Raw genomic sequence first — 133,946 nt, 5'->3', positions numbered from 1 at the left:
TTTCGCACGAAAGTGCGAAACGTCCCCTTTGAAAAATAATATTTTTTTAGTAGGCATTCCGCCCGGATGTATTAAAAGTATTAAAATCGCGTGCGAATTGACTCCTTCGAGAACTAGTAATCTCATACTACTAGTTCTCGAAAGAGTCGATTTGCACGCGATACTTATTATGTAATTAACTGGGGGTGGGGGCCTGCCCACGCTACGTCTTCCCGCTTCCGGCCCGTGTTACTACTTTACCTGAATTGTTTACAAATGTTAATTTTTATGAAGAATCGGCCGATACTAAATCCTTGTAATGTGTGCCCTTTCATAGACATCTCCATACTTCAGTAAGTATGGAGATGTATGAAAGTGCACACCGTTAATTCAGCAAAGTTAATCAGTATTAACAGCCCGACCCAACTATCGGCTAACTAAAAGTAGATGGTCTGCGCCTAGGTACCTACCTACGTGTTCGTCTCAACCTTTGTTGAGAGAGACCCTTCTATGATCTGAGTTGAGACGCGTATATTATGCGCCAGTCACTCCTTTCTTAGGCAAACAAACAACGCCATGGCAGAGTCATCATCATGTCCAACGCAATATCCAATCTAATCCTGGGAGAACCAATTGATTTACGGCAGTACAGTCCAGCACAAATTATCTTGCTAGATTTTTTCGATTACCTATTTTTAGTTGTGTTGTAACTGCTCTCTCATTAGAAAAAAAAGTGCAATCCACTTTCTGTAGTAGGTAATATTGAAATCATTATAGGTAGGTAACATACATTGAAAATGCAACTTTTTGGAAGTCGGTTAAAAGGAAAACTATTAACAAATATAGCTTTTTTTTTTTTACTTGACTGTAGTTATAATTATTTTTGAAATAATAAAATTTGAAGTTCGATTTCGTTCGATCGAGTCTAATGTTTGTGTGTAACCGACTGTACGCACATCGATACCAATTTGCCGACGTGGCAGAACTTCATGGCAAGGAAATTTCGCATAGTGGGTGTTTCACGCTGAATTTGAGTCGGATTTATTGACTCTTTGGGACATGTTGGAAAAGATAATACAACTTTGAGATGTCATTCTATAATAAAATGTGTTATCATAATAGATTTCATGTTAAAAAGTTAATTAATACATTACAATAGCAGGTGCATTAACGCAGTGCCACGCAGTGCAGTGAAATTATAGCAATTATATCCGTGACGTCACCATAACCACAGATTACACGCTCGTATTCATAAGAAAAAAATAAATACAGAATGCCTGTCGCGCAGCATCTGCCGATCTGACTCACAGATGATAGCCGTTTTTTATTTTTACAACATGAAAAATTATGGCTGATACTCGTAAAAATGTCGCAGCGAAGAGAAAAGACGAGTGCCTTATTCATACGGGTTCGGTACAAAAGAAATATTCGGTTTTGTTACAAAAAAAAATAAACAGACGTTAAACACGTGTTCAAAATAACAGGTTCGACCAAACCAACGTGTGCAGCCCGCGTGCACGATGGCGATCTTACTGATTCCTACTGTACCCCTAGCATGAACAACTTTCGTCTTCGAATCGTTTGCGTATTCGACAATATTCGAATTAAACTATAACGTGACAGTTTTGATTCTCAAGATAAGTTTCATGCAACCATTTCTCATACTAAGTTCACTTTACGACACGTTCACAAGAGCGCTGTTGCAGTTTTCGTACTAAATCTTTTGATGGCGATTCGAATACGCAAACGAATCGAACTCTAAATTTTTTCGTGCTAGCCGTACCTACTGATCGCCATCGCCATCACGCACGCGGGCTGCACGCGTTGTTTTGGTTAAACTTTAAAACACTTTTTTTTTTCATTTCCAAGCGACACCACTCCGCCTGCGTAGATTTATCAACATCGTGGCGCTTCACCGCCATGGCGCCGCTACATACCGCTTATTCCTCCATTAAGGAGGATTCGACGCCAACTTTTACTAATGACGGCAAAATGTTCTTACTTGACAATTCAGGAGTTGTACTAACGACATTAAATTAAAGGCCCGCAACTGCCCCAAGAACGGTGCTTACCATAAAATGTACTTATGATAGATTGTACACTGTACAGCGGTTACTTTTGCCGCACTCGCTAGCGATTACCACTCACTGATTAATCACGAAATCTCAGAAACTAGGTAAGTATAACACCTACAAGCTTGAATTTGGCAAGTAGATTCTTTATAAAGTGTAGATATCCGCTAAGAACGGATTTTACGAAACTCCACGAATCCACGCGTAGAAGTCGCGAGCGGTTGCTAGTCTATACAGGGTGACAGGGATACTCTTCCTAGCTATTCCTTGAAAGGGAATACGAGATCATTAGCAAAAAATTAACTCCAGTGAAAATTTTGAAAATAATTAGGCGAAACTCCCAAAGACACTGCCTCTATAATTATTTATATTCGCTGCCTAAAAGTTAAGATAATCACCCATAAGTATGTTTGCAAAATTACATAAAACTAGCGACAGTTGAAACATGTCTGCCGCAAGCAAACTTGAATTACATTGTGCTTAGTTAAGTCCTGTTTTGCATATCTTAAAAGTTAGAAAGTGGCAAAAAAGTAGTCACGTCAAATACTTTTCAGATTACATTGTATTTCACTGTAAATGCTGTAATATTTTCCATGAACGCATAAAAACATGAAATTATTAAGTCTTACATGGATTACAGATTACACGATTGTTCTCTCAAAATAATAAATCCAACTGACTACTGTGCTTTGAAATATTTAATGTAGGTATTATACAAAAAAAAAAAACGAATAACGTAGGCACTGGCTGGGTCCGGAAACAAACCTTTGGCCAGGGCTATCTGTCTGTTGCCTAATAAATTTTATTTAATAATGACTTAAAGTGTAATAAACAAATGATCCCTAATTTTTCAGCTTACAGAAAAGTATCAATTCAATGTTTACAGTGGTAGTAATTCATTTCATCCCTGGTTTACTGGACTTAATTTGTTGCTGATGACCTCTATAATCCCTTTCAAGGAATAGGTCGACTATCCCTGTCACCCTGTATTATGAAGATGCTTGACATTCTTCGATTAACAATACAAATAGGGTTTCTGCTCGAGCTTTCTCGAACTCGAGAAAACTCGAGAAATTTGGCTTCATTCGAGACGAGAAAAAAATTACCGGAGCTCGAGAATTCTCGAGTCTCGATTTTGAAGCTTTAATATTCTTGAAAGCCTATTTTCTTAGACACAATTAAGTTTTAAATTATTTAATAGGTCAACGTTGCTTTTAGACTGGCCTAATCTTTCCTTTTTTACCTGATTTGATTTGCAAGTAATGATCTCAATCGAAATTAAGTAATAATAATGTTCACCAACGAGTACCTATGATATATTTACTCTGACTGATTTAAAGACTGAAAAATTTGTTAACTAGACAGTAACTTTACCTAACAGACGTTAGGTTAGGTACTCGTGCCTCCTCGTAAATTTATTCAAGTCGTTAACTGTAAGAAATTTAAAAAAATATTAAATAGTTTTTTTGTTCATAAAAAAAAACTATTTATCGTAATTTTGCTATTTGGACTTGTGTTCTTTAGAAAACAAGTGATTCAATTGTAGCTCCAGATTTTTATTGTTATTTATCCTTAAAGTACACGCGACTTTATAACTTTTGTTATGATTATTAGTAAATATTAATTATGAAAGATTTTATTTTTTGTTTCTTTTCTTACCAAAATAAGCGGTACTAAATACTAATATTGATTGTTGTGCATAAAAGTAGGTATATTAGATTAAAAAAACCTGTGTTTTTTATGAAATTTCAACCGATTTCAGCAGTTTTCATTAAAAGACTCGAGACCCGAGAAAACTCGAGACTTTGGCCTCGAGAATTCTCGAAACTCGAGAAAAAAATTAAGTCGAGAAATCAGAAACCCTAAATACAAACTAAATATCGGGTCAGCACAAAAATTACGTTATTCGCAAAATAGAAACAACGCAATTGAGAAGTGATTTCTTATTTAATTAACGCTAACTCACAGTTACCGGGTTGTAGATGGGAATTTTTAAAACTATAAAATATGAAATTAAATTGGTTATGTCAGACGAAAAGAGATTACCATAAAAAATCACCTCTAAAATGCGCTCCTATTTCCCGAAACTGAATTTTTGCGTTGACCCGATATCTATAGTCTTTTTCACGTAAGATGATCTGTATGACGTTTCGAGTTTGAAAGTTATAGAGATGTCACACAACTAAACCATAGCGATTTATCTATCGATTTTTTCCTAAGAGTTAGTAAAACCTACTTTTAGAGAAATATTTTGTATAGGTGTCATTTAACAAAAATCTTTTTTTTTTATTAAAACTATTTTTGTAACAATTTTTTATTGATAATATTCAAATTCCATGGACTTCGTGTTCAAAAAAACGATTCCTAAAAAGTACTGTATTCTATTTCTTTAAATTAAAAACTATGATTTTTTTTCAATGCGTTTATTAAAGTCAACAATCGAAAAATATAGTTGATTTTTGTGATGTTTTTTATAACTAAGTATTCACTGCAATCGTTTAATGAATCTATTTTGTAATCGATTTTGTTATACAACAAATACTCCAGCACTAAATCTATTCCGTTTCACACATTGCGTACATTAAATAAAAAATATTTTTACATCGTATTTAATTAAAATATAATCAATAGACTCAGATTTAACTATATATTTCAAGACAAGTAGTTATTTTTTTTTTATTATATTGCTAATAAAATACAAATATTTTTTCAAAAATATTCTGCATATGTAGTATGCGTAATATGGATAACCTTGAAGTGTCATACCTCATGTCATACGGATCATCTTAGGTGAAAAAGACTATAGTTGGTATTGTTTATCGAAGTTGACAGCCCTGTCAAACAGTGGTAGTAGCGTTAAAAATTCACGGCCCAACCTCAGGGGCTGTTACACGTAATTGTCGAATGGCGCGTTTTGCCGCGCGCCTTCCATAATTTAAACATCGATACTGCGCAAATTAACGCTACTATTCAAACCAAATTTACGGTAATTAGATTTGTGAATTCCATGAAATAAATAAGTTAAGTACCTATTACGAGATTGGTACTTCAAAAACAAAAACCGAAACATGTAGGTAACTGTGTATGTTAAAAAGTTAACTAACAACTATATCACGCTTGTAAGCACTTCCAGCCCCATCGTTTATTATTTTTGTATAGTTTCTTCACATNCTTCACACCTGAAGTAAACATGCGTTGTTTGCTATCTCAAAATTCTCACACGAGAAAGCGGTCATACGCCGAATGCTCTAATACCCAGATAACGACATTTGTAAATACGAGTTAATATGTAAACCCAAACGATATCGCGGTAGCAGGCGAGCGTAGGTGTGGGTGTATATTCCCATGGCATGCAGTGCACTACCGTATTCACAAACATTACTATGAGGTCTCACAGTGCACGTGAACGCACAGGGTGACGCACGAACTAATCACAGAGCTCTATTCAACACTGTGCGTTCGATTTGCTGCTTCACTTAAGCAAGCATCGTTTGTGAATACGGGCGTAAATCACACTTGTAGAAGACTAAGACTAGGCGCAGACCACCGATTTTTAGTTGGCCGATAGTTAAGCCCGATTTGAATTTGTATGAAGAATCGGCCAAATCAACGGTGTAATGTGCGCACTTCCATACATGCCCATACTGATCAACTGCCCGACAAAACTATCGGCCGACGAAAAATTGATGTTGAGGCTAAAGCTCATAGCAGACTTATCAAATCGGAAAGGAATCAACAGTGCATCGCCTTTCGCGAGCTGTCATCGCCTTCGAGCGCTGTCAACCGCGACGATACGTTTACGTTGCGATGCGGATGTGAGTTTCATACAAAGAATAAGTACTGACCGCCTCGAGTTGATATGGTTACGAATTATGATCCCTTTCTGGGTTGATAAGTGTGCTACGTCCATAAGTAAGTAATACCTAAGTTAATAGGACAGCGAAAAACCGATAGGGTTAGCGCATGAGTTGCGGTTTTTTAATATTATTTTTAATGCAGAACAACGCGGGATCGATTTTCCGCAAACCACTCCAGCTCCTTCCTTACGTACACACACCGGCAGATTTAGAGGAACGGAAAAAAAAGCATCAATATCATCATTATTTTAGGAAAAAAATGCCTAATTATGACATTATTTTTTAATTTAATTCTAAATATGAAAAAAATAATTGCCAACAGTATATTTTTTTAATTATTTTGTTTAAATTACCCCATCAACAGTTTCGTTGAGTGTTTTGAATTGAATGAAGCTTTTGCTAATTTGGATTTCTTTTACGTGAAAGATGTTTTTTTCTGAGAATTTTGTTGTGTAAGCATTCAGTTACTTATAAGGGTTTATTATGCCCAGCTTAGCACCGTCAGAAATCATTAAGGCAGATGAAATGGGGATGTTGCCTGGGTCAAAAAGCAAGAGTTTTAATTAGTCCGTCAGTTAACTTATCAAAAAATACTCTACTCGTATTTTTCACTTTTTCAAACTAATGAAAATTTAAAGAGATAAAGCGCCCCAAAGTTCATAAGAAGAGGCCCGTGACGTCAACGCTTGCTTAAAAATGCCGCACGTTGTGACGTCGTGCGCAACTTCAACGCACCATAACTATGTAATTATTTGTTAGATTGACAAATAAAAATATATGTGTCCAATATTTTTTGATATTAAACATTACGGACTAAAAAATTTTTTTTAGGCAACAAAATTCAAGCGAAAATGTCTAACAAACCAACCAGGGAATCATCGAACACTGCTTTGTCTTACAGGAAATGAACAGGACCAAAGGTTCATAGATTAGAATAAAAAATGATGCTATCACGCCGCAATCATAGGGAAATGACAGGTCGCGTGAACTGTCATGGGTCGCGTGACCTGTCATTGGACTTAGATCGCGCCGGCGATGGCGATCTGCTCGCGTTGATGTGGTTGAAGCTTAAGTACCTAATTCATAAATTAATCGAGTAATCCCGAAAAATTCAGTATTTTCAGTCCACCCGGATCGAGTATGCCAATAATACAATGACGATATGCAATTCACCGGGTAACCGGCCAATATTGATCCTAGAGGCGTTAACTGGAACAGTTACCAAGCAGAATACCAAATAGCTACCTATCGAATGTGTTATTTGTAACGCTCATGCAAGGCTATTTGTACCCACCACCTACCTATAAATAATTCACATCTAATATTTTGCGGTTTTGTATAGATTTACGGACTTTAATTTGTTGATCATTCCTATACTTACGCATCATGAAATACAAGAGTAAATTCCGTTTCTGCGGTAAGTCACAACATCATAATGATGGGTTCGATTCCTATCTTAAAACACAAAGTAGGTAAAAGTTTAAATGTAAAATTTTGTAGCGTTCTCGCATCTCAAAAAAAATCTATACTAATATTATAAAGCTGAAGAGTTTGTTTGTTTGTTTGTTTACTTGAACGCGCTAATCTCAGGAACTACTGGTCCGATTTAAAAAATTCGTTCGGTGTTAGAAAGCCCATTTATCAAGGAAGGCTATAGGCAATATATCATCACGCTACGAGCAACAATGAAAAATGTTGCAAAAACGGATTTTCACGCGTACGAAGTCGCGGGCACTGCTAGTTTTAAATAAACTTGAAAATTTTGAATCCATCTATGCAATTCGATTGTTTCAAGTTATAAAAAAAAGATAACTATTTAGTTTCCGAGTTTTCCCAGGACATTGCTGGCTTAGAAATGCTAGTTAGAAAATCAGGACAATGTATCCTAATTTTTTTGTAAAAAATTGAGTCCATACTTCTGATGGCACATCAATAAGTCATGAGATCGAGTAATGTCAGACACAAATGAAAAAGAGCACATATCTACTATTATGAAGCAGAAGAAGAACTGATAAGCTAAAAGAAATCTACACAGGCTGAGATTTCTTAGATTTTACAATTATAAAAGATACTAATGCGCAATAAAAATTGAAGAAAAAAACGTCACTTACGTATAAAGGTTCCAAAGTAAAAAAGACAACATAATGCCACTGAATGCCACTTATTGCCTTTAAAATGCCAACAAATGAAGCCCGCACAGAATTGTTGGCATCATGCCTACATTAAATGTCGTTGCTCGTACTAAAGCTTTGTGCTTTTACAAATAAAACTGCTACAAATCGTTGTCACCATTATTACGAGACTTATTAATTTGTTTAATTGTAATTTTTTAATAGATTTCATTATAAAACGTGATAATGCTTTACGAAGCGAACTTCAACCCAAATGGGCTCGATTGCAAAAACAGTAAAATGTAATTTGATTAAAAATTAAGGTAAGATTTATTTTAAAACCAATATACATATATATGCAAGTAAGTTCAGAAGCAATACTTCAACATAAACTTAGGCCGTTATTTTAAAACATTAAGATCCAAACCTACGCGCAACATTCTGTACCTCAAGCATGAACAACTTTCGTCTTCGAATCGTTTGCGTATTCGACAAAATTTGATACTTAATCTTCGAATTAAGAGCCATTTCACAAAAATATTCCGCGCGAATTTAGGTAAAAGCTGTCAACGCAACGTCAAAAGAGTAAAAAGAACGCTGAAATGGACAAAAAAATCTTGAGCCGTGACCGTATTAAGACTTGATTTAAGTTATTAATTTTAAGGTAGAATGAGGTATTCAAAATTGATTAACCCTTTACCTACGGGGCCCTTGGAAACCAAAGTCGCCTCTCAATACGGGGTATTTTAACCTATAAAATTGTTTGCTCCAGTTTACATCAAGATATTTTAAAAAGTATGAGACTTACGGTATTGAAATTCGGAATATTATATTTTGCAACTAATGTAGTTTCATAATTACAAGCGCATTTTACATTTAATTTGCAATTTTATTGTTTATTTGTCGTAAGCCGTGATTTAGTATTATAGGCTTTGCCAAAATAACAATAGATGCCACCCGTATTGAGCAGTGACTTTAGACTAGGCAACTATAGGTGCCTCCCGTAGGTAAGAGGTTAATTGATTTAAATTTTTAATNTTCTCCTTTGATACTCAATCTTCGAATTAAATGATAACGTGACAATTTTGATTCTCAAAATAAGTTTCGTGCAATCACATCTCATACTAAGTTCACTTTACGACACGTTCACAAGGGCGCTGTTGTAGTTTTCGTATTAAATCTTTTGATAGCGATTCGAATACGCAAACGATTCGAACTCGAAAGCTTTTCATGCTAGTCGTACAGTTGGGCGCGCGTCTTTCCGTTCTATACATAGCCAGAACGCAAGGGTGTGAAACTAATCGAGTATAGTTTGGAGATGACTTTTTTTACTAAGCTCCTCCAAACTATACACGATCAGTACGCAAAATTCGTGTATAGTTTGGAGTCACAGATTTACAAACGGGCACTACAAAATATACACGAGCAGTTTCCTATGGGTGCGTTCTGGCCATGTATAGAACGGAAAGACGCGTTGGGCGCGGACGCGTTAAGCCACCTTAAAAGACTTTCGGTGTAATTAACTTTATGTAACATAAATGCCTTGTATCTTTCGAGTTAATCTCGTTTTGTTCATTTGTGGGCCGGAGCCGGCAGCAGTAATAAAGAAATATGACCACTATAAGGATCCGTCTACGTGCCTCAGTGCGGCAACCAGTTGGCAGGAGGAATCGATGTCATAAATCGCTGGGATAAATACCAATACACCACAATAGTTAATTAAGAAACTTTAGGCGTTATGTTTTTTAGGTTAGGCCAAATTAAGACAGGTTAAATTCATGAATTAATGTAGTTTTAATTAAGATCCGAGTCCAAAAAAATCGGATTCTGATTAAAGCAGCGCGAAAACAGCTTAATATCTTTAATCGGCTTATTTTTATAAATTCGTTTGGGACACACAAGGTTTATTCAAGTCTGCATCATAACCAAACTGAGTGTGTGCATTTCTATTTTGTGGTGTGTGTAAGATTGATTCACATGCACAGGTAGGTACATCGGGACGGATCAATCTAAATAAAACCTTACAACGTTAACAAGTAATAATAAATTGGTAGTCGCCAGTGTATCAGTTGCTAACGGCGTGTGCGCAAATGGCCAGACAACGGTTGGTACGGGCGAGTCTATTTGCTTGCGAGCGTAAGAACGCGCTCTCTAGGGACCACTAGAGGAGATTACAGTTGTTCATTATTTCAGCCCTGTGAGAATCTCGTGATAGCTGTTATTTTTTGTTATAAGGATGTTTATATGTAGAGTAAACGTTTCTGTGTGGTGCGTTAAACTTGTTCGGTTGGGAGATTAAAAAAAAAGCGATAGAATCTCTCACTCAATCTAACTCAGGCAGAGTCACTATATCTGGTCCAGATTAAATATAGAAAATACTTTGAGTTGTCAATGAAGAGAAGGAACCCTCCTTCTGGCGCAGTCGGGTAAAAAGGCAGTAAAATTAAAGGCAGTAGTAAACATAACCCTATGTTTACTACTATTATTGTTGGATAGAGCCCCTATAAAAACACCTACACGAAGAAAGAATCAGATCATAGGTTACCTACTTTTTCAGCTGTTATGAATCAAAATATTTTTATTAAAGCATCAATCAATACGAGGACCATGTTTGGTTTCCTGAAAAAGCAATGACGCCCAAAAAAACAATTCTCTTTTGTGATGTAAACAAAACATTTCTGTGCCCTGCGGTTACCGACTTTATCATTATTTTGCCGATTCAATATACGAGGCAAAGTAACTGTCTGTCTTTACACGAATGACTATAGTTTTCGATTACTCTAAAACTAGACGGAACTAGTAAAATCATTGTAAAACCAGGCAAGGGCGAGTCGGACTCCGCGCACCGAGGGTTCCGTCCTCCGCAACAAACTTGTAGTTTAGATAGAATGTAAACAAATAGTTTGATTAACTAAAATAAAAAAAGGCAAATAAATGTCGAGCAAAAGAATTTTAGTATTAATTTTATAAAACTATTTTTTTTTTTCGCGATTGGATGTGCGTACTATATTTGAAATACCTTATATTAGTAGACTCTGTAATAAATATCTAAAGCCTNTAAAGCCGTTTAGGGTACGGTACGTAAGGGTAAGTTTCTAGCAACTAACACATCGCTCGGAGACGATTCACAAGTCACAACTCGAGCAATCTCCATTTCAGGAGTGGCGGGGTGAGAAAATCGAGATATTTCCACTAAATTAAGCTCGATAGACGCGAGTTCTGAAACGGAGGAGAAAACTTAATTAATAATTTAAAGCTTGAATAAAACAACAGCTCAGTAGCGTTTTCTTTGCTCGCTTCTCGTATTTAGGTTTCGACCAAAAAATATTATCCCTTAGAAGGATAGTCCTTCCTCCTGCCAAGGGCACAATTTGTTCATCTTCCAAAGTGCCGATTAGAGAGAGACCGGTTTCAAAAACATTTCGAACCTGACATGACTAGAATAATGGACCTTAAACAACATGGAATGGAATAAAATATTAAAGAACTATTGAAAATGTAATACTAGAAAGTAGCCTACAATCCAACATTATATTTTAGATCTTTTTGAGATGATCTTTTTAGGTAATCGAAGAAAGAAATCAAAGTTTTCTTTATTTTTGTAGGCTATTTTTTATAATTTGATACAAATTGATTGTAAAAATCGGCACGAGATTCTCCCCCCATGACACCGCCATCCATACGCGGAGTCAGTTTAGATTATTTATTATGTACAGAAAATGCTTATATTATACTACTATTTCAATTGCATCAGAGTTCTAACGCTAAAAATACTCAGCTTTAATTTCGTTTACTAGTTTCACCCTTTCTAAAACTTTATGAGGTTGTTAAAACTTGAAGCATGTCTATTAAGGGTAGAGCGGCGTTGAGCGAAGACCCTGCAGGAGTTGCAGGTCTACTCTGAAACGATGTTCACGTAGTTTCGAATCTATCTGGCATCGTCACTCATGCTAGCATTTCGCTTTGCGTGAGAGAGATGGCAACTTGGCAATATTCGAAACTTCGGATAACGTTTTTCGGAGTAACCCCGCATTTTATTGCGAGTGCTCTATCTGTGTTATATTCAGCATAACCTTTCCTTTTAGTAAACGTATTTTAGTGTCAAGATGTACTCATTTTCATTTTAAATGATTATGATATTTCCTCAAGTGATGTTAGCTTTGTCAGAAGATAAATACCCACAATTAAGTGCGGAGTTTTTAAAAACTTTTACTTGTAGCACTAACTGACTATTACAGGTCAGGGTATAAAGAGGGCACTATGATATCTAACGATTTTAACTTTTAAGTAAACTACTTAGCTGGCGATTCTGGGGTGGGGGAGGGGGTAAAGGGGTGGAAATAGTTCCTGGAACAATGGGTCGCAAATGTCCCCAGCATGCGGGTATCACGCATGATGTTAAGAGACAGATTTATCGCTCTAGATACGGGAAAATATTGCCCGGATGAAATATTGCTGTACGTATTATTATAATGCCGAGAATATTGCCGTCAGGATGCTAAACGGGTTCTGATAGCCTGTAAATCACATTAAAAAGGTACCTACCCAAAATATTCTTAAATTTCTCTGAGATTTCAAGCCACGATGTTGTTCTTATCCTAATTTAAATCCTATCGTTTGCTCTTCCATCATCATCTTTTCTAAGAACTATTAAAAAATGAATGAATGTAACGTTAATGTTTGTCTAGAACAATAAATTAATCACTCGTAGTGTAGGTATAAATTATAATCATCATCATAAAAGTCGCTGATAACCAACTGATATATTGCACGTGATACGTAAAAATATTGCAGCGATAAAATACAGCCAGGTAAATCATTTTAATCGACAGAGATTGGTGCAATGAGTTATGTCAACAGCAATCCACGGTATTTTAAATTGCAAACGAGTTTACGGATTGTTGAATCACCATTTAAATGCGATTGGAGAGAAAATGCAATCGGTTATGTAGAGTCACTTTGGGAAGGCAACCATGTGCCTGCCTCAAAAGCTTGACTTGAAGTCATGATATCAAAATGTCACAATTGCCTTGTCAATTCAAAAGTAAAAATATTCAGAAAAAAAAATAGGATTCTAATGGTGAAAGAATTTTTCAAATCGGTCCAGTAGTTTCCAAACCCCTGAGTAAGAAACCAAGAATTAAGATACTCACATAATAAATAGGTGGCATTAATTATTCTGTGGTCCAAACCCGAAATTCCAGCAAAGGCTCATACAATACAGGCCGTATTACGAAACTCATTCCCTAAAACCACGTATCTGGCGCTTTTGGCTGCAAAGATGTTGATAAAAAATGCCGAAAAAAGTACACGATAAGTCTTATTCTATGTAATTTATCAGCTTTAGCATGTTTTAAACTTATATCAAAAACTAATATCCAGTACCTTTTACCGTAAGGTTTTCAAACATTAATACTGGTACATCCTCCTCACGCTTTTATTTTTATGTAGCTGTGAAAGTTAAGAGAGTATGTAAAAATGATTCAAATTCAAGATTGAGGAATCACCTTGAAGCTTGATCAGGATTAAATAATAAATACAATTATTGTGTCGAGCACACACTGATATAGCTCCATCGCATTCACAGCCATCTGGCCGGCAGCTCATGGCGTAATGGGCAGCCATGTATCGATCGCTGCACTCGTCAGCCGACAATACTATTCCATATTAGTGCCAGCGACTTCGTACGCGTGAAAATAGTTTGAATAATATTTTCCGTTTTTGCAACATTTTCTTAAGTGTTCCGCCCCTATTGGCTGTAGGGTGATGTTATATAGCCTAACGCCTTCCTCGATAAATGAGCCAACCAATAGTTACAACAATATTTTTTCAAATCGAAACAGTAGTTCTAAGAATAACGCATCAAGAATCTTTTTAATATTGCTCAGTAAACTCGACCTATTCCTTGAAAGGGATTAAGAAAAATTAAGTCCAGTGTTCCCTAATTTTTCAGCTTTCAGATAAGTATCAATTCAATTCAAACTTCGTGTGCAATAACATTCTTTAAAATGCGAGTTTTTCTCATTTGGGTCATGAAACAAAGCAAAAATCCTAGAGTAGGTAGATGGTAAGCGTTTTTATAGTACAACTGTTATGAAAAACCTGAAAAACAGCTGAGTAATGTTTCGGGGCTTTGTATCCAGAGCTATGCAAAATAACTGCACACTGTAGCCAGAACCACAGTAAAAAAGAAGCGGTAACCTAAGTTACTTTAGATATACTATTACTGTAAAATGTAGTTATGTCGTTGGGCACATGGAATGTCAAAAAAGACAGAGATAAGTGAAAAATGCTTAACACATAGAAGAACTAGTATAAAGTTATTAAGAACTAATTATTATTAATGTTAAATCCACAACCTATTTGTCTTGAGTCAGTAAAGTAAAATTACACTCAAGCAATCACTTTCACTATGCCTAGGCTAAAATTAAACAGTTGCACAAATCTAGGTTTAGCTACTCCAAAATTTTCGTTATAACATTCCGAATTCCGCTGTATAAATACATTTCGGTGGATTGGTTCTTAATTCCGGTGGCTCAAATACAATTTCAGTGGCTCTGGACAATTTCAAATTATTATAAATCGAGAAATATTAATAATATTTTGATATCTACCATAATATCAGTGAATAATACAAGTCATTTACTATTATTTCTGTCACAAAAAAGTTTTGGAAAGTGGAAAATTGAAATTCGCCACCGGAATTAGGCAAAAAACGAGTTTGTTGATATTCACCCTCATACTATGGATGCTACAAGGGAGCACAGTAGAATTCCCTGCCGAAATATAATTAGTCAAAACAAAGTTTACGTTGTAGACAGTTTGTTTGTTATCTCGGTTCGCAAACTGAGTTCACTGCGAACGTGTCAGCTCTGCAGCACGAACAAATATCATTAGGCACTACAAGTACAGCGTGATATAAAAAATTCAGCAAACAGGAGACACTTTTGCTGGAATATTTTAGGTAGGTACTAACTAGGTACAGATTTTAAAAGGCGGGTTGCTAAAATCTATTTTAATTTTTTGACGAGGCGATGTTTCTTTAGTTATTTTGAACTTTATTATTAATACAACAAGACCGCAATCATGCGGTGTGTAATTGAACTGCAATATTCTGCAGTATATTAACGCAGTCCAGAACAACGTAATAATTCAATCGTAATCCCACTGTCAATATCGTCTGAAAATGTCAGGTCTGTTCTAAAACGAACAGTTTCATGTTAAAGTAAGTTCGAGTTACCACCTGAAAAACGAATCACAGCCAGGCAATATCGACGAATCTTATGTTACTAACTTGAGATATACGAGTACCTACCTATGATTCTATACAATCTGAAATCAATAAAAATATCTTGACCAAAGAATAAATGAAACTTTCAAATATGTAAGGCTAGGTACGCGCACGAATGAACTACTAACGAACACTGTGCTCGTTAAAATGTTCGTAGCGATCCAAAAAACGTTCTATGAACTGTATAGGTACGTAGTTCGCGTCCGTGTTAGTTACGAGTATGTTAATTTGCGTTCACGTACCTAGTTGAAAAGAGTAAATTCTCTTAGAGCCACGCAGCACACCCTACTTTTAGCATCAGCGATCGGCGATTTATCCGCTTTTTAGAAGCTGAATGCGACCACTTATTCCACACACCGCGCACAAAAACTCCAAACGCGGCGATTGAGTCGCTTTTCGGAAGCTCGACCGACTCCGATTAAGGCTAGGTTGCACCATCTTACTTTAACTTTGACAAACGTCAAAAAAGTGTCGAATTCCATACAAAAACCACCGGTTATCGTCAAAGTTACGGTCAAAATTACGTGGTACAACTCAGCCTAAGTCGTGAAATCGCGATGCTGCATCGATACAGTCGCAATCACCTGTTCCCTATACTTAAAGTAGCATAAATATAATGTGTGCTGTGGCGCATAATGCTCCTCACCTGCGAACTAAAACAAATCATTCCATTAGTTAGGCGATCTCGCTCTTTCAATAAAAGGGGGTGGAATGGAATCACCCACCTGTACTGCAGACGGAATTTAGTGATGTGCCCAGTAATCCGGGTTACGCTACGCACCCCGACGCATAAAAATAAAATGGGGAGGGTATTTTTGTCCAGAAAATGTATTAGTTGGGCCATTCTTAAATTTGTGCCAATTTTTTTTAAAAAATTAAAGATTTTTTTTTTAAGCTTTTTGCGATGTGTATCGAAAGTATAAACCAAAAGCATACTTTTGATGTATATGGACAACCTTAAAGCCCTCGGAAAGGAAACAAAATAGCCTACGTAAACACGGCTGTGACACTGCATGACACGGATGTGACAGTTTTATATTTTTACTGTAAATAATAATATTTATGTTGTTAAATTTATATCATAATAGTTTAAATTGATTAACAATAAAATACACTAAATTCGTTTCATCAACAAAGGTGTTATTAGGTAATATGTACTTTTTTCTGAACATCCAAAAATTCAATTAAAATTGAGATCAAAAATACCGTCAGGTAGTTAATAATCTACTAGATAATAAAAAAATAGACTTTTTATTATTGGCCCTATCTGATCATGCTCCCTACATGGTTTCGATATGATAATATGCTTAACAAATTAGTAAATCTTAAACATAGTAGGTACCTAATTGAGTATCAAATGAGATTTCTGTAGGATTCACATAACAGTTGGTTTTGACAACTTAAACATGTTTCATAGTCACCGTACCACTAAAAATATGGTTAATAGCAATTCCTTTTAAAACAACTCCTACCACCTCTGCAGGGCCTTTACCGGGAGCTGTCTCAGTAAAATTTGATATTACTGCAGAAATGATAAAGTGCAATAATTTTTCCTTCGTGGCATCTAGAAAATCATACTAGCGAAAAATAAGTACACTTACTAAAAGGCTACTCCTAAAAATTTCACAATACACAAAATAATTTAGCAGAACAACAAAAACTGTTAAAATAATAAAAATANAGCAAGGGATGTCAACATCAAAGATAGTTTTTTACCGAGTTACGCATATTTAAAGTGGCGCACGTGGTTGTGACACAAAAACTGCTCACACAATGTTTGGTGTTCAAAATCAAAAATGGTAATTATTATTGATATAATTTTTTAACAGTCTTATATAACATGTATTAATCTTGCATAATTACTGTAATATTTATCAAACTAACATAACATCTCTTCAGAAAAAAATATTGTATGTCCAAATCCGGGAATCTCACACTACACGGTCCGTGACATTTTAGACTTGTAACTTTTTTAAAATATTCTTCTCATAGTTTTATGATAAAAATGACATTGGGCCTAGTTAATAGAGGTATTTTACTAAGTAAATTGATATACAGTGCACTGATTTTCTTTAAAAACATATGCTATTCTTACATCTCACACAAAAATGCGTAAGAATAAGAATGGCCCAGTTATTCGAAAATTGCGAATACCTATTTATTTTTAAACCATTATTCCGCTACTGTTAAACTTGAAAGTAGATTAAGGTAAGTACAATAATTAAGTTATGGTATTTGTATGGTATGATACATATTAATGAAATGCACCATCTGAATCCATTTAGATTTCTCCATCCTTTCATTCCCATCATTTGTATGATGCGAACTCCGCGATCAGTAATTAAAATAAAATCGTCGACACACCACTAGGTCCCCCTTATTTCCCCCCAAACGTCGTGCAGCATATTTAGCGCCGCAATTACCGTGGAAACTGACGAGCTCTTCATTGCCGGCCCAGCAAATTGCGGGAATAACCCGTCAAGGATTCGAGCAGATTTGCTTTGGGTCGCCACTTATATGGCATTTGTATGATGACCACCAATATTTAAAGCCATCAACATAGCTGGGCACCGTTAATCAAATAGTTAACTTCGTTAATCGTTAAACCGTTAATAAAAAAATTAACTTCGTTAAACGTTAAAACGTTACATTTCACAAGATTTAACGCAAGTTAACGTTAATCGTTAATCCGTTAACACATGATAATAAAACGACAAAAATAATTGCATGCAAGGTTCAAATAATTTCGAAAGCTTTTATCGCGCATGGAATTTATTCCTCTTTTTTAGGGTTCCGTAGCCAAATGGCATAAAACAGAACCCTTATAGATTCGTCATGTCTGTCTGTCCGTCCGTATGTCACAGTCATTTTTTTCCGAAACTATAGGAGCTATACTGTATGTACTTGTAGGTCTTCAAAAATGATATCGAGGTTTCTAAAATATTTTTTTTCTAAATCGAATAGTTTGCGTGACAGACGCTTCCAAAGTGGAAAAAAGTTGGTCCCCCCCCCCCCTCTCTAACTTCTAAAATAAGAAAATGAAAAATCTAAAAAAAACATGATGCATACATTACTATAAAAACTACCATTTGACCGAGATCTAGTAAGTAGTTTTTAAGTTTACTACCGCGTAATCTTTCATACAAATAACTTAAATTAAAAAAAAAAATCCGACACGCACTTGGCCGGTTTTTTTGTTTGCGCTACAAGCTTTCGAAATTATTTGAACCTTGCTTAAGTACAATTTTGTTTTCGTTTTAGTACAACTGCATTTCAGAATAAAAGCTTGTTTTTAAAAAAGTTTTTTAATTATTATAATTTTATTTTACACTTTTTAGTAGTATCTCAATCTCAGAGCCTTGGTTCAATTACAATACAATTTAGCACCAAAGTGCTCGAAAAGACAAATCTAGAAAACCCAAACTCGATAAGTTTCCACCGTTTCGTTTAGGAATTCCTATGGCCACCTCCTGACTCCATCATCAGGACCCTGAACATCATCTAGTACTAAAGTGCTCGAAAAGAAATCCAACGAACTCAAATTCGATGCGATGCCGCCGTTTCATTTAGGAGTTCCTATGGCCACCTCATGACTCCATCATCAGACCAGCTCAATGGTACCATAACATTGCATTGTCATCGTACTTACATAAGTATACCAAATTTCAGATCAATCGGTTGAGGAAAACTGGTCTTAAATTCAGTTGCAAGAGCTGTCCCACACATACAAGTGTCGTTAGTGATCTGGTTACAAAAACTGCCTACTGTTGTTTTGGGTTCTGGAAGTTCTGGAAGCCCAAACGTACTTGTCAGAACGCGTTTTTCAGCGTGCTTTTGGTAAATAGTAGGTACTGGATTAACGGATTAACGGACTTACGATAATTTAACGGAAGTTAACGAGTCCGTTAACATTTTTTAAAGTTAACTTAAAAGTTAATCCGTTAATAGAAATGTTAACTTCGTTAATTAACGATTAACGGATTAACGAGTTAATGCCCAGCTATGGCCATCAATTACTTTCTGAGAAAACCTGTAACGGCAGCCAAAGTCACAAAAGTAGGTACTTTTACAATGTAACGTAAACTGTAAATCATAATGGGAACATTCAAATTTTTTGTATAATCTTACTACTATAACAATTTTATTATTGTTTAGAACGAAGCTTTTATTAGGTATAAAATAGGATCTAACTACTCCGATTTCTACCTCGACGACGCACCTGCCATTTTAGTCGCAACGTCGATTAATAAATGGTCGGGAATAATGACGGCTTAGCACAAAATCTATTTTCTGTTTTGGGGAACTAAATAAGTTTTAGGCTGAATTTCGTGTTTGTAGAGAATAATAGATTCAGGTTACATTAATCAGAAGTTTTTTTTCCACAAAAAGGAAGCGCCTGCATTTCACTGATGACCAGGCCAAAGGTGGACTGAGCTTCACCTACAAATTCGCAATCACAGAGGAACTCCATCTTTCAATTCAATCAGTAATTCAGTACCTACCTATAATATCATGATTGATAAAGTATGTAAAATTATTTTTTCTAAGATTTTCTGGGGTGGGCACTAGACCATTCTAGGTTCAAAAGGAGCTTTTATATGATGTCTCAGTAAATTATTACTTTAATCCAACCTCTGCTTCGGGATGTAATGGACCAGAATTGTGCTGTGAAGAAGCAGCGCAAGAAACTTAGTCACCATTGTTAGCCACTTTTTCAAGGGTCAATTCATTAGGCAGAGTTGCACCACCTTACTTTAACCGTAACAATAACAATAACCGGTGCTCTTTGTATGGAGTTTGACAGATTTTTGACGTTTGTCAAAGTTAAAGTAAGATGGTGCAACTCAGCCTTAAACAATACATTGGGAACTTAAAAGATAAAATTAAATGTATTGACAACCGTTAGTAATAAAGAGATAAAATATATAAAACGTCAGCACAGTTGTGAGCATTCAAAGTTCACATCCTCGTATGTTGCGCTTGCGATTCATTTTTTATATCTCGTTTTATCATATGAGTTACGATATAATACCTGTTTATGCAAAGCCTGCTCTACAAACCCGGGGTTTAAAGGTATTAAATACACGTGCAAGCTTATACCAGCACGCTCAATAATATTGCCACAGGCTGAGTTGGACCACCTTTGAACAGTAACTATAACGATCACCGGTGATTTTTGTATGGAGTTTGACAGAATTTTGATGTTTGTTAAAGTTAAAGTAAGATGATGCAACCCAGCCTAAAGGTTATTTGTGTAGGCATTGTTAGTATTAGTGGTATTAGTACTAGTATTTGGCCTTTACTTTACTTATTTTGAATATGTACCTAAGTATCTAAGCACGTGGTAATGAACAGCAAGTTTTTCGAGTCAACTATTTGAATTAAATGTAAAACTGGTGGGTGGAATGGGTAAAATCATAGTGAATTTGTTCCTAGTTTCGTATAGTACGACTCAAAATTCGTTGAATTACCTGATTTATCAAAAGTAGGCAATCCCATTTTGAAGCTTTAAATCATTATTTCAATCTTCAAAACGACGCGTAAAACCGTGACGGTCTGATTGTCAGACTATAGTGGTTTTACTTTCAATTTAACAAACGTAAAAAATCTGTCATTCTCCATAAAAACACCGGTTAATCATCATAGTTACGGTCAAAGTTAGGTGGTGCAACTCAGCCCAAGTCATTAAGTCGGACACTGACTTTTGATATGCATGCACATCAGATTTTACATTTTATTGTAAAAACTATTACCTAAATACCTACAACTAAATAAGGTTTACCTTGACATTATGCCGTTGATGGCTTGATAAAGGTATGAAATAATTAAAGCGTGATGGATGACTCTACAAAATCCAAAATCGGGTATTTCATGAATGCTTTTGGGGAGGAACTTTCTGGAAAGGTAAATGTAACAAAACATTATTGTATCATTATTTTCTTCGCGAGTTAAGAGCGTTAACAAAAGTGGGGAAAATGGCTGTGAAATAATGAATTTGTGTGCATCGATCAATGTCGAGAGATATCACATTACGAACGAGTCGGCTGCTATCAATCAAGCATTAATTTATACTGGATTTGCTTTCAGAACAGAAGTCTGTTTAGTTTAGATATATTGCACCTATATTGGGCTTTTCTAATTTTCTTTTTTTTATTTATTTCTTTCTTATTTAATGTGACCCTTTTTCTTAAGAATTATTTTTGTTTTTTTTTGGGTGACAGAAAACTCACAACGCATTGTGGACACTATTAAAGGTCTACATCACAATTATAAAGATTGAGAGAAATATAGTAGAAGCCTTCCCTTTGACAACCATACCGACAAGTGTTCAACATTGCCATGGTATTTCTTCATTGTCACATCGCATCAAGAATTCGTGAGCGTCAAATAGGTATTCCTAAAAATCTATTGCTGTTGCGTAAGCCTCAAGCCTCCCCAGCAAGGCACGATAGAGACAACTTGGACTGGAAATACCAAAAATCATCGATTCATAGTCCCCTGAATCCTTTTCTAAAACATAACCGATTTAAGAACTCTTTTACAAATACATATTATTATCTGTATTGTGCGGGGATCACAGAAAGTCAGGTAACATACTGTAGTTCTTCACTAGTTCTAGTTATGTGGCGGAGATTGAATCCGCAACCTCTGGCGTAGTGGTTCGTGTCCACTAAGCCAGGCCGCTGTCTAATAACTAAACGGGCACGATTTCTAGCACTGTTATTAATAATAGAAAAATACCTTGAGACAACTGGCGATGCGAGTCTAACAAAAACTACCTACTATAAGAGATGTCATTTCCTTTTGATATGGACCCTTTAGTACTTTTGTGAGCGATAATGAACCGTACGTATTGACGGTAGAGTTGAATTTAAATTAAAAAATTAAGGATACACGTGTCAAAGCTGTCTGCACGTGCGTTGCGCTCGCGCACCATCTGCCGAACAAAGTTCACTGTTGCACATGGCCTGAGAAGCCATGATGAAAAACAAAAACCAATTTTTAACATTTTCGTTTAATTATTATTTTAGGATACCTCGACGTCATAGATGATTTAAGAGGTTTACGAAGAGTAAATGGGGAGCGGAGGGACGATAAGAAAGTAATTATAGCAACCCTTGATAAGACTCGTTAAGATCGTCATCTATATTGGTATGGATATCTACTTAAAATGATAGAAAATTATTATTTTTAAGAAGTACGAACGAAAGGCACGGCTTTTTCATCTTGTCATATTTTCTACTTAACCCAACAGGCAGCGAATGCCTTATGGCTTTTTCGCTCTATGTCGGTAGTGGTGTGTTATGAAAAGATTAAAAGTTTTTTTAAAACCTGAGCATCATTGTAGAATTCTGGTTTTGATCACAGTTAAGCAAAGAGTAAACTAATGTTTAAATCGTAGAACACCCAATAGAATTCTTTTGCCTTTATAAAAGACATCATTTTGTGACCGTGAGGCAAAGGAGTAAAGGACCCAACCCAACATAAGAGCACTTGAGAGAAGCAAATACGTATTTAACTAAATGGGCCGACTAGTAGATAGGTATTTGTGCGTCGAGATAAATTGTAGAAATCTTCAAGATCGCAGGGACCGTTTCTAGGGCAAAGACATTTAATCTCGTCCCCTTTCAATCACCATCCAATGATAAAGTCAAACAGTACACTGTTTATTCCTAAAAAAAGTTTTCAAGTTGAGTAAAAATTCCGGGTGAGAGTTATGAAAGCGATAGAGACTGGAATGAATTTGGAAATACGAAGTACTCGTGTATGCAATATATGCAGGATAACTAGGTATTGAGTCAGCTGTTAAGTTAAGATATATAAGGTCAACGTTTGAATCTTTAAGTTTTATAGATTTTTGGAAACCTACTCGTACCAATCGGTACAGTACATACAAAACATTTGTTTTATATGTCAATTTACTGGTGCTTATAGGTTGATAGGAATGTTAATCAGGTACAGTGTCTGGTATTGTTTTGTTTTGTTTTTAAAATCTATTTGAAGCTAAGGAGGACTATAATTCATTGCCTGCGAACGTTCCAGGCAGCCTTGGCGGAGCTAAGCGCTCATTATAAGCACCTTGTCCTGCATCAGACATGAGTTGATCCTATAAGCGGCCGCTATTAAACGCAGGGGTGCCATAAAATTATTAGGACAAAAAAAAACATAATTGTCCAAAATTAAATTAGACCGATGTAGGCTAGCAATATGCTAATGTTTTTTACAAAATTACTACATTGACCTCAATCTACACTTTGTAGGTACTTACACCATTTTACTAATTTAGTAATTATTAAAATACTATGTATATTTTTATACTGTTTTTTTTTTAATTTTTATTGGGCTATCAACATGAGATACAGTATTTAACACAATAAAAAAATTAAGCCAAATGTTCATCACTATTTAATGCCATTCAGAAACCACTTAATTGCAGTAACCACTTTACCGCTTTTATATGGTATACGGGGTAGGTATCGCTGCGCTATCAAGTCGTCAGCAGCAGTATATTAACAAAGTTACGCGCACCCTGCTCGTGGCGCTGATATGACATAATTATCCAGGATTCCCCTAAAACAGGAATGGGACAAAGCTTGGTATTCACTAACGTGAGCGTATTTACAAGTCGCCGCACGTCATCATACTGTTTGCGTACCTACACAAAGCGTCAATTTTACTTTTTTCTTTTTTTATAGGCAGTACTATGGGCCTCCCTATGTATAATGTGGGCCTCCCTATGTATAATGTGGTCCTAACCAAAAAGTAAAGAAGTAAAAACTGCCTTGAGCAGTTAACTCCTGTTGGGCGTCATAATCTTGCGACGTGTCGCGGTTTATTTTCCTCTAATGAATTTGAGGCACAATACCCGAGAGTTCGTAACTATTAAATAACTGTAACACTGTCTAAGTTCTCGCAAACATGTTCCAAGAACAAGCTGTGAACTTAATTAGAACCGAATGTGAGCTGAAATAATATTATACCATATGCCGATCTAATAAACTATAAGTTTCGGAACACGAAACTTCAATTCTACTATTCGCTGGATAAACCACTGACTAGCATTATACTATACAGTTCTGAAAAGATTACTTAAGCCCGATTTACACTACAATAAGTACAGTAGCGAGTTAAGAAATCAGTCACTTTTTTAAGTACCTAATGAGTAGTAAGTTGTAAGTAGTGTCCAAAACGTAGGCGAGTGAGTAGTCATAAGTCGCAGTCTACTTTATGGACTGTACTAAACTCGCCCGTCTACATTACTGGCACAAATACCGGCCAGTTAAGTTGGCAGGATGCGAGAGAAGCGAGAGAGGGGGCTACTTCGCACTAGACTCGCCGAAAAATAGTATCGCGATTTATTTAACAACATAATCAACAACTTTTGCCGTTCAAACGACAATATATAGCGACCTAACTCGTCGATGACGTAACAAGTTAACTCGCCACTGTACTTATTGAAGTGTAAATCGGGCTTAAGCCTTTAAAAATATACTTGTTTGTTTGTAAAGGATAAGGTAAGGACCTCTGATATCTACAGCTGGTCGTAATCTTATAAGCTTGAATGGCTTAGCTTCAACGTTCTCGTAATGTCCAAGTTATTATTTGTGTTTTTTTAATACAAAACAAGGCAGCAGGTATTTGACTGTAATCGCAAAGTTTAGGATACAGTCTGTGACAAGTAAATATAGGCTTTCAAATACAGCGCGAATAAAAATATCATTCTGTCTCATCTTTTAGATTGTTAAGCGAAGTGGGGCTTGGTTAATTTATTAGACTGCGTGAGTTATTTTTTAAGACAAAGTCACTTTAAGCTTTCTAATTGTTTTATTACCTATAATATTATCTTTAAAAAATGAACTGTTGGACAGCCCTACAGAGCACGGGCTCATTTCAATTTTAATTCGCTACCAGTGAAGGTCCGGCCACAGTATCATCATCGCACACAGACGTCTACGCCATATTGCGAATTTTCGACAGTATAGCAGGGTAAACACTGTGACACCTTAAGTCGTTGCAATAGATGCTATTTTACAACAAAAATATACAGGGTGAATTAAAAATCATCTTCTCATGATGCCTACATCCCCCAAAATATGAGACATCTCCAATGAGATTTTTGTCTTTATTTTTACTATTTATTTGTTTTAGTGTGCTAGTGTTAAGATTTTAAAACGATTGCACAGATATTTAACATGATTTAATGCTGTTGAAACATTGTTAAACAAATAAAATAAATAAAATAAATTACATCAGAATATACATTTTTTTGCAAAATAACACCTAGGTAATATTCATCAAAATAACATGACATTCCACAGTGTAAAGCTTGATGTGCTGTCGGCTGTACAAGTTTTGTAACTCATGGCATGAGTCACATATTTGGGGAGTATATATTGGCATCATGAGTGAGTAGAGTCTTTATTGTAAAAGGATGCCAACAATTTCAATTTCACCCTGTATAGTCTGATAAAAAAAAAGATAAAAGATCATTTATTCACTGAGACAAGGTAAATCTGATGTATTGTTATTGCTGTACATCCACGAAATACGTTTTAATTCTAACAACAATTATCATTATACAGGGCTAACGTTACCCTGTTTGCACACAAACATTTTAATATGCGAAGAGCGTCTCGGGACGAGTTCGGGTGAGCAAACCTACATCCCTCAAAAACAGTTTTTAAGGGTAGACATTAATTTTGTTGGAGTTTGAATTATGTCGGTACAAATAAAAATATGTTTTATTTCCTTGTAAAATAGTTCAAGGAAGCGTCCAAAGGAAATCTAATTTCATGTGGGTATACATTCTCATGGAATGAGAAAAAGATATCGGCACCTGCCACGATCGTAGTGTTGCAGATTGCCTTTCTCCGCCTTGTTATGTATACTGATGCATATTCATTAATATTCCAAACAGTTGGCCAGTTTCCTGCCTTCCACAACGGTACCCCACCATCGTCAATCACCACAAATCTGAATCTCCCTCTGCAAAACACTCCCACTTCTCCCAAAAGAATTCAAATTTCCGCAGCTATATTTCCAAGAGAAGTTCATAACAATAATAAAGTTGCAACTCGGAGAAAGTTTGGAACGACGATCCGCTAACAACAGAGCGAACTGAATTGCAATATTGCACACACATGTTAACTTCTTAAAATATCTACGTAGTTAAGTAGTTGACGTTCAGAAAGATATAAAATAACAACAATGAAGAAAAGTTTGGTAAGATGCCAGTGCGTAAAATATATTGCATACTTAATTAAAATGTGCCATAATGTGTGCAAAAAATTTTTTTTGACGATTATTAAATAAATCTACATTATTTACTTAATTTTAATAACATTTTTTATGTATTCAGTAGTTTATGAGCCAGTAAAACTATTGGGTGTGTGTGTCAAATCCTCCAATTACCTCTGGTGCTTCTGCGGTGGAGGCTAAATGTCCTAATGTTGATAATTTATTATGAACTAGCTGACCCGGCGAACTTTGTTCCGCCTTAATGGCAATAAATAAGCAGATTTTTTTTTTAATTTCAAACGGGATAAAAAGTATCCTATGTCCTTCTCCTGGCTCTAAACTACCTCCCTGACAATTTTCAGCTAAATCGGTTCAGCCGTTCTTGAGTTATAAGTGGAGTAACTAACACGACTTCCTTTTATATATATGTATAGATTGTATCAAACAAAATTAGCAGTAGATTGCTGACAATAATTAGTGCTAATTACATATTTCAGATCATAATTTTACTTTAAAGGAATTTAGATTCGCAAATGTATTTAAATTGATTTGGACAGTCAAAAGGTTTTCCAACTAAAGGACAATTTTGACCTTTTAATCACTTCCCGACCTTTGATTCCAACGAAGGATTAATGGTTAAGGAGTAATATTATACAGCTAAAATTAATTGGCTGTCGTGCCAGAGTTCCCAAATGAAAGCGTCCAATAAATATACGTTTTTATAGTAAAAGTATTTATCAAAATGTTGCCGTCAAAAACTAAGCTACGAATATTTGAGTTGAGCAATACTGGGCCTTGTACCTGCGCCTATTGTAAAGATGCCTTTTATAAGCTGTCGTTGCAATACATTACAGCCTATGAGACCGGCACAAAAGTTGTATACAATATCTCACAATATACATCCCGATTGTCTGTGCGTCCCTTTGTCGCCAAAATGTTACCTGCACGTCAGTTGAATCACCGGCAGGTGGTGGAAATAGCCACAATGCTCTACTATCCATGCCCGATCGATTTATCGAAAGGACTTTTGCCTACAGCCTCAATGCCTTCTAGTTTTTTAACCGAATAAACAATGTCACATATAACTATTTGCGTTTTTACAAATAAATATACTTAGGTAATAAATGTAGTTTAGTTTGTATACAATTTAAGTTTCCAGCCTATTTACATCTCTAAAATATATCACATTAAGTTACTTTTTGAGTCATCCGAATAGGCAAGAACTCTTTTACTCTGTAATTGCCTTTGTAGCACGCACCGTTGAATACAGCTCGTTTACATTCCGCCATGTTTTCCCGCGCTTTCTCACATTTTCCGAATTTGCCAGCTGAGAAATTAGTGCGGGTTTTCGCCATGTCAACAGCGAAATGAGAGAAATACAAGAATAATTTATCTTTACGTGTGTACCTGTCTAATCAGCTAGGGCTCCGTATTCTCATTAGGAATAATATTTCATTCGTTTTGGGACAGTGCCTTGGAGAGCCTTAATTGACATTGTAATGTATTAAAAAGAATATGTAAAAATAGAATTACAAATTCCGGAATAGATGAAATGCAGTCATTGGAATGACAATATAGCATCAATCCAAACTTTACCTGGGATAGATATAGGTCTAAACAAGCCAGGTTCTAGCTCAAAACATTATTTTAGAAAAAATTATAACTTTAAAAATGTAGTTACTTCCCCCTAGTGGTAGAGACTCTTACAGGCTACGGAAGACCAGCATCGGGGCGTCTTTTGGCACCACGACATGTCATACTGATTGCTAAGAGTGGTGCCTTTTCAGTTTTCACTGAATAAACTATTTATTTCTTTTACTATCTTCAATGGGGTTAGTTACCCCACAGATAATATGATACTAGTGTTCCCCTATGCACCAGTTCCGCTATGCACCACTCATAAAAATAACAAAGATGTGGTAGCCGTGGAGACTTCTTGGCGGGAAAGCGAAACGTCATGTTAGCAGTTTTGTTTTGTTCGACTTTAGACGACTATTAATGTGTAATATTAACCATTAAACCTTCGTGAACGTGCATGAGTGTGGGCAAATGAAACAAAACAGTGCACGGCGATTCTTTGGATTCTCTCAAGTTGTCCAATAAGAAGTGTCAGTAAAAGTACCACAACTTTACTGAGACTCAAAGGGTGGGAAAGGGTATCATCTATCATTCTTCATTATAATCATTAACCCAAGTCCCATCCCACTTGGTCCCATTTTGTAACTCGTCTCATTTAAAACTTGAAAATGGCTGGCACAAATCAAGTCGACCTCGACGTGTATTGCCAACATCAAAAAAGAAGAAGAATTTGGACCTAAGCGGCACTTTTTTGTAGGTATTTTAAAACATTTATAATTTATTTCTTGTTTTTGTTTTTAATTTCTAGTGTATTTGTAAGTGATAGGTGTAATTTCTAATACAAAGTGACGTACCAAAGTAATTAATTTAAAGTTCCTTATTATAGTTCCTATTAGTTAAGTTGAAAGAAGATAAACAAGTTTATAATATACTAGCGGCCGCCCGCGACTTCGTACGCGTGAATCCTGTTTTTCCCGCTAATTCCCGTTCCCGTGGGAATTTCGGGAATTCCTTTCTTAGTGCACCTCTACGGTACCTAAGCTACGTCCCTTCCAAATTTCAAGTGCCTACGTTTAGCCGTTTAGGCTGTGCGTTGATCTGTCAGTCAGTCAGTCAGTTTCTCCTTTTATATATTTAGATTAAGAAAAGTAAAATACTGGTTAAACAAAATGATTCTACGACATGACTTTTTATTTAATAAACACTAACCAAGTGTTTACTACTTCTGGTGAGGATGAGTTCAAATTTGAACTGCTGGAAGGACCAGCAAGCAAACACGTACAAATTGCGTACTGCGGGCAGGACTTACTTGCGATAATCTTCTGGCAGGACGTTTAGAACAAAAGACCAGTCCTTCCAGAAGAGCTTCCAGCAGGACAAAGCACCGGGCGATCTATCATTAAGAGTGGTGCATAGCGGATCTAACCCCTGCAATGTTTGTAAATAGATTCAATAGACGAGCAAAATGTGCACATACTTTGCACCTGCAGAGACCTCTGAAAGTGGGTCAAATTAATCAGGTTAAAAATAAAAATTGCGCAGTTCAGGTTTCACCGACCGAAGAAATGAGAATGTGAGTGACGATGACGACGCAGACCTTACCTGATATGTTGAATAGAAAACTTCGAATCTCAAATTGTTATTACTTGCTTTTTTATTTAAATCTTCATCTTATTATTGATATTGTTCTGTATAAGTTATCTTTTTACCTTCCGACAAGGCTATTTTACAGGGTTCATAATCTTATATATTATATAAAAGAAAGTCGTGTTAGTTACTCCACTTATAACTCAAGAACGGCTGAACCGATTTAGCTGAAAATTGTCAGGGAGGTAGTTTAGAGCCAGGAGAAGGACATAGGATACTTTTTATCCCGTTTTTTATTGCCATTAAGGCGGAACAAAGTTCGCCGGGTCAGCTAGTGTAAAATAAAAATAACAACAGTTTAACTACACACATGGTATCAGTATTGAGTAAAAATGTTTAGTTAGTACTTAATAGATATCTAGTTACTTTTGCAGTAATTAGGTAAATTAATAATACTAAGATTGGAACGATGTCCCTATTGGCGATCATTCAGGATCTTGTATTTTTGTTGGTTAAGAAGATACAGCCACATCCCACCTGGTGATTGTATTCACCTGTCCGTTAGGTCATGATGGGATTGGTGGAAAAATTCCTATCAAAACATCATGATTTAATGTAGAACCGTGTAGGTAAGTTCCAAACTCTACTATTAGGTTTTCTTTACAAATAGGCTAATAGAGAGCAAACATATTTTTTTGTGCTTCAACAACTTGTGAATATTCAAGTCAAGTCTAAAAGTTGGCAGAAGATGGTTATGACACTTTCGTGAAAACATAATAAACCTTTTCATAAAATAGACCAAAGTTGATATCAATCTGTAAGAACATTATCACTTCGATATCGTAGGTAACCCCATAATACCTAACTTCACCACTTACTGTAATGTTATACGAATTTGCATAACATTACCATGCTAATTGCTAATTATCTTTTTCATGAGTCGTAAAGTTTGCCAACACATCTGAGAGCTCCAATTAAACTAAGTTACTTTGTACTTCAACCGCCATGCGCCTCGCCGCGAACTTGTTATCTCGGCTGCACACTCAAAGGCGTCAAACACTATCAAGGCACAACTTGATGCGTCAACATTACGTCAACTCGGCTATAATAATTATTACTATCGGATAAACATGACAGGAATTGACTTTGAGCTGCTGGGAGGGTACCGGAAACTAGTTCAAGAACATTTTTTTTTAGTTAAATGCACGTTAAACTCTACCGGAACACAGACTCCTGTAATATGTACCTCTCGAACTCTTTGTTGCTTCTTTCTACGGATTTTGAACGATACTGAAACGGCTCAGTGGTACTTAGTTGGGGTAGCCTGGGCGCAGACCACCGACTTTTAGTTGGCCGAGAGTGCGCACAGTCCTACACCGATTTGGTTACGGCCTATTTTTAATACCAATTACTTAGAATCGCTCCCAACTATCGGCCGACTATAAAAAGTCTAGGCTTAATATTACAGGCCAATAAAAATATGATTTATTCAACAATAAAAATATGTTTAAATAACTTTCATTTCATCACTGGGAATTGATCCAATATGATAAATATTACTATCGAACATGCCATTGTATTTGACTACCTGTCAGTATGTTTGAACATGTCCAATTGATATCATCGCTCTGGGATGTGTGTGACCCGGGATGATAAAACATAGAAGGAGGTCGTCCTATTATGGTACTTTGCTTAGTAGCTTGGACGTCCTTTTCAGAATTCAAACATAAGGTTTCACCTACTAAATATTGTCGTGGGTCGTCACTTCGTGTGGTCACATGAGTAAAAAAACTCACGTGATGTGGTATTTCCTATGTTAAAGCACTGACTAAGTCCATGCTTTATAATCGTCTCATTATGTCGTCCCACATTATTACGTACACGATGCATGCGAGCTGCACGCATTTCATTATTTCATGCATGTTTTTCCGTACCGCATGAGTGTAACCTGCTTTATAGGAACCACGGACCAGACCAGAACTTATGCTTCTATGCTTTTGTAAGAACATACAAAAATATTACGTAAATAAAGCTACGTTGTGATTTTTCCCTCGATTATTGAATAGTTTGCAGAACCAATCGGAAATTGCTATTGAATTATTCTATTTTTTTCAACGAGTACCTACGAATGTACGATGTAAAATATTATGTGGAATAAAAAGGTAGAGAATCAGGTTCTCTGATCTATTTGATTTTTATAAATGGGACTTGACTTATAATGTATCGTATTAACTCAATACTTTAATGTTAATATTTAGGAACGGACATTATACTAACAAATGTATAAAGTAAAGGGCAGAGTAAGTACTCCCGGGAACAGTAGACGTAAATTAATTTATGGGGGAGCAACAACGGGAAACATGGCTGAAACTTGATTAATGAAGAGCATTTCTTGGAGTTAGGAATAGAATAATTGTGGGCCAAATTAATTGCAAGCCTACCATCTGGTCGTGATGTTAGCACAATACATCCTATCTTTTAAGATAAAAAATAAATCACAGTCTTATCTTACATTTATTTTTTTGTGCTAAAATTCAGTAAACGCATCATACTTAATATTGTGTTAGGAGATTGTACCTACTTCACCGTCGTCTTCCGTAGATTGTTCAGTCAACGATCATACTGAATAAAACAAAACTGTAATAGCTCAGCACAATTTATGCGAACCATTATTAAAATATGGCGAATAGGCAGTCGGTTCTTCAGTCCGGAGACTGTAATTTCTTAAGAAAGTTACTTTGGCTCCTCTGCCCATTTCGAATTTAATTTCATTAAAGCTGTCTTCGTTTTAAATTGTAGATTACGACACTTCAGCTTGTCTCTTTGCATACTCCCAATGCCAGAAGCATTTACAGTCACATTGGGGTCTATTGTTCCTATCATTTTCTTTTTTACAGGAGCGGCGGAAAGACAATAAGTTTTTTCTTGGAACCACAAGATTGCCTGAAAAATATACGAGTGTGCAGCTTTTATTAAAAATTTATGACGTGGCCTTCTGTTGTGGTATACGACAGTAATGGCAGGTACTGAAGCTAAACTTTTTGAATTATTTGATCATGATAACATGGTTGGAATACTCGTCATTTGGGAAAGTAAAGTATTTATTTATTTATTAGGTATACCAACAAAGTCGCATACCTACATAATACAGTTCATACATTTTAACATGGTTTAACACATGATGCGTATATGACCTCAATTACAGGTATACACAGCATTTCTTTTTGCAATGTTAGGGAACTTAAATACACTAGAAAAAACAAAAATCAATTGAATAGAGTTTAAGCACCGAAAGGATATAAAATGTATATCCTTTCGGTGCTTTATATTATAAAGGATTTAGTAATTGTTCATTTTGTTCGGTGCCTAAGTCGTTCAGAATACAGGCTTGAGTTTTGACATAAATTTAAAGTATTGCAATGTTTAATCCGAATTTAAATTTTCGAGTCATTCCCAAGTTGTTCGGTGAAAAAATAAACATAACGCACATAATGTTACATTTCAGCAATACGAGTGTTACTATCATAATTTAATTTATTTCGCTTTCATATCCCTTGACCTAGGCTGAAGAAAGTTAAATGGATTTATTGTCAAAGAAAGGTTTGTTTGCAAATAAGTTTAGTAATGGTTCGCTGGTGAAATCCATTTTCTTTATTTTACGGAAAACAAAGACTTTCTTATAAACCTAAACCAAACAAGGTTGGACCCATGTGAAAATAGATTGCTTTAAAAACAGTTTTAAAGAGTGATAATAAAAAGCTCCAAGTGCAATTAAACTTTTAACTTTTTTCAAAGGAACATTTTGCGCTACGCAGTTATTACGAAAAGGCATAATTACTATAAAACTTAGATAAATCACTCAGTCGTAACATTAGTAATTTAATTTGTGACTCGTTATCTAAACCTGATAAGGTGATTTCCTAATATAGACAATTTGTATGCAGTAAATTCGTAATTTCCTCGACACATTTTACCTTAATCAAATTGATTTGAATCTCTACCATGGAGCATAAAGTTATTAGTGTAAAGGCTTAGTCCACGAATGCGAGCCGTGCCACGAGCAGTGCAATGCGGAGCACTTAGTTACGTATTCCACAATCATAATTGTAGTTCGCAACTCTACCAAACTATTCAGCAGAGTACAGTTGGAGTCAAAAATATACGAGTACAACGTTTTAATTATCAGCTGCTTTAAGAGTAAGGGTGCCAAAATGCTGCTGCATTTTCACGCATAAAGAACTTGTGTCATGTGAGAAGGTGCATTGAAAAACAACTCGATATCGATATAGTAGGTACTGAGTCTTCCAGTGACTTGGCCCATTTTAGCTTGGTCCACGGGCCAAGTCACTGGATTGAATATTTAAATATTTTTTCTTCCAGTAACTGGGCCCACCTTCAATGTGTTTTTATGAATAAACTAGCTTTTGCTCGCGGCTTCACCCGCGTGATATTTAGTGTCACAGATCGGCATAAATTATAGCCTATATGTTAATCTGGGTTACAAACAATAATACTGTAAAGGTTCAACAAAATCCGTTCAGTAGTTTTTGCGTGAAAGAGTAACAAACATCCAGACATCCAAACTTTCGCATTTATAATATTATAAGTAGGATATGATTAAACACCAAATCAACAAAAATCTACTCTAGAATTCTAAACTTGGTCTGTGGAGCTAGCTAAAAGTGGGCCAAGTCACTGGAAGACTCTGGTACCTACTGTCATAAGATCTAGAGCCGTCACTGATAGTATTGAAGTAGGTAATGATATTTTTGAGACTGATTGTACCTACACGACGAACCTGCGGCAGATTCCCGACTGCCGAGTGCAAAATGTGCTCCTGTTAGTTTACTGTCGGAATAATTGCTTCATTAGGAGTGTACTCTGAAATCCTTCTTAACTTAATATGCAGCCGATATTAAAACTCCCCATTAATAAGTAGATATTGAATTACTGTCGGGTCGAACATTTTGCCATCTTGCCTTAATGAAGAAATGAAAACACATTCACCTAATCATTTAACATCATTAAATTAATTATGTTTAGGGTCATTATTATGAAAAAAATTAGTATCTAAGTACTATCAACTTTCATCTTCGAATCGGTAGCCCAAAATCGGAGCTCCAGACCATTCTGGGGTAGGCACGGCATTCCCAGCCCCCACGCTATATTTATACGTGCATGATGGAAGAGTAGTTGCCCGGCAAGCGAAAGGTCATAGGTTCGATTCTCACCTTAGTCAGTTCGATTTTTTCAAGTTATATATAATTTAGGAAAAAAATGAACTTACCCATAGACAGCGGCCGCGCCCGCTATGGCGCCGCCGCACTGCGCCGCAACGTACAGCGCCGCACGCAGCGGGGACACGCGTCGGCGGACGCATAGCGCCACCGACACCCCTGGACTCACGTGTGCTCCTGCAACAAACCACACTTTCAACCCTCTTCTTGTCGTGTCGACAACAAACCTACATAGTCATCATCATCATCATTTCAGCAATAGGACGTCCACTGATGAACATAGGCCTCCCGTAATGATTTCCACCATAGAGATATTATATTGACAGATGCCAACTAATGCGCTGAGTTCGTAATGTCGCATTAGAAATTCACACACACAAAGTAATCAAAATATGTGCTCATTATCCACTGCGGTATCAGTACTTAATGTTCAAATAATCTTGAGTACTATCGGATATCCGAAATAAAAAAAATCCGTAACCGTAACTGACTCAAAAGTTTCGGATAGTTTCGGATGTAGGCAGTTTAAATAATATTTTGTACCTATAGCATTATATGTAAAGGCATAACAGCCTGATTTACCTTTAAAATGCCATCTAGTATCCATTTTTATTCAATAACATTTTTAATAGCATCCCTAGTACTAAGCTACGCAAGCAATGTAAACTGTTTACATTATGACGTTGCTGCTGTCTTCATTGCTCTCACGAGCAATGTGTTCTTTTTGGGTATATTGCTGCGACACCGGCCCCGCCCCCTTGTCACATCTTCCTTTAGTTTCTGTGATATCCACAAAGGCCGGTTGGTAGCGGCCTGCATCCAGCGCCTTCCCGCTACCTTTGAGGTCGTCGGTCCACCTTGTGGGTTGCTACGCTCCCGACGAACACATAACCGTTTTAATCGTGAATAAAACATTTCCTAAATGCCGTTCTCATTTCCCAAGTAAAACGTTTTATCAGCGTTTTGCTGAAGACTGAAGGGTTTACATTACAAGCCTGACTAAGTCCTCCTAATGAATTCTTTCCGACTCAGCCCGATAATCTCTTCCCACTTCGTTTATCAACCGCCTCGCTTCTGGGAATGTTTCATTAAGTACGCTACTTACTTTGACGCTTTACGAAACGTAGAGTTAAGGGATTCAGCTGCTGGTAATCCAGGATATAAAATAATCCCCGATACATTTCGTACTGTACTAAATCCAATTATATTATAGATCATTGACTAAATCACAATTGTGAGAAAAGACGAGGAAGCTCTATGCTCGAACTCGAAATTGTATGACCAACTTCTAGAACGTATTGTACCTATCATATTTTATGTCATCGATTAGACTGACATTTAACCCATTTAGGCCCAGAAACGCATCTGCAACGAAACTGCAACTGCTAGTTACTTTTGAGTTTCATCTAAATTTCTGCCATAGCGTACGTTGAGAGACCACACATGATGCGACCAGTTTAAAACTTTCAGTTTCAGTTTTATTCATCAGAACCATCAGAAAGTTGCAGTATCGTTTTACCGTCTGTTCTGGGCCTTAGGCTCAATTCGATCAAACTTTTATCCGAGAATAACTCCTATGGGTCTAGACAAAGTGCAAATTATAATCTCAAACCAGTCGAAAAGTGGTCTAAAAGGCCCTTTTTTGTATGGAGTTTTGACGGATTCGATTTTCGATTCGATCAAAAAGTGCGTTTTGTCTAGGGGGGCTGGTATAACTGGCACATTGACAGATTCAGTATGGGAAATATTATGTCAAAATGACGTATAAGGGACGATTTATTATGAGATTAATATTTATTTTATTTACTCTTGTTTGGTTCCACTCTTACTGATTTTTTAAATCTTATGTCATTGGCGTAACTAGTCTGGTGGTCTTCACCAAATACATACGCGTAGTACCGTAATATTAATCAGTGAGGAGAATTTATCAAATTTCTTAAAAGCGTATGGTCTACATCTGAATGGCACAAGATCCAAAAACAGCAAAAACATTCCCAAAGGTTGCAATTCACCCAAGCTCTTAACGACGGGGTTGTTTTTTTCCGAAAATCAGGTAGCAAGTATAATAGGTTGCCTCCGATTAGAATTACAATCGGCCGAGGAAAGGTGGGTGTACGAGCTATCGTACATTATTACTTGCNTATAAGCTTAAGAAGTTGGAGCGCTAACCTTACGGTGAGAGCAACATTTTCACGCCGCACGGCTGTTTTTGGCTCTCTGAGAGTTTGAAGCTTCGTACTGCTCTCATTTTTGGCGCCACAATGTTGGTACTTGGTTTTTTAGATAGCTTAAATAATAGAGTTTTTATAGTAATAAAGAATTTTTATAAATAATATTCCATTTGCTTATTATTTGAGCTAGAAAAAAAACTTACGAACTTACGTACTATCACGAACTAGTAGCCGTTTACCTTAGAGAATGCAATCCCGAGCATGTTTTTCAATCCCGGGATCACGGGATTTTTGATGGATAATCCCGGGATCCCGGGACTATCCTGGGATCAGCCTTATGTGGGAATTGAGTTATAATAAAAAAAACTTAAGTATAATTTAGAGAAATGAGATGTTTTTAATATCGTTAGTTGCAATAATACTAAAATAAAATAAAAAATACACAAATCAAAAGCACTATTTAGAATTTTGGAAATACAATCTTAGAAGCATCCAATGTTTTACTTCCTAGCCTGCTTCGTAATTTATTTCCAACAAAAGCAGCAGCTGAAAACGCTCGCTCGGGTTCTACACTCGTTGGAGGTATAGATGATAGATACTTATATGCTAATTCTAAGTGATATCCACGAACTCCTCCATTTGCAAACAGGCTCATTTCACGTCTGATACTATTTGTCAAGCACTATTCTCGTCTTTCGCATCTAAAAAAATACTCCACACTGATGAGAATGGCAGAATAATAAATGAAAAAAAAAAAAAAGTTGCCTGGCGTATTTATACTTTTGTACAGTATTAGTATATTGAATCTCCGAAGGGGAATTACCCCGCAACAATATTTTTATATGAGGTGATCGGGTGATTCCCCTGTTAGCCCGTCGGGGAGTTAACATAAGAGAAGGGGAATTACCTTATTGAAGTATTCCGAGTGGGAAAGTCGCTTCTAAGGTCTGCGAAAAAGATATTATTAGGGCCGTACCTGTATAGTCCGTATCCGTATCGTACCTTAAGTTTGTTTTTAATCGTTATATAATTTTATGCTAAGGTATAATCTAGGCAAGGTCAAAGTCAAGGCGCAACGGATCGTAGAATGCAAAATAGACCTGTTTATATCAATCCCGAAAATACCGGGATTAGCCAAGTACAGTCCCGGGATTTTCGGGATCAGAAAAGGGTCGGGATCCCGGGAATTGGGATCCCGGGATTGTATTCTCTAGTGACGACGCAGACCTTACCTGATATGTTGAATAGAAAACTTCGAATCTCAAATTGTTATTACTTGCTTTTTTATTTAAATCTTCATCTTATTATTGATATTGTTCTGTATAAGTTATCTTTTTACCTTCCGACAAGGCTATTTTACAGGGTTCATAATCTTATCCCNATGAAACAAAACAGTGCACGGCGATTCTTTGGATTCTCTCAAGTTGTCCAATAAGAAGTGTCAGTAAAAGTACCACAACTTTACTGAGACTCAAAGGGTGGGAAAGGGTATCATCTATCATTGTTCATTATAATCATTAACCCAAGTCCCATCCCACTTGGTCCCATTCTGTAACTCGTCTCATTTAAAACTTGAAAATGGCTGGCACAAATCAAGTCGACCTCGACGTGTATTGCCAACATCAAAAAAGAAGAAGAATTTGGACCTAAGCGGCACTTTTTTGTAGGTATTTTAATGATAGATCGNTATTCAATGAAAATATTGTCCGAACCCTTAGTATTTCTCTTCGACAAATACATTAACACATCGTGAACCACTTTTCTTTCACGACTATAAAAATATTTTAGCAATTTAATTCACAAAATCAATTGCACACATTTAAAATAAAGTTTGTTTACACTTTGACAACAATATACTGACATGCAAGGTGACATGTCAATGAAGTTTTCAGTTACTGTTGCCATTAAAAGAAATTAGTACCATTAGTTTTCCGCAACATGGCGAGGGTTTTTATGTTCCTGGTCAGGCTATAACTTGCTGCAAATATCTAATGAATTCAAACAAATTATTTTAAAAAATAGCTTCGATACATATTATACATTTTTCAAACCACTTTTTTAATTTCGGTCTATAACAAAAGTAATCAAGAAAAAATATGGTGGCGCTGGTTAGCTAGGATATGTTATTCCTTCTAAGTTCAATGAGCACTATTAGTCCAGTAGAATTAGATTTTAAATCGGAAATAATTCCTACAAAAGATTTTATTGCTTTATTGGCTTCATTGGTTGCCCATTAAGACTCTCCTAGGTTTTCGACTTCGACGGAGTTGTGCTTAAGTGGTGGGGGCCCCCGAAAGGGGCGCTTTTTAGGTTTTCCGGTTATACCGCGTAAAGGACTTANTAATAAATCAGTGTATGAGCAGCACTCAAACGGGTCGGTTTTATTTAGCACTCTTAGGAGTAACCCATCCCTCATCAGCAAGCATAGCATAGCAACTATTACAGTGGGGCTCTACCGCTACGCGTTTTCTGAATTCAACATTTTCTACCAATAACATAAGTTCTATTATAAACTCTACACGTATTTATGGCACATTGCAATTTTTTTTTATATAAAAAAAACAAATGTTTAGTATTTTTATAAAAAAAAAACTCATAAAACTCATTTATTTAAATGCAAGTAGGTAGACTTATAAAAAGCACTTTTACACGTCCCAGTATTAACCCTACCACTGTTTCAGGACAATAAATGGGCCAGTGCTGAGAAGAAGCAGCGCAAGAAACTCAGTTATATTGTCAGCCTCTTCTTCAAGGGTTTACAGACTTTAAAATATAACATAGTTATGNTAGTTATACATATTTATGCGAGCTAGGCAGTTTTAAGCATCCCAAGCATTTTTATCTTTTTTAATAATCATCGACTTTATAGTAGCCTTTTTTCATTAAGGTACTTTTAATATGTGCTTTGAATTTATGCATGGGCAGTTCTCAGTTTGTGGTAATTTCAGAATCACAGTCAGAAAAGTAAATTATGCCTGAAAATACAAAATTTATTAAACAGTACCTAATTAAGTAAACTTTATGATGTAGATAAACCAGTAATAAGCTTCAAAATGAAACTCAATCCTGCAAAACAAACAATAATGTTGCCTTTATTAAAAACTATAAACGCTACATAACACTTAATTACGCCCGTAATTGGTTCACGTTCGTAATATTAAGCTGAATGAAAAAAGAACCTTGTTGCAAATAAGTATATTAATTATACGAGCAAGTAGGTACCTTGCTTAAATAAAACTTCAAACTTTCTGACTGCTCATTTTAAACACTTTCTTAACCATAACGGTTCCTTACTCGTACTTAATTTATTTTTCAAAATTGTTTTATTCTTAACTAGCTTTCCGCCCGCGGCTTCGCGCGCTTTGACTACATTATCTACATATTTTACGGAACCCTATTTTTTTTTCAAAATAAAATTTAGCCTATGTTACTCGTAGATAATGTACCTTTCGAATGGTGAAAGAATTTTTAAAAACGGTCCAGTAGTCTTTGAGCCTATTCATTACAACCAAACAAACAAACAAAGTTTTCCTCTTTATAATATTAGTGATGATAGCTCTGAAAAAAGCTACATAACAGCATTTAGCAGTACAACTCCCAAATGTTGACCTTTAAACAACTTAAAATAAAATTCCAGGTTTCCGATATCTGATTGTTAATGCATGTCGGCTAAAGGGGTTAAAAATAAGAACCGTCATTCATTGTCCCAACTAAAATAAAGCAAATTCTCTGGCGACCTAGTAACCTAGTGTTGACATTCCGAACCTAGGCAGACGACTAAATTATTAATACGACCCTCAAATGCCATCCGTTGTTAATAGTATCCACTTAAGTCAGTGTTTATGTAAAGAATACCTTATGTCATAGAATTACAGTAGTTTATTGCTCTATGGTGAACCCTTATCGGATTCACATCAGAAAAAGCAACGCCCGTAAGTAAGTAGGTAACATGAAATCCCAGAAAACCGATGACACGACCTCTTACATTTTAGAGTGGGTTCAATAAGTCAATAACGATAAGCTGCATTCTTATTTGATGATAATGTATTTTTTACTTTACACTTTGATAAGTTCTTGTTAGTATTTATATATAATAAAGTCTTATTGATTGAGACTTTGACTTTGACGAGAATCACTTACAAACTAGGTAGTAACTTACCGAAAGTAACGAAGACTTTTTGTTGTTGTACATTTCAGTTCTTTTCCTCCTCTTTCTCGAAGATATCGTTTTCTTAATAAAAGGCGAGTTATCATTTGTCAGTTTCGAGGGCTCGTTGTCTGAAACGACTCTCAAACTCGATTCAAATTCAAGTTAGATTCAAACTTGTGATTGGTTAAATTTAAAGCTAGCCAAGATCTGGTTTCTCCTGGGTTTGAATCGGATTTAGAACATAATATTAGAATATTAAAAGTAACTACTCTACATTGTCAGGATTTTCCCATCCTAGAAAATCTTTGCAATTTCACATACCAATCACCCCCAAGGGAGGTGACAAACCNTTAAAGAATCTATCAAAGGTGGAAAACTATACCTCATCATTTTAAAATAAGTTTTTAAGTTTTAAATTAAATTAATAGAATTACTGTGATTAATACTGTAGAAGTGACATTTAATTTATTACATACTTTTTGTCAATAATTTCAGCAGACATCACAGAACGTCCACAGCTGAACATAGCCCTCCCCCAATGTCCCAATTTTGGTCAATAATAAACTGAAAAGTTAAAGCGGAATTAACTGAGGGACGCTCGAACCTGATTCTCAAACAGCCCGCGAGCACAGAATTGCAGTAATTTACAAAATAACACGACTACAACTGGAGTGCTTAATTAGTTTGTTTACCCACGTTTAATTACTGTCCTGGGGTAAAGTGGTACATCAGTCATATTGTATATACAGCTGTAGAACTCAGGTTAAGTACAAAATAGCTCTAAGCAATGAATAAACGAAAGAAACTTCGATTTTTATAGGGGTCTTTTTAGATTCAACGAGTCGAGACAGGGACGAATGCCCTTAATTTAAAGAAAGCCCGTTTTAATAAAAGTATGTTCTCGTATTCAATTAATAAAAGAACGTAATAACACGCTATTTAACTCAAGGAAGATCTAATCATCTCGTATACGCTGAATGTCTCAACTAATGAGGTTATGTCCGTAATATCCATTCGGTAGAAGAGGAACAAATTACTAATTTAATTACACAACTCTATGTATAAGGATGTTTACTCTGATACTTATGGAGGGATTCCTTTTCGTCTTAATATTTTTCTTCTTTCGAGAATCACCTGAAAAAACAGCGCTGTAGATGATATGTTATTTCTTATTCCAAAAAATACAACTCCTACCTAAGTATTTGACTTGATTATTATTTGAGCTGAAAACACATTGTTTTTCTAACATAATACGAGTACTAATTTGTATGTCCAAAACTTTTGCCAGAACCATTATTCAGCTTATGGTTGATTGGCAGTTGCTAAGATAGTTGTGACTCTATCGGTCGTGTGAGGTTCTGCGGTTTTGCGCAGCATATTAAAGTGTTACATAACTGTAATAGGTAAGTGGTTGCCCCTGGGATCCTGGTAAAAATCTTATGTCATAACGTTGTGAAAAATGTACAAATAAAGGCGATTTTTTCGAAAGTGGGAGAGTTTTATCGTTATAAAATTTTATTTTGTTATTTAATAAACTAACATGTAACTTAAAAAATAAATTTTCACCTTTAAAGAAGATTAAAAACAAAGGTACTAGGAATAAGTATCAAAATATTGTGCCCACTGAATTGAACATTAGTTATACGTATTATATTATCTGTGGTTATACTAATAACGAACGAGCGAGCTATATTAACATTGAGATTAACATGCATCGATTAAAACTGGACCCACATTAGTCAGCCACGAGCGGGGTTGCAAGCTGTTAGAGAAAATTAGGGCGAATGGAATGTGCGGGAATTTTACAATGTAATTTCTAGCGGAGCTAATACAGCTTAGCTTAGTAAGCTTTTACAAAGCTTTACTACTCATACCTACTTAATTACTGTACTAACATTATATATCTATCCACTTCAATAAAATTGAACAAAAATTAATACCTACCGGGCTTTTATTTTTAGCTCTCTGCGCTTCGAACAAGCATTTGACAATGTAGGTGTTAGGTCAGTAATGAACTGACTTCTTGTCGAACAAACTCAGTCCAAAATAACCGCTTGAACCACTCTACCAAAGCAAACAAGTTACCAATACGAGCTGCATGCCGTGGGAAAAAAATGAAATAAACATTATTTATCTCATATTTGTCATCCTATCTTTACTTTGAAAGGCCAGAATATGGAATTTATTCATTTATTTTAAGGTAAGTGAGTTTTACGATGAAATCAATTTTACGTGAACTGACTCTACATTTAAAAGTAAAATTAATCACAAAGGTAAGTGTGCCGGTATGCACAATACTCAATCTCTGCATACGTTATCTTAATCACGTTCACACAGTGTCAGCAGATCTTTCACGTAACGATAAGATGCTAGATACTGTGACGTTACTTATCTCTCATTTTCTTTAGTATATATACTCCATAATTGTAATTAATAAATTAGACAAATACCAACTTCTGTCTCATTTATAAACTCCCTTATCGTCGGCACAAATTGGTGACCCCGACTGAGCAGAGCAAATTTCGCGTCCGTGTCATCAACATCAATCACCGTCAACATGTCATCTCCGTGCAAATCGTGCAACACAACACCACAAGAAGTCGCTGCCGGTACCGCTGTCACATCCCGTATTCCCGAATTCTGGAAGGACCAACCTCGTCTATGGTTCGCGCAGCTGGAATCAGTTTTGGCACCTCAAAAGCAAGGCGATGAATTCAAATTCAACATGGTCGTCGCTAAACTTTGTAAAGAAGAGCTCATCATGGTAAGCGACATAATATCATCCCCTCCAACAACTGGCAAATTTTCAGTTATTAAAGAACGGTTAATTAGTTGTTTTGAAGAATCGGAACAACAGCGTTTACATAAACTATTAACCGATTTGGATCTGGGAGATTCGAAACCTTCACACCTCCTGCGCCGGATGCGGGAGTTAGGACGCGAGATAATCGACGATAAAACCATTCAAGTTTTGTGGCTCAGGTTATTGCCATTGAATGTGACTTCTGTTCTGACCGTATCCGACACTTCAGATTTAGACAAAATGAGCCAAATCGCTGATAAAATATTAGAGAATGCAAAAATAAATGAAGTCTCAGCAGTCGACGATAACAGCAGCAAAATTCAAGACCAAACAATGGAAAATGTGCTTACACAGCTACAACAACTGCAATTGGAATTATGTGCCATGAAGAATGACCGTGAAAATTTGCGACGCAGCAATTACAGGCGTTTTTATTCGTCGAACCAAAGGCCAAGGTCGCCTAGTCAAGTAAGAAGATTTTGTTATTATCATCATAAATATAGAAGATATGCACACAGATGAAGTATCTTTTCCGTGTACTTCAATTTGCTGACCATCATAAATATAGCAAACTCAACAGACTTAATGATTTAATTGATACTTCCTCTTATTGGTCACGTAAATCTCCTCCTTGTGTGATTATTAGTTTTCGTAAATTTATATCAATCCAAGCCCCAGTCTACAGAACCTCCTTTCTTCCGATCATCATCAACAGCCCTTTACAGTCCACTGCTGGACTATGAGCCTCCTCCACTATGGTGGAGGGATTTGCCATAATCTCCACGCTTGGCAGGCGGGTTGGAGATCGCAGTTTAAAAGATTGATGTTTTTCAGAGAGCGCTGCTGCCCATTCTCTGTTTGTTGTGTAGTCCCTAAGTCGCCTCTTACGACACCCGCGGGAAGAGTAGGGGTTGGTGACAAATGTATTCTACTCTGCCGTCACCACACGGCGATTCTTCCGATATTTTCTGTTGAATCCCTTATTCTTACTCCGACAATTCATTTCAACCTAGACATACATAAGGATGAATACAATGCTAACANTCTATTCATTATTATTGGTTTAGGTTAGGTTAGAACTGTGGCCTTACGTTTCATTCGCGAAGAACGTACTTCTGTACGTAGTATTTATTTTTATTCTATGGTATGAGTGAAAATATTATGGTAATGTTTAGGGATAAAAGTGTTATGATAAAAAACAGTAGGAGTTTAAATATATTTACATAAATGATATTATTAATTAAAATTTTCGGAAATATGAGTGTTATGAACATCGCCGGTAGCACTACAAATAGTATGAATGAAAACTTTAGGAAGAAAAATTTTAGGAAGAGTGATCATTCGGATTTAAAATCGTTAGGAAGAACAATTTCGGGTAAATAACTTTAGGTGAGCCAATATGGACCCCTTATTTTCACCTGACTCGAATGCGGTATTGAATTTGACCCACTTCTTCAGAGTTCGATTGAGTTGTAATTTTGATACTTTGCCATCTTTGGTAAAGTCAAAAAGTTATAGCGCAAATCAATATTAATTAAGGTGACAAGAAGAATCGCATGCAGAAACGTAAGAAAATCAATTGTGTCAAAGCGCACGCGAACACAAAAGTGAAAGTTAACGCTCTATATGGTTTATTCTTTCTAAATGATTCATATAAAAAACTGCTTTAATATTTTAAAACCCTATGATGGGGATTTTAAAATATTTAAAATGTCGCATCAATAAATTTCGCATCGGTCATACGGTCACCCTAAGTGGGCCGAAAATTAGTTCAATTGTAGCGCGAGGCGACATCGCGCGAACACCTCTTGTCATTTTTATTATCGGATAATTTAAACTGTCATTGTGACATTGCCGCCATTGTGGCATCGGGAAGGAAAGGGTGAACGCACGTGCTCCCTCGATTATTTTAATGCGCTTAATGTACCGTGGTTTTTTCATTATATCTATGACGAAGAGATGAGCTTTAAATACATATTTGGGGCTGCAGAATTTAGTTATAGTTACATTATTTTATTTAAACACTTGTTAGATCAGATGGCTGATAAAGATCCTAGGTGGCCAACGTTCGATTGTACCCTTGGATTGCAGGTGGCTTTAAGCGCATGTAACACAATCCATCAGTTAAATGCGTATAAAGATAAAGAAGTATATATGTAATTTAAAGATCAAGTCTTGTTACAATCCTACTAATATTACGAGTATAAATACGCAAGTTTGGATGTCTGAATGTCTGGATGGATGTCATGTTTGTTACCCTTTCATGCAAAAACTACTGAACAGATTTTGATGAAACTTTACAGTATTATTCTTTATAACCCAGAATAACATAGGTATAGGCTATAATTTATGACGATCTATGACAAACTAAATTTCATGCGGGTGAAGCCGCGGGCAAAAGCTAGTATCGTAATAAAACAATGTGCTGATTGTAAAAACCTCCTAAAATGTAAACGGCTACAACTTGTTACTTTATTTTAAATTCTCACATTAAACCGACTGACAGATTTAATATTGCACCATGCGTGAACCGCAAAAGGTGCTTGAAAGTTTGAAACGTGGAAAAAAACGCGGCCTCCGCCGCAGCCGGCGACCCTCGTTAAAAAGGAACGTAATTGTGAACATCTGCCCGCGCGTAACTCGTAACTCATCCGCGGCTGCTATCAACTGGAAATATATTACCATACTTAGATATTACGCAGCTCTGGGGTTAATTGGGATACACTCTAATCCACGCGTGACTCTACCACCCGATTACATACCCGTTTCACTTGGCTGTAAGCAAGGATATTAGGCCTTTGCCTTTTCACCAAAAAATCACCTTTCTTCTGTTTCCTAACCTTACGGAAGTAAAATCATAGGCAAGTTTTAAGTACCTACTTTTATGTACAATGTACATACATACGAGTACTTTTTTTAAGTAATTTACCTAATATTATGAACTAAAAGCCCATTAAAATGCTGATGTCTGATGAATAATTAAAAAGTTATATTTAACTTTACATCTTGCACGCCGAAATTCGATAAAAGTTGAACGCAAAATGATATTAAACATAAATAATTTTAATATGCCCATACACCTGTCTTTTTATTATTCTTAAGAAAACTTTTTAGTGTTCCTTATTTTATTATCCTTTAAAAATACTACGGTATTCATTTAAGCCTGCCTACATACTAAAGGTACATAAATAGGCATGACGTCGGTCGTAAGACTTTATCGCTCATCTATTCCAATTCGTTTCCCACGGGTAGAGCTTTTTGTTTACGTGCCCTATTGTATATGTACCGTGTAAAGAGCACTGACAGCCAGCAGCTTGCCGCTTTTTTTCTTATGGTGGGTGGGTGTACCTAGAAATGATACTTTTTTCGTCTTGTTGCCATTCCTTTGCAGCCTCTGGATCACCTTCTTTTATTGTATTCGTAGTAGGTGAGTATTGTAAGGAATGGATAATATTGGCGTATCTAGTTGGTTCTTTTTCAGGGGGTTTTAAATCTTCTACTCGTAGCAGCCCAAGGAAACTTTTAGCTAAGTTTATTTACTTATTTGGTAGGGACTACAAAATGGTAGAGTCTGTGTTTTATTACCTAGAATATTATGTTTATCTGTGGTAGTACTTACCAGAAATATTGGCAAAGCACAATGTCAAAGTTGCGATGGCACAGCCCGAAGCTAGAGCGGTGGCCAAAGACACAGCTGAGGCAGAGGCGCCGACGCCGGCGCCGCCAGCCGCGCCGCACACTATGAACACGTACAGGAACGAAGCCGCGCACTCCGCCACCACTGCCTTCCACAAAGACAAGGTCCTCACTTCCATCCTAGCCGGCACCCGTCCTGGCAACGCCGCGTCATTCGTGTTCGCATTACTACGTAAACACTCCAACTTTTCAAACAACGTAACGATATGCTGTTCCAAATGGTCATCTGGTATCGAAAAGGTTTGCTCACCCATTGTGAAAAAGAAATAACACTAATTTTTAAAAAAATCCCGGCAGCATCACGAAATAAGTTAAAAAACAAAAGTCATTTCCGGAATGGAATTCGCGCGCGAAAGTAGAGACCGCGTTCGAAAACGACCTCCAACGAGCCACCCACGCGACCGGACGACGCGATCGCTGTGAGCCGGAGTGAATGAACAGGGATTGAATGGGCGTCGAGCGGGGGCGCCGCACACATCCCGACTATCCCGGCCCGACTCCCGACACTTGTTACACCCCGCCCCCGGACCTGCACTTCGCGAGGGTGTAATCAATTCACCAGCTCGCCGAGCATCACAATAGCACTTAATTAGATAAACATTATCGCGTTGCATTTTTGTGTTGTTAAAAAACTGGCTCATTGCCGAAATAATACTTATTTGCATCTGGTTACATTTAAATGAAATTATCTGCGCCTGTGCCATATGGTATTCTCAATTACTGTTCAAGCATTTACTGCCGAAATCGTTAAAAATAGAATGGCATTTGAGTTATCTGCAAACCAACGTAAAAGCAAGCTCCGGCGAATAATCTCAGTTTCAGCAACTCTCATCCCTGACATTTCAACACTTGATAATAATAAACGATTGAGTATTGAGTATTGATCTAAGCTCCTAAGTTCTCTTTTAAATAGTAAAATGATTCAAAGGTATTTTTGTAACCCCTGTGATAGACTGTGCCCTAAGCACGAATGACTCGGTTAGTGTTCGTTTTCCTTAAAAAAGCTTAGAGCGTTTTCAATTCATTCGTGAACTTGTTATTTGGTCTTGCTCCGGGTACTTACTGAATATGGAGTTCAATTGATTAATCTGCTAAATGTCGATGTTAAATTTCTCTGCAGAAAATGCATAATTACTTATATCATTAATTTCGTAAACTTCAGTAAACAAAGTGCAGTGACCATAGCAGCGACGGAGAATTATTGCTATAAATAAAGACATAGGCGTTAGGTACTCACTCAATACTCAGATTACGTTATTTGCTTCCCGCAGCGTTTTATAGTGTATTTTAGGTGTATAATAATAAGTGACTGACTATAATACCTAGTTTAATTCAATATCAACCTATTTTAATCTACACCACGCGGCTCTCCACTATTTATGCCTAAAGCGTACCCTCTGTTTCTTTGGACACATAATGCGGTCTCCAAGGCATTGTTTGGAGAAACAAATTATCTTGGGACAAATGGAAGGCAGACGAGGGACGAGATGGTCAGATCAGACGCGTAATAGTAGGACGGCGGGTGGAAGCTTGCATCGTGCGGTCCACACAGATTATGACTGTAGGTACTATCNGTACTTAGTCTGTGGAGGAACACTATAATATGTGGTCGCGATCCTCATCAGTAAGGGACCGAGGAAGAAGAATAAGAATTTTAATCTAAGGTATTTACTGCTGTGAAGTGCTGTGACCTTGACTTCCTACGCGTGAAAATCATTTATTCAGTTTTTGCAACATTTTTTCATTCACAGATGCTCAAGGTTCGGCCAAACCAACTCTTTCAACCCAACTTAGGTCTCCAGCGCGGGTTTTTTGTACATCATCATCATCATCATCATCATCTCAGCCATAGGACGTCCACTGCTGAACATTGGTTGGTAGCGGCCTGCGTCCAGCGCTTTCCTGCTACCTTTATGATGTCGTCGGTCCACCTTGTGGGTGGATGTCCCACGGTGCGTTTTCCGGTACGCAGCTTCTACTCCAGAACCTTGCTGCCCCATCGGCCGTCAGTTCTGCGTACTATGTGCCCTGCCCATTGCCACTTCAGCTTGCTAATCCGTCGGGCTATATCAGCGACTTTAGTTCGTTTACGGATCTCCTCATTTCTATCCACATTCAAAATTGATTTTTTTTTGCGGCTTAATGTTGACCCAGCCTTCTGAATATCGACTGGAGAGAACTGGGAGACAACATTCTACCTGGAGACCTGGAAACCGTCCTGTGAATATGCTATGAAATAACGTTATAACGGTACTACTTGTAGTGTGTGTGTCCCTTAAAACCATAAACTATAGCATTGAATTTCAATGACAGTTATGTTGACAGCTTGAAAATAAAGCGCCCTCTGTCATAGAAATTGTAAAACTAATCATAATGGTGGTGATTGTCGTGAAAATTGACTGAGCTTTTCTGTTTTTGTTTGATTTTATATTAATTAGTGTAATTTGTATTGTTTAATTAGTGCAGTGGCCGCGGCCATAACATGCTCTCTTATGTCGGGTTTAGCTAAAACGCCTGTTTCGGCTGAGGAGGGTGGAAATTTGTGTAGAAAACGTTCCCTTCCTACCAACGATCAGTGTAATAATAAAAGATCAAAATCGGACGATATGAGTGCCAACGAGAAGAAATCGAACTTTTCGATGCTTACCCCGAACTCCAACGGGACCGTCACGACGATGATGAATAAGCCGGGGGCGACGGCGAAGAAGCTAGTGATAAAGAATTTCAAAAGTGTGTTTACGCTTTTCTTGTCGTCATGTCATTCTTATAACCTAAATGTCATCTAGAAGGTAATAGTGTGTTCTTCGCAGGTAAACCGAATCTTCCGGAAAACTACCAAGAGACGACATGGAGCAAGCTAAGAGAGGCGGTGATCGCCATCCAGACTTCCAAGGCCATCGCCTACTCCTTGGAAGAGTTGTACCAGGCGGTCGAGAATATGTGCAGCCATAAGGTAAACAAACCTATCCAGTAAGATTACCATTCGTCTTATGTCGTAAGCCACATGTTTACATGTCACTATTATTGATATTTACTTTGTGCGGTTCAAATTAGAATATAATTAGAATATTGTAGATTATTTTAATATAGTACATTAACACATTGTACTCAGTGTCAATCACGAAAAACATTTATTTGAGCTTAGAATATCAGGTAAACAAATCTGCCGTGCTAGCGATATCAGCAGAAATTCATTTTTGAACAATTTTTGAGTTGAAAATTGAGTTTATATTAACGTAGAATCAGCAAAATTTAGAATTACTGTTGATATACTGTCTTTAGGAACCTAGCCGATATGAGAGAGAGAGAGTTTAAAAATTCAGGCTTTAGATAGGTACCATGCCATAATCCAACTATTTTTTTTTTAATTTGGGCATTTTTAATTTCAGAGAGAGCGCGGCGCTATCGGTTTACGCGTTGCTCTCTCCTACGTGATTTAGAATTTTAATTGTTGAAAGATTTTAGGTTGCTAACTATGTTTTCAATGTGGGTGGTAATAATCCAACTATTGTAACTATTGAAAGTTATAATCCAACCATTGTAACTTTCAGATGGCATCACAACTGTATGTGAATCTGACAAACCTGGTAGAAGCTCACGTGAAAGCGAACATCGAACAGTTCCTCTCCGAGAGCATGGACCGGCAGGTGTTCCTCAAGAGGATGGATGACTGCTGGCGGGCACACTGCCGCCAGATGATCATGATCCGCAGCATCTTCCTCTACCTAGACCGAACTTATGTGCTACAGAACCCTAGCATACATTCTATATGGTATGAATACTTATAAAAATTCATTATTATTTTTTATTATTATAGCTTTAAAAATCCACAATTAAAATTAATTAGTTTCATTTAAAATTATCAAGTATTTCTCTTGATTGTGGCCCCACTTGGGTAAAAGCCTCCTCCATCATTTTCCATCTTTCCCTGTCGCTGGCTATGTGCATCAAATTTTCCCCTGCCTTGTTTGTTATATCATCGGCCCATCTTTTCTTCGGCCGTCCCATTTTCATCTTCATCCTCTTTAACCATTCACTGTCACTTACCACACCACACAATAAGTCACTTTACGTTATTTGACTATAAATTCCTTGATTGCAGGGATATGGGTCTGGACCTGTTCCGGCACCACATAGCCATGAACACACTCGTGCAGACCCGCACGGTGGACGGGCTGCTTCTGCTCATAGAGAAGGAGCGAGGCGGGGACGCAGTGGACCGATCACTGCTCAAGAGCTTACTGAGAATGTTGTCCGATCTCCAGATCTACCAGGACGCTTTTGAACACAAGTAACGTTTATTTTATTTTTGCTTGTAACAAATTTTAAATTATGCCCCAACAGTATTTAAAAGCATAACAAAAATAAAGAAAAATACTGATGTCCTGTGAAAATTCGAAAAATTACGTTTAATAATTTAGTATAAATTATGATGAATTTTATAAAAACAGTATTATTCTAAAAACAAAAATTTCTAGCAATGTTTTATTACACCTTATAAAAGGTGTTCAGAAATCATAATTATCTAGATGATAAATGTCGGACCACCTAGTGGGAGGCCTGCCCACGCTACGTCTTCCAACCCGTGGTCGCCACTCGAGAACTTCTGCCACAACGGTACTACTGGGACCTGGTAAAGGTCGCGTGAAGAAATTGGATGCGGTATTTATTGTGGAAAACCTTGGGGGAGGCCTTCGTCCAGCAGTGGACGTCATTTGGCTGAAACGAACGAACGATGATAAATGTAGGCACAATATTAAATGTTTCTTCGTAGGTTCCTGTTAGCAACAGAGCGTTTGTACGCAGCAGAAGGCCAAAGACTAATGCGCGAACTGCCGGTACCGCAATACTTGGCGCATGTCGAGAAGCGGCTCAGAGAAGAGAACGAGAGACTTTTGCACTACTTGGACCACTCTACCAAGTAAGTAAATGAAAAGGCGCACACCGTTGATTTTTCTTCGGCCGATAGTTTAGTCGGGTAGTTGATATGTATGGGAGTGCACACACTACGCCGATTCGATTTGGCCAATTCTTCATAGAATTTAAAATCTAGCACAACTATCGGCCAACTAAAAATCAACGGTGTGCGCGCCTACTTAGTGTATTGTTTCTGTAAGAAAGTTGTTTTATTTGAGCAGTAGGATCAATCCTTTTTGTTTGATCACCCACAAATAGCTCGCCCTGTATATGTTAAGTCAAAATTCATAATTGGTTTATTAAAATATCCCATTAAGCACGTGTGCTATAGTCTATTCAGCGTAAGAAAGAGATTATGACACTTCTATTTAGGGAGGCGCTTATTTTAAACCTAATCGATATTTTTTAGAATCGAGAATATTTTCCTAAAAAATCTAATTGACTTTTTATTTGTTTGATTTTTAATTTTATCTACGAAAAATCAAAATTATATCTACGAATTTTAATTATCTGGATATGGAATACGTTGTTGCTCAATAAATCACAAAGAATTAAATATTATGCATTTTATTCAATAAAAACAACAAATAACAATGACAAACAACTCGTGGAGAAATCCGACCCGTTCACTGTTCGGCTATCGTGGCTTCTAAGGATATTTACTGAACACGCCTCGTATATTATTCTGCGTTACAGATGGCAGCTGATCCACTGCGTAGAGCGGCAGCTGCTGAGCGAGCACCTAACGGGAATTCTGAGCAAAGGACTGGAGGCGCTTATGGACGGGCCGCGGCTGGCCGACCTCACCACGCTCTACGCGCTGTTCAGCCGCGTCAAGGACGGCCTGGCGGAACTCTGCAACCACCTCAACGCGTACATCAAGGTGCGTCACTGCTGACACTGACGGGCGACTGAGCAAGGGCTGGAGGCAGGCCCCTCTTTCCCACTGGGCACTTTGGCCCCGCGACCGAAGGGGCCCCTGTCTACTCAAAAAACCTTTCTCCAGATGATATAGGCCCCCCTTGATCCTTAAGTGCCCAGGGCCCCTAGTAGGTTAAAGACGGCCCTGGCTGAAGGCGCTGATGGACGGGCCGCGGCTGGCCGACCTCACCACCAGAGTAAATACAAATGAGTAGGTTATCTTTATAGATGGGCAGGGCACATAGTACGCAGAACGGCCGATGGGGCAGCAAGGTTCTGGAATGGAGGCCGCGTACCGGAAGGCACAGCGTGGGACGTCCACCTACAAGGTGGACCGACGACATCGTGAAGGTAGCAGGGAAGCGTTGGACGCAGGCCGCTACCAATCGCTCAACGTGGAAAGCATTAGGGGAGGCCTATGTTCAGCAGTGGACGTCCTATGGCTGAAATTATGATGATGATCTTCATAGACACGCACCGAGCGCGGTTTGTATGTGAGCGCGCCAATACGTATGCGGCGCGCACGCACACACTGACAAAATTCGGCGCAACTCCCCGCTAATCCACGATAAATTAACAGCCGCGTCAAGGACGGCCTGGCGGAACTTTGCAACCACCTCAACGCGTACATCAAGGTGCGTCACTGCCGACAGAGCACTGGGGCTGAAGGCGCTGATGACGTCACCTCGGTAGTCTGATGGTCGCTCCGTAGCAAGGTGGCGCAACGCCAACCCTAATGCAGGGTACTCACCTGCCATGTAGCACGTAACGTAGCATGTAACGTAACCAACCTTCAAGTGAGTACGGCTCGTCCACGGTCATCGCGTATCTGGCTGCGAGCTCCTGAATCCTACTGCGAGCCGCCTTTGTGCTTGATACCGTCGTCGTGGATTGTCAACGTCTCCGCCTCGAGTTTTCGCCTCGTGTCCGCTTTGAAAACGCTTGTAATCCGCCAGTGTGGCAAGGCTCTTAATGTCATAATAATATCTCACTCAATCATGGTACGCGTTCACCCGCACGAGCTTAAGACTGTGTGCTTAGAACTATTTTTCATACATATTGTCGCTAGTATCCGCGGTGTGAACGTTACGAACGTTAAGACCGGCTAAAATGTTAATCCGGGGCATCTAGTATACAAAACAACATTGGTGAAACAAACGCTGGCCGTAACAGCGTATTACACTTGAAAATTTCGACGGATTCATCCAGTGTCTAAGTAGCTCAGTTGGAAGAGCAGTCGCCCAGCAAGCGAAAGGCCGTGGGTTCGATTCCCGCCCTAAACAGTTCGATTTTTTCAAGTTATTTTTTTTTAATCTATACTAATATTATAAATGCGAAAGTAACTCTGTCTGTCTGTCACGCCTGTGTGCTTTCACGCCTAAACCACTGAATCGATTTTGATGAAATTTGGCATAGAGATAGTTTGAGTCCCGGGAATGGACATAGGATAGTTTTGAAACCGGGACGCGCGCGATAAAGTTTTTCTGTGACAGTCAAAATTGAACGCGGGCGAAGCCGTGGGCGGAAAGCTAGTAATTTATAATTTACAAGACAGAGGCGTAAAATCTAAAAAACTTTTTTTTGTTGTTGTTCTTGGTTGGTTCACACTTTTTTTTTCTCCAGAAAAAAGGTCGCACGATAGTGATCGAGCCGGAGCGCGACAAGACGATGGTTCCGGAGCTTCTGGAATTCAAGGAGCAGCTGGACCACGTGGTGTCTTCGTGCTTCCAGCGCAACGAGAAGTTCACGTACTCCGTGCGTGAGGCTTTCGAGCACTTCATCAACCAGCGCCAGAACAAACCTGCGGAGCTCATTGGTGAGTGACATACCTATAGCCCAATGAGGGTTTTCGCAAATGAAAAATCCGCCAGATGGCAATACGTAGACGCGAGGTCCAAATGCTGCATGATTGGTTATTTTTGACATGACATTGACAGATATGTCAAAATCCACCAATCACGCAGCAGTCAGACCCCACATCCACGTCCCGTCATCTAGCGGATCTTTCATACGCGAAAACCCTCATTCACGTATTTTGAAACAGTCAAAATGTCGTTGACGTTTAGAAGTCGTCCTATTGAAAAACAGTCCTAAATCCGTATTCACGTGTCATTTCAATAAAACGATTACTCAATAGGATCGCAACTCAGTGATTTTTCACTTGACTTGTAATCAAACTTCAAAATAAGTATAGATGACCTACACTAAACTGTCCCACCAAACTCAATGACGGGGGGGCGCTACCATCGTTCAACTATATGGTTTCCAACATGGCAAAAATCGGAACCAGTGATCCGGTATTGACGGTGGCGCCCCCCTGTCAATGTCAGAGGTGGGACAGTTCATTGTATTGGGTCTATAATAAGTGAATACCGAAGAGGCACGATCGAATACAGTTAAAAACGAAATCGAAACAAAATCGGGCTATTATTATGTGAATATGAAAACTCACATCAGCGATCAAATCGCTTGCATGTCGTTGAGGTTTTAATACGTGAATTAGGCCACTGCACGTGAGGCCACTCGTACCTAAAGACACTAGACCAGGGCCGGATTTAAGTAGGGCAACCGGGGCAACAACCCTGGGGCCTCCACAAAAGATGAGCCCCCACAACACAATAGACTGGAAAAATAATCAAATTCAGACTAGAAAACAACTTTTCCTTTGATGTTTTTTTTGCGTTTTACTTTTATCTACATCACTTTGTACAAACATGATTATATTAAATATTGACCATTTTATTTGGATCATTGGGCCTAGAGGCTTCCACTCCTTTCTTGAAACCGAGCCTAAAAGGTGTGTTTGTCTAAATAAAACATGTATTTGTAAATCGGCAGCCAAATTCGTGGACGTCAAACTCCGGGCCGGTAACAAGGAAGCGACAGAGGAGGAGCTGGAACGACTGTTAGACAAGATCATGGTTCTGTTCCGCTTCATCCACGGCAAGGACGTGTTCGAGGCGTTCTACAAAAAGGACCTGGCCAAAAGGCTGCTGGTTGGCAAGTCGGCCTCCGTGGACGCAGAGAAGTCCATGCTTAGCAAGCTCAAGCAGGAATGCGGCGGCGGCTTCACCTGCAAGCTAGAAGGCATGTTCAAGGACATGGAGCTGTCTAAGGACATCAACATCACTTACAAACAGGTCGGTCTCTTTTAATCTTTATAGAATAGAACAGAATATTTATTTCAGTAAAAATATGCTGGTTGTGGTTGATTGACACCAACGCGTGCAGATTCTATCGCCGGCGCGATCATAGGCCAATGACAGGTCGCGTGTACTGTCATGGGTCGCGCGACCTGTCATTGGCCTATGATCGCGCCGGCTGTCATGGGTCGCGCGACCTGTCATTGGCCTATGATCGCGCCGGCTGTCATGGGTCGCGCGACCAGTCATTGGCCTATGATCGCGCCGGCTGTCATGGGTCGCGCGACCTGTCATTGGCCTATGATCGCGCCGGCTGTCATGGGTCGCGCGACCTGTCATTGGCCTATGATCGCGCCGGCTGTCATGGGTCGCGCGACCAGTCATTGGCCTATGATCGCGCCGGCTGTCATGGGTCGCGCGACCTGTCATTGGCCTATGATAGAATCTGCACGCGTTGGTGTGGTTGAAGCTTTACGAGCAAAAGTATGGAATCACTCCCTTACATGGACGTACCCAGAAGATGTCGCAGAACATGTATGAACTCCCCTGAAAGGGCTACAGTCGCTTTGAAGGAGCTAAGTCAAACTATTGACCTAAAGACTTACCCCCTCCTGAGCTGGGTATGACATATTGATTTTTTGATAGACCCAGTTCATTCTGTAACCTGTTATTGATACTCAATACTCAATATTTTATTGCATCTATTATGTACTTAAAATACTACTGTTTGTAAGAGCTCGTGAAGCACTTTCAGGATCAGTAATCAGTTTTTCGATATCTTAGTTTAGGAATAATCGAGAGCAAGATCACTTATCGTTTCCAATGTGTATAGGGGCCGTTCAAGTATTACGTAAGCACCAAGGGGGGGTGCGGGGGTCTCTGTTTTGCTTATTTTGGATGACATGGGGGGTAGGGGGGTCTAGATGATGATTACGTCATCGTTAGTTATTTACGTTTTTTCGGGGATTCCCGCAAATAATACATATGCGTAGGCACTCGCTTTGAGAACTGATTAGGGGAATTACCGCACATTAGGGAAATTACCGTGCGCTATTCACTTGTCTAATAATTAACTCTCGTGCCGACATTGTCCATTAAAATTTGAGAGGCGTAGTCCGCATATCATCAAAACACGCGGCCTCCCGCGCGCGTGTTTTGTTTGGATACTAAACGTATTGTAAGCATTGAAAGTTATCATTTGTGTTTATGTTGATGCAATTATGTTTGTTATGTTCTTTATTTCTGATTATATTTTTTTGTCCCTTACTCTGTGTGTATCAGTTAAACCTAATATTTTCATGAATTTTCCTATTTTAAAAATGACAATATAAAAAACATTTATAACTAAAAATGTTTACGTAAGCATAGGGGGAGGGGGTAAGTGCTTTGCTTACTTTTGATGACAAGGGGGGCAGGGGGGTAAAAAATGGTAAGAAATCTGCTTACGTAATACTTGAACGGCCCCATAGGTTGAGCATAAACAAAATGAAATCGTTCGTTCACACCTGTAGATATGATTGCCGAAAGCGAGCGGGTTCAGCTTCGTGCGTTCTCTAGCAAGAGCTGAAAATCAGAGCCCCGATTACGGTAATTTTTAACGTCTCCAATCCAGACGCGCTTCATCGATTCTGCGATACGATAGGTCAAAACAACTGACGTACTCTGGGCTCAGTGTTCTGTACTTCTAGCAAGAACAACTTTCGTCTTCGAATCGTTTGCGTATTCGACAAAACTCGATACTCAACCTTCGAATTAAATGATAACGTGACAATTTTGATTCTCAAAATAAGTTTCGTGCAACCATTTCTCATGCTAAGTTTAACTTTACGACACGTTCACAAGAGCGCAGTTGTAGTTTTCGTACTAAATTTTTTGATGGCGATTCGAATACGCAAACGAGTCGAACTCGAAAGTTTTTCGTACAGTCCTTTTTAACCGACTTCAAAAAAGGAGGAGGTAGTGTTTATAGTCCGCCTCGGTTGCAGCACCTGGCGGCGTCTCAAGAAGGCGGCGGCCTGGAGCTGTCCGTGTACATCCTCACCATGGGCTTCTGGCCCACCTACCCGCCGGTCGACGTGCGCCTGCCCGCCCACCTCACTCGCCACCAGGACCACTTCAGCAAGTTCTACCTCGCCAAGCACTCCGGCCGCAAGCTGCAGTGGCAGGCCACGCTCGGACACTGTGTGCTGCGAGCGCACTTTACCCAGGTGAGCTTTATAAACTTTAATATTAGATAATGAACTTTAATTTCAGGCGGGCGAAGCCGTGGGTAAAAACTGGTTTATACAATATAATTTTCATTTCAAATCAAACTGACTGAAAATGACAATTTTTGACAGTTAACGACTAGTTTTTGACCAATTTGACCATAAATGACAGTCAGTCAAATTTATTCGTTTTCAACACTAGGCCACCGACGTCCGTACGTTACTGCGGCGCATTCGCGACACCCCCGACTTTTGCATTCGCGCGTCCCGAGATTTGAATTTCGAAGGAAAGCTCGCGTTCCGTCTGTTTTTATGAAGTTACAATACTGTCTGATAGTATTACCGTGCCCCGGCCCCCCGGCCCGCCGCAGTGGCAGGCCACGCTCGGCCACTGTGGATCCCCACGATGAGCCACCCGGGCCCTATCGCGCCCCCGGACCCCTGTGGTGAGCTCCACTGGACCCCCGGCCCCTCGCGCATCGCTCTGCTTACATTACAGCAGTGGGTACAGTATACTCGCCATGCGCTACCTAGCCAAGCCACTACGTAACGTTTTACTCCGTTATTAACTATTTTCTGGTACCTAAATAGTTATTTTTCAACTTCTAATTTTAATGACAACGTAGTTTCATTGTCGTCGTCAAATTACTCTTTTTCAGGAACTATTTTGTATCGCAAATTATGTAAACCCTTTCCAAGTCCCAGTCATATTTTTTTAATAATATCAACAAAAAATTACCAAAAAGTGACACATTAAAATTGGTGCTTTCCGTTACAGGGTAATAAAGAATTACAGGTGTCGCTGTTCCAAGCGTTAGTCCTGTTACTGTTCAACGACGGAGACAACCTTTCCTTCGAAGATATTAGAGCTAATACCAATATTGAGGTAAGATATTTTTTAATTTAATTGTTTAATATAGATAGTAATAGTAAATGAATTTGAATAATCTTTATACAGATATTATGAGTGTTTAAACTTGTTTAAGTTTAAGCCAGATAGTTTTGACAGTTCCAACTGCTTACAATTTTTTTAGGATAGCTGTTAAAAGGGGTGGGGGGGGGGTGCAATTAGTGAGCTCGCGAGTGAGTACTAGATGCATACGTGCGTGCGTAATTCTGTGGCTCGACTTTCGTCTGGCGCGGTAGCCAAATAAAAAGCCGGACAGGCCGGACATCGGTTATTTTGGCCGGACACGCAATCAAAAAACCTAACTATGTCCGGCTTTATCCGGACGCCTGGCAACCCTATCTTAGTCTATGTCTGTAATTTACAAAAAAAAAGTTTATATTAGTTGTCTAGTACCCATAGTACAAGTTTTGCTTATTTTGGGTGGTGCGGGCGGTAACAAGCACCGTCTCGAAAGTTTTAGGAGACGTTTGACGTTTGAAAATTTTATTTATATTTTTCTTGTAATTACTTTCATGTGTAGGTACTACCACCCCTGAGATGAGCTTTGTTTCACAAAAGCACACCCTGTATGTATTTGTAACTTCGCCAGGCGGGCGAGTTGCGGCGCACTCTGCAGTCGCTCGCGTGCGGCAAGGCACGCGTGCTTTCGAAGGCGCCGCGCGGGCGCGAGGTGGCCGACGGCGACGTGTTCGCCTTCAACGCGGACTTCACCAACAAGCTGTTCCGCATCAAGATCAACCAGATACAGATGAAGGAGACGGTCAGTGCACACCATAAAGTTCATATACCTAGCGGAATAGGCTACTAAACCTTTGCTTGGACAAATCTCACCGATTTGAACAAGCATAGGGACTTCTTTACACCATATTAAACATATTCAGTTTTAACCCCTAATTGCTGTTGCTTTAGACTCTAACGCATGATGTTTTCACCTATAATTAAGTTTGCATTTTACAAGTGTCATTTTTTATAGTTACTTTTGTGAAGCCTCAATGTAACCTTGTTGGTGTTCAAATAAATAAATAAATAAACTCCTCCTATGTTCTTCTGACTAATTTTGTTGCGGGTCCAATGACAGTTTAACTTTCCCCCGGGACGAACTTGACCTTCACTGGTTGGGTTTTTATTGGCGGTCAAGCTGTACATCCTGACTACACAGGAGTTGCAGCGGTTGGGAATGAGAGGTGGGATTGGGAATAGTTCCGAAGCGGAATAGAGCAACAAAGGACTGAGCGAGCGAGATGTCACTAGCAGCAACACTGTGATAAAAGGAGACACGTGTAGGCCAAGATGTGCGCCGCGATAAGTGGTTATCACGCCATTTTATCGATTTTGCCCATACATTTTGACGTCGATAAAAGTTATCACGGCGCGCATCTTAGGCCTACTGATGCCGACGCCGTCACGTCAAACAGAACCGATTCTTGCAACTATTTGACAGTTCGGAGGCACTTATTGACACTGAAAATTTAAACTCTGAGATATTTTCAGATTTTACGTGAATGAAATCGTGGATGTTTATGAGAAATAGTGCTTCAGAAACTTGGTAACTTGTTCAGTGATTGATTTATTGTACAAAGCAGTGAAATAATCCTGACACACAAAACTTGTGTGATATCATATAATGATATCCAGTGTCATCCAAAATCGGTTTCGTTTGATAGCTCGTGGTTGTTGCTCTATTCCGAAGGAATAATGTGTGTGTATGCCAATAAATTATTTATCTATCTATCTATATTTTCCAGAGCGAGGAACAAAAGGCGACCGAGGAGCGCGTGTTCCAAGACCGGCAGTACCAGATCGACGCCGCCATCGTGCGTGTCATGAAGATGCGCAAGGCGCTGTCCCACAACCTGCTCATCTCCGAACTCTACAACCAGCTCAAGTTCCCCGTCAAGGTGCGTGTGCGAGCAGGGTTTTGACGCAGAACGTCATCAAAAATGTCATCGCGAATTTGGTCACTTTCTCAAAAAGTCACTTTCGCTGAATGTCATTCACAAATTTTATTCCTGTATATTTTTTGAACAGTATAATATTGTGAATGACATTCTGCGAAAGTGACCTTGCGATGACATTATTTTTGCGAATATCTGCGTTAAAATTGCTCGCAGGTTCGTTTCCCAGCCGGGACACGCCTGCTTTGATTGCGTCGGCATGCTTGAGTCAACATTTACAGAAAGAAATGTCTCTTAGAGGATTGGAGAATAATGGCACTAGAGGAGACCTAGGAGGGTAGTGACGTCGATTTTTGGAAACCTATTATTAACATCAACGAGCTCGCAGCAGCGCTTATTTGTCAGCTCGAGACTTGAACTAAAAACGCGCACGACAATGTTAAAACACTTACAAACTCTCTTCGGTCTCCCTACCACTCAGTTGGCCAAACCACTTTCAAAGTAATAAAGTTTCCAAACATGTATAACTACAGGTATAATTTAGAAACAACATTTATCACCTGATACTTCTAGTTCAATCATAACTGCTAACTTTAGATCGTGGAGGGCATTTAATCTAAACCATATAATGTAATTACAACAATATTTTTTCCTCCAGCCGGCCGACCTCAAAAAGCGGATCGAGTCGCTGATAGACCGCGACTACATGGAGCGCGACCGCGACAACCCCAACCAGTACAACTACGTCGCCTAATGAAGCCCCGCCCCCTACTCTGTTACCTATGCTCTACTAATAAACGGCTATCAGACATACTGCTATTTGATTCGAATCGATGTATTTATATATTAAAGTATGTACTTTATTGGTATGTATAGCGGAAGCGTGCGTGCAATTTTGAAACTTACACCGTTGGTTTTCACGGTGAAAATGTATGCAGGTTTTTGTATGAAGCTAATATGGGGAGACAATGTGATGTTGATTAGCTGCGACCACACCAAACGATCCGACGCGCGCTGTCACGAGACCCTACTAGGCCCTATGCACGATCCGATGCGAGTCCGCGCGAATCGCGATCAAAGCGTGGATCCTCTGGCGTGGACCCGGCTATCGATTGATATCTAGCGACTTTGGAAGATCACTACACTAAAAACGCACTATACGAACTTCAAAACGAATGTAAATATTCATGTTGTGAGAATAAAATATACTTAATGTCATTGGTGAAATGAATACAAGTAAAAAGAGACTTATTTGCGAATTATTCTTAACTCTTACTACTCTATCCGAAAAGACAAAGGCAATGTATTGTGACTTCATTGTATATTAATTAAAAATGACTATTAAATACTGCAAGTTAATTTAACCACATCACTATAGTTTATTCAGTAATGCTGTTGTTCCAAGTGTATGTAAAATAAAATATACCATTCTTGCGTCTTCGTGTGGGTAACGAACAAATCCTTATAAGCCGTTTAAATATAGGAAATAGTAATCAAAAGACACCGTTTTAGTTATTGCATTGTTATGATTTACAATCATACACTTTGTCATCATTAGAAATTTTAAAATAATTCAAATCATAACTTTGTTTACCAAAATGGTGTCTTATAACAACACACAGTTGATGAAACATAGCAGAAGTCGCAAATTAATTTCCTTCACATAATAAATAGTTACGCTCTAGTAATATAACGTGTGATATTAGGAAACGGCCGCCCTCCAGAATTTGGCTGAAATATTATTTGCTTACTTTTGATGTTTGAATGTTTTCTTTTGATGCAATATCATTCCCGTTTGTGTAAAAAATAAAAATGACTCCACACAAAATTTAATTTTATGTGCAGTTGTTTTCAATATATTTATTATTTTAGCAGAATTTCTTTATAAAATATATTTATTTGTGACGCCTTAGTAAGTCAGTAATAAAATACGAGTGATATGCGTAAAATATTGTGTTTCTAATAATTGCTAATAGAGGTAATTTCAAATAATATAGTTTTTTTTTGCACTGCAGTTACAAGAATGTGAAGTTTTCCACTCGAGTGTCCTGTATGTTATGCCTTAAAAACATATTTTCAGCTTCCAGACATATTTAATAAAATGTCTATAATTTTTACGAGCAGTCGTCCTGGAGGGGTCACCAATTAAAACTATTTATAATTTTCAATCATTGTTTTATTTTGAACGTCTACGAAATAAATAATAAAAACATTTATTTACACTAAAAGATCTTTTGGTAAGGAGGGTATTCACTCGGTGCGTTCACTGTGCGAGATCTTCCAGCAAGCAATCTTTCGCAAACAGTTCAGAAAGCCAGTAAATCTAGCTATTAGAATTCTGCCTAGTATGATACTCGAAATGCGAATGCTTCCAAGTGAATATCCTTCTTAAAACATAACTATACAATGAGCAACTATTTGATCTAGGAACACACGCCCTCCTCTTAGAGGAATATTTCGTGACTCCCTTTAACCATACTTTTACTAATCGCTGGTTGAAACAAGGAAGTCTCTTTTACATTTTATGATCATACAGTCAGCGTCAAATAGTTCGAAACACCCGAAGTAGCCAATATGTTAGCAACAGGTCTGTTACATTGGAATAAGGTTGTTGTCCACTTTGTCACGGTGTCACTGACTTTTTGACGCTGACCGTACAATGAAGCAAACCCTCAAAGACAATATTTACAATCTGTACAAGTTTAATCGACTATTTATTGCTGATCACTAGCTAGATAAAAGGCAGTGTAAAATTAGTTTGAGAATCTCTTTGTACAAACTTTCATTACTGTACTTCTATGAAGTTAGATTGTGATACAAAGAACCTTCGGAATCATTCGCAGTAGTTCTAAAAATGACTACTTGATCCATAACAAAAAAACATTGCCTATTTAATCATCAAATTGCACTTCCGTTATTTACCCCGTTTTAGCACCAAGGAATACACATTTTTATATGTCAACCGTTGACAACAAATGATAAATTATATTCGAGCACATGTTCTGCACCAAAAGATTGTACTAATAGGCATAGAAAGGCTTTTAACAACTATTATATTTAATTACAGTTTTGGAAGGCGTCATTGATGTCCGCCATTCTGCAGACTCAAAATAATTTAGCCTATTTCTGAAAATCACTTCACTTGTTTTTAAAGCCGAGCGTTGTTCTTCTAAAAATACCCCTCATTCCTTTCCTGTGTCGTGCCATGCCATTCCAGTCCTTAGCATTAAGACTAAAGGCTTCCACAGACCAAACGCGGGTCAGAAGCAGTGCGGGTCAGTTGCAGCGCGGCTGAGGCACACTGAAAGCAGCGCAGTTTCAAAGCAGTTGCAACGCGGGCCGTTGTCAATTTAAATATTCGAAAACCGCTTTCAACGCGCTGCTACCGCCCTGCGTCCGGTGTGTGTGTATGGCCGCCATAGTAATACAACAGCGCGGGCCCGCGTTCGCGCCGCTTCTGTCCCGCACCCGCGCCGCCTCGTTTGTCGTTCGGCAGTTGCAGCGCGGCGCGGTTGGAGCGCGGGCTCGCGTTCAAAGAAGAACGGTCATCTGTGACCCAGGCCCGACAGAAACGAGACATACCACAGTTTTTTTGTCATGTCTTAATTAGTTAAATTATATATTTTTTATATTCGAAATCTATGTATAACACCAAAATATTACCCTTTGTTTTTGTTCAGGCGTTATACAAAAATTAAATTATTATTTTGTATTAGACAAAATGACTATTTATCACCAAAATTGGTAAATTTATGTACCTAAATGTCTATTACAGCTGCTATGGAATGTATCTAGGTAACCTGGAGATACAGCCGGATTATACAGGGTGGAAACGAGAAGTTACAAAATTCCAAAAATTCAATGTTACCAGCTTCCATAATCTGTAACCTGTTATTGGTACCATTTGAAAGAGCTCGTGAAGCACTTTCAGAATCAGTAACTAGTTTTTCGATATCTTGTATAGTTTAGAAATAATCGAGTGAGATCACTTATCGTTCCATATGTATAACCACCCTGTATAATCCGGCTGTATCTCCAGGTCACCTAGATACATTCCATAGCAGCTGTAATAGACATTTAGGTACATACATTTAACAATTTTGCTGATAAATAGGCATTTTTTATTAGTTTTTGTATAACGCCTGAACAAAAACAAAGGGCTATATTTTGGTGTTATACATAGATTTCGAATATAAAAAATATATAATTTAACTAATTAAGACATGACAAAAAAACTGAGGTATGTCTCGTTTCTGTCGGGTCTGGGTTTTTTTTTGTATGGGGCGTGACCGTTCTTCTTTGGTGTGACATACTTCAAAGAGTTTCTTGTATTACAACTCGCGCGGGCCCGCATTCAAACTGCGCTGCTACTGCCCAAGGCTTTAAGGACTTCTGTGTTCACTTGTTGATGACTTTGAGCACGGTGTCGAGGTGGTCCTTATGGTAGTCCAGCTCTTCAGCCAGCGCGCTCGCCAGCGAGTTCGGAGTTATTTCTGTGCCCAAGTAATCAGTCAGCAACGCCTGGTAAATAAAGCAATAAGAAATACATCATTTGGAAAACATGAAAGAACAAGTGAAAATATTACGGAAGTTCATTAGATGACGGTTTTAATTGGTGCTATTTTGGTTTGAAAAATTAATGGCTGTCCAATGTGTAAAGGCTGTACAAAGAATTAACAACAACCACGAGCTGTCAAACGAAACCGGTTTCAGGATGTCACTGATGTCATTTGTGAGTCAATTGTCACTACAATTATCAATCACTGAACCAGTCACCACGTTTCTGAAGCACTATTTCTCATAAACATCCACGATTGCATTCACGTAAAATTGGAAAAAATCTCAGCTCAAGTTTTCAGCGTGCCAATAAGTGCTAACGAACTGTTAAATTGTTGCAAAAAACGGTTCTGTTCTGGTTCTGTCACGTCGCATCACGCATCTCTTTTTATCAAACAGTGTTGCTGCTAGTGACATTGCTCGCTCAGTCCTTTGTTTCTCTATTCGGCTAAAGTCTGTTCGCCGAGAGTTGATAAAAAAAAATATCAGANAACGCGGGCGGTTGTCAAAAATTTAAATATTCGAAAACCGCTTTCAACGCGCTGCTACCGCCGTGCGTCCGGTGTGTCATGCTAATATGGCCGCCATAGTAATACAACAGCGCGGGCCCGCGTTCGCGCCGCTTCTGTCCCGCACCCGCGCCGCCTCGTTTGTATTTCGGTAGTTGCAGTGCGGCGCGGTTGGAGCGCGGGCCCGCGTTCAAATTTGGTGTGACATACTTCAAAGAGTTTCTTGTATTACAACTTGCGCGGGCCCGCATTCAAACTGCGCTGCTACTGCCCAAGGCTTTAAGGTCTTCTGCGTTCACTTGTTGATGACTTTGAGCACGGTGTCGAGGTGGTCTTTATGGTAGTCCAGCTCTTCAGCCAGCGCGCTCGCCAGCGAGTTCGGAGTTATTTCTGTGCCCAAGTAATCCGTCAGCAACGCCTGGTAAATAAAGCAATAAAAAATACATCATTTGGGAAACATGAAAGAACAAGTGAAAAGATTACGGAAGTTCATAAATGACTATTATTGTGCTATTTTGGTTTGAAAAATGAATGGCTGTCCAATGTATTCTGTACAAAGAATAGAGCAACAACCGGTTTTAGGATGTCACTGATGTCATTTGTGTGTCAATTGTCACTACAATTATTTATCAATCACTGATACTCAATCACTTGTTCAATTTCTAAGAACGCCTCGTTTTGTTAACTGCACTCTGAAACCCAAGATACAAGCTATACTGCTTAGTTTGGGTCTCACTGGCAAATATTTAAATAGGTTAGAATTTAGTGCATAGCTTAAGTACATTGTTATCAAGAATATGTATTTCTTTTTTGGAAAACAAATATTTATTATTATTATTACTGAACCAGTCACCACGTTTCTGAAGCACTATTTCTCATAAACATCCACAATTGCATTCACGTGTGACTTAAATACATCAAAGTAACTTGTGTAGGGTAGCCCAATCCTTGATCTAGGTCGCCGCCTTTTCGAAATTTTAAATAAATACGTAAAAAATTGATAAACAACATTTAAAATGCAGACATATGGAAAATTTATTTCTTCGAGAACTTTGTTAATTTAACGTATGAAGCAATAATTTTTAAATGGAAATGCTTAAATTAATATTTGGAAGGTCGCCCCCTTTTTCGTTTTTGGAATTAATGCATTAATATTGAGAATTTTTGATTTTCCCAAAAAAACTTTGCCGTGAAGAAATCATCAGGCGTTTTGCTTTATCGTAGCTGTCAAGTGTCAAATGTGTATTTGTCAATCCGTTACAGAGAAGTGTAGAGCGCAGAGCATGCAAATAGTATCTCTTTTGTTATGACTTCGATTGTTACGAAAAAATATTTAACTTATTTTATAGTTNTCGGCGCTGCACCCCCTTAAATCTAAGAATTTTCTCAACTAACTATTTGCCTAAGGACCTATGCTATAGAACTATAAATGTTTGTTATATCGTTTTCACAGTATTTTTATAAAAATTTTAGCTTGTAAACTGATGCTAAAGAGGAAATTTGAAAACCTGTGTGGACTTATCTTGATAGAATTCTTAAATACTATACTAATCGAAATATTTTCTCAACTAACTATTTAGACGACGAAATTGCCTAATTATTTATGCCTATAACATATTTGTAATGTAACTGGTTAATGATTGTAACGGGTTGAAAAAGTACTGTTTTTGCGCCAAACGGCGTAAACGCTCTTAAGCGACAGTCGCTATAGTAAGACATTTCATAATATTTATCAACTCTCGGCGAACAGACTTTAGGTATATTAACTTTATGGTCAGTACCTTGGGCGGCACGGCGCCCCCGTGTCGCAGCACGCCGCGTCGCAACGCGTCTCCAGCGGCGCGCGACAGCGGCTCGGGCTCGAAGTTCCGTTTCCACACGCTCCAGGCGCACGCGCGCGATATTAGGTATGAATAGTACTTCGCCCCGTAGCCGATAAGGTGGCTGAAACGGTGCTGCCACGCCTGCGGGAAATAACACCTAGTGTTAACATTTTTACAATATTTATTTGAGCACAAACATAAATACTTTTTCTACTAAGACCTATTTAGAGCGAAAATGTATTGCTTAAATTTTTTTTTTTGCTATTTTTACATATAGCAACATCAATAGAAGGTTGAGTTGCACCACCAAACTTTGATCGTATCTATAACGATGACCGGTGATTTATGTATGGAGTTTGACAGATTTTTGTCGTTTGTTACAGTCAAAGTAAGATGGTGCAACCCAGCCTGCTTAGTGAACGCCAGACCTACGTCATTTTATAAGAGTTGAAAATTTGTCAGCAGCGTTAGAATGATGGTGTATCATGAAGTTTGGGTCATTGTGGCTTTGGCACCCTCAAAAGACTGTCTGGCAAGGAGTTGGAAATTAAGCCACGATAGCCGAACGGTGAAGGGGTCGGACTGGCCGACTCGTGAACCGGGGAACGCGGGTTCGGTCCCCGCCGCCGCTCGACTCTTGTTGTGAGCTCACTCGTGATACAAGCATAATAGGCTAGTTTCCTAAAAAAAATTTTTTAGTCCGTCATGTTTAATATCAAAAAATATTGGACACATATATTTTTATTTGTCAATCTAACAAATAATTACATAGTTATGGTGCGTTGAAGTTCCGCACGACGTCACAACGTGCGGCACTTTTATGCACGCATTGACGTCACGGGCCTCTTCTTATGAACTTTGGCGCGCTTTATCTCTTTAAATTTTCATTAGTTTGAAAAAGTGAAAAATACATGTAGAGTATTTTTTGATAAGTTAACTGACGGACTAATTAAAACTCTTGCTTTTTGACCCAGGAAACATCCCTTTGAGTTTAGTACGAGGGGCTAACGGGAGTATTAGTGATTTATGTAATAACAGATTACTTATAATCAGAACTGTCTACACATAAAAATCAGGCCTAGTGGCAAGCTTAGCCAAGCCAAGTACGTTACCGTGTTGGGCACGTAGGGCAGGCCGTAGTACTGGCGCTGCACGTCGCGCAGCACGTCGGTGGTGCGCGCGCCGCTCGACGCGCCCGGCCCGTGGTAGCGCTGGTCCAGCGCCGAGTAGAACACCTGCGCAGGAATACATACAGGGTGTTACTTTTCATCCTTGCCATATTCACAGATAAAAGTAGGGAACGTTACCTATTGTTTTAAAGCCTGGTCCGTGAGCACGTAGAATTTTGTCCAATGACCCCAAGCTACCCATCCTTATCGCTCGCGAGTAATTATGTTGCTGTCGCGCTCGCACACTCACTGCGGGTGTCAGTCGCACAGTCGCGACAGCAATATAATTACGCGCGAGCGATAAGGATAGGTAGCTAGGAGTCATTGGACAAAATTCTACGTGCTCACGGACCAGACTATAGAACATTAATTTTGACGTCACCGAATATACAACATCATCACTGACACTGTAGCATTACTAAAGCTTTTCCCAGATACAGTTATAGTACGAGAGGGGAGCGTAAGATACCCTACGTCACTTGATACTAAGATAAGTTCCATGGCACACGTTTAGAAAAGTTGTACTAAGCTTGGAATAATTAATTAATAAACTCCGATTTGGCCCAAAGTACAAAAATTGGCTGTTTTCGGTGAAAAAAAACTATTTCACATCATTTGATATCGGTGTAATACTTATGTCATCAGTTTTATTCCACTTTATTCACCTAAGCGATATCAACTGGGTAGATTTTTTTGTGTCCTCATTTCACTTTGGAACCATTTCACCCAACTTTATTTTCCACGTGAATTGAGTCGACTATAGCGGATGCCTTTGTTCACCTAGGAATTAATTCATCTGGTGAACAGATGCGTCTTTTTTCATTAATCAAGTGGACTTATATCACCCGCATAAATTAGGTTAGAAACTCAAATTAAAAGGCAGCTTAAATTGACCATATTCAGTTTTCTTAACACAGGACTACGTCTATTGGCATGGGGCACACTGAAAACCAGCGCCGTGGCCTTCGTCACCGTGGGCCACGGCATATGCTGAGTGGGGTCCCGTTGCAGTGGGCATCTTGTTGGTGAATGGGTGGCACTGCTCAGTTTACTCTTGTTTTTATTTTTTCTTCTTTTATTATTATGTGCCACTGTCATGTCTATGTAATTGCCTGTATTTGTGTGATGTCCATTGTAATAAATGTATCTTTCTTTCTTTCTATTGGGGTTGGCTGTACAAATTCGCCGGGTCAGCTAGTTTAACAATGAATTTACCTGTAACTGCATCTCGCTGGCGCCGAACAAGTACTTGGAGGCGCAGAGCCGGTGCAGCATGTCGTCGGGCATCGGCTCGCGCGTCTGGAAGTGCCGCGCGAAGCGACGCAGCACCTGCCCGACACAGGCTTCAATTAGCGCACTTATGTTTATAAGTAAAATAAACGTGAGGTCCGGTGGAAACTAAGGCGGAGCGGAGCAGATGTGTTTTGAAGATTTGTTATATGCATTTTCCGATATTTTTATTTTGTTGTATAAAAAAAATCCCGAACGCCTTTTTTCCCGGGATTTTTTCATAGTCATTCATTTTACTCAGGGCAAAACTTCTTATTCGTTTGTTGTGAGTCTATTTGCAATTTAGAATAGTTTTTTTTAATGTTTATTTTGTCGATACGATATCAGGTTTGTCTACAGTGAAAAAAGTCGATCGGAATTTTTTAAACAAATCGTTTTGAATAACCAATCAGATTTCACTATTTCCGCATCTCCTTTCCGCTCCGTTTCGGTGAAAATGGATTGGTCTGAGAAGAGAGGAAATGTGTCGAGCGAATTTGTAGAAATAGAATTTGACAGGGGCGAGAATGGTGCCGTGGGTAGTAAGCCTGTACTACTACATCTAGGTAGGGTAGCTAGGGGTCATTGGACAAAATTCTACGTGCTCACAGACCGGGCTTTAGTATACCTGCGGGCTGCCGGCGAAGCACTCCATGAGCACGCTGGGCAGCTCGGCGAGGTCGGTGGGGCAGCGCGTGCCGGCCACGTGCTGGTGGCATGGACCCCGCTATAGTCTGGTCCGGGAGCACGTAGAATTTTGTCCAATGACCCCAAGCTACCCATCCTATCGCTCGCGCATAATTATGTTGCTATCGCGCTCGCACACTCACTGCGGGGCGCCCGTCGCACAGTCGCGACAGCAATATAATTACGTGCGAGCGATAAGGATGGGTAGCTTGGGGTCATTGGACAAAATTCTACGTGCTCACGGACCGGGCTTTAGTATACCTGCGGGCTGCCGGCGAAGCACTCCATGAGGACGCTAGGCAGTTAGGCGAGGTCGGTAGGGCACGGGGCTATTCCAGCCTCTCGTTCCCACCACTGCAACTCCTGTGTAGCCAGGATCTACAGCTTGACCGACACAAAAACCCAACCAATGAAGGTCAAGTTTGTCCCGGGGGAAAGTTAAACTGTCATTGGACCCGCAACGAAATTAATCAGCAGAACATAGGAGTTCGAAATTAAGGTTTGACTTCCCTCCATTGCAAAGAGGATGATAGATGACAAAAAAAGGTTTAAAACCCTCTAGTGCAGGAAAGAAAAACAAAAAACAAATATGCTACATACATACAGGGTGTCCCGTAATGTAACGTCAAGCCGGAACTGGGTGTTGAGGCAAGTTGTGCTGGTTATCAGAAAAATATAAAAAAAAATCTATGTGGCATATTTTAAAAATAATAGGCATTTAAAAAAAATCAAAAAAATCTACTCCAGGTGACGGTCCTTTTACTCGTGTTGCCACAAATCTTCACTTTTTCCAAATTTTTTTTTNTGAATTTTGGGCACATTAGAATAATAATTTTTAACCAAGGTAGATAAAGTTAAAAACGGGACTATTTCCAAAAAACCAAAAATTGTCGACAATTACAGCAAAAATTTACCAAGTGTTATACCATTTTGGAATCCTTACTAAATGCGCCAAATTATGACGTCACTTGCCACACTAGCGTAGTACATTTTTTTTTTCAGTACAGTCAGTTTAAACTAGGCAACATTTTTATTTTGAAATTTTTTTTGGGAATAATGTATTTTTTTCATCCAAGCTGGAGCAGCTGGTTTTGTAATTTTGATAACAATTTAGAGAAGCATTATTCAGGGTTACATAACAAAAAAAAAATTTGGAAAAAGTGAAGATTTGTGGCAACACGAGCAAAAGGACCGTCACCTGGAGTAGAATTTTTTGATTTTTTTTAAATGCCTATTATTTTTAAAATATGCCACATAGATTTTTTTTTATATTTTTCTGATAACCAGCACAACTTGCCTCAACACCCAGTTCCGGCTTGACGTTACATTACGGGACACCCTGTATATACATATATAGTATACCTGCGGGCTGCCGGCGAAGCACTCCATGAGCACGCTGGGCAGCTCGGCGAGGTCGGTGGGGCAGCGCGTGCCGGCCACGTGCTGGTGGCGTGGACCCCGTTATAGTCTGGTCTGTGAGCACGTAGAATTTTGTCCAATGACCCCAAGCTACCCATCCTTATCGCTCGCGCGTTATTATGTTGCTATCGCGCTCGCACACTCACTGTGGGTGCCAGTCGCACAGTCGCGACAGCAATATAATGAGGGCTATCGTTTTTATACTTAACAGTTGGCACCCCTGGCGATTGACAGGACCTTACTCTACAGTGGCGCCATCTTGATGAGTGCAAATGCGATAGTCCTCCTCCCACTTTCGCGCTCACCAGCTGGCGCCACTGTCTTCGCTACTAGCAAGTGACAGGACCTTACTCTACAGTGGCGCCAACTGGTGAGCGCTAAAACGATAGCCCTCATTACGCGCGAGCGATAAGGATGGGTGGCTAGGGGTCATTGGACAAAATTCTACGTGCTCACAGACCGGGCTTTAGTATACCTGCGGGCTGCCGGCGAAGCACTCCATGAGCACGCTGGGCAGCTCGGCGAGGTCGGTGGGGCAGCGCGTGCCGGCCACGTGCTGGTGGCGCGCGCGGCCGAGCATGCTGCCGATATGCCGCGGCTATATTGCTGTTGCGACGGGCGCCCGCAGTGAGTGTGCGAGCGCGACAGCAACATAATTACGCGCGAGCGATAAGGATGGGTAGCTTGGGGTCATTGGACAAAATTCTACGTGCTCACGGACCGGGCTTTAGTATACCTGCGGGCTGCCGGCGAAGCATTCCATGAGCACGCTGGGCAGCTCGGCGAGGTCGCTGGGATCTGGTCCGGGAGCACGTAGAATTTTGTCCAATGACCCCAAGCTACCCATCCTTATCGCTCGCGCGTAATTATGTTGCTGTCGCGACTGTGGGATGGGCGCCCGCGGTGAGTGTGCGAGCGCGACAGCAACATAATTACGCGCGAGCGATAAGGATGGGTAGCTTGGGGTCATTGGACAAAATTCTCGGCTTTAGTATACCTGCGGGCTGCCGGCGAAGCACTCCATGAGCACGCTGGGCAGCTCGGCGAGGTCGGTGGGACAGCGCGTGCCGGCCACGTGCTGGTGGCGCGCGCGGCCGAGCATGCTGTGCAGCGCGTGGCCCGCCTCGTGGAACAGGTTGTCCACGGCGCCGGCAGACAGCAGCGCCGGGCCCGAGCGGTGCCCGCCGCTTAGGGACAACATCACTACCACTATCGGATTCTGTCGAAGAACGGTTTAATTTTGTAAAGAAATTGAGTAGAACTAAAGCCTAGTTCGCAGAATTGTTAAAATCAAGTGGCATTGTGCGGGGCACATAGCTCGTAGAGAGTTGGAGTAAACGTAGGAAAAAGTTCGTTTAAAGCCTGGCCCGTGAGCACGTAGAATCCCGTCCAATGACCCCTAGCTACCCAATATCCTTATCGCTCGCGCGTAATTATATTGCTGTCGCGACTGTGCGACGCGCGCCCGCAGTGAGTGTGCGAGCGCGACAGCAATATAATTACGTGCGAGCGATAAGGATGGGTAGCTTGGGGTCATTGGACGAAATTCTACGTACTCGGCGACCGGACTATAGCTTATACACGTCGCGCGACCACGACTCGCCTGCAACAATCATTGTACCTGGTACGAGCCGTCGGGCAGCTGCTTCCCGCCCTGGATGGTGAAGTGGCAGTCCTGGTGCGGCTTGCCGGGCCGCTCGTACAGGTCACAGTAGATGTGCCCCAGTAGGCCTTCGCTCTCGTGAACTACAGCCAGCTTATACACGTCGGGCGACCACGACTCGCCTGGAATAATCATACGCGTCTATAGCCGAGGTCGCTTACTACCTCATAAGAAGGCCAAAGGGCGATATAGCGGGCTATGCTCGGAGTTTCCCTGCGTGATCGAATCAGAAATGAGGAGATCCACAGGAGAACGAAATCGCTAAAATCAAGTGGTCGTGGGCGGGGCACATAGCTCGTAGCTGATGGCCGCTGGGGCAGAAAAGTTCTCGTGTGGCGACCACGAGCCGGAGACGTAGTATGGGTAGGCCTCCCATCCCACTAGGTGAACCGACGATCCGGTGAAGGTCGCGGGAGGTGCCTGGATGCGGGCGGCGCAGGACCGGTCTTTGTGGAAAACCTTAGGAGAGGCCTTTGTTCAGCAGTAGACTGGACGTCTCTCGGCTGAAAAGAACGATATAGAGTGAGGGCCGGGGTGGCACGGCCCCAGAATGGTGTGGTTACAAATTCGAACGGATCAGTTTTTTGTGGGACACTTCGAACGGGATTTTCGCGTGAACGTTTTAATTAAATTCAATTAAATACATCTACAGATAGACAATAGCCCATTTCTTCTAATTTTCTTAATCGTTGCAACACTGAAGACAATAAAAAATTGAGATAATCAAATGCCTTACCTGGCAACATCTCTTCAGAAACCAAGCTGATTCCATACAACTCCTGGCACAGCATATTCAGGCCTTCCATACACCCGCCCAGCGAGAAGTAAGGACTGAAGTCCGAGTTAGCCACATTTAGCAGCTGTGTCTTGGCTTTATGCGTGAAGTATGGCGTGTCCCAGCACATGAGAGTGTCCTGATAAGGCGTCTCCTTCCTTTTCATTTTGAGCATAGCATCGAAGTCAATTCTGGCGCGATCGTAGAGATTGTCGGAGAGTATATCAAGGAACTGGCGCACGTTTGACGCGGTTTCCATCGTACTAGCTTTTATTGCTCTGAAAAAAACATTTTTATGTTTGTAGTCAAGAAAGTTTGTAATTGATAGAATCTAAAGAGGGTTAACATGTTTGTCAATATGGTGAAAACAAATATTTACATCAGTTATCAATCATAGCAGTTTTAATAAATTGCATAAGCCTGCAGGTGACCCCTTAAAGTAAACATGACTTGTTTGTATAATCTATTTATAGTTTCTGATACACATAAATATCTCAGATATTAACATAATAATTATGTAGTTATATTATGTGCCTATTCATAAAAAAATACTACTCTCTCTCTCTCTACTAAATGACTCGACTAGTGCGAACAAGGGTTAGGGCTGATTTTTCAATCGTCGCATAATTTTTAACTGAAGAATAAGTTTGGCACATTGACAGTTTTAGCAGGCCTGTTCATCTCCGCGAGTTTACATCGAAAACAAAACACGCACGATGGCCCACCTACAGAATACTATTCGACAAGGCTTCACATACGAGCGAACATTGACTCACGCACGCGTATTCTTGTGTATAATGGAAGAAAATAAAGAAAATGGTGTCCTAAATACTGTGCAGTATTTAACTGCCTAAATAATAATAAAAACACAGAATGTACTTTTTTAAGTTGCCTCAAGACACTGAGAGGTAAATAAGTAGTTAATATTATTCATGATAATTCATGCTAAATCATGTATTTTCTCCGCCATTTTCCGCAGTTTGGCACCTCACGTCACATCATTTTACCGAAGTCAGCCCTATAGCTTTGGCGCAGTGCCGATCACTGACGTTTGTCAACAAAATGGTGCTTGACTCTTGAGACAGGCTAAAATTACACCATATTGTTAATGACATTGAGCATAGATTTTTTTAAATACCTTCGAGAAGCAAAACTTCTGTACGTAGTACTTATTATTATTCTGTGGTTTTAGTATGGGAAATATGTTAAAATGACAAGGTTATTCTTCAGTTAAAAGATGTCTGACGATTGAAAAATCAGCCCATACACTAACCTGTCGGCGTAGCATCAGTGCTATCTCCAGGCGCGCATCCAGGGTGGTCCTGGGCCGCGTCGGGCGCCAGGTACAGGCGGTAGGCCGCCTCGTCACTGCCGAATGACGCGACTAGTGCGAGCAAGGAACAACACTAACCTGTCGGCGTAGCACTGGAAGCCGCAGACGGCCGCCATCTCCAGGCGAGCATCCAGGGTGGTGGTGAGCAGGCGGTCCTGGGCCGCGTCGGGCGCCAGGTACAGGCGGTAGGCCGCCTCGCGCGCCGCCGCCTCGCCGCACTCTGCGTAAACGCCGCTCACTATTATGTTGTCGCCTTCTGTGCTGAAACTGTAACAAGGCAAAGACTACTAATCTATACTAATACTAGCTTTCGGCCCGCGGCTTCGCCCGCGTGGAATTTTGTCTGTCACAGAAAAACAATATCGCGCGCGTATTTGCTCACCGTTTAGACCTACCCTGGACTACGACAAACATTTTAAAACCAAAATCAGCTCAATCGGCCCAGCCGTTCTCGAGTTTTAATCAGACTAACGAACATCAATTCATTTTTATTTATTAATATATAGATAGATATAGATTATAAAGCTGAAGAGTTTGTTTGTTTACTTGAACACGCTAATATCCGGAACTACTGGTCCAATTTGAAAAATTCTTTCAGTGCTAGCTCATTTATCGAGGAAGGCTATAGGCTATACAACATCACGTTACGATCAATAGGAGCAAAGCAATAATGAAAAATGTTGCGAAAACGGGTTTTCACGCGTACGAAGTCGCGGGCACAGCTAGTATATCTATAAAAGCGAAAGGTCACTGACTCACTCACTCATCTCGAAATCTCAGAAACTACAAGTGCTAGGATTCTCGAATTTTGCATGGGGGTTCCTTTTAGAACGTAGGTGCTCACTAAGACGGGAATTTGTAAAATTTTGCCCCTAAGGGGGTAAAACGGGCTCCACGCGTACGAAGTCGCGGGTGGCCGGTGGTAATAAATAAAAGATAAAACTAATTTATTAAAAAAACCACTGGAAACAATAGTCCAAATGGGGCTACTGGGAATACACGAAAGGACTTGACTTGACGCCTACTTGTAAATAGATAGTGAAACTTACAATTGCCTGATATTAGCAGGTACAACCTGCCTATTCACCTTCCTAGGCTTAGCAGCTCCAGCCATGAACCTCTGTCCAGTTTGCAGGATCAAGTCATTGAGAGCGACAACTCTTTTCCTCGGGCCCTCTTCCAGTTGGATGCCACTCTGTTCAAAGTCAAAGAGGAACAGTTCGGCGAGGTGCTGGTCCCCTGATGTGCCCCGTTGGACTGAGTCACGAAGTGCTTCGTATAAACCCTTGTGTGTGTTTAACCTGTGGGCAATTAAATTATCTGTTATTTTGCACTCAGATCTTTCAAAATCAAATCAAATCAAAAATATTTTATTCAATTTAGACCACTGGTGGCACTTATGAACGTCAAAATATAGAAAATAAAAAAAGGTAGCCCTTATGGGGCACTTTACATGTCTCCTTATCTTTTGGGCCCTACCAGAGCTTCGAGACTAACATGTGGCAAGTGCTGAGAAGAAATGCCGGAACAAACTCACTTTGATTAATGAAGTGGTATTAGTTTATATCAAGAGGGTGTTAAACTATGTAACTAAAAATCAAAGATGAGATTGTAGTCTTTTGATATGTCTTCATTCAAAATTGTATATTTGGTTAATAGCAATAAAGAACATTAACAACCGTGCAATGTGAAAGTAATTGGATGAGGCCTATGTTCAGCAATGGACGTCCTGTGGCTGAAATGATGATGATGAATAAAGAACAATTCAGCTCATAATAATAAGAAAACTTTTTTTATAATGTATTTTTATTATTTTTTTGATAATTTACATTGTAAAAAAATATGTAAAATTAAGAACCAAAGTTAATAAAGAAAACTCATAGGCTTGTGTGAGACTTACGGCCGAATACTGAAACACTACTTAAATCTGTCACTCAGCTGACGGGCTCCTAAATTTAAGTATCCTTCAATTTTAAATGGTATTCTCAAACGCTACTCAACGGATTTGAAGCCGTGATCAGCTAAGCAGCTCTCAAATGTTTACATAATGGCAACATTTACCAAAAAAAGTATGTTTTCATTTACACAAATGATAACTTTACGTCTTTTATCCATTACACGCAGCATCGTTTGGTTATGTATTGTCTTTTATGGAAATATACTCAATCAACTTAACATAGAACAGTTTATTTTTAGTTTCTATTGATACCCATTTCTTTAAATGTAAATATTAAACTTATTCCAATAAAGAAATACTCAAAATTTGACTTTACGCCGAATTAAAAATGGTCTTTTATAATTTCCTAGGCCATTTTATGCCACGGAAAACAAGGAAATTAGGGCCAAAGAAATTAGATTTATGCCTAAAAGACACCACAGACAAAAACCTATTTACCCTATGCATTTACTATTTAAATCATGGGTTTACCCCTACAGACACTACATCTGTTTAAATAAACAATAAAATTAATCCATTGTTTAGCTACAAAAAACCGTCCAAAGAAATTGACTTTTAAGTAAACAAAAACCCAAGGAGGGACCTACTTATGCGATTTGTCGCGAAACTGATCAACGAAGTACTGTCCTGCCTCGATGGCCTCTTGGGACGAAATGGCCGAGTGTAACGGTGCAGTGCATTACATTCTAAGTTCTTTCGTTTCGTTACTACAATGGCCGAAAAGAAGACCCAGGGAAATTATACTTTTGACTCGGACAAGAACTTAACTTCACTTTATTTCCTTCCTTTAAGTATTTGACATTTAAAGATTTTATTTTCTGATAGCCAAACGTTTCTCAAATATAAAGAGAGTGCTATTAGAATGAAATTACGCTTCAATTTGTTATAATGTGCCTTCATTTTGGCAAACAACAGTAGTGGACATAACAAGGAAATTAGAAAAACGACTTTTGATTAAGTTTTTCTACGGTATTTTTTGTAGTTTCTGCTATTGTAATAGCAAAAACAAATAAAACTTTTGATTAACTTTCCCATAAAAATAGTTTTATACATATAAATATAAAAAAACATGTGTTCGCCTGCCTGGACACAGAAAATTTACTGTTTCGGCGAAATACCCTTATTTCCTTATTAAACAATGAGTTTGGCGGGACAGTTCAGCGTGGGTCATCTATATCAATGAGAGCCACCACACCACACGCGTCACGCACACTGCACAGTGGTTTCAATACTCAAGCGTGACTCAAGCTCAATACATATTTTGGATGTCTCGATTTGTCCGCGCTATCTAGGCTGTGTTTACCCAAAAGATGAGTAACGGTTTCCAAATGAGTAAAAGTCTCATGGTCTAACTAAGGTAAAAGTATACTTTTTACCTTTCTTCTTCACATGGATTTGTGGAGATTTGGAATCCAAAAGGACTTCATAAATAACAAACGGAATGTTTTTGTGATTCAGATAGTTTAAAATCTCTAAAGCCGTTGCATCTCTCTCTCCTAATTTCCTCTTCTCACTCAACAAAAATCGACTCTAATGAGTATTGCCAGTAACAAAAATTAAGAAAATATTTTTAATCTGTAATTGAGCAGCTGTTAAATATGTCAAAAATGACAAAATTGAGTGAAGTGAATGCGTCGAATTGTTGAATCGAAAATGCAATCAATGCAGAACGTAAATTGCAGTTTTTAATAATCCATGTGCATTTAATTTGTATGTGCAATAATCATATTTGATCATGTAGTACTAGTGTATAGTGAAATTGTCAAATTCTCGTGTAAGCACAAGTTTGTGTAACTTTATTAAAGTCGTAAACAATGGTGAGTTACATTTGTTGAGAATGCACGTTGTATTCGGAGTTGGCGCGCTATTTTTCGGTTGCGATGTTTATTGTTGTTGTTTTTGTGGTTCTGTAGTCTACCCCACCGCCGCCGCAGCTGCGCCGCTCCGCAGGTGAGGGCAAGAAGACCACCCCGCCGACGTCTAGTATTGTGACCAGAAATGGTGCTCGCAAGGCCAAGATACAAACTCGGGCTATGTCAGCAGGGGCCAAGGTAAACGGAACTTTAAGTTTTCTTTGTTTATTGTTTTAAACTTTCATGGTCACTAAAAGAAATTAAGGTAGGTACCTACATGGTAGCAATCCCGTCAATATTAATTATTCTTCGTTTATGCAATATTTAGCAATTATTGGTAAATAGTTTTAATTTATTATTGGATTTTTTTTCTTATAAAATAAAAACCCTCTGACCGATAAAGTTATTAAATAAATGAATAAATTGCTTACTCATTTCATAATAATGTATGCCCTAAGTACCTACCTAATTTAAAAAATGAACTTATTAAATGAAATGGTAATGCCATTTCAAGTAAGTAAATAAACAAGGAAAAAAATTAATTTAAGAAATTCATTTGATTAAATATTCACACAAGGAAAGTCACTCATTGTAACTAGCGAATGGTATCTTACAAATTAGGTATTTAAATCTTACGAAACATCTACAAGTCTTTACGCTTTGTTTGCCTTCTTATCTCTGATTATGGTCGACACGTTTTTCGTTATCTAAGTATTGACAGATACTTTCAACTGTATATTCCAGCCGTCTGCCTCTGTGCTTGCAGCGAAAAAGAAGGCTCTGCAGAAGAAAAAACAGACTGTGGACACTGTGATTCGAGACCATTATCAAATTGTAAGTTTTTAATCTTTTTTATACTATTTAATTTAACTTTTGTCAAGTAAATTCAAATCAGTTTTATTTGTGATACACAGGTAAAGAGTTCTTAAGTATGATAGCTGGCCATTGCTCTGACTTTTTTCTCTTGTTTTTTGTATGATACATTTTTAATCTACTCCACTATAATATAATAGCTTACTGGTATTATAGTGTTATGTAAGTAACTTAAATTTAAGAATGATAAACATAAATTTATTCACTTTATAAATAAAAAAAATAAATCACATATTTTCTGAATGAAGTAATTTCAATAAAGACAGATTCCTTTATGAATGATAATTTTACAGGCCATGGAATCTAAAAACAAAGTGAAGGGGCCAACAGGCTTTGTTACGGAGCCTCGAATGGCTGAGCACCGGTGTCTGTGGGACGAAAACTACCCTGAGTGCCCTGAGAGGTTAATACGTGTGATTGACAGGTATGCAGACAGTAGAATATTCTTATGACGTTCACTTGTAAAAGATATAAACCATGTACAATGTAATTACTACTGCAATAAAACTTATCTTGGGCCTTCATTTAACTGTAACACTATACTGATATTAAGAACAATTAAAATTTTAATACCTGCTTGCTACAATAATATACAGATAACAATAAGTAAATTGTTTTTCTTTGTATCCTTATTACCAGACACTTTTAAGACATCCATTTTGTATAGCATTCAATTATACACAGAAAAAATGTAATAACATCATATTTTACCATATCATCTTTATTTCTGATTTAATCATCGTGAGGTTGTAAATCATAATAAAAAGACAATATAAGATGTAAGAAGATACCAGAAGCACTTTTCTAACGCCAGCTAGCCCCATTCAAAATTAATTTACAAGTTTCCTTGCCTACTCTACTGTTCCAGGTGTAAAGAACTGAACCTCATAGAACAATGCAAAGAATTCCCTCCACGTGCCGCGGATAAAGAAGAATTAAACATTCTGCATTCTCCTAGTGTGTTTGAGATGCTTGAGACTACCCACCAGAACAACAATCTCGAATATTTGGAAGACCTGTCTTCTAAATACGATGCCATCTACATACATCCTGTGAGTATTTTTATTTAGAAGTTTCTGCTACACATTTTTTTTATTTATTTATTTATTTAGGACAATCAACAAGACAGACACAAGTACAAGCAGAGGGGTTTACATACATATTTTTTTTAACAATAATTAATGCAATTACAAATATAATTTACATTTTATAATTTCACAAATGATTGAGTATCTTACGCTGCTTCTTCTCAGCACTGGCCCGTATTGTCCCGAAGCAGTGGTAGGGTTAATACCGAGACGTTTAAAAGTGTTTTTTAAAAGCCTACTTGCAAAAATTAAGTGTTATGAGTTCTCTAACTTTTTATAAAGGTAAAGCCGATAACGGCTGCCTGCAACTTCGTACGCGTGAATCACGTTTTTTTACCCCCTTAGGCCCAGTGTAGTGTGTACGCATCCTTTCCCCATATTAGGCATAAACCACTAGTATATAAGCTTAGGATAATCTTCATTCGGACGATTAAACCTACAGTGCGCACATCTAACTGTTTTATTGTGTCTCCCGAACGACACACATTACATGGCGACCCTGCCAGTGCTGCCCACGGGCAGCGCTGCGCAATCAATCATTAATTAAATAAAAAGTGAATTTGCGAATAATATTTTAAAATATGTGAACGGACTGAATTATAAAAGACTTTCGTCTACAAATCAAATATGAAGTGAACATTTTTGGTGAATTATGGAGACCACATTTTGGATGGCGTAAGATGAAAGAAATGCAGCCGCGTTAAACCTATAAATAAATGAAGAAATTTTGAAACTGTGCTGGGCGTAGCTGCCGGGTGACGATGGTGTTGGAGGACATTGGCTGACGTGAGAGGATATTTAGCTGCCGGGAGATGCAGAAGGTGCGTGATGATGGATTGGCGCCGGGTTGTGAAGATGAGAAGTTAGAAGTTTGGAACACGTACACATGACCAATATGTTTAGCCTTTTATTATTTTAATTAATATTCTTAACTTCGTATAAGTGGCCACTATACATAATTATTGAAAATCATTTATCTTTGTAATTAAGGTCATATAAAAGTGTAATGACTTTTTTTTTCACGTATGTAGGTACTTATTCATAATAACGTAGACGAATCATTTTTAATTAAATTAATATTGCAGTAAATATTGTCATACATAATACGTGGATATTTCCTATTGACATTTTAAAATATCGTTTATAATTTTATGGAAAATACTTAATGGAAATTTTGCAATTTATTTTTATAATTATGTGAAATCTTTTACATACATAGTACAAAGCTTGGTAACACAATTTTATTAGATTTACCTTGAAAATAATATATTATGTTAAAAATTATTCTGATATTATAAACAATTTTGAATATAAAGAAAAGTTCAACTTTATATTGCTGGTAATTAAAACTTTTAAAAAATTCATAGGTACTTAATGCTACTTCATGCAGTCGATAAAGGTAAGTTATTTTAATAACTTTAACTAATAATTTAATTAGGAGACATTTCTTAAAATGTACTACATTCTCCATATTAATTATCGAATCATGCCGATTTAGGTATCCTGCGAATCTAATAATTAATTTAAATTTTATTTCTTTGATCATTTTAACGTACTTAACTGAAACATTTTAACAACAATCATAATCATAATTCAATAAATTAATAAAGTATTCACTACATTGCATAATCTTATTGTTGAAAAATTTAAAAATGTTATCATAACTTTTAGTAACTTCTTTGATTTTTTTTTTTAAATGATCAATATTTTTATTTCATTTGGATGTGATTTACCTATTTTTTTACACTGAATGTAGCGCACATTATTTTAATGTGAACTTAATAAAAAGTCTAAACTTGATCTGATAGCCATTATAACGTCTATTTATTTTAACAGCAGAATAAAAACTTATTATTTAGTAAGAAATTAGAACCTTCAAAAATATTTACGCAAATTAATCATAACTTTCCAATTTCGATTATAACATTTCAATGTTGATCATAATTTTATTTTTGTCGATTTAATTTAAACATAACTTTTAAATAACAGACCAATGGTTGACTGGTTGATAATGCCATACGACATTAAGTTCGTTTTTTTTTTGTACTGTATTTCTGTATGCAAAACTTTTAATAATTAATTAACAGAATTGGCTGAGATAATATTTTATTTTAAACTAGTTTTGTTGAATATTAATGTCATTTTTATTTCACATTTAAATTATTATTCTAATATGTATCTACATTTTGAGTAACCATCAAATTATTTAATTTGGTTTTTCTAATATTCATTCGGACGATTAAACCTACAGTGCGCACATCTAACTGTTTTATTGTGTCTCCCGAACGACACACATTACACCAGAACACACGGTGAAACACAACTGCAACTTCTAGTTACTTTTGAGTTGCATCTAAGTTTCTGCCATAGATTCCGATGAGAGACCAGACATGACGCGACCAGTTTGACCAGTTCAAACCGGTATCTTGCTGGGTTTAATCTTGCAAAATTCCGTCTTAGTAAGCACTTACATTCTAAAAGGAACCCCCATGCAAATTTTGAGACTCTCAGAAATGTGAGAACTAGAAAGTGCTAGGCACTTGCAGTTTCTGAGATTTCGTGATGAGTGAGTCAGTCAGTGACCTTTCGCTTTTATAATAATAATAAATCTTTGGACAATTTCACACAGTGCCAGCTAGCCCCAAAGTAAGCAACTTAATGCTTGTGTTATGGGTGCTAGCTTAACGGATATATTATTTATATACTTTTTTTTTAAATACATAAATATTATNAAAGTGTGATGGCAAATCATAATTTAGGAATTAAAACCAGAAAAATTGATCAGTGAGTTTTATTTACAACACCTATTCATATTCAATATTAGGGTGCATTTCCACTGAAGCGAAGCGAAGTAGTAATAGGTATGTACCTATCAATTTTTTATTACGTCTCTAAATAAATTGCGTAGGCATTACGAAACCGTAGATATTGAATTCCAATTTCTATCCTTTTTTAAATTTCTAGTTTAACGCGGATGATTCGCCTCGGTTCGTTGGAAAAGTCCCCCGCTATTACACTAATGAAAATACACTTATTTACCTACTTATGTAGCTAGATTTTGTTTCTCCCAGCGCGTAGTACCTATTAACATGACGTAACATCGTACATACTCACGAGTGATATTTTTTGGTAACGTAGGCTTAGTGTAATCTAACCTTTATGTGTGTGAACGTTGAATGAACGCGCGCGGCCATTGTTCGTACTCGTATGAATGAAATGAGTAAAGAAAGAGAGAGAGGCAGTGAGTGAAGACAGGATGGTTGTAAAAATAATATCTTTTTTTTGTTAGAAAAAGTAAAAACAAAAACTAGCCTGAATTTTTTTTTAAAAACACTTGGGTTGTATTTGTATGATTTTATTAGATGCCTTGGTAAAGTATGATCAGTACAAAAAATAACACCTTATATACTTTTTTTTTTAAATACATAAATATTATACATAGTCACACCCAGACCCGGTCACAGAAATTAAAATTCATCATTTCAATTTCTGCCTGGCCGGGAATCGAACCCGGGACCTCTCGGCATAGTAGTCCGTTCTGTGTGCCTACCATGAGTTTACATTAGGTGTGCTCGCTAGCGACTGCGTAAAAAAATGACATTTAAATGTATGACATATTGTGCAGCGCCCCTAGCGGCTACTTTCAAGAAATAAAATCTTCATAGAATTTTTTGACGTATTCGCTAGCGAGCTCACCTAACGTAAACTCATGGTAGGCACACTGAACCACTACACCAAACGGCCGACGATTTTATAGTTGTTCTGTTTTTAGAGCACTCACGAGCTAGCCCTAATGGCCGCGGGCTCGACCATAGACATGGTGGACCGCATCGTGTCGGGCGCGGTCCACAACGGCGCGGCGCTCGTGCGGCCGCCGGGACACCACGCCATGGCGGCCGAGCCCTGCGGCTACTGCTTCTACAACAACGTGGCGCTGGCTGCGAGGCACGCCATAGACAAGCGCGGGCTGAACAGGTAATAACGTCTAAAGCCCGGTCGCGCGTAATGAGGGCTATCGTTTTAGCGCTCACCAGTTAGCGCCACTGTAGAGTAAGGTCCTGTCACTTGCTAGTAGCGAAGACAGTGGCACCAACTGGTGAGCGCGAAAGTGGTAGGAGGACTATCGCAATTGCACTCATCAAGATGGCGCCACTGTAGAGTAAGGTCCTGTCAATCGCCAGGGGTGCCAACTGTTAAGTATAAAAACGATAGCCCTCATTATGTTGCTGTCGCGCTCGCACACTCACTGCGGGCGCCCGTCGCACAGTCGCGACAGCAATATAATTACGCGCGAGCGATAAGGATGGGTAGCTTGGGGTCATTGGACAAAATTCTACGTGCTCACAGACCAGACTATAGCTAGGAGCGCCATGTGACAAGAGAACTCTTCCATAATATTAAGCACTCACAAGTGGCGGCTGCCTGGACCATATTATACACCTCGAAGCCAGTTTTAGGACAACGACTCGCGGCTCCGTCTCAATGGCTCCAGATGACACCGTCGGGTTTTAGTGAAAGCCCCGCCCTCCTGGGGTGAGTCCGACACAACCCATAGGCCATTCCCATCGGCATGCCATAGACAAGCAAGGGTTGAACAGGTACTAACATCTAAAAGAAAGAGCTCGACCATCGATACAGTGGACCAGAACGGCGCGGCGCTCGTGCGGCCGCCGGGACACCACGCCATGGCGGCCGAGCCCTGCGGCTACTGCTTCTACAACAACGTTGCGCTGGCTGCGAGACACGCCATAGACAAGCGCGGGCTGAACAGGTAATAACGTCTAAAGCCCGGTCGCGCGTAATGAGGGCTATCGTTTTAGCGCTCACCAGTTAGCTCCACTGTAGAGTAAGGTCCTGTCACTTGCTACGAGGGCGGCACTGAAAATTTCGGGAATCAAGGAAGTGAAACAACATTACTATTTAAAAATGTATTTATTGCTTTTTAAAGTATTCTCCGCGAAATTTGACACATTTTTCCATACACGAAACCAATCATTGAAGCAACCATTGCATTCGGAAGTTTGGGTCTCCAAAATGGCCGTTTTGTAGGCTTCCACAGCTTCTTCAGGTGATGAAAATCTCTGACCACGCAATTTATTCTTTATTTAAGGGAAAGTATAGAAATCATTAGGGCTTAGGTCGAGGCTGTACGGCGGATGGACTAATAATTCTATGTTTTCTTGCTCTAAAAACTCCTTTGTTCAGTGCGCGGTGTGAGAACTCGCATTGTCGTGATGGAGGATGATGCGGCGGTTGCAGTTCTCTTTACGGAGTTCAGAAACGACCTGTGGCAAACAAATGCTAGCATACTAATCTGCATTAACCGTTCTTTGTCCCCCAAGAGGAATAGTCGCAACATGGCCGGTTTTGGAGACAAACGTGGCCACCATTTTTTTTGCAACACTCCGTGAACGAACAATTTTTGTTGGCTTTAATTCATTTTCGAACACCCAAACTCGTGACTGGTTTTTTGTTTCGGGTTCGTACGCGTATATCCATGATTCGTCACCTGATACGATGTTGTATACAGCATTTGAGGATCCTGCATGTAATCTCCCGAGAGTTCTGACGCACCAAGTAACGCGAGCTGGCTGCGAGGCACGCCATAGACAAGCGCGGGCTGAACAGGTAATAACGTCTAAAGCCCGGTCGCGCGTAATGAGGGCTATCGTTTTAGCGCTCACCAGTTAGCTCCACTGTAGAGTAAGGTCCTGTCACTTGCTAGTAGCGAAGACAGTGGCACCAACTGGTGAGCGCTAAAGTGGTAGGAGGACTATCGCAATTGCACTCATCAAGATGGCGCCACTGTAGAGTAAGGTCCTGTCAATCGCCAGGGGTGCCAACTGTTAAGTATAAAAACGATAGCCCTCATTATGTTGCTGTCGCGCTCGCACACTCACTGCGGGCGCCCGTCGCACAGTCGCGACAGCAATATAATTACGCGCGAGCGATAAGGATGGGTAGCTTGGGGTCATTGGACAAAATTCTACGTGCTCACAGACCAGACTATAGCTAGGAGCGCTATGTGACAAGAGCTCTTCCATAATATTAAGCACTCACAAGTGGCGGCGGGCTTGACCATCGACACCTCGAAGCCAGTTTTAGGACAACAACTCGCGGCTCCGTCTCAATGGCTCCAGATGACACCGTCGGGATTTAGTGAAAGCCCCGCCCTTCTGGGAACAGTCCGACATAACCCACTAGCCGTCCCCATCGACGGTAAAATAGAAAGGGCTCGACCATCGACACAGTGGACCAGAACGGCGCGGCGCTCGTGCGGCCGCCGGGACACCACGCCATGGCGGCCGAGCCCTGCGGCTACTGCTTCTACAACAACGTCGCGTTGGCTGCGAGGCACGCCATAGACAAGCGCGGGCTGAACAGGTAATAACGTCTAAAGCCCGGTCGCGCGTAATTATGTTGCTGTCGCGCTCGCACACTCACTGCGGGCGCCCGTCGCACAGTCGCGACAGCAATATAATTACGCGCGAGCGATAAGGATGGGTAGCTTGGGGTCATTGGACAAAATTCTACGTGCTCACAGACCAGACTATAGCTAGGAGCGCCATGTGACAAGAGAACTCTTCCATAATATTATATTAAGCACACGACGAGTCGCGCCGTTTCAATGGCTCTGGAGGACACCGTTAGGTTCTAATGGAAGGCCTCCCCTTCTGGGAAGAGCCCGACCTAACCCACTAGCCGTCCCCATCGACGGTAAAATAGAAAGGGCTCGACCATCGATACAGTGGACCACAACGGCGCGGCGCTCGTGCGGCCGCCGGGACACCACGCCATGGCGGCCGAGCCCTGCGGCTACTGCTTCTACAACAACGTTGCGCTGGCTGCCAGACACGCCATAGACAAGCGCGGGCTGAACAGGTACTAACGTCTAGCTAGGAGCGCCATGTGACAAGAAAACACATATAATAAATAAGCACTCACGAGCTAGCACTAGTAGGGCTCGACCAGCGACCTCACGAAGTCGGAGGGGCTCGCTCAATAGCAAGCTATAGCCTGAGCCGGAGCCGCGGACAATTTTAGGACAATAACTCACGGCTCCCTTTCAAAGACCACAGATAACAAAAATTGTTGTCTGTGACAAAGAAATGCACGCAGAAAAAGCATATAACAAAAGCTACTATACATGAATTTCTATCTGTCATAAATAATATAGCTTGCCTGCTGCTTATCAACTCAGTCGTGTAATATGTTAATAGAAAATTTGTTTGCAGGATACTGATTGTGGACTGGGATGTACACCATGGACAAGCCACGCAACAGATGTTCTATGATGACCCCAGGTAAGATCCTCAACCTTTCGACTTCAAAACTTCTTAGTGAGGGCGCGTATTCTTCACCAATTTTAAAAAAAAACACCATGGAAATTAGAAAAAATAACCGTGTGGTGCGCTTGATGGCGATACAGTAGCTTCTTGTAACAGTCAGCACTATCGCATCGGCACAGTACTGATCACTGACATAGTCAAACGAAACGGTGCTCGACTTTGAGACAAGCTAAATTACACCATATTGTTGACGATATTGAGTTCGTTTCAGCCGAAAGACGTCCACTGCTGGACAAAGGCCTCCCCCAAGGATTTCCACAAAGACCGGTCCTGCGCCGCTCGCATCCAGGCACCTCCCGCGACCTTCACCAGATCGTTGGTCCGCCTAGTGGGAGCCTAGGCCTCCCCACACTACGTCTTCCGGCTCGTGGTCACCACTCGAGAACTTTCCTGCCCCAGCGGCCATCAGCTCTACGAGCTATGTGCCCCGCCCACTGCCACTTGATTTAAGCGATTCTGCGGGCTATGTCAGTCACTCTGGTTCTCTTACGGATCTCCTCATTTCTGATTCGATCACGCAGGGACTTCTGAGCCATGATGACGATATTGAGTAGATTTTTTTCTAAATGTATGTACATGTAAATTATTATTCTGTAGTACCATTGTAAAGTAACCTTCATACAGGGTGGTGTATTTCTCCATCCACCGCTACGAGCATGGCGCGTTCTGGCCCAACCTGCGGCAGTCGGACTTTCACTACGTAGGCAGCGGGCGCGGCGCCGGTACCACCTTTAATGTGCCGCTCAATAAGACTGGCATGCACGACGGGGACTACCTGGCCATATGGCACCAGCTGCTGCTTCCTATGGCGCTCGAGGTGACAAGATACTTAAAACATAAAAATATTGTAGTAATAATAATACCAAGACCAACTGACGATCGTTCTTTCTTCCTTTTTTGTTTTAATCTAAGAGGAAGCCTATGTGAACTGAACGACTGAGTCGTTATTCAAGTTTTAAAGATTGTGTTGGTCGTTAGTAACTTAACAAATAAAATTCAGTTTATTTATTTATTTACTTACTTTAAAGGAAAATCCTTTCGATTTATTCCAAGGTCACGTTCAGAGGATGAGCGCTTAACGCGCGTTTACATCTACATGTATTTTATTCTCGGAGTGCGCCCGCGCGTTGAGCGCTTATCATCGGAACGTGGGCTTAGTAAGGCTGATTATACAAAACTTGTGTTTTTTAAATGTCATAGATGGAGCATTATTTTTATTTCTCTATCAGTGGGCTGAGTGTGAGTTTACATTAAACACGCTCACTAGTGATCGCGTTTAAAAAATGTATGAAAATTTTAGTTTTTTATAGTTTCCCGCTAGGGCGCTGTACAATATAATAATATCATACATTTAATGTCATTTTTTGACGCGCTCACTATTGAGCGCGTTTGAAAAAAACTCACACTCAGCCCTCAGTATAAACAAAAACTCAATGACAACTTTTTTCCCAACTTCAGTATCAACCAGAGCTGATACTGGTATCAGCGGGATACGACGCTGCCATTGGCTGCCCAGAGGTACTATATCCTTCTCTTTTACTGTAGCTACATCCGTCTCTTTCAGTTCTCGCCCGAACTGGTAATCGTGTCGGCTGGCTACGACGCCGCGTTAGGCGATGAAAAGGTGGGATAAAATGTGATGAAAATAACTGCTTTTTCACTCAGTCGCCATATACATTTGACCGCATGGAGAAGTCACGCATTGTCAAGAAAACGTTCTTGAATCGCTGATTGTTCTGTTTTTGTGGCGTAGAGTGACGAGTTGCCAAACTTTTCAAATTATTTTTATTGATTGACTTGTTAGTTACTTATTTGTTGGGTTACAGTATATTGCTTGCTAGTTTTTGCTTGTGCCAAATATCTCACAAAGTTGAAAGGTTCATGGGCTTAATGTTTGTCTCGATGCACTGATGGAAAATAAACATTATATAATAGGTTCCTTAAGAGCAAAATTTTACTTTTGTAAGTACTAAAACATTTACGGGACTATTCCTAGTTCGCTACAATTTCTGTGTAGCTGGGATCTACAATTTACTGTCAATTAGACCCAATTAGTGAAGTCCAAGTAATCATAAGTCTACTCAAATAAAGACAAGATTTTGATAACCACCCAGGGTGAAATGGAAGTGCCCCGCCGTGTTACGCGACGCGAACTCACCTCTTGATATCGATGTGCCCGGCGGTGTGCTTACGGGTCTATTCGCATCTCTAATAGTCCCATTTTCAAAAAAAATCTTATTCTTTAAAAAAATGAGACAATTTTGATTTTAAAAACTCCCAGGGCGAAATGGAAGTGTCCCCGGCGTGTTACGCGACTCTGACGCACCTCTTGATGTCGGTGTGCCCGGCGGTGTGCGTGGTGTTAGAAGGCGGATACTGTGTGCCGTCTCTGGCTGAGGGCGCGGCGCTCACGCTGCGTACTCTGCTAGGACACCCGCCGCCGGCGCTGGCGCCCGAACCACCTAGTGACGAGTGAGTATGGAGTACTTTTTTATTTATTAACACCAACAAGACATACCCCTCCTGTAAATGAAAAAACAAGAACTACTAAAGCCTAGTCCGTGAGCACGTAGAATTTTGTCCAATGACCCCAAGCTACCCATCCTTATCGCTCGCACACTCACTGCGGGCGCCCGTCGCACAGTCGCGACAGCAATATAATTACGCGCGAGCGATAAGGATGGGTAGGTTAGGGTCATTGGACAAAATTCTACGTGCTCACGGACCAGGCTTTAGCTTCCTTAGGTTATTTTTTTAAATAATTGGTAAATTGTATTGCACCAAGTCCCGTTAGCCCCTCGTACTAAATACTTGTGTTATGAAAGGGCTCACCACAATAGTAGAACGACGGCGGGGTTCGGACCCGCGTTCCTCGAATGTTGACTCGGCTAGTTCGACCCCTTCACCGTCCCACTATCGTGGCTTCACATTACAACCAAATACAATAAATATTCATAAAATTCCTTACAGCATCCGTGAATCAATTCTCAACTGCATATACGCGCACAAACCGTACTGGCGTTGCTACAACTACCAGCCCACGTACAGCATAGATGAGTCGGTGCCCAACGTGTGTGACCGAGCGAAACAGAAGCATACGGTCTCGGTGAGGTGGGAGGGAGACGAGACGAGGCCTGACAGGTTCGCCACGAGAGACTGCTACCCGTTGCAGGACAACGAGACCAAGAAAAGGAATATGGAGAAGCTGAACAGGTTAAGGCTAGGTAATATAAAACTTGTTTCAATAGTTTTAAGGTTCTTTTTAGCAATAATCTCTTGGGAGTAACTTCGTCATGATACTCATGATTTAGATCTTCATTTGTCATTCAATAAAAGCCTGTTTTATTACACATTAATCCTGTTACAATTACTAATTTTAAATTGCAAAAACAAATACAATTCCAAAGTTTCCCTGTTCCCTAAAAGGGATGGATTAAGGGACTGCTGCTTGAATTCTCAGGCTAAAATGGAGTATTCAGCGTGATTGTACAATAACATGATATTTCTTTGATTTCAGTGACAGATTTGACGTTGCCACAACACGCTGTAGGGTATATTTACGACCAAGCCATGCTGAAACACAAAAATATTTGTGAACCGTAAGTATTCTATTCATGTTTTTATAAAAAGGCAGTGATATGACGTCACTCCAGTTTACTCGCTTTCTGAATAGTCAATGACCATTTTTGACAGTTTATGACTAGTTTTTGACCAATTTGACCGTAAATGACGATCAGTCATTGTAGTAATTTTCAACAGTACTCTGTATACAAGGTCACATGTATAAAGCAGTAGCTTTAATTTCATAGTTACATAGTAAAAGTAATTTTAGAATATAATTCCTAAAATTACTTTTAATTGTGTCCTTATAGCTACATACCTACTTACTTACTCACTCTTACTTGACATTGAAAATAATATAAAGTTAACAATCAAAGTGCAACCGTATGCCTACAACACTAAAGTCCATTTCAGCGGCCACGTGGAATGTCCGGAGCGTATAATGAGGATACACGAGCGGCACCGAGACTTCGGGCTGTTGGAGCGGTTACACCACATACAGGCGCGGGCCGCGACAGACGAAGAGATATTGGCTGTCCACACGAGGAACCATCTCAATAGGTAATCTTATGAACCGACTTCAAAAAATTTGGTTCAGAACCCTTGGTTGTATGTATATTAGCGTCGACGCTGCGCGGGCGCTGGCAAGATGACGACGCCGCGACGCTCGAAAAACGATAGTGTGGGGGAGGCCTTATTACAGAACTCAATTTGTAAACCGAATTGGAAAACTCTATAAGTACATATTAAAATAAAGATATGATTCTAGATTTTATTTCTTTAAACCAGTTTCAACTTTGCTCTGATTGAGTTCTACTATCCGTTCGCGATAAGTTTGCCGCTGGCGATATGACATCACTCGAAGGAAAGCGTCTATAACTTTAGCAAACTATATTGAAAATATTTTCTATTTATTAATATTGATAAAAATTGTGTATTTCCGTAAAATAAAACACTCAATTGCGTTTAATCACTAATTATTTAGGTTTAATCGCGGTTGGAGGAGGGGACGCGCATTCCACAGACCGGCAAACTTAGCGCGAACGGGTAGTATGGTGGTTATGGTCTCAATGAGCTACCAACATTCGTTAGTTAATGTTAGCGATTACACATGTAAACCTTGAACTTATGATATTTTATAGACTGGATAAAGATCGAGTAATATATTTTCTTAAATAAATCAAGTCTAAAATCAATCACGCTGTTGTCTTAATACATAAATAACTTGTTATTTGTTATGTATTTCAGGCTCAAGGAATTATCATCGACGAAACTAAGAGATCTGAACAGCCAAAAGGAGGCATTTGACTCGGTGTACTTCCACCCGGACTCTCTGGAAAGCGCATCGGTAGCAATGGGGTGTGTCTTACAGGTAACTCATTTCTGACACTATCATTTCGTTATCTTAGTTGTTAATTTGAAATTCAGTATAATTGCTTTTTCAAGGCGACAGTGAATAGGTAGGTATGTTGTTAAGACCTTGTCCTGTAAAAAAAAAATCCGTTTTCTGACGTGCTGAATGCTGATGTCGTGCCACTGCCGCGCCGACAAGTCGGAAAACGGCCTTAGTTGAAGTAGATTGTAGACTGCATTTTATTGATGCATAACAAGACAGGTATTTGACCACAATCGCACCTGATGTTAAGTGGGATGCAATCTAGGGTGGATTAGGAAGGATTTTGCACTTCTCTTCCTTTCAAGAAACCTTGCCTCACTTTGATCTACTTCTGAAAGTTGTCGGTTTTTGCTCCCGAGTAGGGCTTCAGTGCTCCGAAGTATAAACACGAAGCGCACGAAGCCATAATCTAAGAAACATACTTTGTATGTTATATTGTTGGTATGGCTCAATCTTCTATAATATAAAAATAAAAATGAATCGCAAAATGTGTTGGTAAGCGCATAACTCAACAACGCCTGGACCAATTTTGCCAATCCTTTTTTTAATGTTTGTTGAAATTCAAGGATGGTTTTTACGGCGAGAAAAATTCGAATAATTTCCGGGTAAACCCCGGGCGAAGCCGCGAGCGGGAAAACCCTAAAAACAGCTCTTTTTTACGCGGGCCAAGCCGCGGTCGGAAAGCTAGTAAATAAAAAAAATAAAAAAATCCATACTTGTCGCCAGATGGTAGACGCGGTGTTAGGAGGCACGTGTGGGGCAGGTACGTGCGTGGTGCGCCCGCCGGGACACCACGCCGACGCCGACCTGCCCAGCGGGTTCTGTCTGCTCAACGCCGCCGCCGCCGCCGCCGCCTACGCCGTACAAGCTCACGGCCTGACCCGCGTCATGATCTTGGACTGGGACGTGCATCACGGGAACGGGACGCAGCGGATCACGTACCGGGACGACAAGGTTATNTCGTGCGGTCGCCGGGACCACGCCATGGCGGCCGAGCCCTGCGGCTACTGCTTCTACAACAACGTTGCGCTGGCTGCGAGACACGCCATAGACAAGCAAGGGCTGAACAGGTACTAACATCTAGCTAGGAGCGCCATGTGACAAGAGAACTCTCTCATAATGTTAAAAAAGCCCCGCCCTTCTGAGGAGACACCCACATCATAACCCATTGGCCTTTCTCATCGGCATTCACGAGCTAGACCTATTCGCGGTGAGCTCGACTATTGAGATTGACCCCTCGAAGCCGAATGGCTCGCTCAATATAAATCCGTAGACTGAGACGGAGCCGCGGGTGAATGTCCTAGTATGACATATCTCTCTCATAGACAATATAGCTTGCCTGCTGCTTCTCAGAGTCATGTAATATGTTCATAAAAATTTTGTTTGCAGGATATTGATTGTGGACTGGGATGTCCACCATGGACAAGCGACGCAACAGATGTTCTATGATGACCCCAGGTAAGATCCTCAACCTTTCGACTTCAAAACTTCTTAGCGAGTGACGTACAAGCGTGCGTATTCTTCACCATTTGTAAAAAAACACTATGGAAATTAGAAAAAATAACCGTGTGGTGCGCTTGATGGCGATACAGTAGCTTCTTGTAACAGTCAGCCCTATCGCATCGGCACAGTACCGGTCACTGACATAGTCAAACGAAACGGTGCTCGACTTTGAGACAAGCTAAATTACACCATATTGTTGACGATATTGAGTTCGTTTCAGCCGAAAGTCGTCCACTGTTGGACAAAGGCCTCCCCCAAGGATTTCCACAAAGGCCGGTCCTGCGCCGCTCGCATCCACGCACCTCCCGCGACCTTCACCAGATCGTCGGTCCGCCTAGTGGGAGCCTAGGCCTCCCCACGCTACGTCTTCCGGCTCGTGGTCGCCACTCAAGAACTTTCTTGCCCCAGCGACCATCAGCTCTACAAGCTATGCCCCGCCCACTGCCACTTGATTTAAAAGGGATTCTGCGGGCTATGTCAGTCACTCTGGTTCTCTTACGGATCTCCTCATTTCTGATTCGATCACGCAGGGACTTCTGAGCCATGATGAAGATATTGAGTAGACATTTTTTCACCAACCAAACAGACCTAGAAAACTTTCTGTACATGTAATTATTATTCTGTAGTACCATTGTAAAGTAACCTTCATACAGGGTGGTGTATTTCTCCATCCACCGCTACGAGCACGGCGCGTTCTGGCCCAACCTGCGGCAGTCGGACTTTCACTACGTAGGCAGCGGGCGCGGCGCCGGTACCACCTTTAATGTGCCGCTCAATAAGACTGGCATGCACGACGGGGACTACCTGGCCATATGGCACCAGCTGCTGCTGCCTATGGCGCTCGAGGTGACAAGATACTTGATACAAATTTTAAAAATATTGTATTAATAATAATACCAAGACCAACTGACGATAGTTCTTCTTCCTTTTTTGTTGAAGGTCCTGTGGCTGAAATGATTATGATGATCCGTTTGCTCGTCTGCCACCTATTACATAAAAAATAAGATTATTAATTATTCAAGTTTTAAAGATTGTTTTGGCTATTAATTACTTAACAAATAAAATTCAGTTTGTTTTTTACTAATATAATGAAATATGTCTTTGATTTGTTCTAATTCCACATTCAGATGATGAGCGCTCAACGCGCGTTTACAAATACATTGTATTTTATTTTACCGCGCGTTTCGCTACATGTAACTTTGCTCATCATCTGAAGGTGGGCTTAGGCTAATCATACAAATCTTGTGGTTCTAAATGCTTCTAAACTCAATGAAAACTTTTTTCCCAACTTCAGTATCAACCAGAGCTGATACTGGTATCAGCGGGATACGACGCTGCCATTGGCTGTCCAGAGGTACTATATCCTTCTCTTTTACTGTAGCTATATCCGTCTCTTTCAGTTCTCGCCCGAACTGGTAATCGTGTCGGCTGGCTACGACGCCGCGTTAGGTGATGAAAAGGTGGGATAGAAATGTGATGAAAATAACTGCTTTTTCACTTAGTCGCATATACATTTGACCGCATGGAGAAGTCACGCATTCTCAAGAAAACGTACTTGAATCGCTGATTGTTCTGTTTTTGTGGCGTAGAGTGGCGAGTTACCAAAATTTTCATTAATGATTTTTCTTGATTGACTGACTTGCTAGTTCCTTATTTGTTGGGTTACAGTATTTTGCTTGCTAGTTTTTGCTTGTGCCAAATATCTCAAAAGGTTGAAAGGTTCATGGGCTTAATGTTTCTCTCGATGCACTGATGGAAAAAAGACATGAGATAATAGGTTCCTTATGAGCAAAATTTTACTTAATTGTAAGTACTAAAACATTTACGGGACTATTCCTAGTTCGCTACAATTTCTGTGTAGCTAAGAACTACAGTTTACTGTCAATTAGACACAATTAGTGAAGTCCAAGTAGTCATAAATCTACTCAAATAAAGACAAGATTTTGATAACCACCCAGGGTGAAATTGAAGTATCCCCGGCGTGCTACGCGACGCTGACGCACCTCTTGATATCGATATGCCCGACGGTCTGCTTACGGGACTATTCCCATCTCTAATAGCCTCATTTTCAAAAAAATATTCTACAAAAATTCATATTCTTTAAAAAAAAAGCCAATTTTGATTGTAAAAACTCCCAGGGCGAAATGGAAGTGTCCCCGGCGTGCTACGCGACTCTGACGCATCTCTTGATGTCGGTGTGCCCGGCGGTGTGCGTAGTACTAGAAGGCGGGTACTGTGTGCCGTCCCTGGCTGAGGGCGCGGCGCTCACGCTGCGTACTCTGTTTGGCCATCTCTAATAGTCCCATTTAAAAAAAATCATATTCTTTAAAAAAAAATGAGACAATTTTGATTTTGAAAACTCCCAGGGCGAAATGGAAGTGTCCCCGGCGTGTTACGCGACTCTGACGCACCTCTTGATGTCGGTGTGCCCGGCGGTGTGTGTGGTGTTAGAAGGCGGATACTGTGTGCCGTCCCTGGCTGAAGGCGCGGCGCTCACGCTGCGTACTCTGCTTGGACACCCGCCGCCGGCTCTGGCGCCCGAACCACCTAGCGACGAGTGAGTATAATAGAATAAAATAGATGGACTTTATGAACACAGTAAGCACAGTTTATAAATAATAACAACACAAAACGAAAAAAAAATTGTTAAGTTATTTATTTGTTTATTAACACCAACAAGACATAGACTATTTTGGACAATATTTATACGTACTTATTAGGTTAAGTGTTAATTAAGTATTAAAGGCCGGCAGATAAATTTTCATTAATAAAACGCTGGATACTTACTCGTAACTTGCACATTATGTTGTTTATTAATAAAAGTTATTCACTCGTTGAAAACTTGTTTGAAATGACGTTTAGGGAAATATCACTTTAAATGGCATGGAAAATTAAGCATTTGCCGTGACCCCCGGTGACGATGCCCAAACGATGGACAAGACCATAGTGATGTTGCTTCCTTAGGTTTTTTAAATATTAGTAATTTGTATTGTACAAAGTTACGAGTTCTTTCACCACCCGTACGACTATCGTGGCTTCACATTACAACCAAATACAATAAATATTCATAAAATTCCTTACAGCATCCGTGAATCGATCCTCAACTGCATATACGCGCACAAACCGTACTGGCGTTGCTACAACTACCAGCCTACGTACAGCATAGATGAGTCGGTGCCCAACGTGTGCGACAGAGCGAAACAGAAACATACGGTCGCGGTGAGGTGGGAGGGAGACGAGACGAGGCCTGACAGGTTCGCCACGAGAGACTGCTACCCGTTGCAGGACAACGAGACCAAGAAAAAGAATATGGAGAAGCTTAACAGGTTAAGGCTAGGTAATATAAAACTTGTTACAATAGTCTTAAGGTTCTTTTTAGCAATACTCTCTTGGAAGTAACTAAGAATCGTCATGATACTCATGATTTAGAATTAGATCTTCATTTTTCATTCAATAAAAGCCTGTTTTATTAGGTACACATTAATCCTGTTCCAATTACTAATTTTAAATTGCAAAAACAAATACAATTCCATAGTTTCCTTGTTCCCTCAAAGGGATGGATAAAGGGACTGCTGCTTGAATTCTCAGGCTAAAATGGAGTATTCAGCGTGATTGTACAATAACATGATATTTCTTTGATTTCAGTGACAGATTTGACGTTGCCACAACACGCTGTAGGGTATATTTACGACCAAGCCATGCTGAAACACAAAAATATTTGTGAACCGTAAGTACATATTCTATTCATGTTTTTATAAAAAGGCAGTGATATGACGTCACTCCAGTTTACTCGCTTTCTGAATAGTCAATGACCATTTTTGACAGTTTATGACTATTTTTTGACCAATTTGACCGTAAATGACGATCAGTCATTGTAGTCATTTTCAACACTACTCTGTATACAAGGTCACATGTATAAGGCAGTAGCTTTAATTTCATAGTTACATAGTAAAAGTAATTTTAGGATATAATTCCTAAAATTACTTTTAATTGTGTCCTTATAACTACATACCTACTTACTTACTCACTCTTACTTGACATTGAAAATAATTTAAAGTTAACAATCAAAGTGCAACCATATGCCTACAACACTAAAGTCCATTTCAGCGGCCACGTGGAATGTCCGGAGCGTATAATGAGGATACACGAGCGGCACCGAGACTTCGGGCTGTTGGAGCGGTTACACCACATACAGGCGCGGGCCGCGACAGACGAAGAGATATTGGCTGTCCACACGAGGAACCATCTCAATAGGTAATCTTATGAACCGACTTCAAAAAATTAGGTTCAGAACCCTTGGTCGTATGTGTTGCTACGCGAGCGGGTGGTGAGCTACCCATCCTTATCGCTCGCGCGTAATTATATTGCTGTCGCGACTGTGCGACTGGCACCCGCAGTGAGTGTGCGAGCGCGATAGCAACATAATTACGCGCGAGCAATAAGGATGGGTAGCTTGGGGTCATTGGACAAAATTCTACGTGCTCACGGACCAGACTATAGATTTGATTTCTTTAAACCAGTTTCAACTTTGCTCTGATTGAGTTCTATGGAGCTTAGATCTCAATGAGCTACCAACATTCATTCGATAATATTAGCGATTACTCGTTACACACACAACTTATGATATTTTATAGACTGGATAAAGATCGAGTAATAATATATTTTCTTAAATAAATCAATTCTAATATCAATCACGCTATTGTCTTAATACATAAATAACTTTATTTGTTATGTATTTCAGGCTCAAGGAATTATCATCGACGAAACTAAGAGATTTAAACAGCCAAAAGGAGGCCTTCGACTCTGTGTATTTCCACCCGGAGTCTCTGGAGAGCGCCTCGGTAGCCATGGGTTGCGTCTTACAGGTAACTTATTTCTGACACTATCATTTAACTATGTATAACTGAAAGTGTTGTGAATGCTTATACTAAAACGTTTGTTTTTATTTGTATAGAGAACAATAGTGTCTAGACAAACCTAAAAAGGATTTAGGACGCTATTTGGATCAAATATGTAATTGCTCAATAATGAATAATAAATAAATAAAAAATAAAAAAAATTCTTTATTTTATTTTTCTATTATTAATTCAGTATAATCGCCTTTTCAAGGCGACAGTGAATAGGCACTTACAGGGCAGGTATGTTGTTTAGACCTTGTCCTGCATAAAAAAAATCGAAGTTAGGCCGTTTTCGCCGTCCGGCGCGGTAGTGGCACGACATCAACACGCTCGACATACGCGGTACCGAGCGCCTATATTTCAATGGAGTGTTCCTGATTGCCGCTGCCGCGCCGACAAAACAGGAAACGGCCTTAGTTGAAGTAGATTGTAGACTGCATTTTGCACTTCTCTTCACTTCAAGCAACCTCGCCTCGCTTTGTCCTACTTCCGAAAGTTGTAGACTATAATCCGGGCCTAGTGAGTAGGCACTTATAAGGCAGATATGTACCATCTTAGACTGCATCTCACTTAATACCAGGTGCGATTGTGGTCACATACCTGCCTTGTTATACATAAAAACAAAAAGTTATAAAACTTTGTATGTAATGTTGGTATGCCTCAACAAATAAAAAAAAAAATCCATACGTGTCCCCAGATGGTAGACGCGGTATTAGGAGGCACGTGCGGAGCGGGCACGTGCGTGGTGCGCCCGCCGGGACACCACGCCGACGCCGACCTGCCCAGCGGGTTCTGTCTGCTCAACGCCGCCGCCGCCGCCGCCGCCTACGCAGTACAGGCACACGGCCTGACACGCGTCATGATCCTCGACTGGGACGTGCATCACGGGAACGGGACGCAGCGGATCACGTACCGGGACGACAAGGTTAGTGGCACAACCCCACAGCTTGGAGATGAGAATCCCAGCGGCTTCTGTCTGCTCAACGCCGCCGCCGCCGCCGCCGCCTACGCCGTACAAGCTCACGGTCTGACCCGCGTCATGATCTTGGATTGGGACGTGCATCACGGGAACGGGACGCAGCGGATCACGTACCGGGACGATAAGGTTAGTGGCACAACCCCACAGCTTGGAGATGAGAATCCCAGCGGCTTCTGTCTGCTCAACGCCGCCGCCGCCGCCGCCGCCGCCGCCTACGCCATACAAGCTCACGGTCTGACACGCGTCATGATCTTAGACTGGGACGTGCATCATGGAAACGGGACGCAGCGGATCACGTACCGGGACGACAAGGTTAGTGGCACAACACCATAGATTGAAGGTGAGAATCGCGGCGGCTTGTGTCTGCTCAACGCCGCCGCCGCCGCCTACGCAGTGCAAGCTCACGGCCTGACCCGCGTCATGATCTTGGATTGGGATGTGCATCACGGCAACGGGACGCAGCGGATCACGTACCGGGACGATAAGGTTAGTGGCTCCACAACTAAATAGAGCGGCTTTGAGTCGCCCAACGGCTTCTGTCTGCTTAACGCCGCCGCCGCCTACGCCGTACAAGCTCACGGTCTGACACGCGTCATGATCTTAGACTGGGACGTGCATCATGGCAACGGGACGCAGCGGATCACGTACCGGGACGATAAGGTTAGTGGCTCCACAACTAAATAGAGCGGCTTTGAGTCGCCCAACGGCTTCTGTCTGCTTAACGCCGCCGCCGCCTACGCCGTACAAGCTCACGGTCTGACACGCGTCATGATCTTAGACTGGGACGTGCATCATGGCAACGGGACGCAGCGGATCACGTACCGGGACGATAAGGTTAGTGACTCCACAATCCTGCAGATGAGAAGTAAGATTCCCGGCAGCTTTTACCTGTCTAACATCGCCGCTAAGCAACCAATAGAAACCGCAGAATATTACAGAGAAAATAATTTCACTAAATCAGAAATTCGACTAAAAGACACCCTACAGGCTACAGGCTTTATTGTCGTCCGATAGTTGAGATCAATATGAATGAATATACTCGAATCGAAGTGTGCACATTACAACGATTTCTCATACAAACTAGAAGCCGACTTAAAAACTAGTCTGCGGGCTATCTGATAGTTGAATACTATTATCACTTCTTCTTTCTATAGTCATTAAGAGCTCTTTCAAATTAGACGTTTTCGTTTTGAGACGGACGTTTGCGGTCCTCACACTAAAAATTGTATGACAACTTCGTTGGAATAAAAATGACAGCCAATTACCACCAGAGAGTGCGGTCTCGCAAACGCACGACTAATGTCCGTTTCAAAACGCCTAATTTGAAGGCACCTTAAAAGTGCCTTGTAATCTTAGTCACTTAACCATTTAGCAGCCTACTTATTGAATGCCCTTGTGTGACGTCAGATCCTGTACGTGTCCATCCACCGCTACGACAACGGCTCGTTCTTCCCGCACTCGACCGACGCCGACTATACCGCGGTGGGTGAGGGCCGCGGGGAGGGGTTCAATATCAACATACCCTGGAATAAGGTGAGCTGTTATACACCACTACATTTTTATCACCAAAAAAATTTTAACAGGTTATGCAAAAATGTGGGAAAAATTTAAAGTAAAAAAAAAGGGACAATATTANAAAATATTAAATTTTCTTTAGTCACTATTTTACGCGTCACAGCTGGGGCACTCCGCTGCTCGCTAGAGTAGTCGTACGCGCTCGCACATTGCCCCGATCTGTCTGTCTCGCTCACGCCTCGATCACGCTTCCAGTGTTATTATTACTTACTTAACTAACTTAGACCATTTTAATGCAACATTTCAAGTAATTTTGAGTTAGGTACTTGAACAGTTGCATTAAAATGTTCTTCTACCTCAAAATTATATAGTTTTGATTAATCTAATGTAAATATTGAAACTTTATAAACTCTTGATAAAGAGGCTAACAAAAGTGATCGAGTTTCTTGCGCTGCTCCTCAGCACTGTGCATTGGCCCATTTATTGTCTCGAAGCAGCGGTAAAAGTAATAATGGGACATGTAAAGGCGCTTTTTTATAGCCTACTTGTAAAAATAAATAAAGTTATGACATTTTTTATAATAAAACTTTCATAGCCTTTATCATCATTAGCACGATTTAGTTAGCATCAAGTCTTCCTTTTTGCCTATGGAGAGCAATGTGCAATTTGTTGTGTTCTGTAAATATTATTTCAGTGCGAGTTCACATTGCCTCAAGTTTCGTTGAGCGCCCTATACTAGTGAGCGCGTAAAAAAATTACATTAAATGTATGACGGATTGTACAGCGCCCCTAGCGGAAACTTTCAAGAACTAAAATTTTCATATATTATATTTTTTACGCGCTCACGTTTGATGTAAACTCACACTAAGAGTAGGCGCACACCGTTGATTTTTCGTCGGCCGATAGTTTAGTCGGGCAGTTGATCAGTATGGGCATGTATGGGAGTGCGCACACTGCGCTGATTTGATTTGGCCGATTCTTCATACAATAGATAGAATGTTGACACCACCAATCAATTGACGTACTTTTTAAAACTGTCAAAACGAAACTCTCCCATAGATTTTGTATGGTACTACAAGCAAGTGACGTCACTATTTTGTCAACTCACTTAAACTATTTTTTTCAATTACAATGCAAACAAAAATCGTAATTTACAGGTAATTTAAAATTAATTAAGTTTTTAAGACCAGAATGAAGGGTCTTTTAAAAAAAGTTGTGGTTCCGAATAATTGGGGTATGGTGTCAAACTGTCTATTTAAAATCGGGCACAACTATCGGCCAGCTAAAAATCAACGGTGTGAGCCTACTCTAAGCCCTCGGTTATCGCTTGCAGCGCGGCATGGGCGACGCGGAGTACCTGGCGGCGCTGTCGGCGGTGGTNATGATCTTAGACTGGGACGTGCATCATGGGAATGGGACGCAGAGGATCACGTACCGGGACGACAAGGTTAGTGGCTCCACAATGAAATATAGCGGCTATGAGTCGCTCAGTGGGTTCTGTCTGCTCAACGCCGCCGCCGCCGTCGCCTACGCCGTACAAGCTCACGGCCTGACCCGCGTCATGATCTTGGACTGGGACGTGCATCACGGGAACGGGACGCAGAGGATCACGTACCGGGACGATAAGGTTAGTGGCGCCTAAACCACATAGATGAGAAGTAAGATTCCCGGTGGCTTCTGTCTGCTCAACGCCGCCGCCGCCGCCGCGGCCTACGCAGTACAGGCACACGGCCTGACACGCGTCATGATCTTGTATTGGGACGTGCATCACGGGAACGGGACGCAGCGGATCACGTACCGGGACGACAAGGTTAGTGGCTCCACAATGAAATATAGCGGCTATGAGTCGCTCAGTGGGTTCTGTCTGCTCAACGCCGCCGCCGCCGCCGCCTACGCCGTACAAGCTCACGGTCTGACACGCGTCATGATCTTAGACTGGGACGTGCACCACGGGAACGGGACGCAGCGGATCACGTACCGGGATGACAAGGTTAGTGGTGGCTTCACAACTAATTAGAGCGGCTAAAAGCCTCCTGGCGGCTTCTGTCTGCTCAACGCCGCCGCCGCCGCCGCCGCCGCCTACGCCGTACAAGCTCACGGCCTGACACGCGTCATGATCTTAGACTGGGACGTGCATCACGGGAACGGGACGCAGCGGATCACGTACCGGGACGACTAGGTCAGTTCAGTAGCTCAACAATGGATGTGAGACTCCCGGTATCTTTTGCCTGCTCCACAATGTCGCATGACAACCAATAGAAGAATAAAAAGTCAGTATTTATTTGCAAAGAATATGACAGAGGTAAATCATTTCACTAAATCAGAAATTCGACTATAAGACACTTTATGTCGGCCGATAGTTGAGTCGGGTTAGTGATCAGTATCAGCATCGAAGTCCGCACAATACACCGATTTCTTATATAAACTACAAGCCGACTCAACTATCGGCCAACTAAAAGACTGCAGGATGCAGGGTGTCTAATAATCGGATATTATTACCACTTCATCTTCTTTCCATACTCATTAAATGTACCTTGTGATCTAAAGTCCGGTCGCCGAACAGATATTATTTCGTACAATGACCCCAAGCTACCCATCCTTATCGCTCGCGCCTTACGATAGCAAGATAGATAGCTTGGGGTCATTGTACGAAATTCTATCCACTCGGTGACTGGACTTTAGTACGAGTACATTGCCACTTAGCAGCCTACTTATTGAATGCCGTTGTGTGACGTCAGATCCTGTACGTGTCCATCCACCGCTACGACAACGGCTCGTTCTTCCCGCACTCGACCGACGCTGACTACACCGCGGTGGGCGAGGGACGCGGGGAGGGGTTCAATATCAACATACCCTGGAATAAGGTGAGCTGTTACCTTTAATTAGTATAATGTAATAGGCTAGTTTCTTTAAAAAAATCTTTTAGTCCGTCAATAATATCAAAAAATATTGAACAATATTCCTCGTGACGTCAGTAAGTGCTATCATCCTTCTATTATCTCTTACTATGGGCCTCATAAGAAGGCTCAAGGTCACCCAAAGGGCGTTGGAGCGGACTATGCTCGGAGTTTCCCTGCGTGATCGAATCAGAAATGAGGAGATCCGCAGGAGAACCAAAGTGACCGACATAGCTCGCAGAATTGCTTAAATCAAGTGGCAGTGGGCGGGGCACATAGCTCGTAGAGACGATGGCCGTTGGGGCAGGAAAGTTCTCGAGTGGCGACCACGGGCTGGAAGACGTAGCGTGGGCAGGCCTCCTACTAGGTGGACCGACGATCTGGTAAAGGTCGCGGGAAGAGCCTGGATGTGGGCAGCGCAGGACCGTTCATTATGGGAAACCTTGGGGGAGGTCTTTGTCCAGCAGTGGACGTCATTTGGCTGAAACAACATAGATTTGTATTGCCCAAATTACTAATAGTCAGATTCGCCCCTCGGCTTAAGCTAAATAATAAGTGGGCTCACCACAATGGGATTCGAACCCGCGTTCCTCGGATCTCGAGTCGGTCACTCCGACCCTCTGTTCGGCTATCGTGGCTATAAAATCAGGTTTTCCATAAAGACCGGTGCTGCGCCGCCCGCATCCAGGCATCACCCTTAAATTAAATTCCTTTTTATATCGCTTTCCTTTGTCCTGAGCAGGGTTTTCATTTATTCCCGACTGTGTTTTCCGCGAGGCCTGTTCATCTCCGCGAGTTTATATTGAAAACAAAACACGCACGATGGCCCCCTACAGGAGTACTATTCGACAAGGCCTCACATACGAGCGAACATTGACTCACGCACGCGTATTCTTGTGTATGATGGGAAAAAATAAAGAAAATTGTGTACTAAATACTGTGCAGTATTTAACTGCCTAAATAATAATAAAAACACAGAATGTACTTTTTTAAGTTGCCTCAAGACACTGAGAGGTAAATAATAGTTAATATTATTCATGATAATTCATGCTAAATCATCTATTTCCTCCGCCATTTTCTGCAGTTTGGCACCTCACATCACATCATTTTACCGAAGTCAGCCCTATAGCTTCGGCGCAGTGCCGATCACTGACGTTTGTCAACAAAATGGTGCTTGACTCTTGAGACAAGCTAAATTACACCATATTGTTAATGACATTGAGCATAAATTTTTTTCGCTTGCAGCGCGGCATGGGCGACGCGGAGTACCTGGCGGCGCTGGCGGCGGTGGTGCTGCCGGTGGCGGCGGAGTTCCGGCCGCAGCTGCTGCTGGTCTCCGCCGGCTTCGACGCCTGCGTCGGCGACCCGCTCGGAGGTACTGTGGGTCTTGTGTGTGAGCTGTTTTCCAATAACCAAAGTTTTATATGGTGGTGTTGTACAGTTACCACGTCAGGCTATACAGGGTGGAAACGATAAGTGATCTCATTAAATTATTTCTAAACTACACAAGATATCGACAAACTGGTCACTGATCCTAAAGTGCTTCACGAGCTCTTTCAAACGATATCTGTAATAGGTTACAGAATTAACTGGATCTATCCAAAAATTCAATTATGTCAGCCTCCATACTAAATTTATGCCACTATGCTAGCCACACAATAGTAGAAGTGTTATTTTTTTTTATAAAAATAAATAATGTAGCCCTCCCATCAAACCTTTGCAATGCCTTAACTAGGTAACTAAGTAATAAGCACACATGTATTAGTGATAAGACCTTTAATGTACACTTTGTAGGCAAATAAACAATTTGAATTTGAACACTTAAAATTAACTCGTAAATTGCATTCTCATTTAAAATTATTCATGGAAAACATTGGTTTTAGGCTTTACTTGCTATAATATTATCAAGACATGAGTGCCATGACTGTGGCAGTAGTAAATGTATGGATACTGGAAACATTGAATTTTCGGAAGATTCAGTTTATTTTATACAGTTTTTGCATATCTTGTATAGTTTTTAATATTATGTGGTTTTACTAAATGTATGGAGGCTGGAAACATTGAATTTTCAGATAGATCCAGTTTATTTTATAACCTATATTTGGTACCGTTGGATAGAGCTCGTGAAGCACTTTCAGGATCAGTAACCAGTTTTTGGATATCTTGTATAGTTTAGAAATAATCAAGTGAGATCACTTATCGTTTCCACCCTGTATACAACGATAGAAGATGCTACCATGTTTATTTAGATACGAACGACAGGTTTGTACAGACGACAGGACGTCCAGGTAAACACTGTGGGGTCTTATGCAATTGTAATAGGAGTGAATTTGCAACAAAAATGGGTAGTCTGATGTGCTGTTGTGTGTACATTTATTTATACATGTTATTAAACTTTTTGCAGTCAATAACATTCCAAACAGATACCAGAATTGATGGTTTAGAGATTGCAACCCGATATGTTTTTCAACCCGGCCGGATCGGGTTGCGTATATAGAAATATTTATAATATTAGTAGGACTACTCCGCTAGCAAAGTCGAATGGAATTAGTATGTCCTAACGATAAACTCGCGTAAATGCTACTCCATTACGTCTCAGAGAGGGATCAGAGGTGAAATTGTGTAAAGCAATCGTAATCATTTGACAGTTCATAACGTACGATTATTCTGTCAAACAAACGCTTTGTTTGACTGACTTTATCGTACGTTATGAACTGTCAAATGATTACGATTGCTTTACACAATTCCACCTCTGGGTGCCTAAAAAGGCACCAGGCTCGGGTAACGTTTGTTTCAATAATATTTTGACGGTTATTCTGGATACTAATACCGCCCATTGACATCTGCAACACCCAAGTCGCTCGTTCATTAATGATTCTCTACATGGTTTCTCCAGGTTGCAAAGTGTCCCCGGAATGCTACGGGCGCATGACGCATCTCCTGCGGTCCGTAGCCGGCGGCCGCGTCATCCTGTGCCTCGAGGGCGGCTACAACGTCACCAGCATCGCCTACGCTATGACGCTTTGCACCAAGGCCCTGCTCGGCGACCCCATCCACCACCACTACGACCCAAAACCCACCGTGCACTGGTCGGCTGTAGAATCCATCAACAACGTCATCAACACCCACAAGAAATACTGGAAGAATCTCAAATTTCAACTCGCTTTACCCATCGAAAACGTCCTCCCCGAACCCCACCCGTCCCGAGGATTAACGATCACAGATCACAACGAATCTCACGAGAAATTAGCCGAATTATCCTTGGCCAGCTCCCTCGATGAATCCAAGTCGAAGAGCCAGTTGGACGCGTCTTTAGAAATCAACATGGCCAATCTGAGCATAGACAGGCCGAAGTGCGAGGACGGTATCCACTGCGGGACGGATGACGAGGACGACGGTCCTGACGGTTCCAAAAACAAAACTGACGCTGGCGACAAAGAGACCGCGCAGTGTAGTAAAAAACAAAAGAAGTCGCACGATGAAGAAAAAGAAGTTGAAGGGAGTTCGAGTAAAAAAGATGAGCAAAAAACGACGCTTGTGGATTATTTGGCTGAGAACATGCAGGCTATAGTTGATGGGGAGATGTTCGCAGTGATTCCTTTGCCGTGGTGTCCTCACCTAGAGACGATGTACGCCATTCCCGGCGACGTGAAGTTCGAGCAAGGCGTGAAATGCGTGGACTGCGACGAGACCGCCGAGAACTGGGTGTGTCTGCATTGTTTTGTTGTAAGTATACTTTTTATTATTGATATCATGCTATATGGGCTTCTGTGAATTTTCAAAGTTATAGTACCGTACCGTAACGTTATAGTTTAACGCCCGTATTCACAAACATTACTATGAGGTCTCCCAGTGCGCGTGGACGCACAGGGTGACACACGAACCAATCACAGAGCTCCATTCAACGCTGTGCGTTCGTTTGTGAATACGGGCGTGAATTAATTTTGGAGTAATTTTATTCATTAGTTATTTTATAGTTAGGAAGTTAGAAATAAAAAATATATTCTAGAAGTAATTAGTAATTTAATGGTCTTCACGAGTAATAAGTGTGGACATATTTTAACATTCATGTTGGAATGACTAAAATTTCTCACACAAAAGGCTCAGTTGGGTCCATCTTTTTGGAGTCGGTTTTATTTTTTTGTTAAAATTATCAAAGTTTCAATTCGTTTAAATCGATTCATTTCTAATCGTCCACAGATCGCGTGCGGGCGAAGCGTCAACGCACACATGCAAGCGCACTACCGGTCCTGCTCGCACCCGCTAGTGCTGTCTCTGCTCGACCTCTCAGTATGGTGCAACGAATGCGATGCGTACGTCGACCACGAGCTACTATACGATGCGAAGAACAACGCGCATCGCTGCAAGTTCGGCGAGGATATGCCCTGGTGCTACAAAAGCGACACCCTCCATCTCAGCTAAGGCCTATAGGACTGTCTCCCATGTTTCCACGATAATTTGAACTGTATTCACTTATCATAAGGTCCAAACAAATTAAAATATTCAATATTGTGCCCTATAGAGCAGGGGTGGCCAACCGGCCAATCGCGATCGAATAATCGCGAGAGATATTAGTCCAGTCGATCGTGGCAAAGCAAAAAATACTACATGGTTGTGTACTAAACTAAGCTGTTTAATTTAAGATTTCAAGAAGTATGTAAGTGGTAGATCATCCAGGGTTTCGTTAGTAAACAGTAGATCTTATGTCTAATCAAGTTGGCCGCCCCTGCTATAGAGAATTAATTTACACCAGTTTGAAAACGTCTTAGGGTGGATTCGACCAAACAAGTAAATATTAATCTCAGAATAAATCGTCAGTTATTCGACACTGACATATTTCCCATACTGAAACTGTCAATGTGCCAGTTATACCAGGAGTTATTCTCGGATAAAAGTTCGGTGGAATCGGAATCGGAACACGCATTTAAATTATTCAAATATTTTGGCAGCTTTCCGCGCGCTATTTTGTTATACGTGCCAAATGTTATCTTTACACGTTTTCGTGTATTATGAAATAATACTTTAGTGTTGATTACGATACGATATTAACAATGAATGATAGATTGGGGGAGGCCTTTGTCCAGCAGTGGACGTCTTTCGGCTGAAACGAACGATAGATTCAGGAAAATAAAAAAAATACAGCAGCACTTACAACCCGGTATATTCGCGATACCTGAAGTATCCATAGTTTAAGATTTGATCCTTTGGTGCTATATCAAGATTCCTTTGCATTTGATTTATTTAAATACTTGCACTAATTTGGTAGCTTAGCCTAATGAACTAACAATAGTATTTTGATAATACATTGAAGAAAATTTTCGTTATTTAACTAATGCTGATTTGATTTAAATACAAAATCCATAGCCATTTAAAAAAACATTGCTAATCACATTACATATAAATAAACACAAGTGTTTAATTAGAGTAAAAGATAATAACTGGACGTAATATTTGATGTGATACTAATAAATAACGTAAGAGTAGAATCTGTTTAGGATATCAAAGTACTTGCTTATAAATATTACAAATCGACCTTCTTTCAATATGGGACGTAAAGTTATTTTCCAGTTTGAATCTGAATCTCTCTGAAAATTGACCCAAGAATTTTGGGATTGAAAGAGATCAACTTTGTAATCAGCATACCACTCAACTAAAATGTAGTTTAAGGCTGAGTTACTCCACCTTATTTTAACCGTGACTTCTGTACCTTAACCGGTGTTTTGTTGTTGATGGAGTTTGACAGACTTGACGTTTGTTANGTTTGTTATACAGTTAAAGTAAAATGGTGCAACCCAGCCTAAGAGAGTAATTTTACAAAAGAATTTGATTTTGAAGACTAAATAGAAAATACACTAGGTCGATGTGTATTTTTAAGCAATATTTGTAGCTGTTAAATTAAAAATACTAATAAATTGTTAGTAATTTGTTTGCAGACTCAATATCAAAAGGACAATAAAATAACGACAGTATTCATAAAAGAATATTACGTATAAAGGAACCACCTATCAAAACGTGTACGAATGGTTTCACATAGTAGTACCCTCTGAAGTGTGGTTACGATCCAGCTTCAACTGACGTTCGAGACTTTGTAAATTGCATTTATCAAATAATTATGTATTACAGATCAACGATGATGCTGATACTTTAATATGATTAAGTAGTAAATTACACACAAAAATAAATATTTGGTACCTAGCTAATTGAAAAGAAAAAAATGTTTAAAGCTGTACGAGCACACTCGACATTCTCGGGAACTATCCCCTACAAAGGCCACTGATTTAAATAGCGTTTAGAGGATTAAGCATGCGTGTAACGTAACCCTTCCCACCAATACGAATCCTTTATGTCAGAGTACAGAAATGAGGATAGTCTCGAGAGAAAGCAAAATGTACGGGGAGTTCGAAGTAAAATAATATGCCATCTCGTACACTAATAAATCAGAGACACAGGTCCCATTTATTTGCACAAAAAGTCGTTGTAACTTACAATTTTAATAATTCTAATCGTTTCCACATTGATTGACAATCATAGAATATAAATGTTCAAATTTTGACGTATTTTTATTTATTGATGAAGGACCGTGAGTGTCCTTGCGCATAATTGAGGCCATAAAACATTAATGACTATTCTAAACTTATTTTGAAATTCGTATTCGAATACAGAGTTCGATAGCGGTTTGCTATGTAATGTGTATCATCCATTTTTAACTTTCGGTGAAACTAAAATATTGTAAATACATTTTATGTGTGTAAATGTAAATATTCCTTCATATACTTGTGAATTTATTTATTATTTTATACAAGTTATTTTTTCTGACGACTCTTTCCAGGTGGAACAACAATTTAAATTACCCACTGTTACATACGTATTCTAAAAGGGCAGACAAGTAATACTTGTCATACAATTACTCTTTGCTTAATGAATTTTCAATTTACATTTAAACATATTAGTTAATTAATTATGTGTTTAAGATTGATGTACAACTTATTAAAAATTGATACAAATATCATTGGTATACTAAGATAAAGAGGTAATTAATAACTTATAATATTTGCTAATTATGTAACAGTATTTTAGATAAGTCGTACAAAATGTTATCAATACAAGAAAAAAAGGAATTTACTTTGTAATGAATTGTACTAGTAAAGATATTTAATTAACATCTCATATTTTTGTAATCATCTAATTTAATTAAATATTATGTAATGGTAATGTATAACGGACTGTGTAGGTTTTCAAAGTAACTATGAAGAGTTGTATGGCGAAAAAGTGCTCATGTTTCAACTGTAGAAACNGTTTGTTATTAGTTAAGTAAGATGGTGCAACCCAGCCTAAGAGAGTAATTTTACAAAAGAATTTGATTTTGAAGACTAAATAGAAAATACACTAGGTCAATGTGTATTTTTAAGCAATATGTAGCTGTTAAATTAAAAATACTAATAAATTGTTAGTAGTTGTTTGCAGACTCAATATCAAAAGGACAATAAAATAACGACAGTATTCAGAAAAGAATATCTATATATATAAAAGAAAGTCGTGTTAGTTACTCCACTTATAACTCAAGAACGGCTAAACCGAATTAGCTGAAAATTGTCAGGGAGGTGGTTTAGAGCCAGGAGAAGGACATATGATACTTTTTATCCCGTTCGAAAAAAAAGTCTGCTTATTTATTGCCATTAAGGCGGAACAAAGTTCGCCGGGTCAGCTAGTTACGTATAAAATAAAAAGAAACCACCTATCAAAATGTGTACGAATGGTTTCACATAAGTAGTATCCTCTGAAGTTTGGTTACGATCCAGCTTCAACTGACGTTCGAGACTTTGTAAATTGCATTTATCAAATAATTATGTATTACAGATCAACAATGATGCTGATACTTTTATATGATTAAGTAGTAAATTACACACAAAAATAAATATTTGGCACCTAGCTACTTAAAAATACAAAAAAAAGTTTAAAGCCACTGATTTAAATAGCGTTTAGAGGAATAAGCATGCGTGGAACGTAACCCTTCCCACCACCACGAATCCTTTATGTCAGAGTACAGAAATGAGAATAGCCTCGAGAGAAAGCTAAATGTACGAGGAGTTCGAAGTAAAATAATATGCCATCAACACTAATAACCAGGGACACAGGTCCCATTTATTTGCACAAATTAAGCTCGTTGTAACTTACAATTTTAATAATTATAATCGTTTCCACATTGATTGACAATCATAGAATATAAACAGACAAAGGACAATGACCAAAAATGTATGGAGTGTGGTCCAAATGTCCACCACTAACGAGACCTATGTAGTAAAATAGTCTACTAAATACTGATTCATTATAATCAAACCGCAATCAAAAATATGCTGTCAGTAAAAAGTTATGACTGAATGAAAAGTCATATTTTTCACCTTTTCATCCGAAAAATGTTCTCGATATCATTCTATCCATCGCACATTTTGGACTAATCTATGCATGTTATGTCATGTCGCTTAGTGTGCCGTGTTAGGTTCTCGCTAAAAGAAAAAAAAATAAGCTCAGAAGAAGGACAACAATATTAGAATACTTGGAATAATGCGAAAGGGGTTAAAATAGTCTTATTTACAACTGGTGCGGGGTTATAGATGAATTATATTATTGTCTATTATACTAGCTGTGCCTACGACTTTGTAGGTACGCGTGAAAATAGTTTGAATAACATTTCCCATTTTTACACCATTTGTCTTTACTGCTTGGCCTATATTGGTTGTAGGGTGATGTTATAAAACCTAAAACCATCCTTGATAAATGGGCTATCCGTAACAAAAATAATGTTTCAAGTCGAACCAGTAGTTCCTGAGATTAGCGCGTAAACTACTACAATTTTCCATACAGTCATAACTTTTTACTGACAGCTTATTTTTTTTTCGTCCCATACTGAAAGTTGATCTTTATGTAATGGACTATAAGCCAATATAGGTCTCAGTAGTGGTGGACATTTGGACCACTTTTGGTCATTGTCCTTTTGACGTATTTTTATTTATTGATGAAGGACCGTGAGTGTCCTCGCGCATAATTGAGGCCATAAAACATTAATGACTATTCTTAACTTAATTTGAAATTCGTATTCGAATACAGAGTTGGATAGCGGTTTGCTATGTAATGTGCATCATCCATTTTTAACTTTCGGTGAAAACAAAAATATTGTAAATACATTTTATGTGTGTAAATGTAAATATTCCTTCATATACTTGTGAATTTATTTATTATTTTATACATGTTATTTTTTTTTACGAATCTTTCAGGTGGAACAACAATTTAAATTACCCACTGTTACATACGTATTCTAAAAGCGGCAATAGACAAGTAATACTTTTCATACAATTACTATTTGCTTAATGAATTTTCAATTTACATTTAAACATATTAGGGCCGATTTTTCAATCGTCAGATAACTTTTAACTGAAGAATAAACTTGTCATTTTGACATATTTTCCTTACTGAAACTGTCAATGTGCCAAACTTATTCTTTAGTTAAAAGTTATCCGACGATTGAAAAATCAGCCCTTAGTTAATTAATTATGTTTTTAAGATTGATGTACAACTTATTAAAAATTGATACAAATATCATTGGTATACTAAGATAAAGAGGTAATTAATAACTTATAATATTTGCTAATTATGTAACAGTATTTTAGATAAGTCGTATAAAATGTTATCAATACAAGAATAAAAGGAATTTACATTTTAACGAATTGTACTAGTAAAGATATTTAATTAACATCTCATATTTTTGGAATCATCTAATTTAATTAAATATGTAATTGTAATGTATAACGGACTGTGTAGGTTTTTAAAGTAACTCTGAAGAGTTGTATGGCGAAAAAGTGCTCATGTTAAAACTGTAGAAACTAATACGGTTAACAAACAATCACCAATTAACAACATAAATATTTAATAAAAATCTCATAGACTAATGATGTGTTTTATTGTCCTAAAGTTTTTACCTGGCTTGCCTACCCAAGTATCCATAAATCCAGCGTAAAAAAGGCGAATGGAGAGAACGAATGTACTCACGCTCTTATAAATCTTATCTTGTGCAGGGCCACGTCTAGGCTTAATGCAGGTCGGTTGTGCTTCCATATACCTTAATTCCCTATCATCCGCTCCTTTAAATCTAATCAGTGTAATACTGGTAATAAAGCACCGACCAGTTGGACTCGTATTGTGGGGATTACAAGTCTATAGGTACTCAGTAAAAGCACTCATTAAATAGCCTGCAGTCTGTTGGCAAATATAGGTTCTTTTTTTAAGCTTGAATTTATTTTGATCGAATTTTGAGTTTAGTTCAAAAATGGGAATATTTTATATAAGCGCCATCTAGCTGCAAGAGAAGTTATTACAATAATCAGTCATGATTATGTTCCTGTATTCATTTAATAATACTATTTTTGATACAGTCGCACATAAGTTTGTCAATGTCAGTGTCAAAACTAGAAACTAGCTGTCATGTCAAAATCAAATTGTCAACAAAATGGAAAAGGAGTGGTGGTGGTTGTTATCAATTTTATCACAATAGATAACCAATAAAAGCCTTTTGTTGTGTACTGGAACAGCGATAAAGGGCGCGGAGATAATATGTTTTTAAAAACAGATATACTCAAAGCGATTTCATTCAGAAGCCATGTAAAGTTACCGCTGTCGTATTGGTTGCTGGTTGCTCTTCGATTTGCTCTCACATTACTACCTCAGCGCGGCTACATACATCCAGATGAATTCTTCCAGAATGTTGAAGTTATGGCTGGTAAGTTATTTATACAAATTTATTGAGTCCAGAACTCCACAGAAACAGTCTTAATTAAATTATTGTAGGTCACCTTTTTGGCTTCTACATCAGAAATATCGACTCTTGATGAGCAAAACCAAGCTTAATCTATTTTTATTTATTATTAATTAAACTATTTTGTATATTTCAGGAGACATCCTCACAGTGGAAGTCGCTAGGACCTGGGAATTCAATCCCAAGTTTCCGATTAGAAATATATTTGTACCAAAAATGATATTGGGCCCACCACTCCACTTGATCCGTGTAGCAAATCCATACACAAAAGGATATTTGAACATAGATCTGAAAACTCCCTATTATTTACTAGTCATCCCACGAATCTTTATTTGTCTTCTTTCTCTTATAAACGACTATTGTTTATACAGAATTTGTGTGGTATATGGACAAAATTTTAGAAATAGACTAAAAATATTTGCTAGCTCCTATGTTGTCTTTGTTTATTGCTGTAGAAGCTTTTCAAACACTTTTGAAATGATGTTCTTTTCAATGTTACTGCTCATTGTTGCAGAATGCATGTTCAAATCTGATAAAATAATATATCATGATGAGTTTCTCCGGGAAAAATATAAAGAGGCTAAAACTGCTGTAGAAAAAGTGAAATTATTTAAATTATCAACGCATTTACCAGAGCATTCTTTAAATCATGTGGTATTTTTATCCACATTAGTAACAATTGGAATATTCAACCGTCCAACCTTTGTTGGTTTTGCATTCCCGCCTATATTTTTTTGGCTCCATAGAGGACTTGGTTCCAAAGTTGTTGGCTTTAAGGATTTTCATTACCGGATATTTATGCTTATTATATGTAGCATTCCAACTGTTATAATTTTGATAATTGTAGATTCAAGTTACTATGGGTATCTTACAATGGCAGATATAGAGTCGTTTAAAATATCATGGGACAATTGGGTTGTTACTCCATTAAACTTCTTGAGATATAATTCTGACATGGGGAACCTGAACCAGCATGGACTCCATCCGCGATGGCTGCACCTGGCTGTGAATATACCGTTGCTGTTCAACGTCCTGGGTATACTGGCTATCTTCACACTAGCAGGACATGCATACAGGTAAATAATAATATACAAATCATTCGTACTCACAATGGCTCAAGCTAAACACTTTCATCCAGTGTAGTTATACAAATGTGATTTAGAACAAAAATTTATTCATGCCTTTCATCTATGGGTGGGTATTTCGCCGAAACAGTAAATTTTCTGTGTCCAGGCAGGCGAACACATGTTTTTTTATATTTATATGTATAAAACTATTTTTATGGGAAAGTTAATCAAAAGTTTTATTTGTTTTTGCTATTACAATAGCAGAAACTACAAATAATACCGTAGAAAAACTTAATCAAAAGTCGATTTTCTAATTTCCTTGTTATGTCCATTACTGTTGTTTGCCAAAATGAAGGCACATTATGATAAATTGAAGCGTAATTTCATTCCAATAGCACTCTCTTTGTATTTGAGAAACGTTTGGCTATCGGAAAATAAAAACTTTAACTTAAAGGAAGGAAATAAAGTGAAGTTAAGTTCTTGTCCGAGTCAAAAGTATAATTTCCCTGGGTCTTCTTTTCGACCATTGTAGTAACGAAACGAAAGAACTTAGAATGTAATGCACTGCATCGTTACACTCGGTCNAACAACTTGTTTTTAACTCTTAACTCAATCTACTGAATTTATCTTTCTTAGTTGTGTAAAAAGGTCGTAATGATACAATATTCATTGGTATGTTTGCTTGCGAAGGTACACAGAAATGGGTCGAACAAAAAAAAAGCAAACCACAGAAGAAAACTTAGAGAAAAAAATATTTATAATAATTTCCTTGGCTACCAAAAATTCATGACCTTATAACTTTGTTTCTAAAACGAATTATGACACCCCTTTTAGATATATTAGCTTAGGTTTTGCTACTTAATACAATGGGAAACTAAAAATAGTTAAAAACAAAAATATATTTCGTACCAAGGAAATTAGGCAAAATTGACCATTTTTGGCGAAATACCCGGGTACTATTTTCGTTAAATTAATAAAGTAGTAGAATCTGATCTGAATCTTTGCAATCTTCCAGATTCATAAGAGGCCAGTACAGCAAGCTGCCTAGAATCCAGAGCATCACAGGGCTGATGCTGTTCTCCCTGATCACTCCAGTGGCTCTGCTCTCACTGTTCCCCCACCAAGAGGCGCGTTTCATCATTCCGGTCCTCGTGCCCTTGGTGTATCTCTTCGGGAACCACCTACACGTCAACGAGAGCGACGGACCGCAACGCAAAAAACTGAAGAATTTTCTGCGCTACAGCTGGTATACCTTTAACATAATACTTACAGTTTTCTTCGGATTCGTTCACCAGGGAGGGTTATACCCCTTTACCAACAATCTTCATCGCGAAATAAAACGCACATACGGAACTCACACGCATGTTATCACAACTCACAGCTACAGTATACCGACGTTTCTACTTCAACTGGAAAGTACTACAAAAGTTTTTAAGGACAAAACAACTGGACATAAGTACAGACTTGCTCCAACAACATTTTTATACAAATATGGCTCGATGCCGATGGATGAGCTTTTTACAAAAATAGACGAAGTTTTAACAGAAGCAGAGATGATGCTACATAAATATAAGAAAAAATATAGGTTTTACGTGGTTTCTCCTTGTGCACTGGAGAGACGAATACTAGAGACTGCCAGTAATTACTACTACATTGACATCGCGGAAGAATTTTCGCACTACCCACATTTTTGCACCGAGGCGCTACCCGCTTTTCCCAGTAATCGGGATCAATTTTGTTTAGAAAATTTGATGCGTAAAAATGTGTCTCATGTTTTAGATCTGACTATGTACGAGAGATTTGCTTGTTATTTGAAAAAGTTTTGCCTTAAAGTTTATAGAGTTAGCCCAGCGAAAAACCACCCTTAGCGAATAGGATAGAAGTTTACTTTTGTCAATTTTACTAAATATTTCGATAAGCAATACTACATAGCATATTATTATTTTAAACATGTGTATACAATATACGTAAAAATTTAAAATTAATATTACAGTACAAAGCTAGGATGAAAAGATAATACATATTAATGAACCTCGGCCGTAATCACTATTATACCATACAATTAATTAGTTTACTACGTATGGTGTAGGTATGATAAATATGCTATAAATCTTGCTGCTTATCTTTTGGTGACAAATAAATCATAGGCACCTACTAACGTAACGTGTTTAGTGTGTAGCTTGTCTAAAATTACCATTTTGTTTGAAATGTTGTATAGTTACTCATTTAATTTTATATTTTGATTGCTCAATAATGTCGTTATTTATAGATCTGTATGTTATAATATTTATAGTATCGGTCAAAGACGTTTTTTATTTTAACAGCGCTCGCGCATGAGCGACTTTTGTCACCGTGGCAGAATGTCTCTTAAATTACATGCTCTCTGTGACGTCTCTCTTTTTCTCTTTAGGAAGGTGTAAAAGAAACAAATATACTTGTACTATCACGGATAATAATGCTACGGCGACAAAGTTACCCGTGCGCGGGTGCCTTTAACTGTTTTATTTTAAGGTATCATCTACCGTCCAATGCCTTTAAAAGACATCACAAAATGTTTTATTTATTCTTTGTACCAGTGTTTATTGTGTTATATTATAGATTAAGTTGATATTATTCTTATTTGTTAAGTTGTGAGCTTTATTGGCAGCTTTAATTTTTGAGATATAATAATTACGTCACAATTATCACTTAAACCAGTGTTTTTAAAATATCTGTATTTTAAGCATTTTCCAAACAGAGCAACGTTCTACCACTGTAGTCTTGTACTGTGTTTGTAGCTAACTCAAACTACAAAACAGAAGGTAGGCATTATTTCTTGATTTAATTTAACAAAACTTGTTTTAATAGTAATCAAATCGTTTAGATTGCAGCAGGTCATAATCATGATGATTGGTTGTGTATTATGTAAAATTAATATGATACTCCCAGTTGAGAAGAGTTAACTTGTAAATAAATATTTCACCAAATCATTACTATAAAACAGGACTCGTTGCTAACGCTTATCGACTCAATGAGCTTGCATAATTATAAACAAAATGTCATTAATTATTAAATGCATTTTTATCATAACTGTGTTTTATTAGATAAGTTATTTTTTACTATTAATAGGCTTTTAATTTTTGTAACGTGTCTAAGGCGCGCAGGTGCATTCAGATGCGAGCTTTCAGAAAGTTGATTTTCTTCCTTCTCCAAAGAAAGCGTGGTTTTACGTCCTTTCTATTTTGAATTAACGATGGTTATATCGGTATTTTATTATGTATTCTGTGCCTTAGACTTGACAGACGTTCAAATAGCCTCATAGCCTGACAGTGTGTTGACATTGACTTGACACTTGACAGAAAGAATGATAAAAAGTAGTTTCCTACAGGGCATNAGTTTGATCGTAGTATGGAAGTTTCCGTACCCAGAGCCCCGATTACGGTAATTTTTAACGTCAACAATCCAGACACGCTTCTCGATTCTGCGATACGATTGGTCGTTCAACAGCGTACGTCAGCTGTTTTGACCAATCGTATTGCAGAATCAGGAACGCGTCTGGATTGTAGACGTTAAAAGTTACCGTAATCGGGGCTCTGGTTTCCTATCAGTGTTGTTCTTGATACGGCAATTGCCGTAATATACGGCATTCAGGCATCTTAGGCACCATAAATACGGTATACGGCAGCACTTTGATTACCGTATCAAAATATACGGCAATTGAGTAAAGTAGAGTTTTTCATGAGTTTTAGTAAACAAAAAATAAATATTTCGTCTAATGGAACGCAAAAACTTGTAAACCATAAATGAAGTATAGATGACCCACGCTGAACTGTCCCACCCACAGATATGGATTAGAGTAGATACAGCAAGTTGATCGTCAAAGCGTGCCATTCCGATATGTCCAAATGGACATACATGGTCAAGTGATGTTCATGTAATCCGATTACAACAATCGGTTACGATGATTTTACGAGGACAGTAGTACGAACACGGTAGAAAGATGAAAATAATTACGTATTGAGAATTGTAAATAACAGCACAAGTAACAAATAATTAATTAGAATAAAGTAGCAGTAGAAGAAGTATAAAGTAGCATTGTTTTTAATACATCCTGCGATGTACTCTTAAGAGTTAAAACCATGGTCCCTGTATGTGGTGCACTCATACCGACCCCAAGCAACCGTACTAAACTTACTCATCATAACATCATTAAGACACACACTGATCCATGTATTCATGCACTTGACAAATGTTCGTCTTGAAACGCTGGTAGGGTAAAAAAAATAACGAGATTTGACGATTTGTAAGATGTAATTTATTTAAAAAGGTAAATTTAAAGATGTTTTTGGTTTTGTTTTAACAAATTATTAGTTTTATCGGAATTAATTAATTGTCAAATCGAATAACACGATATCATTCGATGACTTTGCGAATGCAGTACGATGATACGATTATTTTTACGTTGCGGCAATCACTAAAAATCGCTAAAATGACACTAATGACGTTTAAAAAGTGGCACGCTCGGCTTCATACAAATTTTTTTACATGCTGCATCTATCCATATCTGTGGTCCCACCAAACTCAATGACAGGGGGGCGCTACCATCGTTCAACTGTATGGTTTCCAACATGGCAAAAATCGGAACCAGCGATCCGGTATAGACGGTGGCGCCCCGCTGTCAATGTCATGCACAGCACAGTTCAGTATTTTGGAACTATAGAATCGCCACGAAAAGAAACGCCAAAAATGCAACCATATCTCCGAGATTTTAATGTCTAAAATCGTTATTTCCTCATTTTGGTAGATTCTTCACTTTTATTCGGGTAGGTTCTTGGACTAAATTATTCAAAACCTTAAAAAGTGAAGAATAAAATAAGTAAGTTTAAAAGTAGTATACGCATAGTACATAATACATCACTTGTATTTTTTTAAATTTAAACCTTCCAAATAAACATTTTATACAATACGGCAATTTTCTTAGTTTTCCTTAAAAATCCGGCAATTTTAGAATTAGAATACGGCAACCCTAAATTCGTCAGGAACAACAACACATATAATATACTCTATGAACAACACTGTTTCCTATGGTAGTTTCTTACTGATGAGTGATGATCCTGTTTTTACAAATTTTAATTAATTTCTAACTTTATATTAGTACAAAATGTTATCACAAGAAGAAACTATCAAGAGGACCTTGAAAATGTCATTACAAGTGATACGAAATTACGACTGGCTCTTAGACTTATATGTTTTGGTAAGAAAACAATCACAACTTTTATTATCCATTTTAAGTCCTCATGGATGGCTATAGAAGTACCTNGTTTGGTCGATGGCCGCGCGAAAAAAAAAAGACGCCAATTTCCCGCATTGTCTTTTGTATTCACTCAAAATCAATATTGCTAATAAGTTCTTTCTTCTATTACAGGACTTCTTTGTTGATCAACACTGGGAAAAGCTACCATTAACGTGGCGTGAAGCTTTCTACAATATGGATCCTCAAATTTTAGGCAATATAATAGATGGAAACTTTTCCAATACAGTTCTACCTTTGTCATTTTTAGCATTAATGAAGACAGTTCAGTGTTTGACTATTACAAGGCAGAGTTTAGACAAATGTGCAAAGAAAAAGTTAAGAGAACTTTCTGTTGATACATGCGGTGGCCATCCAAGGCTTGCAAATCTATTTCTGAAGCATGTAAAGTTAAAAAAGAGGCATGAAATTAGTTTAATGGCAGAAGTTGTTTATCATACAGCCAGTCAAACTAACTGTAATGGTGTCCTCGATTTTGGTTCTGGTTTGGGGCACCTAGTGAGAGTTTTGGGGTATAAGTACAATCTGTATGCGGCAGGGATAGAGAGCCAGACACAACTGACGGAAGAAGCTAGGTCTGTACTACTACCAAGGTTCTGTGGTATGTATAATAATTAACAATTTGTGAGATAATTTGTTACTACGGACTGTTCTATGTATCAATGACTCACAAACTCTGTTTGCAAAATGAAAAATACAGTTGTAATTTTTTGATTTTCAGAAAACTTGATTTAGAATTGGAATATACTGCAAGCAAACATTTATCTATCGAAAGTATGGATAACTTGAAGAGACCATCTCATTACAATATGACACTATCTTGCCACAGTCAGCTTTTGGAATTGAAATTACCGGGTTCTATGAATAATTATGGATTAGTAGGTCTGCATCCATGTGGGGACCTCGGTCCATTGCTGTTGAAGCACTTTATTAAGTGCCACAGTTCTAAGTTTATATGTCTTGTTGGCTGCTGCTTCATGAAACTAACATCAGAAGGATACCCTATGAGTGAATATGTCAAAGGGTTGGACAGTGGCCTGTCATACCCTAGCAGAGAGATAGCTTGTCATGCTATTGAGGTCTACTGTGACAGGTTGAAGAAAGGGGACTATGAGGATTTAAAGGTGATTTTTTAAACTTTATTGTGGGTCTAGCTAGACAAAGTGCACTTTAAAATAGTAACCCAGTCGAAAGATGATCGAAAAGCCCTTTTTTTGTATGGAGTTTTGACAAATTCGATTTTCGATTCAATCAAATAGTGCCACTTGTCTAGGGGGGCTGTACATTTTGTTGATTTTATATGTTTTGACAAATATTGTATGACATTATGATTTGTAGATACATGCCTTCAGAGCAGCCTTGGAGAGGATATTAGTAGGAATCAATCCTGCACTCAAGCATGCTCCAATTAGGAGCATAAAGCATTCAGACTCTTTGACATTTGAAAGGTATGGTTCGTTGCTAACTTATCCAGCAAAAATATTATTTGGATTGTTTATGTTTGAAATTAAATTGCTTGCAAATTGTTAAATTAGTAAAGCAATGTGTTTTAGTGAATAACTTAAAAATTATATCTGATTTATGGTGTTTATTTTATCCAATGTACCCAAGAGTAACTGACACCTTAGATTCTTTATAAACTTTGTGTGGTTTACTTCTAATCTACTCAACTGACTAGTGTCTTGGGCTAGCCTAGCATACTTGAGAATTTGTGTCTTGGTATTCATAAATCAATTATCGAATGACAGATACTGCAGCTTGGCGTTTGAAAGGCTCCAGTTGCCCCTTCCTTGTCACGAGGCGGTTTGGGCGCGCGCGCGTTACGATTTGATCCAATGGCGGCGCGTGGTCATCGTGTACACGCTGCGACTTGCGCTTGCGCCGCTCGTCGAAACTGTCATCTTGTTGGACCGGATGCTGTACGTTTTGGAACAAGGTATTTATCCAATCTTCTATTGTTTAAGCTGTATTTGGGCAAGACCAAAAACCCCAATTGATTTTTAATTTGGAGTAAAGTGATCAGTTACAATATCTACAGGGTGTTAGGTAAATGGGTATATGAGCCGACACTAGCCCATGTTAACATAGTAATATAAATGGTATGGTGAAGTCAGAAAATTGATATCTTCATTTTAATTATTTTATTTTTCATACAAATCGGATTTTATAAAATTTATTTTTTATGAAAATTAAAAAATTGATATGATGATATCAAATATCTGACTTCACCATACCATTTATATGCCCATGTTAACATGGGCTAGTGTCGGCTCATATACCCATTTACCTAACACCCTGTATAGGAGTCACATTTTGAAAAGCTCATAAAAAGCATGTCAATTGACTGGTGTTTGCAACTCCTTGCCTTGCCTTTAGGACTTAGTGTCCATAGTTTTTTAAGGTTTATAAAAATGCTGAGCTCATTGGAGAAACATTTAATAAAGGACAAAAATAAACACATCTATACACATTCAATAATGTACTATACATTTTTACAGACAATAAGACAAACATTGATTGATATTTAACATGAACATGACATCTTCCTAGGCCACACTTCTATCTATACACACCCTATGAAGGAAATCAATCGAAATCATTAAAATAATATTTCTCTTGATTGATTTCCTCCAAATTATTCTTAACTTGACTAGACATTTATTTGGCACTGTTATTTTTAAAATAAATAATACTTATCATGTCATAATTTTTATGAATTGAGTTGAAACATTATTAACTGATAAAGTCTAAAAGAATGGGCAGCAGCGCTCTCTGAAAAACATCAATCTTTTAAACTGCAATCTCCAACCCGCCTGCCTAGCGTGGAGATTATGGCAAAACCCTCCACTATAGTGGAGGAGGCTCATAGTCCAGCAGTGGACTGTAAAGGGCTGTTGATGATGATGATGAAAGTCTAAAAGGCTCTTCTTACGTAAATACCGGATGAATTACTGGGTAGTTAAATTATTATGGGAATTTTTAACAATTTTAGGTTCTTTATACTTACAATGACATGTGCAATTAGTTAAGAATGTGCGTTCTTTATATCGAATATTAAAGTATTATTACGTTGTTTACAGGTCTATCGTGCGAAATTCGGCCTGTGTTCGATCCTAAGATATCTCCCAGAAACCACATAATGATTGCGAGAAGAACATGAGAGATTTTTGTTATGTTATAATACAATACTCGTATGTTATTATTTTAAAATATATCTACAATCGTTTTCATTAAAGACCGTGTTTGTATTTAGAATACCTCATCATGTAAGTAAATAAAGAAATAACAAAGTATGTATACAATTAACAACAAAATAATATAACAATACAGATCACTAACTACCTAACTACATTTCATATAAATACATACATAAATCGTCCAACAAAAACAAATTTACAAAAATATTTCAGACCTAGATTTATTAGGATAGCTTAGTAACTATATTTACACAGGTACCTATGTAAATAATGCCTTGTTCATCAAGTGTTGTGATTGTTAGTAGCTAACTACTTTCAGTGGTTGTTTCAAAATGCAAATGTCATGAAATTATTTATAGCAATGTCCAAATCACAAAATGCGTCGAAGCTTAGCTGATCACCACACACGAAGCATTAGCAAATGCTTTATCTTATAACTGTCTCAGTTTTCATAAATGTTACATTTTGTTTCAATCTTTTGTGACTAGAAAATTACCTTTTTTTGTGACAAGTAGTTACAAAAAAACGTTTTACTACTAAAAGTTTGCATCTGATGGATGTGATTAATGTTGCTTACATTAGGCGCTCGTACATAATATCATCTTCATTGTCACGGGTAGTGTCTTCTGCAATGAGGCTTGTATCTGTTAATGCCTGCATTGTTTTCAAACTGTAAATCGCTAGTAACACGATCACTTGGTCGTCGGCGCAGTGTCTACTGCGATTGAGAATTAATAGCGCGCAATGACGCAGTCGCCTGTGGCTGTAGGGTCTTGGGAGTACTTGAGGATCTGTAGTAATGTCACAGTATATATATGTGGTGTTTTAGCGCTAGTAGCGCGGTCTTGCGTTCGCGGGCGGTGTTGCGCAATCACGCAGTCGCCAGTGGGATCTTGCTTGGGTAATAAGTACTTGAGGCCTGTATTTTAACTGTACTGTACTGGCTGCAGTGTTTAGCGCTAGATCACGCGGTCGGAGGCTGTGCCTACTGCTAACGCAACGTCGCAGTCTCCAGTCGCGTCAGAAGTTGATGTCTGTATCAGGAACTGTAGTGGATGCAAAGTGAGTTCATGCTAGTAGCGCGATCACGCGGAGCTTGGTCACCAATCGCGTCTTTGGGCAAAAGTTGACTAGTTGACGCCTGTATCATTCAGTAGTGGCTGCAAAGTTCGTGCTAGTAGCGCGATCACGCGGTCGGGGGCAGTGTCTGCTGCGATTGAGCTCAACAATGCAACGAAGCAGTTGCCAGTCGCATCAGAAGTTGATGTCTGTATCAGAAACTGTAGTGGCTGCAAAGTTCGCGCTAATAGCGCGATCATGCTGTCACGTCACGTCTTGAGCAGTAGTTGACTAGTTGACGCCTGTATCATACTGAAGTGGCTGCAAAGTTCACGCTAGTAGCACGATCACGCGGTGGCGGGCAGTGTCTGCTGCGATTGAGCGACAATAGCGCAATGACGCAGGTTTTGGGCAGTATTTTAGGGACTGTTGTGGCTGTCTGTAGTGTTTAAGAGCGCTAGTTAGCGCTATCACGCTGTCGCCAGTCAAGTCTTGAGCAGTAGTTGACTAGTTGACGCCTATACTGTAGTGGCTGCAAAGTTCACGCTAGTAGCGCGATCACGCGGTGGCGGGCGGGGTGTGTGGCGCGGGCCGCTGGTGAGGCAGCATGGGCGCGGGCTCGTCGTCGGAGTCGTCGGAGTGCACGCGCGTGAAGCGCCGGCGCTCCAGCAAGCGGCGCAGCTTGAACTCCCCACGACCGTACTCCCAGCGCCGTCGCGGCATGCTTTTGCGACCTACGGTACAAGATACTGCGGTGTAAAGGACGTCGCACTTTATCAACCCGGAAAGGGATCGTAACCGTATCAACTCGAGGCGGTCAGTATTCTTTGTACGAAGCTCCATACTACAACGCACACTTTGCACCGAACCGACAGCGCGCGAAAGGCGATACGGTGTTGATCCCTTTACGAGTTGATAAGTCTGCTATGAGCTTTACTCCGAAAAACATCCGATGTTTCAAATTTTGCCATCCCTCTCACGCAATGCGAGATGCCGGTATGAGTGACGGTGACAGATAGTAGACCCGAAGCAACGTTTCGTTTCGGAATAGCGCCCGGAATTGAGAGCCTGATGAAATTTTGTGAGCAATTACACTTGTGAGAGCTTAGTGCGAGTATAATTTAATAACGCGAGTTTTCACATTGATAGCTTACGGTAGGTACGGGACGGGAGTCGGGATGTACGATGACGGTTTGTAAATAAGCAAAGAACTTCATCATATCATTATCGTCAAGTCACTCAGTCTCCACTGCAGGAGCAAGATGAAGAAAACAATGGATTTGGGCCCACACTCCCCAGGCTGGCCAAATATCAGAATATAGGCGAAGCTGCACGAAGGCTAATAACTTGATTGTAATTGAAAATTGATAAAATACTTTTATGATCAAAATTCTGAACAGAATTTGATTACAAATTAGCACTTCATGAAGTAATTAGACTTTTGAAAGTCTACCTATAGAACACAAGCTAAATAACCATTCGACATGCATAAATAGCTACTTGCTACTCAATTTAAATGTGCTATAAATTGGAAGGTGCCAAATCTTACCGAATGGGGTGCATGCGGGTGCAACAAAATAAAAAGACAAGAAGCTGCTCCAATAAATATATTTGTATAAAATATATTCTTAACTCGCATCACTAAGTCTAAGTACTTAATCACAGTAAAGCACAACAAAAATAAATAATGGATCACATAAAATAAGATTTACGGGCAAAATAATAATTCAAGACTTGGGATCTATCAGAGTGGCGTTTTTGTTTTTGTCAGTGCTTTAAGTAGATTAATTTGTTTAGTTAAGTGTTTTGCGTCTTACAAGACACGTTATGGAATTCGTGTATTAAAAACGCTAATCTGAGAGATCCTTTTAAATCTACTCTTAGATATTGTGCTACATAGGCATTCTGTCTGACGATAAGATAAAATTTGCTCAGTGCATATGCATCATGACATTTTTAAATTAAGCTTACTGCGCACATGACAAATAATAACCAACCAAAAATATGAAAAGTATTTGAGATGTCAGTAGATAAGGATACATTACATTAATTTACAATGGCTGTGTTTCATTTTTACCTAAAAAGCATATAAATTAACTTAATTTACCTTCATAAATAAAAAAAGTAGGAAAATTTTCGATTTTGTATTGCAATGCGAAAATTGCATGGAAAGTAATCACAAAGTATTTCAGATCCAAAGTAGAGATTATTTTGGAATGGAGAGTGAAGTAAATAGGAATATATTAATTTTCTTGTATTGTGCATATTTTCGGTTCTTTCACTAATTTTGATTTATCATATTATATAAATTAATAAATGCATTACATTACACAAGTAATAATAAATATTAGATATGCTATAATAAAATTCATAGTCCTCATTATTTACTAAAACCAACTTAAAATATAATTGTAAAAATAATATTGCAAACAAAAATATTGCGGCATGAGATTTTCGGGGCTACTTAACGGAGTTTCTCTCTACAATCTATCCCTGTCTATTACATAAAGCGAAATGCATGGGCGATAGAGACAGATATAGGGAAACAGCATTAAGTAGAAACCCAGATGAGATACTTATTGTAGATTCCAAAAAACAATGTGACATTAAAAATAATTATTATGATAAGATGAATAGAATTTAATCTCATTCGTTCGACCTTAATGATAATGTGATGTGATGATAAAATATACGAGCAAATCTGTACTTATAATAAATCTGTAGAGAGGTCAATTCTGTACATGAAATATATTTTCAAAATAACTATCAGGGGGTGATTAGTGATCGATACTGATGCTAAAAATGCAATCAGTAAAATGTTTGTCTGTCTGTCTGTCTGTATGTTCCTTATAGAAACAAAAGCTACTCAACGGATTTTAACGAAACTTGGCACAAATTATTCTTCATACTCCTGGGCAGGTTATAGTATACTTAGGAATTCTCACGGGAATTAGCGGGAAAATCCTTTTGTATGAAAAATCTAAACCGCTCAAGTTAGACGCTTGAAATTTGGCATGCAGGTACCTTAGTAAACTTAAAGCTTAGTTACAACAGGATATTGCAAAATTCGCACGGGAACGGGAGTTAGCGGGAAAAACATTTGTATGAAAAAATCTAAACCGCGTAAGATAGATGAAGAGGGTAAAACGGGATCCACGCGTACGAAGTCGCGGGCGGCCGCTAGTTAAACATAAAATAGTAAATATTTAGCCTAAACCGGTGAAAGGGTCGGACTGGCCGACTCGTCATCCGAGGAACGCGGGTTCGAACTCCGCTGACGCTCGACTATTGTGGTGAGACCACTCGTGGTGACACAAGCATATTTAGCTTAGTAAAAATACAAATATTATTTAGATAACATCTAGTCCTAAGAAAAAATATGTAAGTAGGTACTAGCTTTCCGCCCGCGGCTTCGCCCGCGTGGAATTTTGTCTGTCACAGAAAAACTTTATCGCGCGCGTCCCTGTTTCAAAAACCGGGATAAAAACTATCCTATGTTCTTTCCCGGGACTCAAACTATCTCTATGCCAAATATCATCAAAATCGGTTGCGAGGTTTAAGCGGGAAAGCGTAACAGACAGACAGACAGACAGACAGAGTTACTTTCGCATTTATAATATTAGTTGGGATGTAAACCTCTCTGCTTGTCACATTCACTTGTGTCTGTCTTGTTGGTTGTCCTAAATAAATAAAATAAACAAACCACTACAAAGTAAATTAAAATAAAATGTTAATTGTACAGTCGGTGTCAATGATCGGAATAACCTATTTGACTCGACCATAATGTCAAAATTAAAGTAGCAATATGTTATTATTGTACACTAAAGTAATCTTACTAACTTTGTACCTATTTTAAACAAATGAAATTCGATGTCATTTCAGATCAATGATTATAAAGTTTGGGTAGCACAATAGCCGGTAGTTGGGTTTATTCTCGTTGTCCCCAAAAAGATATGGGTTAGAACCAAAAATGGCAAGGCTATCTCGCCTTAAATTACATTACTAATTAATAAAAAAATATTATATTTTTTAAACCGATATTGGTTTGTCCCGCAGTGGTGGCAGAGCAAATTATATTTGTACGAAGGTTAACGGGACTAGTAATTTGTGCAATACTAAATTACTAATATTGAAAAAAAAAAACAGGCTTTAAGTTTAGGCGAATGTGTCATCCTTAGATAGTGCAGTGTTAGCAGCGCCTGCTTGTCGCAGCGCTACGCCCACGCGCTTATAATAGCGATAAGGGTCGAAGAAGAACTTGTGGATGATGAACTTGGTGAAATACAAATTACTAATATTCTTTTAAACACATGCCTCTAAAGAATTCGAATGTGTCATCGCATAGATAGTGCGGTACTAAGATGAATGCGGTAATAAGAAGCGCCTGCTTGTAGCTGCGCGGCTTGCCGCGGTTGCGCGCTTATTCTTAGCGACATAGCCGGACGGTGAGGGTCGGTGAATTTGTACTATAAAAATTAGAAATAAAATTATAAAAGGCTTCTAAAGAATTCGAATGTGTCGCCGTATAGTACTAAGATTCTAGCAGCGCCTGCTTGTCGCTGCACCTGCCCTTACCGCGGTTGCGCGCTCGCAGCAGCGCCAGCGCCGCCAGGGCGTCAGGAGTAGCCGATATGAGATCCGAGAAACGTTGTTTCAGATCAGGTTGTTTCTGAACTATTGCGGTGAACTCGGGACGTTGTGTAGAGGCTTGGGGGGCGTCATTTACTAGGAGGACTCTTAGACACCGACTGAGCACTCGACACTCGACTACAAATGGGGGCGCTAAAAAGAATTTATTCTCAAAGTGGGCAGTAGACAAAATGAGTTTGGGAACCGCTGCTCTAAAGAATTGGAATGTGTCATCGCATACATAGTGCAGTACTAAGATTCGAGCAGCGCCTGCTTGTCGCTGCGCGGGCCTTTACCGCGGTTGCGCGCTCGCAGCAGCGCCAGCGCCGCCAGCGCCAGCAGTGCCGCCGCCGCCGCGGCCGCCGCGCCGCCCGCGTTAATTCTTACTACATAATAGCGATAAGGGCCGAAGAAGGACTTATGGATGATGATCGAACTTCGTGAAATACAAATTACTAATATTCTTTTGAAAACAGGCCAGGAAATTAGAATGTGTCGTGTAGTGTTACGATTCGAGCAGCGCCTGCTTGTCTACTACAAAGCGACATAGCCGAATGCTGACGGTGAAGATGTCGGACTGGCCGACATGAGATCCGACGCTGTTTCAGATCACGCTGCCGTTGAACTATAGTGGTGAAGTTGGTGAATTTGTGCGGTACAAAAAAACAGGGCTCTAAAGAATTCGAATGTGTCGCCGTATAGTACTAAGATTCGAGCAGCGCCTGCTTGTCGCTGCGCGGTCCCTTACCGCGGTTGCGCGCCCGCAGCAGCGCTAACGCCGCCGGCGCCAGCAGCGATGCCGCCGCCGCGCCGCCCGCGCCTACGCGCTTATTCTTACTACATAATAGCGATAATGGCAGAAGAACTTATGGATGACACACTCGTAACACAGACATATTTAGCTAGCACGAGGGTCAACGGGACTGGTTTGTAAGAATAAGCTTTTAAGGAATGAGGGTTATCGCGTATGAAAAATCCGCCAGATGATAATACGTAGACGCGAAGTCCAAATGCTGCGAACCACTGTCCAAACGGGAAAACCTTCATTGGAATGTGTCGTC

General features: G+C 39.2%; 6 protein-coding genes and 1 non-coding gene across 8 annotated transcripts in view; 5 read left to right on the top strand and 2 right to left on the bottom strand.

Annotated features, from left to right (window-relative positions):
- bib (MIP channel family protein big brain) overlaps positions 1-48,256 on the bottom strand; it is a 93,428-nt gene extending 45,172 nt beyond the window's left edge. For both annotated transcript variants that reach the window (XM_028315157.1, XM_028315158.1), the window contains exons 1-2: positions 47,694-48,256; positions 35,001-35,127 (exon numbers count right to left, since the gene is read on the bottom strand). In XM_028315157.1, the coding sequence (XP_028170958.1) occupies positions 35,001-35,127; positions 47,694-48,024 (458 nt within the window). In that variant the 5' untranslated portion in view covers positions 48,025-48,256. The remainder of the gene's footprint in view (positions 1-35,000; positions 35,128-47,693) is intronic.
- Positions 48,257-50,122: 1,866 nt separating this feature from the next.
- On the top strand, positions 50,123-64,056 carry Cul4 (cullin 4). Its single transcript, XM_028315153.1, has 13 exons — positions 50,123-50,500; positions 50,581-50,723; positions 51,322-51,542; positions 51,873-52,061; positions 52,545-52,691; positions 53,384-53,570; positions 55,232-55,424; positions 56,447-56,748; positions 58,737-58,958; positions 59,737-59,844; positions 60,458-60,628; positions 61,614-61,766; positions 62,422-64,056. The coding sequence occupies exons 1-13, from the start codon at positions 50,263-50,265 to the stop codon at positions 62,515-62,517; spliced, it is 2,370 nt and encodes a 789-aa protein (XP_028170954.1). The 5' UTR covers positions 50,123-50,262; the 3' UTR covers positions 62,518-64,056.
- Positions 54,819-54,891, top strand: TRNAA-AGC (transfer RNA alanine (anticodon AGC)). Its single transcript has one exon. It is a non-coding gene; the product is annotated as a tRNA-Ala (tRNA).
- A 2,011-nt stretch (positions 64,057-66,067) lies between the features above and the next one.
- LOC114360438 (mitochondrial intermediate peptidase) lies at positions 66,068-78,466 on the bottom strand. The gene is made up of 10 exons (XM_028315150.1): positions 78,447-78,466; positions 78,017-78,268; positions 77,046-77,234; positions 75,596-75,912; positions 74,818-74,981; positions 74,194-74,415; positions 71,037-71,150; positions 69,765-69,887; positions 68,611-68,793; positions 66,068-66,284 (listed from the first exon to the last, which is right to left on the bottom strand). Exons 1-10 carry the CDS (start codon positions 78,464-78,466, stop codon positions 66,162-66,164), a joined length of 1,707 nt encoding a protein of 568 aa, XP_028170951.1. The 3' UTR covers positions 66,068-66,161.
- Positions 78,467-80,549: 2,083 nt separating this feature from the next.
- On the top strand, positions 80,550-111,313 carry HDAC6 (histone deacetylase 6). The gene is made up of 19 exons (XM_028315149.1): positions 80,550-80,741; positions 80,838-80,975; positions 81,522-81,611; positions 81,944-82,074; positions 82,519-82,702; positions 86,511-86,713; positions 89,974-90,042; positions 90,712-90,904; positions 91,546-91,605; positions 92,369-92,559; positions 99,631-99,884; positions 100,193-100,274; positions 100,655-100,801; positions 101,289-101,412; positions 102,143-102,370; positions 103,832-103,957; positions 108,082-108,211; positions 109,733-110,562; positions 111,037-111,313. Exons 1-19 carry the CDS (start codon positions 80,739-80,741, stop codon positions 111,256-111,258), a joined length of 3,405 nt encoding a protein of 1,134 aa, XP_028170950.1. The 5' UTR covers positions 80,550-80,738; the 3' UTR covers positions 111,259-111,313.
- Positions 111,314-117,339: 6,026 nt separating this feature from the next.
- On the top strand, positions 117,340-121,481 carry PIG-Z (phosphatidylinositol glycan anchor biosynthesis class Z). Its single transcript, XM_028315159.1, has 3 exons — positions 117,340-117,607; positions 117,780-118,719; positions 119,726-121,481. The coding sequence occupies exons 1-3, from the start codon at positions 117,442-117,444 to the stop codon at positions 120,576-120,578; spliced, it is 1,959 nt and encodes a 652-aa protein (XP_028170960.1). The 5' UTR covers positions 117,340-117,441; the 3' UTR covers positions 120,579-121,481.
- Positions 121,482-123,795: 2,314 nt separating this feature from the next.
- Positions 123,796-127,558, top strand: LOC114360447 (protein RRNAD1). Its single transcript, XM_028315161.1, has 6 exons — positions 123,796-123,943; positions 124,115-124,575; positions 124,722-125,124; positions 125,339-125,448; positions 125,749-125,936; positions 127,081-127,558. Exons 1-6 carry the CDS (start codon positions 123,851-123,853, stop codon positions 127,158-127,160), a joined length of 1,335 nt encoding a protein of 444 aa, XP_028170962.1. The 5' UTR covers positions 123,796-123,850; the 3' UTR covers positions 127,161-127,558.
- Positions 127,559-133,946: the final 6,388 nt, after the last annotated feature.

This window comes from Ostrinia furnacalis, unplaced genomic scaffold (genome assembly GCF_004193835.3).
Source record: "Ostrinia furnacalis isolate ACB-3 unplaced genomic scaffold, ASM419383v2 OfSCF5047, whole genome shotgun sequence".
Lineage (NCBI taxonomy): Eukaryota > Metazoa > Arthropoda > Insecta > Lepidoptera > Crambidae > Ostrinia > Ostrinia furnacalis.
Note: the sequence above shows the minus strand (reverse complement) of the source record. Positions and strands in the feature narration are given on the sequence as shown.

What these genes read in the sequence shown, in the direction of transcription:
- Cul4 (XM_028315153.1), top strand. Translation starts at nt 50,263, where the DNA reads ATGTCGGGTTTAGCTAAAACGCCTGTTTCGGCTGAGGAGGGTGGAAAT. An exon ending in CAGGACGCTTTTGAACACAA is followed by an intron (nt 52,062 to 52,544) that starts GTAACGTTTATT and finishes GTTTCTTCGTAG; the next exon opens with GTTCCTGTTAGCAACAGAGC. An exon ending in ACCTCAACGCGTACATCAAG is followed by an intron (nt 53,571 to 55,231) that starts GTGCGTCACTGC and finishes TTTTTTCTCCAG; the next exon opens with AAAAAAGGTCGCACGATAGT.
- LOC114360438 (XM_028315150.1), bottom strand. Translation starts at nt 78,466, where the DNA reads ATGTTAGTCTCGAAGCTCTG. An exon ending in GCTTCGCCGGCAGCCCGCAG is followed by an intron (nt 71,151 to 74,193) that starts GTATACTAAAGC and finishes TGTGTCGGGCAG; the next exon opens with GTGCTGCGTCGCTTCGCGCG. An exon ending in GGGGCGCCGTGCCGCCCAAG is followed by an intron (nt 66,285 to 68,610) that starts GTACTGACCATA and finishes TTTATTTACCAG; the next exon opens with GCGTTGCTGACTGATTACTT.
- HDAC6 (XM_028315149.1), top strand. An exon ending in CTGCCATTGGCTGCCCAGAG is followed by an intron (nt 91,606 to 92,368) that starts GTACTATATCCT and finishes AAAAACTCCCAG; the next exon opens with GGCGAAATGGAAGTGTCCCC. An exon ending in CCATGGGTTGCGTCTTACAG is followed by an intron (nt 101,413 to 102,142) that starts GTAACTTATTTC and finishes ACGTGTCCCCAG; the next exon opens with ATGGTAGACGCGGTATTAGG.
- PIG-Z (XM_028315159.1), top strand. Translation starts at nt 117,442, where the DNA reads ATGTTTTTAAAAACAGATATACTCAAAGCGATTTCATTCAGAAGCCAT. An exon ending in GAATGTTGAAGTTATGGCTG is followed by an intron (nt 117,608 to 117,779) that starts GTAAGTTATTTA and finishes TGTATATTTCAG; the next exon opens with GAGACATCCTCACAGTGGAA. An exon ending in CTAGCAGGACATGCATACAG is followed by an intron (nt 118,720 to 119,725) that starts GTAAATAATAAT and finishes GCAATCTTCCAG; the next exon opens with ATTCATAAGAGGCCAGTACA.
- LOC114360447 (XM_028315161.1), top strand. Translation starts at nt 123,851, where the DNA reads ATGTTATCACAAGAAGAAACTATCAAGAGGACCTTGAAAATGTCATTA. An exon ending in TCTTAGACTTATATGTTTTG is followed by an intron (nt 123,944 to 124,114) that starts GTAAGAAAACAA and finishes CTTCTATTACAG; the next exon opens with GACTTCTTTGTTGATCAACA. An exon ending in GACTCTTTGACATTTGAAAG is followed by an intron (nt 125,449 to 125,748) that starts GTATGGTTCGTT and finishes ATCGAATGACAG; the next exon opens with ATACTGCAGCTTGGCGTTTG.